The sequence below is a fragment of the Serinus canaria genome, chromosome 3 (genome assembly GCF_022539315.1).
Source record: "Serinus canaria isolate serCan28SL12 chromosome 3, serCan2020, whole genome shotgun sequence".
In the NCBI taxonomy this organism is placed as follows: Eukaryota; Metazoa; Chordata; class Aves; order Passeriformes; family Fringillidae; genus Serinus; species Serinus canaria.
The window spans coordinates 77,205,950-77,324,463 of NC_066316.1; the positions used below are offsets into that span (position 1 = coordinate 77,205,950).

The 118,514-nt window shown below is 41.9% G+C and overlaps 3 protein-coding genes across 3 annotated transcripts; all 3 read left to right on the forward strand.

Annotated features, from left to right (window-relative positions):
- Positions 1-1,536: 1,536 nt before the first annotated feature.
- On the forward strand, positions 1,537-28,270 carry UBE2J1 (ubiquitin conjugating enzyme E2 J1). Its single transcript, XM_030235892.2, has 8 exons — positions 1,537-1,713; positions 10,833-10,906; positions 12,334-12,465; positions 13,032-13,116; positions 14,511-14,616; positions 16,469-16,598; positions 20,303-20,434; positions 27,195-28,270. Exons 1-8 carry the CDS (start codon positions 1,683-1,685, stop codon positions 27,465-27,467), a joined length of 963 nt encoding a protein of 320 aa, XP_030091752.2. The 5' UTR covers positions 1,537-1,682; the 3' UTR covers positions 27,468-28,270.
- A 1,947-nt stretch (positions 28,271-30,217) lies between these two features.
- On the forward strand, positions 30,218-64,090 carry GABRR2 (gamma-aminobutyric acid type A receptor subunit rho2). Its single transcript, XM_009093723.4, has 9 exons — positions 30,218-30,585; positions 38,762-38,868; positions 46,611-46,678; positions 50,424-50,647; positions 53,963-54,045; positions 54,778-54,918; positions 55,144-55,296; positions 55,910-56,106; positions 60,191-64,090. The coding sequence occupies exons 1-9, from the start codon at positions 30,398-30,400 to the stop codon at positions 60,497-60,499; spliced, it is 1,470 nt and encodes a 489-aa protein (XP_009091971.1). The 5' UTR covers positions 30,218-30,397; the 3' UTR covers positions 60,500-64,090.
- Positions 64,091-101,753: 37,663 nt separating this feature from the next.
- GABRR1 (gamma-aminobutyric acid type A receptor subunit rho1) lies at positions 101,754-113,634 on the forward strand. Its single transcript, XM_018918511.3, has 8 exons — positions 101,754-101,787; positions 103,118-103,185; positions 104,997-105,220; positions 108,587-108,669; positions 109,869-110,009; positions 110,468-110,620; positions 112,334-112,530; positions 113,347-113,634. The coding sequence occupies exons 1-8, from the start codon at positions 101,769-101,771 to the stop codon at positions 113,632-113,634; spliced, it is 1,173 nt and encodes a 390-aa protein (XP_018774056.1). The 5' UTR covers positions 101,754-101,768.
- Positions 113,635-118,514: the final 4,880 nt, after the last annotated feature.

Consider the following 118,514-nt stretch of genomic DNA (forward strand, 5'->3'; position numbering starts at 1 on the left):
AGTTTCACATTAACTGCAGGTGTTTCCTCCTTGAACTATATAAAATGACACTGTAAGCACATCCAAGGGTCAGAGGCCAGAGCCCAGAAGGCAGAGCTGAACTCCACATTGTGCTTAAGTAGTTCATAATAACTACCACTTTATGCTATTCATGTTATGATACAACTTCAAAAATTATCTTCAACCAAAATAGATTCCAGAATTTTTACATGGAAATCCAGATTTCTGAATGGAAAATACCTCTCTCCTACTTTAGGGAAGGGCACAATTTAGTGACAGATTGTCCCAATGCCCTTTTCCATCTGCACAGCAAGGTGGCTCTGGAAGGCAAGGAAAGATACTTATGACCAAAATAGTTTGTGAACCCAACAGCCAGTGCCCACAGCTCACCTTCTCAAGTGGTCAGATCAACCATTCTTAGCTAGAAATGCTGAAATGTCATCAGGAGTTGTTGGCCATTTAATGTATCTAGGGTGCTTTCGTTGTAAGAGGGAACCTCAAGGTCTGATGCCATCTTTTCCCATCTCTACACACTAACGACCCTTTATATTATCCACGGTGCTTTGTCCTGTAAAAAGGACAATCACTTTGCCCCTTTGAAAATTTTGCTAGTTGTTCAGGAGGAGTAAAGTTGCTTTCTTTACTTATTGCTGTTACCACACCACTGAGCAACAGAACAGGAAAGGAAACACTAACACGATGTTTTGTAATACTGAGAGAGAGCATGATGGGGTAAAAAATATGTACCTACTCAAATGTTTTATTTACAACTATTTGCCATTGCTGTTCAAAGTGAGAAAAAGAGAAGTAAGACCAACAACAACAAAAAAAATTAATTTGTAAAAGGATTATGAAGGATATAAAAGTAAAATGAAATTAAGAGCAATTCATTTCACAGATCAAGGACAATATGAGCTAGATATGAGCTTCAAACTTATGCTGAAGACAAGTACGTAAGAGGTTGATTCTTATTTACAGCTTGTACTGAAACAAAAGGAAACAGACACTGCTGAGATTCTGACCCCTTTAATTTAGATATTCTCTCAGCTGTATGTTCTTAAAAGCTCTATCCCAAGTATATTAACCAGGTGGAAGAGAAGCAGTTAAAATGTAAGTATCTCTGTCACTGTGGTATGGAAAAAGTGACAATCAAGTCAAGCTCTTGCTGGCAATACTTGCCAAAACAATCATTGACATATGACAACATTTCAGTCTTTCACGACCCTGAAAACCAACAAACAAGATGATAATGTCTTACAGAGAAGTCTGTTGGGCGGGGAGTGTGTTGGGTCAGTGGGTTTCTAGAAGCCCCTTTTCCAAGCCCCCAGTTTTCAAACCCGCCAAGGCCCAGAGGCAGCTCGCCCCATCACCCCTGCGCTCGGGGCGGAGAACGGCCGCTCTCACTCGCGCAGCCACCGCGGCCCGCCTGCCGCAGCACCACGACCCCGCCCGGCTGCCGTTCCGGGGCCGGGCTCGGGGCGGTGCCGGCGCGGCAGGTGCCTCCCCTCGCGGTCACAGAGGGGCTGTCGCCGCCGCTGCCACGTCAGGGGAGTGTCCCGAGGCGAGGCGGGCCGGGCCGGGCCGGGCCGGGGCCAGGGCCAGGGCCAGGGCCGGCCTTCCTCCTCCGCCCCCTGCCGCCGCCGCCGGAGCCGCCGCGGAGGGAGCGAGCGGTGCCCGCTGCCATGGAGGCCCGGTACAACCTCAAGAGCCCGGGTAGGCGGCGGCCGCGCCTTTACGAGCTGCCCGGGCCGCTGCGGGCGGGCGAGCTCGCCTCGGGGCTGCTGCTGGTCGCGGAGGGCTCGGGGGCCGGGGCCGGGGCCGCGGCGGGGAGGAGGGCCGGGGGCCGCGGCGGTGGCGGTGGGTTCCCTGTGCTGGGGCGGTGGCGGCGGCGGCGTTCAGGCGGAGGCCGGCCGGGTTCGGTTCGCCTTCGCAGCGCGATGGCGTTGATACCTTCCTCCGGCCTGTAATTCGGTTCTAAACACCCTGATCGCCAGGTCTGTGTGCCCACGCGTTTTGGTGGTTCGTGGAAACGTACCTTTGAACGTTTAGTCAGGAGGCCGTGCCCTCTTCCCGCGGGCATCGCCTGCTCTCTGGATAGGTGCGTGTGAGGGGACGGCTTGCCAAGGGTAACTTGGCCTGTGTGGCGTCAGTTTGTTTTGCAGAAGTATTGCTGTTTAGGCTCTATTTACTTGCTTGTCTGTGTTTGCTCCCATGTTTGGTTTGGCATGTTTGAATGTTAAAATTCATGCCTATAATTCCTGAGCTTTCTTTTAAATCCTTGATGTGAGAGAGATGCCTCAAGAGATGTGGAGAAAACAGCGCTAGAAGGGAAGGTCTGGATTGCTGGGAAGCAAGCAGTGGACAGGCCGTGCCTCCCCGCATGGCTGTGTTGGAGCAGCGGCCTCTGGCCGGCTGTGCCAGAGCTTCACCTCCTGGGAGCTGCTTGCACAGCCGGAGGCCTGGCTGGCACTGCCGAAGCAAAACCTCTTCCGCAGCTTGTAAGGGCTGCGGGGTTTGTGTGTGGGTTGCTGTCCCCTGCTTTCCCCTCACCGGCTGTTGAGAAATAGGCATTATCAGCTTCATGTTATTGTGATGAATAGTGGCTTTTTTTTAATCATACCGTCCTGTTACCAGCATGCGAGGTGGGGAGAAACTGATGACTTGTACCTTACAAATGTCAGTGACATGCTTGTTTACAAACATACGTCATGCGGATGATGTATCTATTGTAAATTATGTCCCTTAGCCTCACACCCAAGTTGCATAACTGAAAGATAAGAAGGATCACTAAGCAAACTATGAACTTGTTGTCATTTAAATATCAGGAAGGAATACTTTTTTTTAGGGAGATCTGCGGGATATGTGGCATATGTGAATTTACAAGGCCACGCAAACATGCTTGCTTTTCGTGGTTCGCCACGTCATGGGAAACAGTGGTGGTGTGCTGTATGACAAGCACCTGGGATCTGGGTGGGGAGGACAAATATTTGTGGCTTAATTTAGAAATCCTCTTCCCCTTTATTGCTACTTGTCCTCCCTATAGTCAAGAGAAAATTACCTTTACTGGAATTATTTTCAGCACCTGTTGGTGCTGAAAACCAGGTGGAACCAGCTACTCCATAGAAAAATGAACTTCATGTGGCAAAGATAAATAATTCATACAGTGGCTTAATGTTATTTCTCCAAATTAAACATGTTTGGTTACATATTAATTTATTAAACTACTTCTTTCCAAATAGATAATGAAAGTTTGTAAATTATATAAATAACTTTTAAGATTTCTATAATGATTTAAAACATTGAGTTCAGTAGTCAATATATGTGAAGTCGTTCACTGAACAGATGGGCAAAAAGGTGTTGAATAAATACAAGCAAATATTTTAAATAAATATTGTTTCTTTAACAGTTGTCCATTAAAATGAATTGATTGTAATTATGTATAACCACTGCTTCTAGTCTGGCACTCTACTAGCTAACCAGGTAGATGAGCATATGCAATTACTTAATATTTCTGTGTATGTTTTACAAATTCCTATCTTGTTCCAGTTACCTGTGCACTTTAGTGGTGCTATCTTGCTCTTGCCATTCAACTGAAGGCTTATGATGGAACTGTAGAGTATTCTAATATTAAAATAGTTTCAATTAATGTAAAGGCACTAAAATACATAAAAAGATGTCCACCATATTTTCTATTTCAAGGGGTTGTGTCATCTGTGGACTGAAGGGATTACTTTGGTGACTGAGCCCTCTAGGGCTTTAGAACAAGTAGCTGACCTTGTGCCTCTTGTTGTTGCTTTGTGTTTAATAGAGGAAGAACCAAGCTGCTAACCTTTAGGTCAGCTTTAGGGATTTGGAGCAGGCTATCTTGAGACAGAGTGGAAAAAGTAATCGTGTTGTACCTGTACAAGAGGCTTCTACTGTTGAAATCTGCTTTTAGACTCGAGCAAACTGCAAACGGTGACTTTGTCTGCTCAGTAGATTTTTAAAAGGCAAATCCTACTAACTCTTTTAGTATAAGTTGCTTTAATGTAATGTTTTAGACAAAAATATATGTTAAATAGGAAAATATTGTTAAAGAAACATGTGCCTTTATTGATCTTTATTTTAAGCCAAATTCTGCTGTAGCCTTGTGAAGGAGCTGAAGTCCATCTGTGGTTAATACGTGGATCCCTCTTCTGTGAATGTGCTAGACCAGGTTGATAGTGGGGATCAGTTAGGCTCTCCATTGCTGTGCTTTGTGTACTCTCAAGCAGATCACAAAAGAGCAATATTACTACACATCTTTGTCCTGCTCCTAATTGCTCCTAGGCAATGTGTTCATCTTCTTCCTTATCCCTGTTTCTACAGCCAGTTAGTTCATCACAACATATCAGAAAGATGGTAACTCTCCACAACACAAAGCAAGTTGTTCTCCTGCACACCACGTCTCTGTTAATGAGAGGCAGCACAGCTCTGGCCCGTCTCTGCAGGCTGTGGCCAGTGCATGTCTGGGATGGCCAAGGGCCAAGCAGCTCCTGTCACTTACCCTCTTGTGAGAGCAGGGTGCCATGGGGGCATTCACCTGATGCTGTCTTCTCACACTGCCTATGAACTTGAGTGTCTTTTTTATTTCTTCCCAAAAGAAATTTTGTTAATTTTGGAAGGGATGAAATTTCACACTCCACACTTCAGGTTTCTTTGTATTGCTTCGAAAAGGCAAAGCTTTGTAAGCTGTTGCTTCATATTTTTATGTGTATTTTTGGCAGTTATAAAAGGACAAGCTATTTTCTGTCTTAGGATTTCAAAATGGATTAGTCAATGTATATCAGCCTGCTACCACATGGCTGATAAACCTCTTCCATCAATATTTTTTTATGCTCAGCTGACTAAAGTACAGGCTTCATCCTCTTCATGCCTCAGGAACATCCCTATTTTCTGAAATTTATAAGACAGCTACTTGGAATAATCTCTTTACTTTTTTTTCCCCAAGAGCTGTGACCCTTAGCCTGCTGTAAGATCAGACACCAAATCTTGTAGTCACTGCTCTTGTTGTGACAATGTCTCGCTTTTGTGGAGGCTGTGACCAGGCGTCTGAGTGGGTATTAGTACAGACACTTGAAGAATTATGAACACCTACTTGCAGTGCCTCACACAGAGCCCACAAACAACCATGCTTTTTAGTTTTTTGGGGGGCAGAGTTTGTTTTACCTCATCGAGAATTTGATTAGTGAGGGCACTGGAGGCCTAGGGGAGAGAGAGCATGTGGAGGGAGGCATGGCGGGCTGTCCTGCATTTATTGCCCAGGGGCACTGCTTTGGGAACCTGAAGCCATAGGGAACATAACAATGCTGAGATTGTGATCCTCTTAGCTGTTATCTTCAATATGATTGCTGTTTTTCCTGCAAACTGTACTTCTTTCTCCACGGCATATTTTGTACAAGTAAGTGATTCGTGCCAGCAAGCATGCATCAGTTCTTTGTTAACTAAACAGAGCTAATAGGAAATTAGCAGTAGCTGTTGTGCTGCTTAGTAGCTTCTGTCTATGAAATAAGGATAGATTGCTTAAAAATAAAATGTCGAACAGATGTTAAAAAATTTATTCATTGTTTGATCTTAGTGTGTTCAACAAGCACCTTAGATTTTGTAAGTTTTACCTCCCTTTGTGTTGACTGAGCAGTTGTTTTCAATTGCAACTACAAGAAGAGTGCTGTACTTCCTGCTGCCCTGAGGGAAATGGGGACTAAAGGCTGGCTGTTTCTGAGGGTGAGAGGAAAGCAAGACAAGACTTATTAAAAAAAGTTTTTGTGTTTTTTAATAGTTACATGAGTACAGGAGGCTTGTTGATCATGTGAAAGAATGTGCATGAGGCTGTGAAGATGTAAAGCAGCTATTCAGGAGGCTTATGGGTCTTGAGAAGGGGTGTATCTGAGACCCTGAGGATGGAAAATGGCTGGCTTGTTTCTTGGCAAATGGTGTTTACATTTGTTTTGTAGCAGAAATCAGAGGAACTGCCAGAGGAATGTCCTGGTCTTGGCTGGGATGGGGTTAATTTTTTTCCTAGTAGCTGTTTCAGTGCTGTGTTTTGGATTTATTCCTATTATTTTTAGTTCACAAATGATCAAACATCATTCACAGATTCTAAGCTGTCCAGGAGAATCGCATCCACAAGGTGACACAGGTCCTAGTGACACTGTGCAGGGTTCTGTTAGAGTTGTTGTATGTTTAGATTTAATAAACCATTCTCTAGAGAGTACAGCAAAAAAATACCATTGAAAAAATACCATTTTCCATATCAAAGAGTTACTGTGACTCTTTGTTTTAAATACGTTTTCTTATATGTGTCAGTGGCCACATCACTTACATGGGTTTTTTTTTTTTAACTTAAAATGTCAAAGCTCGTCAAGTGCTGTCATTTTATGAGAAATCTTAGGTACTTTACACATAAACTTAATCCTGGTGGGTTTTTTTGATGATTTGCAGTGGAGTTACTGACAGAGTGATTCACTGTTATTTTTCCCCTTACAAGAAATTTAAACATTACCTTTAGTAAATGAGATTTTCTTTTATATGCTAATGCAGTTTGGGTTCCCAGGTGCTCTGGGCTGCTGTGGGGACTGGTGATTCAGCAGGTGACGCTCTGCGCTGTGACCTCTGAAGTCACTTGATGGTTACACCAGCTATGGGTCAGGCACTCTTGGCTCAATGGTCAGGTATAGAGTGGAGGGGGGGAAGAGAACAAAGCCAGCTGGATTTAAGAAGACCCTCCCAAAATGTCATCCATGACACATCCATGTAATTGAAAGGACTTGATGCTTGTCTCAAACTGTTTATGTGATTTCATTTTTTAAAATTTTTTCTATTATTGTTAATATTTTTCCTAATTGTAGGTAGTAGCGTCATTAATAGAAAAACACATAACAAAGATGACTTGTGTTTTACTAAGCACTAAAATGGATTGAGTAGTTATAAAAGTTTCTCTGAGATGAAGGGTTTTATGGGAGTTTTACTTTCATTGGAAAACCTGTATTCAATAAATAAATTTCATCCTTACTTGTGCTGTTTTGGTTAGCAGAGTCATACGGGAAAAGTTACTACTTCTTCTGTATTTCTTTTGAGTAGACCTCTAAATCTTGCTTAAAGTAAAAAAAAATAATAATAGCAGCCATAAATAAAAAGGTAGGAAACATTTGCCAAAGCAGTAAAAGCTGTCAGGTTGTTTTATTCTTCTTTTCCCAGCTTAGATAAGTCATCTTGAAAGATTGAGAGATCTCTAGCTTTATGCCAGCTATTCTAGATTCCATTATTTATCTGTTCATTATGTACTTTCTTTTTCAAACAATGGAACTGAAATTTCAAACTGAAGTTTGAGAATTCATTTCAGAATGAAAAGGTTGTCGTACATTTGAGGACGATACTGTCATGCAAAACCACGTTGTTTTTTTTTTTAAAGAAAAGACATAATGATTTACTAAGAAAACACCATCAATGTTCAAATCCTGTCATCCCTTTAATCAGTTACACTGACCTTTAACAAAGACTGATCACTTGCGTTTTCTGTGTCCAGAAGGTTTCCCCAGCCACTAGGTGCAGACTTGCCTGTTTGGGCACACAGCCAAAGTACTTGAATGTGACCTGCAGATATATTCAAAAGAAGCAGTTGTATGAGCTGAAGTTTCAGGCTACCTTGAAGTAAAGGATGATGAAAGTGGAATCTGAGTGGACATGGGTTTTGGCAGAAATAAATCTATGAATCGTATAGGCATTTATTGTACAAATTTTGCTCATTAATTGTTATTCCACCACCACTCAATCCTAAAGCAAGTTGGTGGCTTTAGACTTGATTCTTAGACTTTTAATGTCCATATTTTACTTTTCAGAAAATTTTTTCCAGTGTAGCACAAGAGGCAGATTGTCAGGCAGAGCCTCTGACATGTAGTATTCTATCTTTCCTCCATAGAGCAGTAGAGAGCTCCCACGCCTCTTGCTTGGTGGGAACTCTCCTGTAATCTCTAGTCCAGAAACCTAATTTCCTCAGGATTAAATTTTGATGAACATTAAATGTTACTGGGTGTATCTGTGAAAGTGTGGTTATTTGTCATGCTGATGGTTATGTCACATTAAAAAAAATAACTTAATTATTTTGTCTCTCAAACCTATCTTAGACAAATTCAATGTCTTGACTTTTCTTTTTTTTTTGGCTGAATTAGAAATACTCTTTGATTTTGTTTGACAGTCTGCGATTCTTTATTTCAAATGGTCCCAACTGTTCTGATTTTTCAGAATTGCCATTGCCAAATGTTTACTCAGTGACTCAGTATGACTTAAGTGGATTGAAATACCATGACTTATTGCAGGCAGACTTTGTGAATTCTGCTTGTTTCTTCCACCACAGTTTTTGGTAGCCAAAGGAAGAACTGTTTCATGAATATTGCAGCAGTGCTTAAAGAAGAAACAAATGTTGTGCTTTCTTCACTGGATCACACATTATCAGGATCAACCTTTACCTCCCTAGGCTTTTCTTTGCAGCCTCTCAGTTGGTATTTTTCAGCAATGTGGGAGGAGAAACACATAATGGTTTGGGTTGGCAGGGATCTTTGAAGGTCATCTAGTTCAGCCTTCCTGCCTCAGGGACACCTTCTGCTAGATCAAAGCTCAAAGCTCTGTCCAACTTGACCTTCAAGGCTTCCAGGGATGCGGCCTCCCCAGATTCTCTAGGCAGCTTGTTCTAGTGTCTCATTTCCCTCACTGTAGAGAATTCCTTCCATATGTCCAATCTAAACCTACTCTCTTTGAGTTCAAACTATTCCTTCTTGTCACTACAGGCTTTGGTAAGAAGTTATTTCTTTCTTATCAGCATCTTCTAGATACTGAAAAGTCACAGTAAAGTCTCCCCTGAGCCCTTTCTTCAGGCTGAACAACCCCAGCTCTCAGCCTTTCTGCATACACATGTGCTGCTTAGAATCATGGAATAATAGAAAGGCTTGGGTTGGAAGGCACCTTAAGGATCATCTACTTCCAACCCCAGTGCCATGAGCAGGGACACCTTTCACTAGAACAGGTTGCTCACAGCTCCATCCAACCAGGCCAGGAACACTTCCAGGGCTGGGGCATCCACAACTTCACTGGATAACTTGTTCTAGCACCCTACCATCTTCAAGGAAATAAATTCTTCCTAATATATAATCTAAATCTATTCTCTTTCAGTTTAAAGCCATTCCCTGTCTTGTTACTACATGCTCTTATAAAAATCCCTCTCCCATCTTTCTTGTAGGCTCTCTTCAGGTATTGGAAGGCTGAAGTTAGGTCACCTGATAGATTTTTAAGATGTTCTGGGTTGCTTAATACTGAAAACTTCTTATAAGCAAATTACCTCTATGATATTTGAGAGCTAAATTAGATTTTGCTGTGTTTCATGCCCCAAGAGTGGAATAGTATTGTGTTCTAATAGCTTTCCCTTCGTCAATGTGGGTGACTCCACATGATGCTTTTATGATGGGGTGTATTTCTTTTCTGTCCTGGTCTCTCAGTTGGGAAATCTCAGTAACATTTGTCTGCTTTGTCCATGACTGCTCTGTCTTTCTTAGATTTTGTTACTTACATTCTCCCTTTTCTCATGGTCATCTTTCTGCTCATGGGGTGTTCCCTCCTGAATTAGCTCATCTTGTTGCGTGCCACTCTTCTTCTAAAGGCAAGTGTCCAGCCTTGTTGGCTGTGAAGCAGTGCTGGGTCCAAAACCTTTCTGGTCCAGACTGGTTTTCTTATATTCCTCTCTACTGAACTGGTAAACCTTAATGAAGATTAAAGAGACAAACTGTTACTCAGCAGAGCCATGACCTGGTGGGATCTGTAGGGTGTTTAATTGACGCCTCCCTTTGGCATCAGCATAACTGAGGTAACTGGCAGCAGCAGATTTCTGTGTAATTGGTTTTCTGTTTGGGTTGTAAGAAGTGAAATTCTCATACTTTGAGCCATTGTTTATAGCTCTCCAAAAGTGTGAAGGAGGAAAAGAACTTTTCACAGTAGATTGGAAGGAAAATTCCTCTGTGGGGAGGTCAGAGTTTTTTATTAATGTATGGTGCACATGAGGGCGCCTGAAGTATAAGTGATGTAACAGAGCTTGCAAAAGAGGGCACAAGAAAGAAATGCAGAAAATACAGATGATGCTGGTATTTCTGAAGTGGAAGGTTGGAGAAGGTTACTAATGAGTATCCTGAAATCATGATAGAGTACCTGGGTACTCTGTCACACTCAGTGGCAGGTTCCAACTGCAGAGGCCCTGGATAAATTTTTCAGGCTGGGTGTATGTGTTTTCAAATCTTATATAAAACTTCATCTACTCTTCCTGGTGATGTATTGATTTCTCTCAAGTATTACTGTGACCTTCCTTTGATCAACAAAAGGAGTACTCATGTAATTGTCATGGGAGGTGTGAGGATAAAGCTTTTCAGCAGTTGTTAAAGACGCACATGATGTCCTGTATTGTAAATACTGTGGTTATTAGCCTTGTAAATCTTGTAGTCTGAAACTCTGTTAATGATACTTACATTTTTCCTCCTGTTTGGTGCAATTACTAATATAAAACTGCTTCAGTCCCAGTGTTCAGTGTTGAGAAACTCTGTAACCATGCACATATTTTTCATAACTTTATGCTTGTATAACCCATTTAAGGTTTGTTCATCATACGTAGTTATATAGTGTCTTGAATTATGAACTCCAGTGAAGAAGCTGGAATCTGCTGGAGAAGATTAGTTAGCTGAAGAGAGTTCTTCAAGAAATGTTTTATGTATTTATCTATACAATGCATATTAAGTTATTGTCTTCATTTTCATGTCTTATGCTTTCCTTTTTTTCAGCTGTCAAACGTTTGATGAAAGAGGCCGCAGAACTGAAGGATCCTACAGATCATTATCATGCACAGCCTTTGGAGGTTCGTTTCTCTATATATTTGCAAGAGCTTGTAATTAGGCAGTTTTATTAAAATATACTCTTAATTAATATATACTTCTCTAAAATGCATATATATTTAAAATGTACATATTTAAATGATAGGAAACCGATTTTTTTCCCCTATGATGGAAATCAGCAACAGAATTCAACTTCAATGGTCTTGTAGTTCAGGGTATTGGTGAAAGTTTAATAACAGTTTTACATGGCACCTGAGTAGATTTATAGCATGGGTGTGTTTATTCCCCCATCACCTTCCAAAGAATGTGGAAATATTTAATATGTAAATCAAGCTTTTTGTACCTAAACCTGAGATCTGGCTCAGTTGCTGAGTTGTTCACTGAAACACTTACTGTGATTTCTGAGGATTGCTGTTTCACGTTTAAGAAAACCTGTGAAAAACGAAAATGTGTGCAATTCTGGATGCATTGTAAAGGGGGGGGGGAATTTGGATTAAGGGATAGCTTCTTGTTTAAACACCCAGTTAAGTTTTTGGGCTGAGAGGACAATGAAGTTGTGGTGGTTAGAAGCTTAAACAGAAATCTCTTCTGACTTCGCTGGGTTAATTTGAAAAAATTAATGGGTTAATTTGAAAAAATTAATTTGAAAAAATTAACAGTGTTCTGTAGTACTCAGTTGGGAGGTTTGATTTTTAGCTGTTTGCAGAAATGGGTAACACATTTAATGTGCTCACATAATAATGCATGTTCCTAGCAGTAGGAGTTGTTCTGCTTGTAAATATTGAGGAAGCTGTTGGCAGCACAAATTCTGATACACAAATCCCAGCTCAAAACCCCAAAGAAATAAAAGAGAAGTTATTTATATGTCCAATGATGGCAAAACTCTAGATCTCAATGTGTACCTTTCAAAGTTGTGCAATAAGACACAGTACCTGTTTCAAAATTGTTAGTGGAGGAGGGAGAATAGGAGTTCTCTGGGGTGTGAGTCAAATCCCTGAGTTGACCTGGGCACAGAAGGAGCTTTTGGAGGGCTTTCATAAATGTTCTTTCTTGGTGTAGGTCTCCAGAAATTTCTTGTTTGATTCTCCAGAAATTATTGTTTACTGAGGCAAAGATCTTGGATCTTACTCTTAATTGACTCACTTTTCCATCTGTTGTGTAGTAAAAGTCTTCTCATAATTTATACAGCTAGCATAAAGAATTTGGATAATGAATTTGAGGGTTTTGGTGAATTACTGCACAAGAAAATTAACAGAAGCCTACAGTGCTTTATCCTTAGTGCTGCATTATCTTAACTCTCTTCTTGATTTTGGCTTCTTAAAACTTCTGCCTCTGTACTGTTTCTTCAGCCTGTCCTTGTTCGAGAAAATGACATAAAGATGTCTATTTCTGTGATGAACACTTTTTTTCCCCCCCTCCCCCCCTTCTTCCATCGATGGGGGTATTTTAGGATAATCTTTTTGAATGGCACTTCACTGTTAGAGGCCCTCCAGATTCAGATTTTGATGGAGGGATTTATCATGGGCGAATAGTGCTACCACCTGAATATCCCATGAAACCACCCAGCATTATTTTGCTGACGGTAAGTAAGCATACTTACTAATTTTTCCTTTTAATTGTTACTAGTTTTATCATAGGTGGAGAGAGAGAGAGAGATTCTTGGCATTTAACATAATGTTATTTTTGTAAGAAAGGTGGCACATGTAGTATAATTGAAGATCCAGTCTTCCAAGATTGTTTTGGTAATCTCTTAATTGCATGAAGCTTTATGCCTAATTAATGGAAGTTCTTTCCTCTGGGAGCAATCACATTGCTGATGTGATTGTCTAGCCTTCTGTTCTCCCCATGGGCTCTCTTGGTTTCTGTTGAATACATTGCTCAGATGTGGGAAGGCAGACCTGGAGTTGGACGCCAAGGCCTTCCTTTGTGTGTAGTTTTGTAGAAGGTTTTCTTCATACATTAATAGACTCAGATGACAGAGTTCTGTTTTCAGCAAGCTGAATGCCGATTTTATGGTGTTGGCTGTAGTATAATTGTCACCTATTGTTTGTGTATGGAATTCTTTTGATCATGATTTTTACTACTTTTACAAAAACTCAGGAGTTAACTTCTGGCATGACTTATTGTATCCTCCTTCTTCTTTTGAAGGCAAATGGCAGGTTTGAAGTGGGGAAGAAAATTTGTTTAAGCATCTCAGGGCATCATCCTGAAACATGGCAGCCTTCATGGAGTAGTAAGTAACAATTCCTCGATAAATGTTACCCCCACCAAAAGTTGTTCTTTAAACTAAAAAAAAAATCTCAATAAGAATTTTTATAGTGGAAGAGGAGACAGATTTTGAGGGTGTAAAATTATGGGAGAATTTGTCAAATGTTAGGCCATAAAAGAGTGAAATTGAATGATTTGGAAATCTTACTGAGTAAATGCCAGGGCTGAGAATCTGAGGGGTGATGGTAAGCTCTTCTTTACTTGGATACATTAAGAATTCTCAGACTACTTAGAATATTCTTTGTGTGTTTTGTTTAAAATTTTTCTTACAAAAATAAATCCTGTTGCTTTACCCTGTTTTTGCATGATCACTAAGCCAGCTTGAATAATAGAAGTGAGTTTTCAATTCTAATGATGTGGTTCTGAGCGCTCAAGAGGAAGATAATGTGATCTGAGTTCAGAATAACTGAATCTTCTCTTAGCTTTATTTTTAAAAATACTGTTATTACAGCTGGCACAGTTCATCCAAGGCAATATGCTTATGTTCAAGTAATTTTAGTTTTGCTGAGTACAGTATGTCAGTTATTTCTATATCAGTTTGACTTTTAAAATATGTTAGTAAGATTTTAGGAGTTTTCTAGCAGACCACTCTTCAACTTTTGTTAAGTCTCTAATGTTTTTTTAAAGAGTAGAAAATACTGTGTTTTAAGTAGTTGTGTATATGTTGTCTCTTTTCTGTGGTACTTATTTTGATGTGACATTTATTTACCAAATATATTGGCAAATTGTTTTGAATTATTAAATCTCATTACTTATGTAAAACAAAGTCAAAGTGCAGATGTCAAAAGAGAAGCTTCAGATGACAATTCTGTTACAAGAAGTTACTAATATTTTAAGTGAGCTCCTTCCCCTATTATGATGACATAGAAAGAACAAATTCTGCAATACTTTGCAAAAAAGAAAAACTCTGAACACATGCACACTAATTTGCAGAATTCATGTCTAATAGAAAACAGACACAAAAAAAGAATTCCCTGTGAACCTTCTTACCTTTTTCCTCTCCACCTGCTCCCCTCAACCACCTTTTTATATGTATGTTCTGCTTTACCTTTTTTCATCATTTTTAAAGTCTGGAACACTCACCTTAATGCAATATTTTTGTGACAATTGATTTTTTCTTCTCTGTTGGCTGTTGACCTTTTCTTTGTTTACAACCTGATGTTAAAACAGAATTGAGAAAGCCATGCAGTGTATTAAAAAAAAAAAAAAAACCAAACCCAAACCAGTGCTGCTTGTAGGAAATTCAGACTTGGCAGAATGAAGTTTTGCAGTCAGAAATGCAATTTTGCCGAGTGTGGAATGAGACTACATAACTGTTGTTTCTGCCACCTTGTTTATATCTCTGTTTTCCTATTTTAGTAAGAACAGCTTTACTAGCCATCATTGGATTTATGCCAACCAAAGGTGAAGGAGCAATAGGATCTCTAGATTACACACCAGAAGAAAGAAGAGCTCTTGCAAAGAAGTAAGTGTTAAGTTTGTTATTGTAGGTACATTTACATTCACTCACTTTTAGGGTAATGCATTGAGTAGAAAATAAGCTATTTCAGTCTGTTATCTTCAGTCTTTATCTTATCTGTTCCAACTAAAACAAGTTTGATGCCTTGTATGTGTAGTCACTTTTTTCTCAGAATATTGTGCAAACTTGGAACTTGCAGTCAAACAAAATATTTTGAGAGCACTCTGTCCCTTCCAGTACTGTGTGGTCATATTTGAGGTTTGTCTGAAATTCAGACTTGGAGATGTAATTAACGTTGTGTTACAGTACTAATTGCAGCATGGAGAGAAAGTGGGAATGGTGGAATTGATTGTAAGGGAGGGAGAAAACAACCAAAATAATGATGTATAATTGTCTTTAATAAGGAAATTAGTTCAAAATTCTGAAGCAACTTCTTCTAAATGATCTTTAGGAAGTTAAGATTAGGTTTGTGACTATGATGAAATTATTGGCTTAGTGGAAAAAAGGAAGGCAGTAGGTGTTTTCTGTAGGGACTTCAGCAAGGCTTTTGGTGTCCTTTCCCTTATCCTCAGTCATGAAGTACAGCCTAAGTAGCTGGGGACAGTGAGGTAGGTTAAGAACTGGCTGAGCTGTCTGGCTCAAAGGATTGTGCTAAGCAGCACAAAATCCAGCTGCAGGCTGGTCACTATTGGTGTATTCCTGGTGTGAGTACCAGGGCCAGTGCTATTCAGTGTCATGAATGACCTGGATAATGGGAAAGGATGCACCTTCAGCAATCTGCTGGTGATACAAAGCTGGGAGGAGTGGCTGATACAGCAGAAAGTTGTACTGCCATCCAGAGGAGCCTCAGCTGGCTGGAGGAATGTCAGAGAAAAGTCCTGCCCCTGGAGAGGAATAACACCAGCCTATTAGCTGACTAGAAGGGAGCTTGGAAGGAAAGATTCTGGTGGTCACCATGCTGATCATGAGGCAGCAGGGTGCCCTTGCAGCAAAGAAGGCTGATGGTGTCCTGGGTTGCACGAGGAAGAGCATTGCCAGCAGGTCAAAGGAAGTGATCCTACTTCAGTACTTGGCACTGGTGAGACATCAGGTGTGCTGGGTGCAGGTGGGGCTGTGACCAGGTCAGAGTAAGAAAGATAAGGATGTCCTGGAGTAAATTCAGTGCAGTGCCACAAAGGTGATTGAGGGCTGGAACATGTTTCATCCATGGAGATGGTAAAAGAGCTGGGAGTGTTCAGCCTGGAGAAGAGAAGGTTCAGGGGATCATGTCCAGGTGTACAATTATCTGAAAGGAAGTTGTAAAAAAGGTAGAGCCAGGGTCTTGTCAGCAGCAGTCAGTAACAGGAGTGAGTCAGCAGTGTAGGTTGGTCTTGATACTGTGCTGTCAAGTCTCTGTGGTTCCTTTCTGGCCTGGAGAGCCACTTGCAGAGTGCCCTATAGAGAGATGATGTGGGAAGGTTATGTTCTCCAAGAAGCTGAAATTCCTGGATTGGAGGTGCAAGCTCCTGGGTCCAGTATAACATTTGTAATAATAGTTAAATCTTTATTATTTACAGGTTTTATTTGCTGCAGATATAAGTATTTTAGTAGTAAAAAATTATTAAAGTATAAATAATAGTGATATTTAAGTGAGTTGTTAATACTTTCCTAAATGATATGAGAGAATTTATGTTAGTAATATAGATAATTCTCAACATATTTTTTCAAGATAGTGTGATTTGAGGCAGAGGGAAGTACTTCTAAGCTACTGGCCTTGCTACTACTTGTCTTTCTGTGGATTGTTCTACAAATAGTTTATTAAAAAAGCACACAGGAACACTGAGAACATGCTATTCTGAGCTATGTCATTTGTGGGCAGGTCACAAGACTTCTGTTGTGAAATGTGTGGCACATCTATGAAGACAGCCCTCTTACCACTGACATCTGGAAGCGTGTCAAGCCAGGCAGACAAGGAGGCTAAAGAACTTGCCAGACAAATTAGCTTCAAGGTAAAGTCACTGTTTAAACTTCTATCTCTCTTGTATAGAATTAGAAAAGGAAATACTGAGGAAAAGCTTGTAAATCACAGAAACATTCATCATTTCAGAAAACCTTCATGAATTGCTATGTGGAAGCCTGTTTCTTTCAGTATAGTCTGAAAGAGAAAATAAGAATGGATCTCTTGAAATTTGCTGGTTAATAAGTTGTGCATCTCAAGCATTGATTGATTAGTTTTTATTTTAGTGGTGACCACTGTGGTAAAAAACTGCCTATGTTGCTTTTACTTCCACATTTTCTGACACTAATAACTTGATTAAATTCTCCAGATTTAGTTTTATCATAAAAGCGTGACAAAAGTTTGGGAAAAGCTAACCTAAATTTTTTACCTTTGTGATTTTTTTTCCTTTTGGCTTATGGAAGGTATAAAACATATTACTACTGAAAAATGGTTGCAAATTCTTTTGAACTACTCTGCTACTATCTGAAGATACTGAAAGTTGAACTCTGGTATGGAAGTTGCTGTGACCGAAAAATGTGTTCTCTAGCTTGTGTTTCAGTGAAAGCAAGGTTTGTTTAGACAAATACATTCCTTAGAGAATTGCATGTCTTGCATGCACAGTGTTGTTTTTCACTGGGTTTTCCACTAAACTCTTAAATCAGCCACTAAGGAAGACTACTGTGCATGAGGGCAGGGAGCTACAATTACATTATGACAATGTGGCATTAGTGCAGAACACATCCTCACCAAGGTCAGGGCTGCCAGTATGTCCCCTTTTATCATCCATGCTGTTCTAATAGTGTCCTAAAGGCTACATTTCACTTTTTTTGTGTGTGCCAGGAAAGTAGAGATTATCTTCTGAGCATTCCTGCCAGTTTTGCAGGATGTGCATATTCCTGTGCCATAACACTTGCCATAAAAACATTTCCAAATATTTTACAAAGATGAGAAAAACAGAAGCAGAGTTTTTAAGCTGAGCTACTTGGAGAAACAATGAATTGCCTTTTCCTGGCTTTATTACAATATATAAGGGTTTAAAGTTGTAGAATTGATTTTTACTTAAGAACTGCTAATCTTCAAAGAAATTCTAGAAATATCAGAGTTTGGTTTTGTTTGGCTTTTTCTTTTTTGAGAAAGGACTCATAATTGACATTTCATACCTTTTTCAGTTTTAAAATTAAAGGCTTAGAGCTATCAGTCTTTAAAAAATACAGGTGCTTTCCATGTATCTATGTGCTTGACACCACCTCCTAAGAACAAGCACTTGTCAGTAAAAAAAATGAACAAAAGACTTATGTTTCTACAGCCTTTCACCATCCATTGTGTTTTTTGGGGTTTTTTTAATAAGGTAAATGATTTCTGTCCTCTGGTTGCACCTTTCTTCCCTTCTCAAACCAAATTTTAGGGGTTGGGTTTTTTAAGCTTCCTGCTTCTCTGCTTTGCTTGACTTTCTTATCTGTTTGTTGTTAGGTGGAGGTGTTCAATTGATGTGTTTGTAATAAACTAATAGTATGAATTACTAGCAGAAAATTAAGAAGTTTTTAATAATTTGGATACATGTCAATTTATGGGATAAGATTTAACATCAGATTGCTGATTGAGTGTATAATTTGAGAGAGTCTCTCTACTAGCAAGCATACTAGCAACCTCTGCATTAGCTTCATCCTTAAATAAGAGGTTTCCTGACTATACGTAGATGATCCCAGGGTTATTGTGTTGCTTACCAGCTTTAAACAAGATGTTAACTTTTAAAAAAGTGGTATTGAATAGAAATAAGAAAATCAGGAGGGGGGAAAAGACCCCAACACATCTTCTCATTATGGTTTTCCTGATTCTGTGAGCATCCGCCTTTGTTCCTGTCTGTTTTAATAGTAAATTATATTTTGTATCAGTTTTATATTAACTTCTAAATAGTTTTCTGCATTTTAGGTGTTATATAGCAGAAATTCCATTTTGCTTAAAGAAAGGAAAAAGAAATTATTAATAGCATATGTGTCACTGTAAAACAGTATGGTTTACCTTCATGTGGCCATCACAAGGCATATTTTGCAGTAAAATTAGTTCTCTGCTCACCCTCATATGTTTAAATATGTTGGTCATCTTTTGAATGTTAGTCTGACTTCAGTCTAGATACTAGACTTAGTACTTCCATAAACTAAAGTAAATCAAATGCACATTTGGTACTGCTTTATAGAGATTAACAGTAAGGATTAAGTAAGCTCATCTTGAAAGAAGCAAGAGTATGAAAATCAGTACTCTGGTTCTGGGGAATGTAAGATTGGATGTAGGAAAGAAAGATTGACCCCGAGGATTGTCAAATGCTGGAACAGACTACCCAGAGACACTCTGAACCCCCCAGCTTTGGAGATGCTCAAAACTTGTCTAGACATGACTCTAGAGAGAGTTGGACTAGGGACATCTAGAGTTCCATTCCAGTCTAAATGTTTCATAATTCTGTGTTGCTTTGATGATCCATATTTGAATCATAACTTTTCCTGTCTAATATTACAGTTCATAATAGTCAAGTGCAACGAGAAAGCTGTCTTCTTAGCAGACTCTAAGTTTTTAAATGTTAGATCCATCTCCAGCTTGTTTTGGTGCTGTATTTTTTTTATTCTCTTGAGGTAATACATATAAAGAAACAGAGAACTTAATTTCCTCACACTAAATAGTATCATGAAAGACTATTACACTGTGATCTTGCCAGTTTGGTATCACTGTAACAGGTTGTTTTCTAATACACTGTTTGTATTTCTTGCTACTACTACCACCACTACCTATGTCTGCATTTGAAGACAGTCACTAGATTTGAAGTTGTCATCTTTGTAATAAATTGGGATCTAGACACATGACTTGATAGGTGACTTGGTTACTGATAAAAATTGATCTGGTCAAGACTTCCTTTTTTTTTTGAAGGATTCCAGTAAATTTTAGAAGGATTCCAGTTCAGCACTAAGATGGTATATCCTTTTAAATTCCTAAGAGATTATTGCTGGCATATATTCTGGGGTTTGTGTTCTTTTACATATCCCTACTGATCTCTTGTCTCAGATTTTCTAAGCATGAAACCTTAATTCTGGGAAATAATGTGCAGTAGACATTTTGTAAATGTATATGAAAGCAGTATTGAAAAACTTTTTTTTCTTTTGCTCTGTGCTGAAATTTAAATAATGGACACTGGTTTGCATATACTACCCGGTGTAGTGTCATGCATATATGCCCACTCTGTGAGGCAACTTTGGTACTGAAACCAGTATAGCCAGTTTACACTGGCACTTACAAGAGGCTCCTTAGTCCTGTGGGGGAACAGGCTGTGCTACTTCACTTGTATCAACAGTAAGCCAGCATTGTCTTAAGGACATGCAAAGCAAAAATTTTAAAAATTGTGTTATTCTGGCATAATGTTCCTGGATTTTCTAAAGAATTTTATTTTTTGCTCTCTACGTCTGTGCTTTTTTTTGAATGTTATATTTGTTATGTGCAAACAAAATTTGTTTTTAAACCATTTTTTGCACATTTGCAGTCTTATTTTTAAAAGAATGAAAATTTTTTAAACTTGTTGCAGTGTCATCAAAATGCAGCTGGCAAACCTGATTATTATATTTTTCGTAAGCCTCATATTCTCTACAGTGAAATACACATTCCAAAATAAGCCAAATAGTTTTGGAGCAATTTTGATCTTGTCTGTGAAATGTACGTGTGTGCTTCTTGTAGGCAGAGGTCAATTCGTCCAGGAGATCTGATGCTGGACCCTCCAACACATCAGGACTCAGCCACTCTGCTGCTTCACGTGAGCCCCAGCAGGATGGTGCAGCTAGAGCATTCCCAGATCCAGCAAGTGCAACGGTATGGTCCATCTTTGAGCTTTATTGGGCATAGTCTGATTATTAAATTGGTCCTCTTAAGCTGATTGGAGTCCTCAGTAAAGTAGTTCACATATTTATGCTGGAACTCCTGCATACTTTATATAAAATCTGTTAGCAAATAGTATGCTGAATCATTTTTGGAAACAGCAGCCTTTGCTTTCACTTTGTTCTCTTAAAACGAGAAATAATGTTCTTTTAGCAGTTCTTCTTCCCAGTGTTTCCTTTAATTACATTAAGTGTTCATTAAAACTTTATGGTGTCTGAAGTACTACAATTTACCATCTGCGTAATGTAGCACAGGTTTTCTCTATAGAAGTCTTAGCCAGAGGCAAAAAATGTTTCAGTGATAACCTGTAGCTTTTAAATATTAATCAATATTATCTTCTTGGGTTTTATAACCTCTTTAAGTAAGTCTAAAATGTTCTTACTATTTGAAATATGACACTTATATTTTAATACTGCTAGGTGTGGGGCTTACATAAAGGTTTCAGAAGTGACTGAGGTCTGGTGGTGGGCCAAGGCAGCTGCTGTTACAACTGTTGCAAATGCAATCTAAATTCACTGATAAATTGCAGGCAAATCCCAGCTAAGCTGCCTTTTTTAGAGAGGATGGGGCTGCAGATTGGTTAAAAAACCTACAACATAGGTTTTTTAATAACAATAACATCTGTTGTGTGTTTGCAACATGTTTTTAAGCTATGTAGAAATATAAACATGCTAATAGCAAACTTTCTTCCCCCCACAGTAAGGGGGAAGAAATTCTTCCAGATTGTTTAGGATTTAACAAACCATTTAATTATATTCTTCTTATTACACATTCTGGCTAATATAGTAGAAAGATCTGACACACCAAGGCATTGCTGGCATTTTCTTGAGGAGAGAGACTTTTTAAAATTAATCACATTTTTAAGAAAACTAGTTTTATCAATTATACTGATTTAATAATTAATGATTAATTTATTTTCAGAAGATCAGTCCTACGGGAAATGATCCCTAAACATATAAACATATAAATGTATGTAAAAATATTCATATATCTGATCAACTGTAAATGATAAGTGGGTTCATGTTTTAGGAATCAAACTAAGATTCAGGATTGTTAGTTTTAGTTTGAACCAACACCTGCGTTTCTGAGCTGTCATATTTTGAATATTAGGAATTATCTGGAGCTATTCAGTAGTGGAAAATAGCCACACAGTGGAAGAAAGAAATGTGTAACAGGAAAGTCTGTTTTAAGGAATTTGAGCTTGCTCTTTTTGTGTTCTTAAGTCATGTGAAAGGTAATAGAAATATTTTCAAAGTAGGGCACTCTTGCCCTTGATCTGTTTAGAGGTGTGAAAGAGTACCCGTGCAAACCTCAGTTCAGTTCTGCTCAGCTGGGTTTCCCGCATGTGTAAAATCTGTTTATTTAGTCCTTGTTATGTAAAGACCTAATTCTGCCTTATTAAGTTGTGTTAGATTTGGGCAATAAAAGCTGTTTTAGAAAATTTGCTGGGTTTACTGTCTTTGAGAGTAAAAAGGGGAGAGATGGGGCCAATGCTGAATTCTTGTATTAACTTGTTGATATAGTAAATTAATGTGTCTCACTCTGAAGTCATGGGACCTTTTGTCTTTCTAGACAATACAGAAGTGAATACTAGAAGTAATCATGCAGAAAAAATTAAGTGCTACCTTCCTTCTGCTCCTAGAACAGTTGTAACCAGTCTTCATTAGAGAAACAATGGTAAATAGGTGCTAAGGGAAGGGTCTCCTCTAGGTGAAGGTGAAGGAATTTGTAGTCTCTTTTACTATGGGTCTGCTTCATGGTCGAGTTTGTTCTTTCCGGCAACAGTTCTCTGTTCCATGATTTTTTTACCTATAAGTTGATTGAAAGGCCAGATTTTTGAAATGTGATAATGGCAAGATATTTGTGATCAGTAACGTCCTTCCTGGGACAGGGCTAACTTAATTCTTGTGTGAAGAGCACTCTGAAATGGGTCTCTGCCATGGCATCACTTTGTGTCCATTCCTTTGTTCCACATGAGGCCTTATTCCCGAAGAGAGAATTTTTTGTTCCATCAGAAAAACAGCTAATTTTTAATTAGCTCTCACTTCTGTAGTCTGTCACCTAGGAAAAGGATTATAGCCTCACTGACTAAAAAAGGACCAAGTCTTACAGTATTTCCATTAACTATATGTTTTTCAGATTTCAAAACTCAGTTTGTAACTGTTCTTTATTTTTTGGCTGTCATTGTGTTACTCAGTACTTCAGTCTTACAGATTCTTGCTCTTTGAAAATACTTACTGTGTAATTGCTGCATGGATGTATTTGTCTGTGTTGTGGGGAAGGTGCACTCAGAGCTCTTGACTTTTGGGCTTTCCCTTCATAAACACATCTTCCAGGTCACTTCACTTCCTTCCCACCTTCTCTTGTCTTTTTGCCAGAGTAGCAGTGGTTGTTCCCATTCACCGTCCTGTTAGTAATGACTGGAGTGTGCAACACTGGTGCAGATCTTGCACATTGGCTGTTTACTTTTATGTGCCTGTATTATTAGAGAACATACATCCAGCCTATAAACTGATTTTTGAAGGAAGAAGAAGGGGGGAGGAGGTTGATTCTCATGCCAGTGAGACCTGCTTCCCAAGAGAACCTGTCAGAACATTATAGAGGTGTGCCAGGTGCAAGGCAACGAGTACAACCACATGGGAACAAGGAAAGGAACAACGCTGCTCTGGAAAATGCTGCCACAGCAACTCATCTGAAAGGATACAGAGCTGCAGAGAACAGTCCTTAGCATTAATAAAACTAAAACAATAGGTTACCTAAGGCATTATGCAGCATTATGCAGTATTTCTGAGGAGTCTGAACTGAGTGCAGAGAACACCTCTGACTAGACTACTTCTGACTGTTTTTTTTTATTTGTAGTAGCTGTTGATGTCTACTCAGGGCAGAGTAATGATACATTATTCTTGTCTGAGTATTCAAAGTGCAAACAAGGTGTACTGCTGCTGAAAGCTGGCTTGATAAAAGTAATTGCTGTAGTATTAAGGTGAAATCCTTCCACATCTGAGCAAAACAATGCTTTTGAAGGAATATATTACAGATACTCAGGTGGGACTCGGGTCCAATGGTCACCTAAATTTTGGTACCAAAACTCTGATCACAGTGGGACTCATTAGTGGAGGCTGGAGAGCAGTGCAGTTTACTCTGCAGCAGAGGCTGGTAGGCTGCATTTTTGTCTTCCGCCCTGATTGCACAGACTAAATCTGTGTGGATTATGGGTGTCTGAACTTCCACCAAATCTGTAGTAATACATTTGGTGCATTGATATGGAATGATGTCCCACCTTGGGGCTTATAAGCTAATGAATAAAGTTGATGCTTTGTGAACTTTATTAAATAACAAGGTAAAAAAAAGTAGTTAGGCTGTTTTCTGATAACCTGGGAATACATTGAGCCTCAGTACACCTGTTATTAAGCAGTATCCTATAGTAGTGGCTTGCACTGATGATAGTGACTGGATGAAGCATTATGAGGGTGATAAAATAAACAGTGTAAATGAAGCCAGCTACTCTTGTGCTGATGAAGGAGGTTTCTGTCAGAAAATGAGGTTGTGTTCTAATGCATGACATTTATAAAAGCCCTTACCTTTAATCATAAGTTCTGAATGATATTGGTAAAAAATGTTACCCTTTATCTCTGTTAAGTGATGTCTTAGTTTGGTAATACTACAGCAACCATTTTAAATGTCTTGACAATTGAGAGTACTTGGACCAACTTTGATTCATTAAAAAACAGACATTTTTCATATTAGCCATTAAGCCATGCTGTGTCAAACTCCAATGTTTCTTCAGTTGGAAGTTGTACAGACAAACAAGTATTTCACCTATTCTGATGTCTGCGTCTATCCCCAGGCCATTAGTATAAGTGAAAGAGGCTTCAGCAACCCACAGGATTTATATGGTTCTGAATTCTTGAGTTTGCTGTATTTTTAAAACATCCCTTCTAAGATGATTAAATATCCTTCCAGTATTCTGATAAAAATTTTTAAAATAATGGCCTGGAGATATAAAAGATGCAATGAATTCTACCATTTTTCAGTAGACTGAACATGATATAAATTTCATTACTTGCATTTTTTTAGATGGTACCTCACTGTTTCAGAAGCTTCAGAAATAATGTGACATGTAGTAATAGAAATAGTATGTAATAATCTGATGTGTGTATTAAATGTCTGTAAAGATCAGATGCTAAAGGTGGCTATAATGTAAATATTATTGAATATTTCTATTTTTAGTCTGTTAAGCCCTCATCCACATTTGCAGTATGGTTTGGCAGAAACCATTATTTGGCAGAAACAATGGAAATTGTGTATTGTGAGGTGTTGTGTTAGTCTAAAAATCTTGTAATGTTTGCTTACGAAGAGTTTAAAGACTTGCCATTAAGTTGAAGACAAGATGATTTTTTTTAAAATAGTGAAGCCCATCTGCCATTTTTGGGATTCTTAACAATTAAATCTTCAAACAAATAAAAAAATCTCTCTCTCTATCTGTCTGTCTGTCTGTCTATCTATCTATCTATCTGTCTGTCTGTCTGTCTATCTATCTATCTATCTATCTATCTATCATCCCTATTATTTAAGGTACTGTAGCACCTGGACCCAAATTTATATTGGATCATGATCACTCCTTTCTTAGCTTTCTTCTGCATGTCTGGTAATAGTTGGCCATTGATTATGTTGGGAATCCCAAGGTGGTGCATTAGCTGAGCTTTGGGTGAAGCCTTTGGTCTGCTGCTGGCCCAATCCATCTATAATTTCCTCAAAAAACTAGCTTAAAGCCTTGAAATTGTCAGTGAGATTTCTCTTGAATCACAGATCTGTTCATGTCAGTGTATGACAGCTTGTTCTATTCAGAACAGGGCCTTGCTGTTTTATTTTTAAATTTAAGTTTTGCAGGATTGAGAAGATGTGTGTGACAGCCAGTGCTAGTTACTTTTGTTAGTAAGATGAAGGATTAGGAATATTTCTAGACTTTTTATATCTTTAAAAACTGTTTGAAGAAGAAAAACATTGCTTACTGAATTGGTAGTTCTTGTGTCCTGAATTCACTTCTCTCCCTCTCACCTTCTGGATGATGGGAATGTAGATGAATCTAGGAACTTCATTCTTCAAAGACTTGGCTTCGCTAAGTCTTTATTTTCCTTGGCATGAGGAGCTTTCAAGTGAGAAGCAGAATTACTTTCTTCTGCAGTGTACTGGAAATCATGACAGGCTGCTTGTGGTGTTCTTGGCTGTCTCTGCTGATAAAATGTATCTTTTAAAAACATTTTTCTTTGAAGCTACCCAAGCTGCTTCACTTATTTAGGCTAGACGCCAGTGTAAACAGGCAAATTGTCAAATGTGGCGAGTAATTGCACCAGTACTTCCTTGCCAGTGATAAACAGTGGGAAATACTAATGATGAGGAGGTAGGAATGGAAGGCCTCTTCCCTTGGTGAGACAAATCAACGACTTGGTGGAAATTTTGAATTCTTTGTCCACAACAGAAGAGTCACAAGACCAAGTGCTGGTCACTGTCTTATGGATTGTCAAACCTGATAGGCAGTTGAGGGCATTCCCCATTAAGTAATGTGGAAAGGTTATCTTTTATGGGTATAGTAGATGGGTGAAGCAGTGCTTAAGGTTATGGATATTGTGTCCATTAAAAGGCTTTGGAAAAAAATCTAAAATGTCCAGAATGCTAGTTTTACCTAATTTTAATGCTGTTATGATAATCTTTTAGAAGAAAAGGGGGAGAAAGCTAACTCTGGAAATAGCTACAAATTGGTTTAAGTAGAGATACTAAAAAACCTTATTTTCTGAGGACTGAAAATGAGACTTAAAAATTTTTCAAACCTGCAGTTTTATCTCAGAGCTTCTTTTTTTTTTAAACACTTTTAAACTGAACCTTATCAAAATGCTTATTTCTGATGACTGTGCTGTATTACTATTTTTAATATTAAACGTTGGAAGTTTGGGCTTTTTAGTATTGCAAGCAGAATTAGTCTGGTGGGTGATCAGATGTCATATTTTCTAGTTCATAAGATTGAAACTTGTTTACTTCAGCCCAAAATTCTCATGAGCAGAACATCCTTTGCTTAAGTGTGTTGTTTAGTACTTGTAATGTCAGATGGAGTTTGTCCAGTAGAGGGCAATAAGTAAGTGCCTGCACACGTGCTGTTCTCCCGAACTCCTGCTGGGATCAGGGGGTTTGTGGTTAGGATTTTTGTTTTGTTTTTTTCAGTGGTGGTGGTGGTGGTGAGAACAGACTTCTGGACCCAGCTGTCCACAGGAAGCACTGCAGCATTGCTTAATTACAGTTCTTGGACTTCTCTCCATCCTTCTTTTGGCTTCCCCATCTTGTTTCCCCTTCAGTATAGGTGATGTTGCAAATCCTCAGAGATATAACTATCCAGAGGATTTCTTGAGCAGCAAAGAGTTAAAACAAATCCTAGACAAAGATATTTGAAATCTCTAACACAAATATGGTTTGACAGACTTCCTTCAGCCTTCTCTTGTCTATAGAACTGCTGATTTTCAGCTTGAATTATACTTCTACTCGGGATAACGTATGGACAAAAACAACCAGCTATAACAATCCTGTAATTATTAGTGACATGTATTAACAGTTATCTGAAGAGCACATTTGAGTCCTTATGATTTTATCTCTTGCTAATCTTACGTGCTGTATTGTCTGACAGCTCTCAACCTTTCTTTTTTAGTCTGAAGCTCAGAGTAGCAGTGCAGCAGCTGGCCAGGAGCATAGTCCAGCTGTGTCCAGCACCAGCACCTCGATGAGTCCCCGGCAGCGCCGCGCGCAGCAGCAGAGCCAGAGACGGGCCCCAGCTTCAGCCAACTTCAACCGGGCACAGCAGCCCCGAGCCAACACCAACCACACGGGCTCCACCGTGCTCATCGTCCTGCTGACCTTTGCGCTGGCAGCTCTCATATTCCGTAGAATATGTTTGGCTAACGAGTATGTGTTTGAGTTATAAGGTTGTTTGTCCTAACAGCAGTGACTTGAATGCTTCACTGAATATTCTGTATCGGCTATGACATGAGAACTGTTTACAAAGGTTACTTTTTGTATTTACGCTTAAATCTTTATGAATGTTAATGTACCTACAGATACATTACTTGTAGGAAAAGCAAAGTTGGACCTGTAAGCTATGAGTTTTAATTGAGTGCCCACTAGATACTTGGAGAAACAGTGCAGTGGAATAGTAACATTAAGGCATGTGGGATGGGACTAAATTTGAAAAATTTATGAACTAGTAAAAGACGATTTTTAAAAATGGTTGATTCAATTTTTTATGGGGCATAAATGCTCATATAAGTACCCCAGCTAAGTTAGTGTAAGATCTGACATTTAAGAAGGGATGATAAAATGAAACACTGCTATGTGTTTGTGTCTGGTGAACTCCTAATTTAGGGGGAATTCAGTTTTGTAACCACTTTTATTTGCCATTACACATTTCCAGAGGAGAAACACATACAAATTGGTTGTGATGCTGCTTTGTGTGTGTGGAAGGGGGAAGGGATTGTGGGAGGAAGGTAGGTGCCAGAAAACAGCTTCCATTATCTTGGGTTTTATTTTTCAGAAGAAAGATTGAGTAGTCTTTTGAAAGATTTGAATGTTCTCTTCTAGTATTTTCAACTGTATATCTTGTTTTTAAAATTTGAAGATTATGCAAAACACGTCTATTCTTGCAATAGTTATAAATATGTAATATAATTATTTACCCAGAGCTGTTGTCTTTTAATTATACCAGAAATATACATAATGCATTGAACTGAATGTTTTGTATGTGGTTTTATTTACTAAAGAAAATTTAAACATTATTATACTTAAATTCTGATATATATGAACATGCTTAACAGAAGTATTTATTACAATCCTGCTAGTAATAAAGTTTCAAGCCAGTCTTTGGATATGTTTCAAGTATCACATAGCAGTTTGTTTCTTGTTTTAAGGTTTTTTTTTTGTTGGTTGGGTTTTTGTAAGGGGGATTCTTTTAGTTCGTTGGGTTTTTTTCTTTGATTTTTTTTTTTTTCAGGGTTTTTTCAATGTGGTTTGTTTGTTTGGGGTTTTGTTTTTTGGGTTTTTTTTTCCCAAAATCAATATTTTGTACCCAGGGATCTACTTATAATAAAGTCCCTTGTAATATTCATGAATACTGTGAAAAGGCATATATAGGCATAAATAGGCAGTAGACCTACAGTTGTTAGGGTTTTGAGAAGTTTTGTCTTTGACTGTTTAAATGCTTGAAGTAGAAGAAAGTGGGATAATTTTCCTCTTGTATTATTGTTCAAATTATTGTTCAGCATGTTTATTTCAAAGACATGTAAGTTTAGCTAGCTTTCATTTTGTCGCTGTCAAACGTAATAGCACTGACTTAAGTGAGATTCTCATCCTGTTTTTTTAGCAAGTATTTATCAAGCTAGTTAGAGCTTTCCTAAATTTTATGAACGATAATATATATTACTGTATTGCAGCATTAAAGTAGCTATAACAACTTCTAAAATAAGGAAAACCCATTTTGTGTCTAAGGGAGATGTGTGAATTTAGCAAACCCCCAAAATCTGAGTCTTTTAGCATTTCTCTGTATTGTTGATAATCTTGCTTGCAGGTATAATGGAAAAAAGGTGAAAGAAGAACTTCTGTCAGAAGTTCAGACAAAAAAAGTATGTATTTGTTCAGCAGTTAGACTTTTCTGCTGCAGACCAATTTAATGTCAATATATTAACTAACATATTTTGCCTAATCTATCTTAATAGAAATTGAATAAAAACAAGCAAAAACCAATACACAAATGTGCCCCTCCCCAAGAAAAAAAAAAACCGCCACACCAAAAGCCTAAAAAACCTGTTTAGATCCTGTGGCCTCTAAGATAGAAGCCCTGTGTTCCCTTGTTGGTGCGGTGCCTGAATCCCCGTTCAAGTGCTGCGAACGTGGACTCACAGAAGAGGGTTCTGGGAGAGCTCTGACCCTCAAGATCGTTCTGCTGGGTTTTGTCACTTGCTCCTTTGGAGTCTCTGCTCTGAATGCGTTCTTCTAGTCCTGCAAAGTCCCTGCTGTGCCAAGCAGACTTCTGCCCCTGTACGAGTACCACACACTGGCTGTTGTTAGCACAGCCCGGTGCCGCACAGAGAGGCCAAATCAGCATTGCTGTGTGACCGGGCTGCGAGGAAATAAGCCTTGAATTGATTTTGGACACAGCCTCCTCATTGTGATTAAAGAAATAGCTGATTTTAATTTTAGTTTCTATCTCCTTTGATAAAAGTTAAAATGGCTGATTATGCAAATACTTTTTGGAAAAAAAAAAAAACAACTAATGGTGGCTTGGTTTATGTACAGGCGATTGGATGCATAGATTGAGAGTTACTGTTTTAATTTTCCTTTTGAGTTAACAGAAAATAAAGTCAGCTTTTTCAGAGAAAGTAGCTCATATTCTGTCTTCAACCACATGAAGAGTCAGACAGAAAATAAAGCCTCAACTGCCCTAAATCCATTAAAATACGTACATTTTTCAATGAGATACATGTCTGAAACGTGGCACAGGCAGTTACTAGTTGAAAAAGATGCCGTACAGAGGATCAAAAAATGTAGAAAGCCTAATGAAAAGGGACAGCCTGGTTTTACAGTCTGGCAGGAGGATAGCACTGAGATTAGGGGATTGAGCAAAAAGCCGGCGTGCAGAATTGCGGGTTTTTATATAATGGCTTTAGCAAGTATCCTTTAGGACCCAGTGGCAATGTGCAGTGAGGCAAACTTGGTGAGTAATGGCCAATCATTAGGCGGTGATGAGGGAAAAGCGCTGAGTGCGAAGCTGCCGGGAGTCTGTCGAATGCATCACGCCGGGAACGCAGCGTTTCTGCCGCTGCTCGCCGACCAAGGCGACGCGCCAGAATTAGAGTTGATTCAATGTTCAAGCCCGGGGGGACTTGTACTGCAGGAGGTCACTGGAGTGCAGAGTGCCCGGCTTCCATTTCCAGCAAGATGCCTTATTTCACAAAACTCCTTTTATTAATCTTCTGCTTAGTTCTTCTCGTGGAAAGCAGAAAGCACAGGAGGAGGAGGTGGACGACCCATCTGGATGTGCAGAGGGCAAGGTAAGGGTTACTAAACCGTGTCTGTATCTTTTCTGCAGTGTTACAAATACATTACTACAGGCATATAAAAACCCACTCTGTCAATGTCTTCATGTATATTGTGTGTTCAAACAGCTTTACAGATAATGTTTTTATAACAGTTTCTGGTAGTATAATCAGTTTTATGGGTAAGTGGACAATTCTATGGCTAACCTTGGTTAACTGTGAGTGAGGCAGGTCTTGCAGAGAAGTTGACTGCTTTGGCATGGATTGTGATAAAATTATTCTTAGCCATACCTGCAAATTTCTGAGGGAATTCAGAGGAGTTGCAGTTAACAGAGATGGTAAAATGTGCATACTGTTTAATGTTTCAGCACAGTTTTTGGGCAGGTCATTCACCTGCTTGCTGCAATGTCTGTGTTACTTATATTCACGTGGAATTGCCCATTATTGCTCCGACAATTTGAGATGAGGATGTTGGTTAGCACACACTTGTGGTAATCGATAACAAATTTAACCCTGGAAATTAGCCAGGGATTGTAAAATTAAAAAAGTTTTTTAATAAATACATGGAAGCGTAGAAAAATGTATTTTAAAGTGAAAGCACAAGAATGAGTTAAAGGTCTTAGTAAAGTTTATTAGATTTACTGCTGCTGAGATTTGTCTAGCAGTTTACATTAGAAAAGATAATCTTCCAAACCTGCCAGACAGTCCAAAGTATGTTATCCTTTTTTGTGGTTATGTCATCCAGTGGCAGTTATATCTTACAAGACTATTCATTGTTTGAAGGGCTCAAAAATAAAATTGGGTTAATCCATCTTATTAAATAGTTTCACTATGGCTGTAAACTTCCAAATTTTCATTTATTTTTGTGGACTTTTTTGTTTATCATTCAACACTTTTATAGGCAGTGCTGTTACTTGAATGTTTTGAAAAGAAACATGATAAATTGGAAGCAAAGAAAACATAATATTCTATCAGATTTACACTACTTATTGAAAAAATACAGTGGCATATGCTTTTTGTGACGTAAATGTTAAAAAGCTGAAACAGCCAGGGCCTGATCCTGAAATCCTATAGTCAACTGAAGTTTTACCACTGAAGTTCACAGAATCTCAATTATTGAATGAGATCTTTCATTGAACTCTGAAAATATTCCAAAGTCTGTATTCTGAGGAATGTGGGGCATTGAACAGTAGCACTTCCTTGCAAACCTTTCTGTGTAGTAAAGATCACGTACATTGAAGTAATAAAATAGTGTAAATTCTTCTTTAAATATCAATTAACCCTGAAGTAAAAGTTTCCCTGCTTTAAAAGTTTTGTGCTTTATTTGAACTTGGAGAAAAGTTCTACAGTGCCGATATTTTCGTGAGTTGTAACACAGTCAAAGTCAAAGCACTGCTAAAATTATTTTTATGAATACACTACAAAGAATAACAATACTATTTAATATCTGTGGTATAATGATTTAAATGAACAATTTTCCATCTAGGTAGGATCTGAGGAACTACAGGCCATATATATATATATATATACAGTCGCATACATGTGATTCCTATGCAATGCAGTTATTAAACATTTTATAAAATCGGGTTTTAGGGATTGTCAAATGAGAATGACATTTTAAATACAGAGAATTATGCAATGTTGCAACAAAAATAAATGTATGGAGAAGTGTTGTTACTATTCTAATTTTCCTATTCAATTATATTTCAGTTTTGATATTTCAATATTCAATTGCATTTATTTAAAATTTCATATTCATTATCAATTACATAGAAAAAAATTAGTTGTCCCTAAAACAACATTGAATAGTGGAGTATCCTAGTAAAAGGAAACTAAAACTAGTTCCCAGGCTGGTTTCCTAATTATGTAAGAGAAATTGAAAGAATGATCTTTTAAATAATTCCATCACATTTTCTGCTTAGTATTTCTCTTGCTGACTTACCATTAGAAACAGAGTAAATTTTACGGTAAAGTTTCCTTATTAAATTTATTCCTATATTGGGGAGCCTACAGCTGGTAAGTTTGATATTTTGTGTCCACTAAGGTGATAAATCAGTCTGATCTAAAGGTCTTTATATGGACTTGAAGAATATCGCTTGGGTTGTGCAGGGGTAGAACTCCTTCAGCACTGCAGTTTCTCACTTGGACATTGCACAGAGGTTCCCAGGGTGCAGAGGTCCTTCCCCTCGGAGCTCTGGGCACTTGGGGTGGCTTCTCCTGCAGGTTCTGGGACAGCTCTCTGCCACCATTCTGTGGAGAAGTTGTTGAGCCTATACCTAAGTGGGAACATGGGGAAAGGCAGGTTAGGGAGCCAAATTAAGAATTGCCAGGTTAAGTTGCCTGTGCATCCTTAATTACTCCTGGTTGTTTGTGTTAATACATTGTAACACATTATTTTTTTCCATGTGCAGTGCCTCGCTCAGCATGTGGAATGGATAATCCTTGCTTGATTAGAAACTGCCTTGCATTTAATTTTCTCTTACTCCTGCATTCCCCCCCTCACTGACAACACTCTCTGCTCCTACAGATTGAGATATAACATAGAGAAACAGCTGCCTGTGTGCATCACTGTCCTGACTGTTGCCTGAGACTGCCTCATGTTATGCTCTGGAGAACCCAGGCTTTGTGTAGGAAATTGGTGTGTGCTCATGGAGTAGCAGCTCCTGCCTTCATACTTTGATAGTATTTTTTCACATTTTCCATGGTGTACAGTCCCTGCCACTTAGATTGAGAAACTGAAGGATATCAGTGATACTTGTTTCTATGAAGTTGAGTGTGTTCTTGCTGATGTGCAAGATGTACAAATGGTGCATGAAACCAAGGGCTCTAGAACTGTAACAGCATTGTTGGATAAAAAATTTGCATTTCCTTTTGTTTGGAGAATTCAAGTGATAAATGAATTGCGAAGTAAAACGTTTTTTGGAGTCACCTGGGTGACTGCTGGGCAGGGCATGTTTGCCCCAGCCTTACCTGCACACAAAAGAATAAATTTACACAGAGGAAGAACAGCCTGGTGCTGAAGGAAACAGTGTAAATATGGAAGGCTGCAGGTGTGTGTTGGTCTGTATTGCTATGTTGATAGCTGGGATTTTCCAGAGAGCTGTGTACACAGTTTGAGCTCGTGCTGCCAGGGCAGGTCAGACTTGCTGAGGGTAGTACTGGCTGTACAGTGTATGTAGCTGTGCTTGCACCTTCCTCAGAGCATCAGCCTTATCCCAAGTGGCAAGCAAGTGCTGCTGGAATGTCCAGCAATGCGTTTTTGAAATGGTTTTGGGTACTCTTCAGTAGCTCAGCAGTGGCTGCCTCTAAGAAATGGTAAACAAATACTGGCAATCCTGCTAGATTATCCAGCTGGACAGAATTTCCAAGAGACAGAAAGAAGCTCTGAAAATTAGTGGTTTTGTTAATATTTATTGTTCTATAAAAATTGCTGGTAATGCTTCTAGTAATGTTTATTGCTCTGCATAAATTGAGAACTCAGGAAATATTTACCACCTCTGTTGTGCCAGTGAATGCCATGTTTCCAGTGACCCATGCCCACCCTACTCTGAGTCTGCCTGTTCCTCTCTCCTACCAGCCGTGTGAAGCCTCATGCTTCAACAGCAGAAAATCTGCCTTTGATATAGAAGTGGCTTGGGCCTGTTCTTAGCTAAAGACTTCCTGCCAAGGTTTTTGGAAGTGGTCAGTCCTTTGGAGAATCTCATTAGAGATGCCATTTTCAGGGCATGCTACATGCCAGCCTTAGGCTTGGACCCAGAAGCAGAAGGCAGTCACCAGGACACAGCAGCACAAGGCTCAGCACACAAACTTTTTCCAAACAGCATTCCACTGGGGCAAGCAGTCTGGTGATCCCTGCTGAAACTGCTGCTGCTGGTAGAGACTTCCCTCTGTTGCCTTGTGGAGCTGCATTTTTTTCCCATTTTTCAACTGGATACTGCAGACATGTCCTCTAGCCTGCAGTACTTCCCAGCCCTCACAGATCCTCTTTGCTCTGTTGGTGGTCTGTCAAAAAATCTGGAGTTTGTTAGTGCTTCAGTGATTGAAATGTGATAGCCCTTTTTTGGAGGTGTATGGCCAGCCTGGGACTTCAGTCCAGGGTACTGCTGAACCTCTGGTGCAGGGTTTGATGTCTACTAAAGCTTTTTCCCAGCACAGCAGCATCAGCCAGGGACAAAGAACAATGTGGGGAAAAAAAAAAAAAAGGGAGAGAAGGTGTATAACAGCAGTGATTGTGCACACCCTTTGAGTTTGTGTCCATCCTTTTTCCAGAGTCAGATTTAGTTTTTCTGAAAATCTGGCAAGGAAAGTCACTTTCCTTCCTGCGCCCAGCATAAACCCACAGATGAGCAAGTGTGAATCATGTTACATCCAGAGGTAGGGGAACAGAGTACCTCTTCCCTGAGACTCTGGAAGCAATAGAGAATGGTGGGGCCACCCAACCCACAACAGACCTATCTTGTGGAGATGCCAGGCCTTCCTGGGCAGCTGGGGCTCCCAAAGCACTTGAATTGGTGGCCCTGACAGGCCATTGGAAAGACACTTCACCAAAATCGAGGAACTTTGTTCCCAGTTTGTCAGAAATTTCTCAACCATATCTGATGCCATATAATCCACGCATATTAAGATTACAGATGCTCTCATAACACAGCAGTGAAAATATATTTAGAATTCTCATCTAGGAGTGAGCTAATCATTATGACAGTCATAAACTGTTCTTGTATCTTCTCTTTTTAGCTTAACTTCTAGGGCTTGGTGTTGCAGCAGTCACATGCTTTGGTAGTTAGAAAAGCAGGAGGCCTTGTATCTTCCTTGATGCTGGGTTTACAGAGTGTGCATCTCCTCCAGCTTGCTGTGGTGCTACACAAAGTAAATTATGCCTTCACCTAATGCATTTTGGGATTTTTTTCCCCCCCAGAGAATATGCTGAAGAGTTGTAAGATTTTCACTGAAACTCTAGAAGTACTTCTCTACATCCCAATATGTAATTGGAACCAAGGCCCCATGACCACGAGGTACCATCTTGTGACCAAAATCCATCCTGAATTCTCCAGGGTAAGGCACAGAAACCTGCCAGATCGGGCTGCCAACAGCTGTGCCATGCTCAGAGTGGAGACCATGTTTCCTTTCAAGCTCACCACATGAGCCATTGCCTCATGCTTTACAGCACAAGGACTGTTTCCAATCTGAAAGTTCTTCATCTTGCTCTGGAAAGGTCTGAATGTCAGCATAGACACCTGCTCTTTTTTGAATCCTGCTGAGCTGTTATCTGTAGTTTCTCATGCCATTAAGAATTAATTCTCTTTGATATATCGGGCAATAGAAAAAAACATCTATTTTATGCAATTGAGACAATTCTGAGTAAAAGTGACTGGAAAGGAAAATATATTTAAAAATATTAGGACAATAATACAGAAACCTTTACAGAAGCTCAATGAGCTATCACCTTCTCTCCTCTTTGAACAGAAACAATTCTTCACAGAAGTCAGATTTATCAAATTTATGCCCCTTGAATGAAATATAAACAGCAATAAAATTATATATGAAAAATGGGGCAAAAAAAAAGACAAAGCAAGATGGGTGGATTTAAATCAATTGTGGTGAATTGCAGAGAATTCATAAAGCTGAAAGAAACCCCGACAAATCTATAATCAGAAATGCTAAAGACCATAAGTACATCAGGGAGGATTTATGAGATACTGGTGATCAGATTGTCAGTAAAGGCACCCTGTGGGCAGCAGTGTTCAGAACACACTTCAGCTCCACAAGAGCACTGGCAGCTGGTGTCACCTTTGCTGCAAGTAATGAGATGTTCCCTATGCCAAACAGCAGTGGGGCTGGCATGGGGTACTGCCAGAGAGGGGCAGAAGATACAGCACAGCTGATGTCAAACGCTATTATAAACAAATTTTTCTTCAAACAAACTTGGTCTTGAATTAGATTAAATAGACAAAAGTAGTAATAAATTTTAAAGGTTGACTTCCTGTCATTAAAAATATTTCAATACAAAAACATTGTAAATGGATTAAATTGATTGAAAAGGGACTGTCATAGCTCTTTCTGTAAAATCTGAATTGGCTGTCATAATACCTGAAGGATTGGGCATGAACTGATGATTAAATGATGGTTATTAAATGCAAGTCCTGGCTCAGGATGTGCCTGAAAACCTCTTTTCTTCCTTAGACAGTATCCATGCCCCCAGCCAGCCCTCTAAACCTCTGTTTTCAGCAGCTCTCCTGTGTGCTCTTTGCTGTTGGATAATTTTTAAATAATTTATCAAAATGTAACATTTCAGTGAGGCTGAGCCATTGATTTGCAAGATAATACTGCCAGGGTTTTCCATACTAATTCCTTGTACAATGCAATCCAATGTTTTATTGGACTTTTAATTAGACTTTTTTACTCCCTTCTTTGAGGAGAGAGACTTGATTGAACATTCCCCGGTACTTTGGCTTTTCCCTGGTAATTAAAGTCAAACAGACCCAGGAAGATCCCTTTTCCAGACTTCCAGCTTTTCGGGCACAGAGGCCGTGCAGTGGTTGGTGAAGGGGAGCGCTTTGGCAGCAGCCCTAACTCTGCAGCAAAACAAAGCTTCCCCCCTGCAGCAAGCAGTTAAAAGCCAAGCTTTTGCCTCCAAGCATTCCCATTAATGGCTGTGCTTGGTTTTACACCCCTGCTTTTAGGTAACCATAATGCAGCCCTGTCGGGAGGGCGCTTGCTCCGGCTGGCTCTTTCTCACAGCCGGCAGGGAGAGAAGCTCTGACAGCCCAAGTGAAACAGCAGCCCAAAATAACCTGGGGAAGATCCAACCCTTCCTATGCAGCACGTGCCCTGGGTACCAGGGGTTATATTCCTTCAAAACACCTATTTGATACAAGTATTTTTAAATTCTGTTGCTTCCTTTTCCCCTCCTTATTGTAAAGAAATGGGTTATTGATGTTAGCAGCAGCTATCAACACCCTCTATGTTTCATCATTTCTTTCTTGAACTGAGTGCCATGATGGGAAACTTTTCTTCTGATTTGTGATTTATGCTCCCTTTGGCTCATACTTATCATGCTTAATATTTTAGTGAAGCTAAGAACACCCATTACTATACCCACATTTATGAGAGGGGTGGTTGTTTTGTATTCTGAATTCTTGTATTCTGAATTCTTGATCAAGACTTTAAGCCTAAGTAGTCTATTTTTCCTCCAAGATTTTTTGTTCTTTATTTTCAGTCATAAGTTTTCCATACAGGAAAAGGAACCTGAACCTTTTGCATAAAGTTCTTTCTATTTATCATAATTATTTTTAGTAAGTTACTGGAAACCAGCTAATTGCAGCAGTACTTACAACGTCGTCAGCTCTAATGTCCAGAGCAAAGGGATTGAGGAACCTTAATGTTCCAAGTCTTCCACTCACACTGCTGCAGAGCAGCCAGGGATGCTGATCTGGATTTTCTTCCAGAAGTGCATGCAATTTGTTTGTCTGCTGGTTAGTTATCCCCTTACGGGATTTTAGTGACTGTCTTGCACTTTTCTCAGGGGTTTGTTGTCATCCTTGTTCCACTGTTATCATACAATATCTCAAATAAAAAGTTAGAATTTTTCCTACCTTAATGTTCAGAAAAGTGAGGGACTGAAGGCTTCATTAGATAAAACTCCTCTCTTCCTGCCCTCCTGTTGCCGGGAGGAATGGGTGGTTTTGTTGTTGCTGAAAGCCAGAAGACCCTCTGTCCACACAAACTGCTGGCACTGAGCTGGAGAAGTTAAAGGGGCAGTTTCCAAGTGGTGTATGACAGTGCGTGACCAGCACTGGAAAGAGCTTTTTCATGACAATGTTGCCTTGGTACCTGGCCAAATCCTGGCCAGGTAACGTGGGGCACCCAGCTGCTTCCACTGGTGCCTGCTCCCAGCTGCAAAGGCATTCACTGCATGCAGCTCCCCTGTGAGATGCTGTGCTCTGTGCAGAGGGAGCACCGTGTCCTTGGAGGGGCCAGAGGGAGCAGGGCTGCCTGTGGAGCACAAAGGTCTGAGTTGATGCTGTGGAAAGGCAGCTCTGTGTCTGTGTTTTGGTGCTGGCTCCAAAACAGTCTCCCCACAGTCCCTGGGGTGTGCCTGCAAAGCTGCTGCTCCTGTGGCTCCAAAACTGGGCTGGAGCTGTGGCACTCGGGCACAGAGACATCGGAGCAATGCTGTTGCTGTCTTTTGCAGTCACATCTTTAAGAAGAATCGTGACTTGACCAAAGCCTGGAGAGGAAAGACTGAGCAGCTTCTCAGAGTGGACGAACACGACTTCACCATGCGGCCCGCCTTTGGAGGTGAGAACGAAATGGTTCTCTTGATTCCGTGCTAATCTAATTAAGATTAATCTAATTATCTAATTAACAATCTAATTAAAAACCAAGCAAACAAACCTCTGTCCAAATGCATCAGTGTGTGAAGGGGAAAGACTTGGTGCCAATTCAGAGAGGCTTCATGCTCATCCTCCTTGCCCTCTGTGCTCTGTACATTTCCTACATTCCTTCCTGATGCTGCAGTTGGCTCTGGTTTTGGCTGGAATTCCCCAGAGCTCAGGATGGACCCTCCCAGTCCTCCCCTCCCAATAAGTGTTTCACTCTGTTGAGAAGAGGAACAAGCTGCAGGTTTTAATATTCACCTATGGTTGTGAAGTTGCAATGAGCTTTTCAGCTGATGTGAATAAATTGCAAAGTAAAGAACCCATTGGATGAATCACAGCCTGCCATTACTAGGAGAAAACGGAATACTTTTTTTCAGAAAAAAAAATCTTGTCTCAAACTCTCATAAGCAAATAAAAGAGTGAGAGGGGAGACCTTTGCCAACTTCACTTCTGCCTTTGGTCACACCCAGTTACTGGAATGTGCTTGCCTGACCTTTCTAGACTCAGTACAGCAGAGATAAGAGGGTACCTGAAAAAAACATGCTGGAATACCAGTATGGCAATCCCTCTTCTGATTGCATCAATAACCAAATCCTTCCAGAGCTAAGGGCAGACTTTTCTGTAGCTTTCACTGAATGACTAATGCTGCATCCTTTGTCAATTTGCCATCTAGGGTGAAGGGCTACCTCTCCCTGCCCAGAGTGACACAGAGTGTTGTGCCCTTTGCACCTGGTCCATAGAACAGAGCTTCTCAGACCTGCCCCTTCCTGCTGTGGCTGAAAAGATGTTTCTTGTCCCTCAGTGCAGGTGTGCCATTCTGAGAGCACAGTGCTGACCCCTGCTCACAATTTATATACATATTCACAAACTCCAGGATTCAAAACCTGTAATAACCAGTTCTTCCTGCCCCTGCAATGTTATTTACTGGCAAGTGGTGGTCCAGCCTAAACACTGGAGGTAACGTTTTTCTAATCAGCATTAACTTGGTCTGCTACTTCTAGGGTTGAAGAGTTTGCCTTAAATTGGCCTCTGGGTGGAGCATAGGCAGATCTCCTTGGGGCTGGAGGGAGCACACCAAGCCCCTGGTGTAGCTGAGGCTCAAGGATGATGTCTGGGAGCTGGCACTGGGTTTCTTTATGAATTGCCTGTAAAAGTGTGAATACACCAAAGTGCACATGCCTCCCTAAATCCCAGGTATGCTCTCCCATGCTATAAGGTCAGAGGATGCTGTCTTAGGGTTTCTGATTTTTTTTTTTTTTTTTAATTTAGCCAACCTCAATTTTTGGAGCTTGGCTGTTGACTTCTGAGTGCCTGGTATGGACAAACTGAAGGTTCTGATCTGTCCTCTCTGCAGCTGATCTGTCCTCTGGACAAAAGACCTGCTGGTCTGATGGGTGGGATGATAGGGCTTCTCTGGGAGGTAATTTGGACTCCCTACCTTGCCTCAGTTGGAGACAGCGGGGGAGCCATGGTGATTTTTAAAATTTTTTTCCCCCTAACTGGATGTATGTCAGGGCATCCTGCCTGTTTTGGGGGGAAGCTGCAGGGTTTTGTTCTGTTGTGCTGATGATTTGGCCCCCAGTGGCACCACTGCACTGTATTTCTGGAAACATCTGAATTTTACTGTTTTCATCAGTGTCACAGGGTCCTTGAAGAACACGTTTGAGCACAGGTCACACCAAACAGACAGATGCAATTACACAGACACTCCTCTGGTGTTAATGGAACTGCATTTTAATCTTTCTTTTCCCTTGTTTTCCCATGCTACCTCCCATCATGGCATCAAGATTGTTCTAGAGCCAAAATTTGGAATAATGTTTATAAAACTGAGAAATACCCTAAGAGCCTTTGCTGAGAAGGTTCCTTTCTTTTATAAAGGAAAAACATGATGGATTTTGAAAAATTTTTGCTTAAGACCTCCATAACTTGTGGAGATTCTTGGCACAAAGGTGTGGTATTAGCAAAGTTGTACTGAAATTGCATGGGATGAGGAGGAAAGCATGGAAACAGCTTTGTTGAGGCTCCAGCCTTGGAAACCCTGACTCAGATGCACAGAGATAGCAGGTGCTACAGGTTCTTGCTCAGCTGCAGAATTGTATGGTGTGTTTTTAGTGACAGATGATAAGCCTAGTGGAAAAAAAGCATAAAGGAAAGGGAACAAAAGTCTGGCAAGAGGTGATCCCCATAGTTTTGTCTGTAATGTTATTCGTCAGGCAGTCACAGTGATTTGCTATGCACCATGAGTCCTTCCAGCTTCTGGCTGTGGCAGTGTCACTCAAACTGATGTGGTCTGACCTGGGGAGGATAAAAAGGCTTTTGTACTGTCAAAGTGAAGCTTGTGTAACTGGTAGCTGCCCTAAGATCCTCTCTGGTCTGAGATTCCATCTCTATAGCATTGCATTGGGCCTGTGATGTTACCTTGCAGGTGGGAAAGGCATCTCAGTTCTGGAAAATTAAAACAATACCATAAGTAAAAGGTGAGTAGCATTAAGACTAAAAGAAAGCCAGTACTGTCGATGGTTCCCAAGTTTGGTGGGCCAGCCTGCAATTCCACCTTCCCACTAAAAAGGGGCAGGGGTATGAGCTGTTTTATGGTGGCCATGGTGACACTTGCTGGTCTGCAGAGGACAGTCAGCAAGCTGCCAGCCCAACACAGCTGTGACCACTGGGCAGAGCAGGCTGGGGTTATACAAGGTGGAATAAAAAAAACCCCAATGTTAGAGAAAGGTGAAGGGCTTTTCAAGAAAAAGTATCTCTGTAAAGAGCAAGTGAGCAAACCAATGTTGTGTAAGTTGTGTTATTAACAGCCCAATAAGCACGGCTGTCTTGCCTGCCCTCAGCCCATTAGAGACAGGCAATTGGGTACAGAGGCAATGACAAAGTTTTTTGCTTTGATGATGGTCAAAGAGCATCCATAAGCTAAAAGAGACTGCAGGGGTTTTGACCCTTAGAGAGTTATCTCCATGTCAGTGACCTTGTTCTAGGTAGCAGATGTTCAGGTATTATTTACTATTATTAATATTTAGAGATTATGTAAATGTTTGTTTTGCTGCCTTCCTTAAACACCCATTTTAAGCATTTCATTTATGACATCTCATATTTTACAGGGAGCCTGTGAGTAAGCAGCTTTAGTTGAGACTTAAAATAGCTGTATCTTCTTTATTGAGGACCAGCCTAATGCTTTACTTTTATTATATTTGCTCATAGCCGAGTAGCCTAACATCAGCTGGTCCTTGCTGCCCTTTCTGGGCAGTGCTTTTGCCAGGATGGAAGAACAGTGGGATGAATAAAGCAGGAGTAGTTCACTGAGTGTTAGTGACACGGGCTGGAATAGAATTTGCTCCTCTGCTGATGAGCAGCCGTCCGTGAGACGCAGAGGGATGAAGCCCTGCAGTCATGAGGAGGGTGATGAGCATGTCCTGGTGCTGCCTGCCCGGGAGCTGCCCCAGCTAAGAGGTCCCACAGTGGTTTGCAGTCTCTCTGGGTGTGCACAAGACACCTGTCAGTAAGGAGATCTCAAACCCCCTCGTTTCTCATGTACATGGTTTTATCTCAGGGCCTTCATCTGCCTCCCTCCTTCAGAGACAGATGAGTGGACACTGTTTCAGAGAGAAACAATGAGCCCTTGAAAGCACTGCCAAAGAGAAAAATTAAAGAGGTGTCACGAAGCTTTAGTCTCAGAGGTGGAGTGGAAAACTGACTCCAGGCATCGTCATGGCAGCACGCTCTTCCCTCTCTTCCCAAGTCTGCTCCACCGTTCAGAAATAAAAATCACATTTGTGCCTTGTTCTGACTGGGGACTAGCTCCCACTTTGAAGCTGTCATGCTGCTCACTGGTTGGTGTCTTTAGGTGTGGAGACACACTGGGATGTAACAGGCTTTAATGTTGGGCTCCTTCTAAAGTCATTCCTGCACAGGACTTGTGGAAACCTCCTGGGTTCCCTGGAGAGGTTAGTCCAAGGCCAGACATCCCATTCAATCTGGGGCTGAGTTTGATACTCAAACTGGAGTGTTTGCAATATGAAACAAGCCACAAAGTCTTCTTTGTGTCAGAACCAACCCAAAATTCCATTAATTTGGCTGGTACTTTTCAGAGACTCTAAAGTGTGTTCTGAAAAACTCTGCTGGATTGCAGGCTTTGAGCAAAGCAGCACTGCTTCCTTTTATCAGCCATCTCCCCAGCTTTCACATGGATCCATTTAGCTTCCTCTCCAGCAGTGAACATCCTAGAGAGGAGCCCGAGCTTTGAGATCTCCCCAGTGCTAACATGTTCAAGTCTTTTGTTGCTTATAACTCTCTAGGATGACCCTTCTATATTTCCTCATTCTGAAGAGAAGGTGAATATTAATAAAATATTGTTTATGACAAAGAAAGCCTGGCTGATGAGGGCTTTTTTTGCATCTAATGCTGTAATCAAAATTGTTCTGTCTACCAGTTCAGTTTGTCATATACCATCTGAGCTGTTCTTGTTCCTTCACATCCACACCCTCATCACACTCTGCTCCCTCTCAATACAGAGGCATTTTTTCTTTTTGCTCATCCCTAGTGGCATTTGATGAGGAATTTGGCAAAACACCCTGCGCCTCTGTGGTTCAACTGTTCAGTTGCCAGAGGGACAGGATTAAAAAGCTAGCAGCTCCTAATTGACTCCATGGGTTAGTGAGATCAAAGATCTCCTGACATTTCTCTCTGGGTGATCAACAGCCATTTAATTCAATGGTATGTGCTGTAGCCAACATGACCTTTAAGGAAACCCAGGGTTTGTTTCTGTGGTTTAAAGAGTTTATTTCTAGACAGGGCTTCTGCTTTGCTTCAGAAGCAGCAGGCACTTTCAGTGTTGCTTGCATCAAGTACCTCTACAAAACTGCATCTTACTCGATGTTTTGTAGAGTGATGGGCAGAGTGAAGATACAATCCTCTTTATCACTGATGCTCATGGCCAAGAGCAGGACTTGGTGATCATTTGATTCCTGTCGCTGCCTCATGAGCAGCAACACTTGCACTGGCCCTTCACTCACCCTTCCCTGCTCAGTCCAACTTCTTGTCTAAACCTCCTCCAAAGTGTCTTTGTGTCTCAGCAGATCCTCATTCCCATTCGTGTGCTCTCTCATTGCCTCAGCCCCCGGTGCTGAGTGAGGAGAAGGGAGAAGGAAAAAGCAGTGATTACTCCTGCTGATTGTAGTAGGAGTTTGCCCAAAAAAAGGCTGAGTAAATATTTCTGCTGATAAATTGGTTTTACAGACTTATCTTTACATTTCTGTTTTAAGCACTAAACGTTTGAGCCCAGTCTTAAAATAATTTCTCCCTCTTTCTATTACAATCACTGTTTTATCATCCCCCAAATTTGTGAATAACTGGAGAAAAGACACCTTATACAGCCTTGGACTTCTTCTCTCAAGAACTTTCCAGACCATCCAGCTTAACGTGAAACACCCTTTATTTGGGATTTAATTAAGCTTTGTGTCAGCTCCAGACCAAACCTTAGGCTTTGTCCTTGAAATGAGAAAACTGCTGATTATTGAGTGTTTGTGCAGGAACATGAACAAAGAAAAGAACATGGTATTTTATTTTCAAGGGCAGATAGGGAAGGAATAGGAGAGCAGGACAGATATCAGCTTGACAGTGTTCTTATGTTTATGGGTTTGGGTTTTATCTGTTTGTTGTTGTTTGGGGTTTTTTTAATCTGTGATTAGTGTTCAGAGAAGCATAGAAATCACAGTAAATAGACTTTGTGTGGGTGTTGATTTCCTGAATCAAGGCTAAATTAAGGATTCCTACACAGAGAGTCTCCCTTACAGTCTGGAAGTTGTGGGGGGCTGCCCAGCATGTGTTGGGCACACAGCCCTCGGCTTGAGCTGTTTCTCTGTTGATTGCACTGCACATCAAAGTGTGTCTTGTCACCACAGATACAGTGCTTTTTGCTATCTTCTTAGGTACCCAAAAAACCAAAGCCTATTTTACTGAGCAAGAGAAATGTCACAGAAAAATTCTTTCCCTCCATTGCAAATGATTGCTGGCAATTTTTTAAAGTGTGCAGCGCCCAGCTGTGTGTCTGAATGTGACACGTGGGTGTTTGTAAGCATCTGGGGGTCGCCTCAAAGTGCTGGGTTGGCCATGTTTGAGCTTTACTGCTGGGGGCAGCAGCCACTTAAACTGGAATTGGTGGTTCCGGGGAGCCTGGTCCCACTCCACAGGGCTTGGTCAAGGTGCCTGCTCCCAGCACTGCTGCTGACAGACACCGTGGGCATAACAAGCCGGAGCTGTGCCTGTGGGAAGGGGACAGTGCCACCTTCAGTGAGCTCTGCTGTAATCAGGTGAGGCTGGCTTACCACAGCCCTGGCAAACCTGCTCTGGGGCTGGTCACAGCTTGTCTCATGGCCATGGGGAATCAGCCTTTCCCTACTGAGGCTGAGCTGGTGCCTCTTTCTCCTCCAGCAGAGGCAAACATAAGGCTGTGTTCAAAAGCCCTGAAGATGTGTGGGAGTGTGTGCATGCTGCTGCAGGTACAGGAGCATGATGGATAGCAGCTTGAAAAATGTGCTGCTCTCTCAGCAACATTTCTGCTCTCTGGTTAGACTTGTAGTGTATTCAGAGCTTTGATGTGGTCTCTAGAAAGATGCTACTCCAGCTAAATGTATGCATGCAGCAGGCCCTGCTGTTTGTGGCACTGCAAATATGGGTCTGAGTCCACAAAGGGGTTGTGGTGCACCTTACACATTATCTGACTGCTAGTCAGGTTAAAAATCAAGGAGCTAAAAGTCTTTCCAAATCTTCATGGGGGCCACTGTGGTCCTTGGAAAATTAAATTCTGCTGGACAAGTCTCTGCAGAGCTCCTGCTTCCCTTGGCATGGTCTGTCTCACTGACAGTGCCCAGGCTGGAGGCACACCCTGCACAGGGTCATCAGGGTGAGCCCTGTGAGTCCCACTGCCACACCCCGGGAGCACCAGGCAGCACTGGATCCACCCGGACTGCTCCTCAGCAGCTCCTGCTGAGCCACCCTGCTGGGTCCTGCTTGGTGTGCTTGTCTCAGCAGGCACTGATCACCAGAATTTGGGAAAAGCTGCCTGAGGGCACACTATGGGGATCTTGAGTGGGTCCTGGTCATTAATGAGCAGCAGTCTACAGTGAAGTTTTGACACAAGGTTTCTATTAATAGAGGAGTGTCCATTTATTATTGGATGTTTTCTGCTTATTTGCTCTATGTCAGCTCTCTGATTGCTAATTTTAAAACTACACTGGAAAACTAGCAATGTCATCAGTGAGTAATATGAATCAAGATGGTGATGGGCTCTAGAGAGAATAATGTGGCTTGCCTTGTTGATAAAAAATGAGAAACTTCCAAGGAAGAGCTCATTGCTTGCCATGTCTTCATCTCAGTCCCCTGTCCTAAATGTGCTCATAAAGGCCTACAATTTAAGATGGGATGGGTCAGTTTTTAAAAACATAGGCAAATGTCTTATCCAAACTCTGGACTAACTGGCAAAGTGTCAACATTAGAGCATATGCCAAGGGGAAGATAATTCAATGTTCCAAAAGGGCCCATACATGGTTATTTACTAACTCATTCAGAAATGTTTGCATCTCACCTTAGAAGTGCTAATTAAATGCAGATGGTATGAAAGAACATTTATTTACATATCTAAATCTCATTCTCTTTCAGGCCCTGCAATTCCTGTTGGGGTGGATGTGCAAGTTGAAAGCTTGGACAGTATTTCTGAGGTTGACATGGTACGTAATCCTTTTCTAAACCTCAGGTAATTCTGGCCATAAAAAGACCTTCTGACTTGAAACCTGTGGGATTGTAATCATTGGTCAGATGAAAGTAATAGCAGCATCTCCAAAATTCAAAGAGGCTGATAATCAGAATCAAAGACTTGATAAAACCAGATGATCAAAGTCTTACCTCTCTACCTCCAGAGGAAAAAGATTAAAAGCATGATGAAAAAAGGGACCTTGAATGGGAGAGTAATCAGTGCTGTGAAAGATCTATCACAACTGAAAATATAAGCAGCTGCATATGAAGGTTTGAAGCTTTATGGTAAAATTCACATAAGCTGTGTTTGCTGCAGGAATTTACTTCCTTAGGGAACCATTCAATTCACATGAGTGTCATGCATGCTTTACTGTGTGGTTTTGGGTTGTTTCATGGGGATTTTTTAATTTTTAATTGTAGGAAATGGAATAAAAACACTTGAAAGAGAAGTGGAAAAGGGAACATAGAGGAAAAGAGGAAGCTTGTGAGCTCCTTCCTCTTTCTGCCTTTTCCTCCTTGCTCTTGTGCACCTTTTGTGGTCTAGACAAAACATAAAGATAAAGGAAGAGCTTTAGGTTGAGTGTTTTTAATATGGTGCAATTACAACCTCATGCCATTTTGGAGGGGTTGGTTTAGTTGACCTTTAAAGGTCCTTTCCAACCCAAAATATTCTGTGATTAAAACCAGGCAGCTTTCCTGCCTGGATATTGAGAGAGAGGGTTTGGGGGTATGCATGCAGTGAGGTGTGTGGGAGGGGAGCACAGGGAATGGCTGCCAGGAGGAGAACTGGGGCTCTAATATATCAAAATAATGTCAGAGCAGCAAGGAGGCCTAATTAGTGCAAGTAAATAACTCACAGTGCTTTCTGTGAGGATTCAATGAAAATCTTGCCTGTCAGAAATCTTGGAGGTCAGTTCTCTCCCTTGGCTGTTGATAGCTCCTTTTTTCCCAGCTCATGACAAGTACTTTCTACAGCAGTTGCTGACTTGTATTTGGGGTGGAAGAATGTTCTCCCAGTTCAGTCTGAGTTATGTTGGTGTGTTCTTCCAACAGACTGTCCCAGCAAGGGTGTTTGCAGGGAGGAGAGTGGGCAGCAAGCTCTCTGCATGGCCAGGGGACCAGGGCTGGCTGTGCCTGCAGCAGGGAGCCCTCCTTGTCTCCTCATTGCAGGGCAGACCTGCAGGCAGGGCTTGTTTCATACTGCCCGAAGTGGCCCTGAAAATCAGGTACCTGGTGCCCCAAAGAAGGACCAGACTGAAGCATCACCAGCCAAAACTGAGGTACTTGTGTAGACTCATTGGCTGTGCCTCTGGCAGGTGCTATCATTCTCCCAATTTTCTGTAAAACCCTGTTTTCCAAGGGACTTTCCTTCTTTTGGGTGCAGAAATAAACCCCTGTTCTTGCTTGTAAATAGTGTGTGTGCTGGTCAGAAAGGAACAAGCGGTCAGCACACTGCCTCTTTTGAATCATGCCATGAAAAAGCCTCCTTAAGTTGGATTATATACTCAAAAGCTATTGTCAGCTGCCACTTTGTCTCTGTGTTGGCAGCACTTGGTGCACTGTGTTGGCCATTGGAAGGAGAGGAGAGTTGCCCATTGCAGAGGCCACTGTGTTGGCTGTTTGGAGAGAGAAAGGGGCTGAAGGATGAGAAGCTCCTGTCTGGTAGGACAGGGAGAGGGGTGGCCTGGAAAGCAGTGAGTTCCCTCCTGTGCTGTGCCTTCAGACAGTCTCTTCCCCTCTCCACAGTGGCTGTAAGCAACGCTGAGGGTGCCTGGCTGATGGTCCCTGTTCCCCCATGCTCTGATGATGGAGCTGCCCAGAGGCATTTTGCAGCCACAGCCTTAGGCTGCCTGGCTGTCCTGGTTCTGGCTGGCATAGAGCTAATTTTCTTCTTAGCAGCTGGAACAGGTCTGATTTGGGATTCAGTATGAGAATGATGCTGATAACACAGTGTTTTGGTTGTGGCTCAGCAGAGCTTACCCCGAGTCAAGGACTTTTCAGTGTCTCCTGCTCTGCCAGTGAGGAGTGGCACAATAAGCCAGGAGGCAACATAGCCAGACAGCTGACCTGAGGTGGCCAAAGGGATATTCCAGATATTCCACACTACAGAACATCATGCCCAGTGTATAAACTGGGGAGACCTGGCTGGGAGGGGCTGATCACTGCTGGAGGACATGCTGGGCATCTGTCAGCAACTGTATTCTGCATCACTTGTTTTTCTGGAGTTTTGCCCCTCTAACTCTTTTCATTACTCTTCTTATTACTATTTATTTCAATTATTAAACTTTTTTTATCTCAACCCAACTTCTGAAGTTCTACTCCCCATCCCATTGGCTGGAGGTGGTGGGAGAGAGGAGTGAGCAAGTGTCTGTGCTGTACTGAGCTGCTGGCTGGGGTTAAACCATGAGAATGGCCCTCCTCTCCTGCAGCCCCACATCACTCTATCTCAGGTCATGGCCAGGCAACTGGTAACCCTGAATTGCCAGGCTCTCCTTTACTCCTTTTTCGAGTTCTACCATAACTTGCACTGACTCCTAAGAAAGCAGCAACTATGCCTCTTCCTTGGTTCCCTTTTTCCCAGCTCTAGACAAACTGATGAGCTTCATGTCCGGCCCCTAAGCTGGGTTACAAGTTCTGCCATTGGCAGTAGTTAGGAAGTGTTTCTTTGGGACTGTAGATGTAAGGGGAAGGTGGCCAGTGTTCAGTAGGGAGCAGGAGCTGGCAGCATCCCTGGGATGAGCAGTGAAGGAGCCTTGGACCAGTCTGATAAGGTGGGGACTTGCAGGGGGGTGAGCAGAAGTGTCCCCTGGCCAGTGTCTGCCATGGTCAGAGAGGTCTGGCCAGCTCTGTGCCATGCCAGGCTTCAAGGGGAGGACTGGCACCAGAGCCTTCTCTGACAAATTAATGAAAAACCTACTGGCAATGCATGGCTGTTGCAAGACAGCACTTTGAAGCAGAGAGTCAGGGTAACTGATTGTCACTGTCACCAAACTGATTGGCTGGGGTTTGAGAAAGTGGTTGCCACATGGTTAGGGAGAAACCCTGGCCTGTGTTGCTGCCTGCTCAGACTTAGCAGCTGCAGCTCCATAATCACTTGCTTAATTGGGAATATAAAGAAAATAAGTGTGTTAGATCTCTCAGCATGAGAGTACACTCAGCTCTAAAAGTGGCAACTGCCAAGTTAGGATCAAAAACCAGATGTTTTCCTTTATGTCACTGAAGCTCCTGCCCCACCAACAAGCCTAAAAGGGAACTGTATTTAGACATTTATATGGTAGGAAACACAGTTCCCTCACCTGATTGCTCTTTGCAGCAATTTAGTCCTTTTGGGGATAAATTGCTTAGTCTTTAGCATGACCATTAAGCTAACTTTCAGTTTTTCCTCTTGATCATCCTATTGCTACCATAATCCTCTAAGATAATTTTGCCAGAATTGAAGAATCATTTCTGCAGGGTGTTGCTTCTCTTGGGGCATATTTATGTCCTGTTTGGGACTGAACATTACTGGGTACTGTAATAAATTCATTAGTTGGCTATGCATTGAATTATTTTGTTAGGAAAATCTCCTGACAGAGAGCATTGACCTAGGAAAGAATCAGGAGTTGAGAGTGGAGAGATCTCATCTGTCTGGTGGCAGTTTTCTTTCTGGTGTGCCCTAGTTGCAGAGTGCAGCACTGACAGAACTCTCTTCCTTTATTGGTTCTCTTCCCTTTTTTGAAGGATTTCACTATGACCTTGTACTTAAGGCACTACTGGAAGGATGAGCGTCTCTCGTTTCCCAGCACCAACAACAAGAGCATGACCTTTGATGGCAGGCTGGTGAAGAAGATCTGGGTTCCTGATGTCTTCTTTGTGCATTCCAAGAGGTCCTTCATTCATGATACCACCACGGACAACATCATGCTGAGAGTGTTCCCTGATGGGCACGTCCTCTACAGCATGAGGTAACGGAGCAGCCCTGCTTCCCCCGGGCATCCCCTGGGGCTTTGCTGCCAGTTTTGCTCTAGGTTTGACTTTGGTGATCACCAGGATTGCTACTGCCAATCCTGCTGCTCCCGCTGCTGATGCAGAGCCCTGTTTCCAGAATGTCCAGTACAAAATGCTTTGCAGGAAACTCTGAGAACCCATGCTGTGGGCAATAACAGGATAATCTCCTCCTGGGGGAAACATGCCCCCAACTCTTTGCAGTCAGTGGAGGGCTTAGGCAAGCAGGAATGTTCATCCCAGGGTCAGTGTGTGATTAAACTGGAAGCTGCTGATATACCAGATGGTGACCTCTATAATTATCCTATTTTCCTTCCTGTTTGTCTAGAATTTTTTTTCAGTTGTGGGGCTTTCCTGTTGATGTAAATGTTTAGGTTTGTTGAAGCTGAAATGGCAATATTAAAGATATCCTGGTTTTCTAGTAGATTTGTTGGCTGGAGGAATCCTGAGGGATGCCTGTCGTGACCTGGAGGGTTATCCATCTGTGGGTGTACATGGATCGTGACTGTGGGTTTGCAGGATTCTGTAATACACAAGGACATGGAGGCTTAATCCTCTAAACTTCTCTACCTTTTTACAGATTATCAAAAATGCCACAAAAATCACCACTGGCAATTACACTGTGATTAATAAAGTGACTGAATATCCGTATCAATCTATTGCAAATAACTATCAACAATCAATAATTTAACATCTGTCAGTCATGTGGCAACAGCCAATAACTAACCAGGGAACTTCCTGTTACAGGATACTTTACATTACATGAATTTACATTTCATCCACAACATACCCTCAGGTACCCTTAGGACAGGTTGCTTGTGCGGGTGCACAGCACTGCTATCCAGTGATACCACCATCAAGTGATCCAAATCATCCAAGGGATGGAAGGAAGGACAAACTGAAACAGCCTCCAAAGTGGGCTCAGAGGGGACCAGTGAGGCAGCAGTGTCTCATTTCAGAGATGCTCTGAGTCACAGGGTGTGGAGTCAGCCAGGAGTCCTTGGTGGGTGTCCAAGAGCTGGTAGAAAGTTCATGCACCAAATTCAACCTTCTAAGGAGAAGCATGGAAAGGTCTCAGAGGAAGGCTTAATTTTGGATAAAAATTATGGCATACTTATATCCAGAGAGATAAGAGGGTGTAGGATGCCACCAATTTGAATAGGCAATAGATGCAGGTAATTTTTATTTTTCACCTGTAATGACCAATAGATAATGATGTTTTCTGTTCTCTCCCTTTTTTTATTTTCAAGATAATTTTCTATCTTTTTTTACAATAAAATTCCTGTTAAAGCACTTTTTTTTTGGCAGTTATTGATGGTGTTTCAGGATGTCTCCAGTTTCTAGGTACCCTATCTGCATGTCAAAGAGCCCAGCTGTGCTTCTTAAGGATTTGTCTTGTTCCCAGGCTGGCAAGCCTTTCTCTGTCCATATTTTTCATCTGACATTTTTTTGCTCAGTAGTTTCCCCTTCTAACCAGCCCACCTTTATGGATGCTCACATCAGCATCCCAGCAGATTTAATTTCCTTCAGAAGAATGAAAAAAGAGAAGCACAGAAGAACACACTGCCAGAGGAGAAAAGCTCAAGAGCCCAAAAAAATGGATATTTCCCCAGGACAGAAAACATGCACTGAATGTACAGTGACCTTTGAATATTTTGTAGCCAAGGATTTCTGTTCTAGGATCTTTCTGGAATTTATTCATTTCAGCTATGGTAAAATGATTTTGAAAAACTTGGAAAGGTTTTCTATTAAGTTGACTTCTGTGGTCTGTTGGGGAGGTGATGTGACTTCTTAATGTTACCCACAAGAGAGAAGTCTGTGAGTTAATCACAGCTGATTGCACAGTTGTTAAATTGATAATTTGCTATGTAAAATCCAAGGAGAAAGAAAATCTCCATGGCATTTGGGCCTGCTGGTGTTTAGAACACTCAGAACAGTATCCAGCTGAAAAAGCATGGGTGTCCAGCCGTGCTGGGAATGCCCTCAGATAGCTTGAGATGTCTGCATGGGATTGGCAGTGGACTGGGGAACATTTCATTCCTGTTTTGGGCCTTGGGCCTTGGGCCTTCAAAGCCACCTGGACAGTGCACTCCAGTTGAGGAATATCTTACTGATGAGCCAAGTTTCTGTTCTGCCCCTAACTAACAAAGTGTCATTGACCACAGGTTGTGCCACAGTTCAGGTGATGCCAGAGAAAGAAAATAACACACTTTAATGAGACTGAGTTATACAATGCTTAAATGCTACACACAGTTAGGGGGATGCCATTGTTGCAAGATACCTTCTGGAGCATATCCCCAAAAACATTCTTTCAATTTTGCTCACATGATGAAATTTTGCTGTAGTTATAGTCAAAATGAACAGCATGTGCCTTTCAGGGATGATGAGTGCGTAGGTCAGGGTAGGATTTGGATCACAATCCCTGGAACAGAGGAAAAGTCCTTTATCAACATCTGCAATGCATCTAGAAAATGGTCACAACCAACGTAAGTTGGCCTCTGAAACGATGAGTCACAGCTGATTTGCCCCTCCTAAATCGGGAGCTCCACTGCAAATCCGTCTGCAAGAGAAAGTTCACTGACCCACGGGAAAACTTCTTATGTAACGTGGTGCACAACTGGACTAGTTTAAAAACCGGAGCTGAGGTTGCTGCAGCTTTTTAGCTAAGACAAAAACTTAACAGAAGCAAATCTCACTTGCTGAAAACCAGCTGCACCCATTTTACAACCCCTGCCCCAGAAAAACACCCCTCAGATTAAAAGGGTTTATTGAGAGCTGTAAGAAACTGCTTTTGCCTTAATAATATATGTACTGGGAGAATTCTGTGGCTTGCAGTAAGGATGGTCATATTCCTCAGGCTTGGGTCATTCTGGGGGTGACCGTGGAGGGAACTGAGCAGTAAGGAAAATGTGGAAGCCTTAATTAAACTACACATAAATGAATATTCAAATGTAAATGGTGAAGTCACTTTACATTGTAGTCTTTTAGGCAAAGAGTTGGATATAAAACACAGTGGAAATATCTACACTGACATTAGTACAACAGTAACATCCAAGATAGTGCTTTAGTTCCTTGATATTGAAATTGCATTTTTTGTGTTTCTGTGTATAATCCATCTGGCTTGAACATGGAGAATTAGTAGGCATTTTCCTGTGAATTTTTTGCAAACATCATGCAATATTTCTGGCTTAAAAGCTGCAGAATAATTATCGATGGTAACATTCTCTCTTGATTACTCCTCATAGAAACCAGCTTTTCTCATTTTCGATTTCTAGGGTCACAGTGACAGCAATGTGCAACATGGACTTTAGTCACTTCCCCCTGGACTCTCAGACATGTTCTCTGGAGCTGGAAAGCTGTGAGTTGTATCTGTGTTTCTAACTTGATGTTCTCCACGGCTGGCTGCACAAACACTTCCCCGGACACGTTTCAGAATACTGTCTATTTTAGAGCCTGAAAATATTGCTCATCAGAGTTACTAGGAGTCCTGTTGACTCAGCAGTATTGTGATCTAGTCCTTGTGCTGCAAGACCAGAATTTGCAAGGAAGACATCCTATGACATATCCTGATCCTGCAAACACTGTGATCTGGGCTCAGCTGCTTTGGTGGAGAAAGCAATGTGAAAAGTAGGATTTTTTTGTAGACTTTCTCCAGTGCATGACAAGACTAATATCTGGTTGTTTTGAGGTCCTCCCAGCTATTTAACTGAATGTTCCTCTGCAAAAAACAGAATTAGAATCAGAGGATAATTTTCACCGACCTTGAGGTCAGCTGCTCCAATACCTCTAAATTTAGGTGTTTTACCCATGATTATTTCCTGAGCTATTATCTCTTTTTGGTCTGTGATGTTCAGAAGAGTACCATTCTAACTGTCATTTCAATGTGAAGTAAAAAGAGGATTTGTTTTCTTGAATCTTGAATCCAGATTTTTGTTATTGTCACAGTATATTATATGGCAAGGTCTTTTGAACTCCTTAGTTGCTGGCAAACTTACTTGTGGCATTAGTTCATGCCAAATATTGGATGTATTAACTGTTGTTGAACCTCTGAACTAAAGTCACATCACATTGTATTTCTTCTTTCCCTAAGATGCTTACACTGATGAAGATCTGATGCTGTATTGGAAAAATGGGAATGAATCTCTAAAAACTGATGAAAAAATTTCTTTGTCTCAGTTTTTGATACAAAAATTCCATACCACATCAAGACTGGCTTTCTACAGTAGCACAGGTATTGACCTTTTCTGGTGTCATACTATTGCCAAACCTAATACTGTATTAACTGCTTTTGAGGGTGCTCTTGGGATTATGTCACTGAAGTGTAGTCTCCACAGTCTGCTTGAAAACTCAGTTTCTTGTTTTACTAGTTTTAGAATTAAAAGAACCGAAGAAAGATCTTGTCTCTCTGTACCTGCTGTCCAGGCTCACTGATTCTGGCTTTCCTGCTCTCTCACAGGGTGGTACAATCGCCTCTATATAAACTTCACATTGCGCCGACACATCTTCTTCTTCCTGCTCCAAACCTACTTCCCTGCCACTCTCATGGTCATGCTGTCCTGGGTGTCCTTCTGGATCGACCGACGAGCAGTTCCTGCCAGAGTCTCTTTGGGTGAGAGCAACTGCCACAAGCCCTGGCTGTGTGAAAAGCTTTGAATGTGAAGGTTTTGGCAGGAAAGGGAACTGTTCATTTTGATGGTTGAAGATATTGTGCAAGCAAATGATGGTTATATCTGATGATTAATACAATGTATAACTTGCACTTTGTCTTAAGTCCTTCATCATTTAGCAGTTCTCCTCACTTACATGTAGTTCAGGACAGAAAGCGGTGTGGTCTTAAAAATGAAGCTGTAACACAGAAAGGTACAGCTAGGAAACAGGAGTCCTTGTCACCATTGGTCTGACAAGGATTTTAGGATTAGGTGTGTAAAAATATGATTTAGCAGCATTGTGTTTAAACCCTGGAGTTTAAGGAGGGAGTTAAATGCTGTTTGTGACATGCAAAATGTTGAGCTCCATCGCTCCTCAAAACTAAACCCATCATGAGCACAAAAATGTAGGCAGGGGAACAATTCTGCATCAGCAGAAGAGATATTTACACACATTTGTTTCATATTGAACATCTTTCAGAGCAGCATGTAGGCCATAATTTCTGTTTTTCCCAAGACAAAACCCCTCATGGACGGTATAAGTCAAAAACGTTTCTTTCTCTTGGTTCTCTCCAGGAATAACCACTGTGCTGACCATGTCCACAATCATCACTGGGGTGAATGCCTCCATGCCTCGTGTTTCCTACATCAAAGCAGTGGACATTTACCTGTGGGTCAGTTTTGTGTTTGTCTTCCTCTCGGTGCTGGAATACGCGGCTGTGAATTACCTGACAACGGTGCAAGAGCGGAAGGAGAGGAAACTGCGGGACAAGGTGAGAAACACTTCTGTCATCCACTTATTCCTTTTTTTTCCCATTACAGCTGATCTGGTCTTTATATTGACTGTCTGTTAATGGGAAAACATTGACAACCATGTCTGTAATTGGGTCTGTTTAGACCGCTCCACCTCAGGCTGAATTGCTAACACAGAAAAACAGGATTTGATCTTATGGATCTTCATAGAAACATCAGAGAAGAGAGTGTGATCTGAACTGGGAAAGAGTGCAATCTGGAAATGTGAGGGAATGGCAAGAGGGGGAAGTATAAAATCTGATACTTTGCTGCAGCTGCCACAATTCTTGTTTAGTAAGCTAAAGGTCTTATTTGGTGCAAATTAGTTTCCTCCCTCTATAGGTAACATTACTGTGGAAACTGGATTGAATGGATGTAATAGTGGAGGTGTTTCCCATCACTAAGCACAAACAGCAGTCAGCCAAGTTTATGCTTGTACTTCTTAATGTGCTATAAAAGGTCTTATCCTGCATCCCTGGAGTGTTTCAAGACCTCCTGACAATCTTGGCCCTGCTACGAGCAGGACATAGGACTAGAGATGCCCTGAAGTCCTTTCCAGCCTGAGGTATCTTACAGACCTCTAGGCCCTTCTTTGTGGTTAAAAAAACCAGCATTGCCTTTTGAACACTAAGGCTTGGAACCAAATTTTTTTCAGTCACTGTTTTTTTCAGTCAGAGTTTTTCAGTTTTTTCATTTTTTTTGTGCTCAGTTTTTTTCCATATACCCAGGACATCACCATGTTTTACAGTTTCTTTCTTCTCAGTAGAAACTCACCACATTAGTCCACCGGTAATACTGGTAACCTACTGTCTATACTCCCAGAGAAGTTTGTATAAGCTTGTTGGAAATGCCAGTGCAGACATCATCTTTCATACAATTTAAGCATGCTATTTCCCTCTATGAACAACCCTTTTGGTTTTGCATGTCCTTCTCTTTCCCTTCCTTTTCTCCTGTGACTTTCTTGAAGAACAGCACAAGCCCCATAACAGCCCAGCACCTTTCTCAGTTGGCATGCCATAAAAAAATGTGGATACATTTAAAAAAACAATTGGATAAATTTACCAGACTTCTGGGGTGAGATTTTACCTCTCTTCAAGGCCTTTTCAGCAGCATTAAGATTCTGGAAAGCTGCTGGAACAGGTCCTGAGTATCTCAATTTATCTGTGTCCCTCCTAGCTCCCACCTGGGGCCCAGCAGTTCTCTGCAACCCAAGGCAGAGATGCTCTGTGCAAGCACAGTGACTCCAGTGTGTCTGACTTGCTGCATGTGAGCAGTGGTCTGTGGCATTTTAGCAAGCCCCACTCAGGCATCCCATGTCCAAAGAATATGTCTTGACCTGCCAAAGGAAGTTACTTCATGGAAAGTAACAAGAAATATCCTTGCCTAGAACAAAGCTTTATTTTTTTTTTTTAATGAAAGCTCTTCTCCTTTATTTTTAACTGTACTAGAGGGATGAAATTAATTTAAGAGGGTTTGTTGATTTTCTGCTAAGTTTCCTGGAATGTTTTGCCAAATCCAGTGATGGTGTAGCTTGTTATTTATATCATAAATCTGCCCTTTATTGAGTCTTGTACATTGAATTCTATATTCAGCAAATGCCTTTTTACTGCACAAGGGAAAATATTGTACTCAGTCTTCAATGTGTGACAGTATTATTCTTCAGTAGGGGAAAAGAGAACAGAGATAATAAATAGCATTCTTTGATGAAGAAGCTCTTGAAAAAGCAGAAGAGACATTTCTCACAGTAGATGTAGATATTGTCAGCCAGAGCTGCTCCCCTGTGAAAGACCCCAAAAGTTCTAGTATGAACATGTAAGGCTGCCCAGAAGAGAGCTCTATGTTATGTCTACATTAAGAAATTAAATGTGCCAGGGACAAAGACGTGCAGTATCTAAAACTAAACCTTCTCTCCCTGAAAATCATAGGAGCTGCTGTGAAAAGCCTGTGGCAAAAGATCTGTAGCCCCATGCTTATTCCCAGCATATCTGCGAACTTTTCAGTGCTTGCTGGGCTGAGAGAGGTCAGAGACCTTTCTGACACTTTAATAGTACTGTCAGCTGCATTCCCATGTCCAAGGAGGCTCTTTGGCAGCCTTTGAATTATTATTGCAGACATAGGCTAAAAGTCCTGCAGGGTGAAATTACGTAGTGCACCTCTGCATGTACGTGCCTGTGTGAGGATGAGTGTAATTTTAGGTTCTGTGGAGGGGGGTTTCTAGCACATCAGGCCCTCTTGTCCATAGAGGTGGCTGCCATCACACCTGCATGAAGCCATGGGAACTCGTATTTGACCTGGGGCTGACAGTAAATCTGCAGAATTGCTTTCTCTGCTGAGTCCTGCAGGAATTGGCTTGTTATTGTAACTGCTGTCCCTCACAAGCAGCCACCATCTCCTGGACCTGTCAGTTCGTGATAAAGAGCCTGATGTGTAATTCTCCCCTGTGGTTTTTGAGTTGTTTGGTATTATTCTGGTTTGGGCTAGCATAGAGTTAGTTTCTTTTCAGTAGCTGGTACAGTGCTGTGTTTTGAATTTAGTGTGAGAATAATGTTGTAACACCCCGATGTTGTTGCTAAATTGTGTTTATCAAGGATGTTTTTGTGTCTCATGCTCCACCAGTGAGGAAGTAAATAAAAAGGTTGGGAGGGATCATGACCAAGACAGAAGACCCAAAGAACCAAAGAGATATTCCACACCATAGAAATACACATTTCAGTTATTGAACTATTCTTATCTCAATCTACAAGTTTTATATTTGATTCTTCTCCAGAATCCTCCGGAATTCAGGGGGGAATGTGGGTTGAGTGAGTGACTGCATGATGCTTATTTGTCACCTGGGGTAAAATCACAGCACTCATTTTTGGGGAGCTGCACTCTGTTTTTGTTCTGTTTTGGTTTGATTTTGTTAGTTTTGGGGTGTGGGTTTTTCAAAGTGTGCCTGCTTAGAATTAAATATGTCTTAAAACCCTGCTGATGTTCAGTTGTACTCATGGAGTGATCAAAAAAAGTAAAGTGAGAAGGCACCTAAATTGTCATGTTTTTCTGAAAATAACCTGCTGATACCAAACCTTTTGGTTATGCTGAGAACGCAGAAAACAATCCTTAAGCTGATTTTAAGGTTTTCAATAAACAATGTGATCTGTTGTTTAAATATTTTAAAGGAAAAGCTTTGACTGCAGGGTTTTCCAATGCATCTTGAATATTACATATTGATTTTATATACATTTTTACATATATATGTATTCAGACATACACATTTGTTTTAGCTGAACATATCCTTGAAAACAAGTTATTGGAAAATCACACATCAAAGTTGGTGGAGTATTGTTGGGTAAGGAAATTGGTCTGTGAGAAATCAAAGACAGGAACTCCTAGCAGAAAGGACATTTTGGAGTCCATTTTCATTGCTTGCAAATACATAATCCATATTGCTGGGACAGGAAAACTGAAGGTTTTGAATGGTTGAAGACTGCATTTCCTATTCAAAATTCTCTCTGTATGCATTGGAATTTTTTAGACTTGTGGGATGCATGCTGGTGCTGCTGAAGTCAATACAGGTTTTGCTATTAGCTCCAACAGAGCTGGGATTTGACATTATGCTTTTAGCTGGCCCCCTGCTTGGTTTAAAATCAGATTTATGAAAAAAGCATGTGTATCTGTAAAACCAGAACTTGGCCCTTTTCTGCCTGTAACATGTACTGGATAAGCCATTTCTACAGATTAAACAGCATCTTGTCCATGAATATTTATAAACACAAAGGATGAATAATAAGGGATCTCAAGACAGTAAGGCTGAACAAAAGCTACCTAAGAAAGCCTTGTGCTTAGACTATATGTCTGCTAAAGCATTTTTCTAATGTTTTCTGAAGCTGTTTGTCCAAGCAGTGGACAAACTTCCTTTTGAAAACAAACAAAAAAAAGACCTTTTTGTTCAAAGAGAAACTTAAAATATCTCAATCAAAATTTTGAACTCAACTGTTTACAAGCTGTCTGTTAAGAGAAAGGCATAATTTCATTTGCTCACATGTTTTTCCAATATTCAGCTATATTTCTTGTTTATGTCTCCAGTTTTCGTGTTCGTGTGGAATACCTCACTCGAAAACTATGATGCTGGATGGAAACTACAGTGAGTCTGATGCCAACAGCCTGGCAGGGTACACAAGAAACCAGATGGTACCAGAAGAGGAAAAACCAGAAAAGATGGTTGTGCATCTAGCCATGAGCAATGAATCTAATTCATCAAGGAAGAGAGGCCTGAAGGGCCACGTGGGCTTGCGCATCATCCAGAACACTCATGCAATTGATAAATATTCAAGGTTGATATTCCCAGGCACTTATATATTTTTTAATTTGATATATTGGTCTGTCTTTAGCTAAGCATGCTGGCACTTCTGAATCAGAAGATGTCTACAAAACACTGTTTTGTTGGTACTTTTTTTTGCCTAATCTGAACACAAAGCTAGAAACCTGATTATTGTATTTCTTCTTTGAAGTGTGAATGGGAGGTCACATCCCCCAGGAGGCAATTCCATGTGCAGGCCTCATGGAGGAGCTTGCTGTGCTGGTTGGTTTCCAGCCCACCCCCCTGCCCCTGTGTGCTTTATGACACATGCCATTTCTCATACTTGAAAATACGTGTCCACCATACAGCCAAAAGGTGCTGGATGCTCGTTTGGGGCTGGCCACACTGGTGGTGCCTGCTGTGCAATGGACAACCAAAGACATTGCTCATGTGAGCTGTAAGGGATTAAATAAATGCAGCTTGTGTGGGGAGGTCTGGACAGTGCTTCTGTAAGGAAACTGAGCACTTTCCTTTACTTTTGAGAAAAAGATTTTGTTTTTTCTTTGGCATATAAACATAATTTTTTCCATTGTTTTGTGAAGAACACCTGCTTTAAGGGTACAGATTCCGCTTTCTGTCTGGACAGGACCTTCATCAGTACCGTTAGGATCAGCTGGGCTGGTTACAGAGCACAGGTGGTATGTTTGAGTCAGTGGGTTTTTTTCTAGATTACAAAGTGCAGCCCATAGACAAACATCCCAGTGTGACTCTCCCAGTCAAGACAATGCCCTTCTGTTCAGGCATTTGGGATCAAAAGGGATACATGTCTGCCAGAACCTCTCTGCAGAAACAGAGGCATGTCAGAGATTAAATGGCCAAGGATAATACTGTGGGTCTAAGGTCTATGTAAGTCCTTTGAAGCTACTGCACAGCATTGTAACATGCTTATGTGCTTGGCAGTTCTTTTCCTATCCTGTGATATCTCCTTTTCCTTTGCTAACAACACTGACAGCAAAATCCACATGCAGAAACATGATAGCAACACGACAGTGATGCTCACATTTGTGTGCTCCTTATTTTAAGAAACACCATGACTTTTTGGCTGTCGTGGAGATTATGTACATCAAAACACTTGTTTACCAAGCTGAAGCTGAGCAGTGGGGGCAGAGCTTGACGTGTGAAGAGCCAGGACTGAGGTTAGAATAAAGAAAAAGCAAACAAAAATACTGATATAACCATAATTATTTGTCAGCACATGAAATTTTCTGCTTACACAGCAGGAATTCTTGCATCCTAAATCTCAGGGGATGTAGAAAGTAGCAGAGAAATGTCAACTCTTGGCTGTCAACCATACCCAGGTTTTCCCTTGTGCCTCAAATATTGCTGCCTAAGTCGTGCTGGTGATGGCATTGATTTAGTGGAAACAAAATTGATGAGAGACGCTAAAATTAACAACTATGTTCCCCTTGAATCAGCCATGCTAATAACTAACATGAATGGAGTTCTGTCTGGTCATAAGGCAAGAAACCACAGCCCTGAAATAGCTGGCAAGAGGAGGGGAAGGATTGCCTAGCCTATCACTTGTCTCCTGAGCCACCAGGAGAGTGCATTTACCACTCAATGCTCATGGAGCTGAAACCTGGGTACTTCTCACATTGACAGGTGGAGATCACTACAAGAAAGACACAAAAAATATTAAAGAAATAGACCACTCATCTTTTGAGAGGTTAAAGCCTGGGCATAATTCAGCATTAGGTTAAAGCATCAGTGCATTCTTCAGCATTAGCAGTTTTGAGTGTAAAACAGGAGCCAATGTCCCATCTGGCAGCAGGACAGTTGCCGCAAAGAGACCTTTGCTGGGGAAAGGCAGCACAACTACACCTTGAAGCCACCAGAGAGTTCAGGGAGTGAGAATCTTGGTTCCTGTGCCCTCCTGTTTTGCCAGTCCTTTGGCATTACCCACGGCACGTGCCGTTTAACCTCACAGTGCCTCGGCTCCTCCATGGAGAAAGTGAGGAGCACTAGGATTTGCCTACCTCATTAGGGGCTCAACCGGCTTGGATAGCACGTGTGTGGGGCATCCTATGATTTCTGAGCAGGTCACCCAGTGGGAATCCAATTTTGTATTAGTTACCAGGGAACTCTTCAAACGCACCCTCTGAACTAGTCCAGCTGGAAGAAAGCAGGTATCTCTCCTGCTTTATGATGCTGTTACAACTCTCCTGCATTACAATGATATTAAACCAGGGATAAGTGTAGACAAACAGCCCAAAAGTGAGTGCTGTCAATGAATAATGACTCTTGGCATACAAAACCCAGGAAACCCCAGTGCTTTACTTTGCCATTTCTTTTTATTACACCTCCTGTTCCCTTAGAAGTTATGTGATGGCAAAGGTGTCCTTTAGGTCCTATTATCTTTGTACTAGCATTCCCAGTAGTTTTAATGTCTAATAGGCATCTTTTGGAGAGGATACCTTACTGTTATATTATTTGCATGTGTACATAACTGATGAAAATTGATGTCTGCTTTTGTCAGCCTATAAAACCATCAAGAGGGTATTTTTCCACTAAAGCGAAAAAAAAAATCCTCCTCTATCTTAGGCATTACTTAAGCTCATTGTTAATTGAAACAGCAAATTAAAAGTATAGATGCAAATAAAGCCTAGTCTTCTCCTTCAGTCAGCATTATGAATTGTATTTTTTTGTTTATTCAGAGGAGAGTGGCTAGGGATGAAGTTAGAACAGATATTTGAAGTGTGGTATTGACAATGCATTTCACCTTTGATTTCCCCTGGATTACAAGGGACTCCATGAGCATTGTCTAACTTCCAGTTGCCAGATCCCAAAACCAGTGTTTTGAGAGAGAGTGCCTGAAGCTGGGCTCTGAATACTGTGTGATGGATACAACCCAATTCTCTGAGCATATGGACAATGAACCCACTGAAGGAGAGGATTTTCAGAAGTGCACAGGAGATTTGGGCAAATTGATGAAAATGCCTTCCCTGGACAACCTGGTCCAACTGCAAAGAGAGAAAATGTCAGCTCTGCTTATTCTAGGCCTGGCTCCATTGTAATTTTACTTCTAACCAAATCATGTCTTTGAGAAAAAGTAACTGCATAGATATGTGCACATATGTATAATGTGTGTGCAAGCATAATGTATAACAAAGGAAGACACTGGGATGTGTACCTATGTTAAATAGTGTCCATATGTGAAGTTGTAACATATTGTATGTAAATTACCATTTATTATGCCCAGAAAACTTACTACGTTGAATGGAAAGAAGGCTCTTATTGTCAGCCAGGGGCCAAGAAATGAGGTATTGGCAAAAATATGGGTTCTCTTATATTATTTTTCTGCAAAAGGAGGTATTGAGAAGGATATAAGCAATGCTGATGCTAAACTTGTGCAGTGGGTACAATCCACTGTGCTGATTGCTGTAATCAAACCTGGTAATAAAATAACAGATGGGAAGGGTGGAAAAGAGTCAATTTCATGGTGTGAACTTTAAAATGTGATTTTAATTCTGTTTGGAAATCTATTACCTATAAGCTGATACCCAGAGACAAAGGATTTGAATAAACACCTCATTTGTAACTGATTTCAAGTAAAAAAACATTTCAAAAGGTGGAAGAACTGTAGTGGAAGCATGTGAGTACTTTGAAGTATGCAAAGCTCTTTGAGAAATGGAGTTTTTAATCACAGCTTTAAGCTATGAAGACCTTTAGTGAAAACTGCAAATCACAACTGAAGAAAGTTTGATAATTGCTTTACAGTTAATGACACATTTTCAAAAGAGCAAGTGGCAGGTATGTGTCTCAATCTCCATCTGACTACAAATGAGCACTTGTCATTTAATTCCTGCTTTGTGCCTTTGAAAACATTGTCTCCACACTTCCCAATGGAAGATAAAACTGCTCCGAGGTCCCAGTTGCCAGATCTCAGCTATTATCCCTGATGCAGACTTATGAAACTAAAATAAATGTGCATGGGTGAGGCTGATGCCTGAGCCACTGAATGATGGTTATTGTCTGTCAAATTTCCACAGCAGAGAGATTACAGTAAGGTACAGTCTAACTAAGTGAGATACTGCCCTGCTGAAATGTAAAAGAGCAGGAAAATTTATTTAAAAAACAGCAAGAACTTAGCACTATTAAAATTAAAATGTAATCCAGTCTCACATTAAGCTGATTAATTACTTTGCACAAATGACATTTGAAATAATGTATCAGGGTCATTACTTTCCTGGTCAGAGGAATTATCGTTTCAGATGAGAGAGAAGGGAAATTGCACACAAGCACAGAAAAGGTGCTGCTGTTGGAATCCAGCTCTTGTGGAAGGACAGGAGCAACCACCAGGGCAAGCAGAGCCTGCTGTGGAGGCAAAGGTGTGGGGAGCCAGCTTTCCCAAGGTACTCAGTGCCTGGGAATCACATGTGGCACTTCTTGATTTGGGCAGGAAAAGGTTATCCTCTGCCAGAAGGGGAGGGATCCCCAGCAGCCACAAGGCAGCCATGAGAGGAGGTGCAGTGCAGGTGGTGTAGCCATTTTGGCCAGAGGTTTGGGCTCAGCTCTGGCCATGAGTGTCACCAGCTGTTCCTTGGTCAGGATTTGACACAGGAGCCCCAGGCAAAGTCCCCTCCATACCAGACAGAGAGACATGCCCAGCTCCCAGGTGTGCCCCCTGCAGCACTAAGAGATGGGGACTGCATGGCATGGAATTCATGCCCCAGCCCTCCCTTTGCAAGGCAGCCAAGGTTCAGGACAGTCCTGCACTGCCCACTCCCCCAGAGCAAGCAGCAAACCCCTCAGCAGATAATTTGACACCTGATGTTTATATTTCCTCCCTCTGAGAAAATGCTGAACACCCCTTTTGGCCAGTTGTCCAAATTGGACTTCTTCCACAAGTCTTTTAGGGGTCCCTGAGTTGTATGTGTGCACTTGCAACCATAGAAATTAGCTTAGGAGAAATGCCTGGCAACTCAACCCATGCAAAATGCATATAAATGATGTGGAAAAAAAGAAGGAAAGATTTTACTGCTCTACTTGTCATGCAGATTTATAGAAGAAAATTGTGTGTTTAGCTTAGAGGGAATTCAGAGCAGGAAATGAAAGGACAAGTTAATTGTAACGACAGTTTGAATTATTTGAACAAATATATTTTGAGAAACGGGACAGAACATTAGAGCTGTAAAACTCTCTAGCCCCCTGGCTCTTTCCATTTTATCTGGATTTTTAATAGGGTCCAAATTAATTTCAACCATGAAATTTTAAACCTTTTTTATTAAGGTGTATAATGACCACATTTTTATTGATACAGATGGGAGGAGACCTTCAGTGCTCTGCACAGATTGTAATTGCAGCAGCCTCCAAGTAAAAATACTGCTCATTTTCCATCTAGAGTTTCAGGAGAGCTGCTTTTTCACAAAACAGGAAAGGCAGAGTTATTCACCTGTTGGGCAGGGACACAAGATGCTCTCCAAGGAGCTGCACAGGAGAAAGATCCTATCATTTGCACCAGAGAGGGGCCTTGAAATTTAACACATGTTGCTGGGTGCTCAGGAGTGGTGCTGGGGGAGACTTTGTAAGACTCTCTGAAGAGCAAAGAAAAGGAAACTCCTGCTTGGCCAAACCTGGAGGCACTAACCACCTAGGCAGTGATCACCCTAACCACAGCCCCCACCCATGATGGCACCATGGATGCAAGCTGCCACCCTGGGGAAGGGGACAAAGGATATTTCCTCAGGGCTTGGTCCAAGTTCTGTGCCTTTGTGAGATAATTTCTTTATGGGGTCAGTGTCCCCTTGCCCCAAAGGTCTCTGAGGCGCTCCCATGGTGGCACACTGAAAGAAGTTTCTCTTATTCTGAGGCTGAGGTGGGAGCTCTCTCTCTGTGTTCCATCCATGAGGGAGGCTGGTGCTCAGTCTGAAACACTGGTGTCTGTTTGCAGGATCTTCCTGTCAGATTCCTGCTGCATCAGACCTTCCTTTCATCAATGGTGACCTAGGAGATGAAGATGAGGAGGAGCTCTTGCTTCAAAGGTTTCCTTTGTTTTGGGGAAGGGCTGGTGTATGAACAGAAATCAAAGGAAAGGATTGAAATGGGAGGCCCTGCTGATTACCTGGGGTCAAATGATCTGTCCCAGACTCTTGAGCACTGTGTGGGCACAGAGAAGATGCAATTCAATTTTGAACTGGGCTGCTAAATGGAAATGGCACTAGCTGAGCTGCCATGAGCCTTCACTGCCACTCACACAGAGTAAGGCTGGGGCAGGAGCTCTGTGTGTGTGGTTCTGTACCTCATTAACCTGTACAGGAATGCCTGGAGCTGTCTGGTGGTGATGGTACCCAGCAGTGATGCTGCCCAGGAACAATGCAGTCCATCAGCTTCCCCTTCCCCATGCTCAGTCTCCCATGGAAGGGCTCTCCCCTTCTCTTACCCACCCTCCTGCAGATGCAGCTGTGCAGTGCTTAGCGGAACATGGCTTCCTTTTAAAAATAAGAAAAAAGTAGGGAAAGAGGCAAGAAGAGGAAAAAAGTCCTCCCTCACAAATGAAAAGAAGTATTTTTGTGACTGTGTCAAAGGCAGTATTTTGCCCAGCCATTAGCTGCTCCTCGGTTCTCCAGCTTTTCTTTAATCACAGCTGTTACATTTATGCTTTCTCCTCCTCAGTTCTGTGGCAGCTGATGTAAATATTATAGAATGTCAGTCTTCTTCCCACGTCTCAGCTGGTGACAAAAGCCACGAAAACAAGTGACTGACAGCTCCAGCGCAAAACCTCTGTGCTGGTGCTCTGCCAAGGGAAGGGACCATTGAGGCTGCGTCACAAATACAAACTCTGTAAGGTTTCCTTACTATGTGAATCCAATTAGTTGAAGCAATTTAATCGTGAAGAGGTAAAACAGCCTTGTAAAAAGAACAAAAATTAAAATTTGTTTGATTTCACAAAGGAGGAAGCAGCCTCAGAATAAAGTCCTAGTCTTACTTTCACTTCAGGCTGTGTGGATGCACAACACACAATGGTGAGAGGAGTCATGGCCTGCATGATGGTGGCTGTAGGTCCAGGATGCAGCCCACAGGAGGACCCCCAGTGCATCCAGGATGGGAGTGGCCACCCAGGATGAACCTTAGACCCAGAGTTTCATTCCTCAATCACACTATCCCATGCTGCTAAGCTGCCACCTAAATGATAAAAGGCTCACAGTTGCTTCCAGGCACATCCATTTCCAGAACAGAGGTGGCCCCAAAGCTTCGTGGCCAGTCCAAGGCATGTGTCTGGGCCCTGGCTCAGCCTGTATGCAGCAGAATGCCTCAATGTTAATATCTCATGAGCCTCCAGGCTCAGCTGCCTGTCCAGACTCAGCACCGTGGTGTTAAACTGCCCTGGTGTCACTTCCCAGCTGCCTCCCTAAACCTGGGATGTTCAATACCTCAGGCACCTCACCCATCTCCCGCCCCAGCCTCCCCACCTTCTGCTGTCTGTAGAGCAGCTCATGGAGACAAAGGCTTCACATGCACTTGCTGCCAAACAGACACCCCCACAACTGTCTCCTGGTGTCTACCCTGATCCTTGTTTCTGCTCCCCATAAGGCTGTGACAGGAGATCAGGAGTCACCCAGAAACAAGCTGAGGAGAGAAAGAGGCTGAAAAGTGTTTGTCAATGATCAGGAAGAACAAGGAGGGTGAGGTTGCTGAGCTGGGTTCCCCGAGTGCTTGGGTGGGACACACACACTTGGCACTAGGGCTCAGCCAAGTCTCCGGCACAGCACAGAGAGGCTCAACACAGCTTCAGTGACACCTTTTTGGTCAAGGAATTACAGTCCTGGGGCATGTCCCCACCACGAGGCCAAGGCTGCCTTGCCAAGTGCTCCCACAGCAGTCAGGCCAAACAGGGCTGGGAGGGACCAGGTAGCCAAAGCTCCTGTGCCTGAAGGCATCACTGGCCACATTTAAACCATTTCTGGCAGGTGCTTGTGCAGACTGCTCTTAAAAACCTGCAATGCCACAGCCTTCCCAAGGAGCTTCTACCAGTGGTTAACCAGCCTTAAAATTAGGAAGTGTTCACTGGTAGCCCAGTTGAATCCCCCTTGCTGGGTCTGTTAAGCCCTGTGGGTATGAAGTAAAGTTTATGTACAGTTTATGTACCTAAATTTGTGCAGATATATCTTGTATTTCCTCTGCTCTTCACTTCCCTGGACTAAGTGACTTCCACTTTGTCTGAGATCCTCCTCAGAGTTTCTCAGTTTGTTTACAGGAAAATCTTGTAACAGCCTTATACCAATCACAGAATGGTTTGGGTTGGAAGGGACCTTAAAGACCTTGTTGTTCCAACTCCCCTGCCATGGGCAGGGACTCCTAGACCAGGTCACTCAAAGTCCCATCCAACCTGGCCTTGAACATCTACAGGGTTGGGGCATCCTCAACTTCTCTGGGCAACCTGCTCCAGTGCTTCACCACCCTCACAGTAAAGAATTTCTTCTAATGTCTAATCTAAACCTACCATCTCTCCATTTAAAACTGTTTCCCCTTGTCCTATTGCTATTGAGTTATACAAGACATGCTTGCATCCACCATTTCCTTCTCCAGAAGAAGTTGCATGATTTAAGATTGGAATTTGGTTTTTTTCTTGGTTGGTGTTCTTTTGGTTTGCTTGGGGTTTTTTCTGTGTATATGTTTTTCATCTATTTCATGAAATGTTTATACTGCAGAGAGGTGGTAGCTCTTTCCTGAACAATAGTCCTAGCTTTTCCACCTGTTAAGACTACCTGGTAGCCCATAAGGCACTCATTTTGCACATCTAAAAAACTCCCACCAGGCAGAATAAACCTGACCATCAATGAACTCATGCATTCCATAAATGCATAGAACGGCTTTTCCATGCCTGCAGCATCGCTGCAAACTTTGGTTCCTGACATGGGGGCAGATAATGCTCCCAAGTATAACCCAAAGCAGGACTTTTTACAGGCAGGTCTCTTTCATCAGCTGGACTGCTGGTGAGCTGAGGTTTCACCCTGCAGCCAGGCAGCAGGGAGGCAGGAGGATGGCTGAGGCCCTGTCCTGCCCTGCCCGGCTGCCCTCGCTCCCCTGCACCAGCCCATGCGTGGGCAGACAGGAGGAAAGCTGGGCCACGTGAATGCCTGGGATATGGATAAATGCATTTTCATATTACATCTAATGTAATAAGTCAGTTAAATGCCTCTGGTCCAGAAAGGGCAGCATGTTAATAAAGGGTCATTACCAGCAGCTGACAGTTGGTTAGCACGGATTAATTCTTAATGAAGAAAAAAACTCTTTATGTAATGTAATGCTTCTGGCTGGGGATCAAGGGTTGCAATCATCCACCCACAGCAGACCTTTAAATCCGGCTTTGTTCCTCTGTGGGAAAAATAGACAAAAAAACCCAAACCCTGCTATTTTTTAAAGGTTATGATTCAGCCAGCGTCACTCAGTTTCTAATTCCAGGAGCTCTGTGCTTGTTTCCTAAAGAGCACAATATGTCACACCGTGACCTGGTGATGCAGATGTGGCTGTGGAGGTGGTGTGAGGCAGGAGAAGGGCACTGTGTGGACCTTATGCCCCAGGGATGCAGAAGATGCGTGGGGGCACACCAAGGCTCTCACAGCTGGAGGGATGGTGCTGACCCCCTGACCTCAGCCACGGGGGTCTGGGGCTGTCCAATGGGTGTTTGTGCCAAAGGAGTCTCCCTGGGAAGGTGCAAGGAGCAGGGGTGCACCTGAACGAGGCTGTGAAAAGCAGGAGGTCAAAGGCAGCTTAAGCAGCAGGGGTTTTGGCAGGGGACAGTGCAGCTGTCCTGATCTGGGCAGCCATGCCGTGGTGGATGCGCACAGAGACTTTCACCCTCGCAGCCGTCAGGAGGTTCCTGGGACCTTTATTTCCACTTGCAAGGAAGGAAGGCGTTCCACTGACCCATGGATTTTCCTCTCTCTCCCTTGAGACATTCCCTGAGACGATGCCTTTGACGCTGGCTCCTGTGTCACCTTCTACTCCACAGATGTTACCTTCTCTCCAGGCTGAGCTGGTGTCACCCTTGCAGAGGGAACTTGCAGAGATGCTTGCACCCACCCCAGCAGAGGGTCTGAGATATTCTGCCAAAGTCGTGGGACCAAAAGCTAAACTCACTGAAAAGCTAAATCCCCTGGAATACCAATAAATAATGTCAATAATTACCAGTTAAAAAGCAAAATCACTGTTGTTTACCCTGTGACCTAAGGACATGGATACACTAAAACTACTTCACATGCAGGAAGGTAATTTTTACTTGTGAGGTCTGTTTTTTTACTACATCTAGTTTTACTCATTATCTGATAAGAATCTTTCTACTGATGATCCAAGGCATTTTAAAATAATGTCTTAAAGCAAGAATTATTCCATTTTACTTCAGCATCTTATCTTTTACGGAACACCGACTTACACAAAATAAATGTGCATAAAGCAGGAGAAGCTCCACAGCTTGTGACACATGAACAGGAGAAGGCAAAGGAGACCCATATCTCCTGAGCAGCAGGGATGCTCAGCAGGTAAAATGGAATCTCTCAGATTCTGGGGCTTTCTTTCATCTCTTTTCCGTTTCACCTTGCTTTTCTGCAGTGATGCCAAGCAGCAGAAAGCAGATTAAATCTGTAAGAAGTGAGAGAACAAAGTAAGTTCTGTGCAGGCAAAGGACTTCAAACAGGGAGAAAGGCTGGTGGCAGAGATACTGTCATAGGCAGAGACTTCAAAAGAGGCGCAGCAGGTGATTGAATTTGCAGCTGAGCAGCGTGGCTGGAGCGAGGTACACGAGTGAGGCTGAACGCTGCAGATTTCTATTTAAACGGCTCCTTAGAGATGTTGCCATTTATGTACACTGGTGTTAAGGAGACCTGGAAGAGCCCTGTTCTCCTGTCTGGGAGCATGATGTTGCCCCTGAGGCCATCTCCCCAGCTCCTGAGGATGGGTGGACAGGGGCACCACCAACTGTACTTCCAACACAACAGCCCAGCCAGCAGCACCCCCAAAACTGCTCTGCAGCCTAAACTACACACTGTGGCAGATGAGGGGGTGGAAAGAAACACCATGGGGCTGCTGCCCAGGGAATACATGTCCAGAAGTCCCCAGCAACCAAAGCCCTGTCAGCTGACAGTACCTGGGTGTGCAAAGGAGGCTTCCCAGCAGGCTGCCATGCAAGCAATGCGGGTTCGGTACTAAAGTGAGCAGATAAAGTGGTCAACAGCCCCTCTCTGAGCCTTTTTCATACACTGTTTTTTACCAGTAAAGTCCCTGAGCAAATTTATGCTTCTCAGCACAAAGCAAAATCCAACTATGTTTTACTCATGGACGACCCTGCATACACTGTAGTGGAAATTACAGGACACATTTATAGCCAAGAGAAAATTTGTGACACCAATACAAAGTGAGCAATGAGATGAAAACATCAAATTATTGGCATCAGAGATGAAACAGCCTTATTAGATCATCTTAATAATCTCTCAAAAATGCTGAATGTTTTCTAATACTTTGTTTGGGCTATGAAAGAGGTTACTGTTAATGGGATGCCAGTCTGAAGATAGTTAATGGTTTTTTTAGCTCTGGCAGACTGGACAATGTCTTTAATGTCAAATGGAGAGATAAGCTCTCATAAGGAGCTACAGAAATCATGTGCAAAAAGCATGTACAGATTAATAACAACCTCCAGCACTAGAAAAAGACAAAAAAAACCCCAGACAACCTTTTTTAGAAGTCTCAACATAATCTTGAGTTTTGCAATTTTAAAAGGAAGAAATCTTAAAGAAAAGTTCACCAGTGAAACACACTGCTTTAGGTATGTCTGCTCTATATTTTTTGTGGTTTATTTAGTTTCTTCACCCAGCCTTTGCTCAGGAGCTTGGGAAATGAAGGAAGTCAACAGAAGGAAAAGGTTTGAAAAGCTTTTAAGGAAAAACTTGAAAAGAAATATTTTATTGTAGAGGGGAAGATTGTTTCTCTTTCATTTTTTTAATGTTGGAGAAACGGCATTCTCAGAGCTCAACTCTGGGTGGTAGCATAGGACACCCTGCACTGAGCACTGATGACAAGCATGGAAGGGGCCTGATATGCTCCCATACATGTTAAGCTTTAAATGTTCAGCACAAACATCATCCATTGCTCTCCTACACACCACAGACTGAATTTCTGGAGAAGAGTCCTGATCTTCCTGGACTGTTTCTGGGCTGACGTCAGCATGCTGTGCTACAAAGCCATAAACTTGCTACTACCCATGCTAATAGTCTGCTTTTTGGGTCCTTGCCCAGAGCATCTCAAACCACTATCTCCCCTTCTATTAGCTCTGGATTTCTCTCTGAAATAATGACATTATTTTCCTTTAAACATAAACCATTCAAATGCTATTAGTATCAAACCTCTGACAACAAATTCACAGTTGCCAGAGAGGGAGTAGGAAGGATTTAGCCTAAGAAATCAGAGCCCATTTTCTGGTGCCTCAGAGTTCAATGGAGGAAAGAAAAAACTGCCATTTAAACCAAAGCCATTAATGCTAGGCAGTTTTCCATAGCTAGAGAGTGATGCCTTTTGAAGAGAGAGTGAGTAAGCGGGGATAGATATATTTTATTCTGGGGGGTTTTTGCATCTTTGAGTGAGTTTTACCACCCATGGGAACTGCTCAGCTACTCTCCTGAAGCCTCAAGTTTACTCACACATTGGAGTGAGTGTGGACTGTGGCAATCTGGATCTTATTTCACACTTCCCCTACTGTGAGCAGTGAGCATCCTTTTCTGTAGGAACCCAGAAAATTCCTCTGGCTGCCCTGGAGGACTCAAGCCCCTGCCCGGGGGGCTCAGAGACCTTGGCACAGAGACCAAGACCCCTGTGCCTTTGATTTAGCCCTTGGAAAAAACAATTACCAACCTTTAGATGAAGAATTACAAGTCAAAAGTGTTTAAGTAGAATAATAGTTAGTTTGTCATGGGGTGAAAAATGGATTTTTTGTGGTTTTCAGAATGGGGGCTTGGGGTCCCAAGATGGAGGAATTTAGGCGTGCCCTGTCCTTCTTTCTTCTTCCTAGCCTCAACCTTCTGGGTGATGTTGGCACTTTTAGATTGGTTTAGAGTAGAAGCTCACTGTCTAACATAGGTGATAAGTGTTGGAAAGTAATTGTAAATAATGTACAGGTAGTTTTTAGTACAAAAAGATAACACCGCCCCGGGGGCAGCCAGAGTGCCTCTGTCTGTCCTGCTGAGTGGACACCGGCAGGCCAGGAGGAAGAATTTTATAGATAAGATACAATACAATGAGAACTGAAGAGTTCTGACTCCTTCTTCGACCGCCGGGCTGGGAAAAGAGACTTTCTCACGTATCACTCTGACCAGCAGAGATTCCGAGACTTTTCCAATCCTCTGCCTAGCCCCAGAGGCTATCAGGAAGATGTAATTCCTTCCAAATACAAATACACGTCCGTTTATAGTCTCTTTCATGCTGCGACAAACTTCTCTGACACACCGAACTGCATGACAAAGACCTTCCACTGACCCACGCCTGGCCCCGGGGCTTCACAGTGGGGTCACTCCTGCCTGGTCCCCATCTGCTGGGGTGGCACCGGGCAGCTCGGACAAGCGGCTGTGGCACTGCTTGTGGCCAGCAGGTGGAAGCCTGCCCGCACCGATGCTGCCTGCCTGCACTGCCACTGCCTGGTTTTGTGCTGCTGCCTCCAGCACTCAGCACCACAGCCTCAGCCACTGCCTACCTGACTGTCACCCCGTCCCCACTGCTTCCCGTGTCCCTGCCAGTCCCACTGCCCACGTTATGCTCCAAGAGGCAGAGACCTATTCTTGGTCGGTGGCGCTTCTTAATGCAGCTGCCTATTGCAGTGTTTGTGGTTCTGGCAAAGAAAAAATACCAAGTTGGTATTCCAGATGGAAAAACACATGAAAAAAAATAGAGTGAATGACAGCAAAACAGCAAAAAACCAGCAAAATTTCCTCCTTTCTTTTCCCTAACATCCATGTCTCTGTACTCCAAAGGAAAGAAAAATTGCAGGTGATTCGGTTCCCCCCTGACTGCTGTTCCAGGACTTGATCTACCTGTGCAGCGCTGGGTGTAAGGCACACCCCCATCCTGTCTCGTCCCCGAGGTCAGTCCCCAGGTGGGACACAAGCAAATAGCACTGGTGGCAGAAGTGGGGCAGTTCTGATGTGGACACAAGTCCTGGAGACAGGCAGCTGCTCAGGGTTGTGCTGTCCTGCTGCTCCTGCAGCTTGTTCACTTCTGCTTACTCTGGCTTGGATGTGCCATGGAATGAGAGTAAGAGGTTGAACTAGGGAATGTGCTGGCTGTGAGAAGCTAAAGTGGATAAATGTGTGGAAGAAGAAATATGTGCAGAAATCAGTGATGTGAGAAACCAAAATGGTCATAGCAAAGACTGTATTAATTATGTTTGTGTTTTTGACAAGGCTTTCATCTTCTATGATCTATCTAATACTTTTTAAAGTCTGCCATCTTCTATTGTGCTTGCAACAAAGTGTACATGCAGTTTTGTCTATTTCATCTGAAAATAAAACCATGTAAAGACTGCCTCTTCCATCTATTCCACCTCAGTGAGCTGCTGAGACCTTTCTGATAGATCTTTTGTGCCTCAGTCCTCCTGGTGATGTGCCTTGTGCTTGCTCATATACTTCAGTGACTCTTTTCAATGGCCTCCACACATGAAGTCTTTAGCGGTACATGCATGGCTTCATATAATTGGCATTGACCTGATTTGGAAGGGGGAAAGAAGAAACCATGGTGAAATGATGTGGAAAAGGTTAAAAAATAAAAGAGCTGACTTTTTCTATAGCACAGCTCATCTAATGTGTTACAAGCTCAACTCTGCACACCTTCATTTTCAATATCTGGCACTCTGTTTTTCCTATGCAACTTCTGCTTCACAGCAGGTCAAGGCATCTCTGGCCCTGCTGAGTTAGCCTGCTCATCAATGACTTGGATGGAGGGGCAGAGGCCTCCTCAGCAAGTTCACTGATGACACAAAGCTGGAGGAGTGGCCGAAACCCCAAAGGGCTCTGCAGAAGGAGCTCAGCAGTTTAGAGGGATGAGCAGAGAGGAACCTTCAGAAATTCATCCAGGGTAGATACAGGGTCCTGCACATAGGGAAGGATAGCCCTGAGCATGGGTGCAGGCTGGGGGCTGATCTGGCTGATCTGCTCTCTGTGAGGTGTGCTGTGAGGTGCTTTCTGTTCTCAGCAGTGCTCGGCAGAAGGCAAGTGGCAATAGTGACAAGCTGCAGCAAGATACAAGGAGAAAGCTGTTTAGGGAGGCTGTGGAAACTTCAGCCTTGGAGGTATGAAAAATTCAACTGTACAGGGTCCTGAGAAGTCTGGTCTAATTGGATCTTTCAGATTTTGTACAGGAAAATAGGCCTGTTCAGTAGTATATGGTCATCAGAAAAGGAACACTACAATCAGGACTTCCTCTTAAGGCTCAGTTCATACTGAACAATAAACACTAAATTCAAATATTCTTGCAAACCAAAAGGAAAAATGAAACCCATGGCATGAGATAAATACATCATCTCCAGACAGTGGTTGTATTAATAAGTCTGGATCCCAGACAATTTCTTGCTATAGCAAGAAACCAGAAACCAAGGCTGATGGTTTCACATCCAATGAACCAAAATTGCTTTATGACTGATGTGAAAAGAACCTATCAAAACCTTCAATTACATCTCAAGAGATCAATGATATTTTGTGCTGCAAAAGGAACATCAAAATTATTCCAATAAAAGATTTTAAATTATATGAAGACCAAAATTAATAAAAGTTCTATTCCAAACATAAATCTATTATGCCTCTAAGACTTGACAGGTAACAGTTGCTACAGACCATGCAGCCTGAGAAATGACAGGATTAAAAGTCATGAACTCCCTCATTCTGCAGAGGGATAAGCAGGATGCTCTGACACTAAAGAATCTTTACATACTAAGCTTGGTCATTTGCCAATGGCAGTGATTTCTATGCTACACAATCTTCTGTTGATTACTGTACACTTGCAGTCAATGTCTGCAGAACAAGACCTCTTAATAGCATTTTATTTCAGCTAAATTTTGCAATCAGACTAATGGACTACTAATTATAGTCTTTTCTCTTCCCATATTACACCATATAGTATCTGCAGACTATAGGAGGCAGAAGCTAATCTGGTGGAGAAACACAAAGCATTTCACTGTATTCAGACCACTATTCCTATAAAGACACTGACAACAGCAGTAAGACAAACTGAGCAAATCAGATTTTGCTACATTGAGGTCTTGGGAGACAATAAAAAAGTAAATTGTTTCAATTATAATAAAATTTTTAAAATGTGCAAATACTAGCTGTATCCTGTACTAAAATTCTTGACAGGGAATTCACTGGTTGGGAAAATGGCTTAAAATAACTCCAGTTCATCTCTGTAAATATGGAGAAAGAGCAACTGGGCACTAGTGGGGTTATGCTTCTAGACAACAGGCTAAAGGGAGACTCTGTGAGAAATATCTGCTGAGGCATTTCTGTTTCATCACAGTTGTGAAGACCTGGAAGGACTGCAGAAGTTTGAGATCCAGAGGCAGTGAACACCAGCCATGCTGGTGAAGCTGTGTCAGGCAGGTTTATTTGTGATAACCGCCTAGGAGTTTTAGAGATTGCCACTGAATCCAGAATTTCATGTGGCAGATTTGTTTGTTGTTCTCTTCCTGGTGTGTTTCAGTGGAGCTATAATACCTGTTCAGTTTGGTTTTTACTGCTGCTTTGAGGCATCATTGTTCAGTGATGAAGATCAGTAGCAGAAGAAAAGGACCCAATCAGTAATTTTCCAAATGACAATGTATAATTCACAGAGCTTCCGTATATCCAAATGCCAGCTAATATTTTTTCCACACAGAAATTCAAGGAATATTGTTGTTAGGGTTGCCCCAATCTGCAGTCATGATCCACTGTTAGTGCAAAATTGAAATATAGCTGAATTGACAGAGCTGGAGATTCTGCAGCATATTCACTGAGGAAAACAAAAGCTACTGGGTCTCTTTTTGCCAAAACTAAAAGGTTGAAGTGACTCCAGTGAGGGGAAGTATGTCGGAAGCCATTGGGATGGGTTGCCCACGGGCATTCCACATACACGGCTCCATCAGAATGAAACAAGACTGGAGAGGTGAGACCTGCTGGCATTGATCACATCATTGACTCTGCAACCACAAAGGAACTGTGTCAGTCCTGTGTGCAATGGCCAGACACCAGTTGGCACTGGCAGGGAGGTCCACCAGATGGACTCCCATGAAAGGGCATGACTCCAAGAAGGAGCTAAAAGACAACCAATGTGTGCCTCATATCACGTCTGTGAGGCAGAATATTTGACTTTTTGTCTTTATTTTAAAAAAACCAAACTGTTATAGCCTATTATTTGTTTAGGAAGGTATTTTTTGCCAATAATTTTGTAAAACTTAACTGTTACAAGATCGTGCCCTCTGAAGTAACTTCACTGCTAGATTCAGCAAAGGTTGTCACATGCAAACATATTTAAGTTTCAAAAGCACTGTTCAAATTTATCACTTATCTGGTGCCAATAGTTGATGGTTTTCAGCCTGGCTCACTGAATATTTGATGATCTAATAATATCTTTGTTATGGCCCTAGTATTGGACTTCTCCAGATTCATCCCTGTCTGAGAATATGTCCAAATCCTTCAGAAAATCATATTATCTTCAGTCAATAAATATATGCATAGTGAAACAAATTTCATTACTATTGTAAAAAAAAAAATCTATTTCAAATTTTTGTTTTGTGGTCTTCCAGGCACTGGATCTTGTAACAAAATTAATAAAGCTATTTGAATAAATCTTAAGCTTGATGGATAGAGGAGAACTCACTTTCCAGTTGCCCAGTTTGCATCAACACATAAAGAAGAAATATAACCTTCATGCTTCATACTCTTAAAATATTCTTTTTTTAAGCACTAAAGCTAGCAAATTTTGTCGATGCTATTTATTTTATATTCTTTTTTTAAACTCTCCAGTGTTCTCCAGATTTTTCTCCTCCTTATCCTAAAATTATGAGCCACATTCTTGACTGTTAGATACAGTCTAGTATCTATGAAGAGGACAGTTTTATAGTAAGCTATGATTAAATTACACTAGTAGTTTCTGAGCCTTTCCCTGTGATATTGCATTTACTCCTTGTCAGTGATCCTTCAGTTTTTCTGGTCTGCTTCATGTCTTTACATGCTTATTCAGGAAGCAAGTTTGTGTTTTATTCCTGCTTTATGTCAAGAACAGCATAAGATAAAGAACCAGCCTCTTTGGGGAGATAATTGCATTAGCTGATGAAGACTTGCCATTTGCAGTCATATTCAATATGGAGGAGTTTATCCAGTTTTAAAATATATTAATATTTTCCTTATTTTATCTTGGTACTGTATTGTAGCAGTTCCTTAATAAGAATGCCACGTGGTGCAACATTAAACGCCTTACAGAAGCACATCACACAGCTCCATTTCCTCTGGCAAACACATTTTAAATTAATCAAAAAAAGGATTAACTTGGAAAGATCTATTTTCCTTTAAAGCCATGCTAATTGACATTAATCAAATTACTCACTAACTCTTCATTTATTGAGTGCCATATCAGCCTTTCCAATATTTTGTCAGGCTGAGGGCTGTAATTAGTCCAGTTGTTCCTTTAATCCCCTCTGAATATTGGCAGAACAAGTCTCTTATTAAGCCCTGCTGCCTTTGATGAATTGCTATTGACAGTTCTGTATATGTCACTCATACCCGTGTCAGCTTTTGCCTTGAGATGGCCCTGATGGAACTTCAGTGTTTGTGTGTAAGAATTTCAGACTCATCACCTTTCTTTTTTCTTCCATTTTGTTGCTGTTTTTTGAAAAACATTTGGAACAATTTCTTCCTTGATAGGCAGAGGCCCTTAGCATGTTGATGATGAAAGTCCCCATGGGGTGCTGCAGGTGAACTGTGAGAACAGCAGAGGAAACTGGGAAACCCTTTTTCAGCTAGGGTTGTATTGTAAGAAATGTACTTATTGCAAAAAAAACAGAATGGCATGGGCTGGATAGAGGGACTAATGACCAGACTCCAGTAGCTGAAGTAAAATTAGCCTACAATGTCCCAGGTAGAACTTTGATCCAGTCTTTGATCCATGCTTTCAAATCTTTTAGTCCTGGATCTTCCAACAGAACTCCCTTTAAGGGAGCAGTCCCTCCTAGTAAATGAGTGCAGTGTACTGTGGGGATTAGGACATACTGGGGAACATCAGGGGAATCCTGGACATCCATAGAATGCCAAGTCTGCCTCCCCTAGTATATCTGCTAGTAGCAGGCAAAAATCCTTTGCGCCAGGCTGCACTAGGCATGTCTGTAGTTTCAATATTTTAATTCAACCCTGTTAAACTGCTAACAGCAAAGTATACTTCTAAAAGTGTCTTTTTATCTCTCATTTATATTTTACTCTTATTTTTGGCATCTTTTCTTCTGTTTTAGTAGCAGAACCTCCATGCAAAAGATCAGGTTCCCCACGGCCAAGAACACACAAAGCCGCCTAATCCAGCTAAGGCAGCTCCGGGGAATTGCAGGAGGGGCAGAAACAAAAGGACACAGCTCAGCACGCAACGTGCATAATCTCTCAGAGTGCAGGGCCATGGAGAGGCACTTGCAAACTCAAATATGCCTCCATGGGCACAGAGACACATCATGTGGGGAGCAAAGACACATTTGGTGAAGAAAGGCATCCCTGAGGAAAGAGCTCTAATGAAAGGAGAGTGGTACTACAGATGTGCCTCGTTGGGGTGTTGTGGCATTGCTCTTCATTTCAGCAGCTCGGTGCATTAGTCCTCAGGCAGTGCAATTCACTCAGGCACATTGTTTGCTGTAGCCATTCAGGTTTCTGCTCAGTGCAGGCTTGGCCTATTTCCCTTTTCTTTCATGCAGTGCACAATCCATTTAGGGATTTATAGCGGCTTAGAGGCCCATGTACACTGCCTTGTCTCTATCTGATTTTTATTCTGAGATAAGAAGGCTTGGGGTCATGGGTTCATTGGCACTTTCTCCTTCTTGCCATTCAGGTTTCCCAGAAATCTAATTATTCATTAGAGTTTATGATTTCTTGAAGTCCACCGATGTCCTCATTGCTACATGGAGAAGTTTGAGGGTTTGCCACAAAAAGCATGTGAACCTGCTCTGATGTGATGCTATAAGTAAGGGGTGCAAGAGACAGCAGAGAGGAGCAGAGGCATGAAAACAAATGTGATAACAAAGTGCAAAGGCTATTTGTGGTGAAAACCTTGGCCATAAAGTGGCCAAAAAGTGATATAAAGTGATTCCAATCCTGGCACACACTTATGCCAGATAGTGTAATGATCTTTAACACTGAAAACAAAAATCTTCCTGTTTGGACATTTTCTCTGCCCTACTCTGGCCAGTAGCTCCCAACCTCTGCTCTCCACAATCACAGCACCTCTTGCTACAGCCCGTAAAAGGATGTATTTGTCTCTTGTGCCTGCAAAAGAAACACAGTCATCTTTCCCTTTTGATGTGAGCTTCTTTAGTTTTAACCATTCCAGTGTAAATACTTATCTTCTCACTTCTCTCATCCTCTCAGCTTCCTGGGGAGTTTGATTTTGAGTCATACAAAGAGAGCTAAGAGAGCTAGGAATGCTGGGAATAACCACCAGCTCTGCTGACACCACCATAGTGAAACTCAGTGGAAATTCCACTTAGCCCTAGGCTGATCAAATTCTATTCCTCATCTGTACCAACACCCTCCCTGGATATGGTCCTGAAACCCAACAAACGAGAGGGATCCAGCTGACATATTCCACCTTACACAAAGTGAGCATGGATCTCCTGTGACTGTCCCAAAGAATGGAAGCATTCTTCTTTAAAAGGACACAAGTAACGGATGCAGAAACCCCACTGACTTCATATTAAGCCAGATTTTAAAAGTGTCTGACAACACCCATGATAAAAGACAATAAAGAAGTAAAAAACTGTTCTCTGACCATTGTGTCCTGGAGCACAGAGTATCATTTCTGAAAGAAACAGAGCTGTAAAGGGGAAATAACTTTCCAGAAGCCAAGCAGCACCCAATCTGTTACACAGGAACTCTTGTGCTCCTCCAGCTCCCACAAACATAATCACAACAGAGATACAGTGACACAGTTGTCCATGCTTGCATCAATAGCTCTTAAATGCAGACACCTGCTGGGAAGAGGTTAGAACATCCAAATGCTCTTTTTTGTGTGTCTGCTATAGCTTGACTATAGCTCCGAGAGTATTTACATGGAGTGTGCTGTGTGTTGCTGCACTTTTTGAAGCTTTGGGTGGTTAGTTAAATAAAAGAAGGCTGAGCCCTGATTTGACTGGAGTTATTGTTGTGTCAGATGCTTTCACTGCATTGTACCCTGCCCTGAAGGCACTGAAAATATTCCGAAGTTCCTGTGGTGTCTGGTAGCTTGTGTGACTCTTCCCCAGACTGGATTTCTACTCCTGACAAGGCCAGTATCTCAGTATATTGTTGTCTCAAAGGCAAAAAAAAATATGCCTCAATTTATTCTTCTGACTTCTTCTGTTCTCATTTTGGAGATGGATAGGTTATAACTAGAACTGGATAAATAGTTTATTCTTCTGGAATCAAATGGAAAAAGCGTATATTTAACAAATTATAATACTTTGGTTGCACCAAATTGAATGAAACATTTATTTTTGTGACATTTCTTATCATGCTTTGTTAATGAAAATCCAGGAAATCCAGGATTAAAGTCCTGAACAGTCTGGGAAACCTGCATTTCTATCCCTCAGTAACTAAGCAAAAGCCCAAGAACCTGTCTAACTCCTTTGAGGAGCATAGAGATGAAAGCGACAAAATCCTTGAGCCAGGAAAGCATCACCAGCTGGCAGGAGCTGAGCAGGACTGAGCTGGCAGGAGCTGGGGGTGGCATTCCTGAGGGGACATCAAGCTGCACTAAGTGAGGGCAGCTGCTGGGTACTGCCCTCCAACACAACTTCAAACCTTATTCATTGCTACTTACTCAAGAACTCTGATTTCTTTCACCATTCCTGTTCAAAATAATTTGTTTCATCTGTCTGAGATGCTTTTGTATTTTTGCTGTGGATTATCAATTGTGGGATTATTCATTCATCTCCTGCTCTAACCCAAATAAGCCTGGTGTCTGGCTTCAAGCACAAAGGCATTCCAGGAAAGATGGCTTCTGCAATAAAAAGGAAATAGCTGGCCTTTCCTAATACAAAACTCAACATTGCTCAGTTGACTTCGTGGCTACAGCCATCCCAACTTCTTGGTCTATTCTTGGATCAGCTGCTGGCTGGCTTTGAGGGATTTGACACAATCCTTTCACATTCAAATGGTTGTCCCTTATCCATAGAACTGGTGTTAAAGTTAGGAAAGTCAACAGTATTGTGGCTTTTCCATTTTAAAATGTGCTCTGAGATATGGTAAGCTCCAGATGCAGATGGAAAGTTAGTACTCCTGTAATTACTAGTTGGGTATCTGGGAAGCAGAGTGTATGTTAAATTTTATATTTGTGAACACTCACTTGATGGGTCAACAAGAAAAAAAAATGCCAAGGGATTACCAAATCAAATAAAACTAAACAATAAATCAAAATGCAAATATTTTGATGTGTATCTCTGGGATATTCCTGCCAAATCTAACAGCTGATAAGATAAATAGTAAAGTCATTTGAGGAGACTGCAGTCAGCTCACAAAATGTAGAAACAGATGAGCTTGTTAAAAATACTGTAAAATATTGGAAAATACAGTTAAATACTGTTAAAAATATTTTTTTCATATGTGGTATGCAGAGGGTTTTACCTACTGAATAAAAATAGTGCTATATCTTTAATTTCAAGACATTCTCATGGAGAAAGAAGGCAAAATTATTTGTCCATCTGCTCAAGATCAGTATTAAGCAAGCCTGGAGAACAAGCTTTTTAGAAGTTCTTTTGTTCTAATTTTCTGTTTTATTTGTCATATACAAGGCACCTGGCCATCTCTCTTCTTGTTTGAAGAAGATCAATAGATGTTTGAATTTTTACATTTTTTCTAATTCTGATATGGAAACTTTTCATCTTTTTTTTTTCTGGGAAAACCAGAAAGAAATAGTGCTGGAGGTGACCTTGGGAAGTAAAGCAGTCTAACCTTTGGTCCTAAGCCAAGATCCACTATAGCTGTCTTAATTATTTCTAATGATGGCAATTGCAACAAACTCTTTCCATGTAATCTGCTGCAATGCTTCCCTGTCCCTATTGTTAGAAAATATTCTAGTATCTAATCTAGTATCTAGCTCCATTTTTACCTCATTTTCCCCTCACTAATCTCTCAGTTACCTTTTTATTCTGTATCTCACAGCCATTTGGAACAGAGTATTTTTCTGTTTGAAGTGACTTTACACACCTGGAGGCACACACTGCCATTTGTAGTCACTAAATCTCCTGATTTTCTGTTTTTTTTTTTTTTGTTTTTTTCAATTGTATTTCATTTGATCCTATCTCCTTTCCAGAGTGTTTGTAATTCTTTCTTTCTGTTTTGCAAGATTCCATTTCCCTTCCCGAAAGGAAATGTTCTTTCCCTTCGGGAAGGGAAACGGAATCTTGTGATTTCAATGGTGATCAATTGGGCAAGCTTTGGTGCACATCCCTGCACTTGATGGCATCCCATGCCTTTTGATGGCTTTGACTTTGGTGAATTTTTTTTTTTTTTTAAGTATCCATGCCATGTCCCATATATGTTCCCCTCAAAGTTGTGCCTTCCTCCTTGATTTTTTTCCCCCGCTTTTGCAACATCTGTGGGGTCAGTTTTGGCATGTTTTGGTCTTTTGCACTTCACCTCATTTTCTCCCAGACCACTTTCTTGTAGTCACTAAATCTCCTGATTTTCTTTTTTTTTTCTTCAATTGCATTTCCTCTGATGGGATCTCCATTCCAGAGTGTTTGTAAGTCCTTCTTTTTGCTTTCTAGGATTTGAATGGATCGATTTTGGCAAGCTTTGATCAATGTCCCTGCACTTGATGGCAGGGACATTTTGATGGCTTTCACTTTGGCAAAGATTTTATTTTTTTTTTTTAATATCCAAGCCATGTCCCACATATCTTCCCATCAAAGTTGTGTCTTCCGTCTTGATTTTTCCCCTACTTTTGCAACATCTGTGAGGTCAGTTTTGGCATGTTTTGGTCCTTTGCACTGCACCTCCTTTCCTCCCAGCCCCTTCCCAGCCCTCCCTTTGGGTGACCCCCAGGTGGTTTGCAGCGTCCTTGCAGGTCATTTGCTAAACGTGTTATACCTTGTGGGACAGGAGCACTCATGGATGGCTGCTCTCAAGGTGCAGCAAGATAAAATGAGCTAAAGATTGCAAATGTTTTGCGTCAGTCCTACAGACATTTCAGCAAGACCATGCTTCTCTGTCTGCTTGTGGGAGTGCTGTGTGAGATGGTGTTGAAGGCTTATCTAAATCTGCTGCTTCTCCCCCAGCTCTGAAGCCCGTTGGCCTCTCAGGGAAAGAGGTTTCTTCCACATGTTCATTCTTCAGGAGCCCACATCTATTCTTCATCTAGACATTTTCTTAAGGGATTTAGAAGTTGTCTAATGATTTGTTCCAGGATTTTTCTATGAATTGCTCATATTTGAACTTTTCTATGAACAACAATTCAAAAAAGGGAAATTGAACACATCTTTTGACCTTCTTGCTATATTCCTTTGGCAAATTCCGTCTGCTAGTAAGAGAGTAATTGTTTCCCTCCTCTCATGTGTACCAAGGCACCTCCAGCTGTTTTAGAGCAGCTAAGTGAATTCAAAGCCACTCATTGCTTGTCAATCCCCATTGCTCCTCTAGTGCATAAGAAAGGGACTAGTATTTTTAAAATACATATAAAATAAAAATACATTTACATACGTTATTGAGTCTGAGAAGAGTATTTCTAACATCCCCACCGGTGAAAATAACTGTTATTAAGGTGCTTTTTAATCTCCTTGAGAAGGATAGTGAATACGTGTAAATGGAATGCAGGTGATTTTCAAAGTTATATGAGTACAGCTTTGAACAGTAGCATTGATCAATCATCACAACAAACTGCTGGTGACTGATTGCCCATCTCTTAAAGCCTGCATGAATTTGGGTAGAAAATGTGTTATCCCCACAAATCATGAAGTTGAATCTTTGTTGTTTGAATGAACTGTTAGTGCCTTTCAGTGTGTCATTCCCATGGATCCCAAGGCAGTGTAAATGCTCACCAAAGTCAGTAAAGCCACAGCAGCTTAGGCCAGGTAGAGATCTGCTCCCCAGGGTTTGTAGAAAGGGATGAGTGACCTGACAAACTGCTCTGAAATAGAAATCCATGGGTAACAGGCAAAGGAAGAAGAGCCATGTCAGCAAAGTAGTGGGACAAGGCTGGTAGAGCCAGCAGGCAAATTCTCCATGAGAAGGCAGAAGTAAGAACAGGACTTGTGAAGACTTGGGGGGAGGCACAGAGGAGAAGGAGGGTGAACATGGAGCTGGGGGCTGTGCAGGGAGGGTGTGAGCTCCAAACTGATGGGCAGTGGGGCTGGCTTGACCAGTTCTATTTCTGCCCACGCCATTTTATTTTCTTTACCCCAAATGAGGACCTTGCCAGCCACATGAGACCTGACACACCAGGCCCTCAAGTTCTCCTGAAGCTTGATTTCAGCAGGATGGCTCCAACATCCCCGTGCAGAGGGCAGAGCCATCTCCCCCATTCTGTCCTTCCCTGTTCCTCTGAGCACTGGGTACTTTCCAGACATGGTGCTCAGGAGAGCACAAGTTGTGAAAGCATCGACCACTCTGGCCACAGCACCACTGGATACTAAAGTAATGTAGAAGAACTCACAGAATCAAATCCTGCTTGTAGAGCTAAATAATTATTTTTCTCTGCAAATTGATATATGTTTATTAATACTTTTAAATTTATTGCAATGATTGTAACAAACATTACTGCTACACAGATAAGTTTTGTGATTAAAGAATTACCAATGACATCTACCTGAACAAATGCACTACTTCACTTAACAAGGCAGAAATATATATGTATATGTGCCACAGGTATTTGAAGAGGGTTCAATTTAAACCAATTAATAAAATAGCCTGTTTGGACTAAAAATAATTGTTGTCTGAGAATACGTGAATTCAACAGTGCTAGAAAATCCCTGCCATCTGACGTAGAAGGATTTATAGGTTTAGTGGAAATTGCTTTCCCCACTGTCCAGATTAAATACTGCAGGATGATTTTTTGTATGAGTAAACATCCTTCCAATAACAATCAGGCCGATAATGTCTTAAAAAGAGAAACAGGATCTACATTTAGATTTTCTTTTTCTTGTATGGACTATTTCTGGATACAAGACCTTCAGGTAACATGTTGACTGTCCATAAAATGCATTTTAGCATCTTCCTCCTGCTGTGGGGATGGATTTTATCCACTGAATGCAGAACTCACCGACAAGGAAAAGAAATACATGAGGTATACAAAAAAGGCAGGTGAGTCTCATGTTTTCATATTCAAGCAGCTACAGTTTGGATAAATGTAATGTTTTGGGTGATGATAAAATGACTAACAGATAATTTGAGCTTGCATTTGCAGACTGTGATCTCTCAGGCAAAAATATTTTCTGTCATTTCTTTTACCAACGAGTAAGTTTTAATGCATTTTCTGCAGTCAAAATCACTGCTTCTTTAAAAAATAGGTTTCTGAAGTGTCTCAAAGTTTGAAAGGGTACAAAAAAAGAGGCTTTTGTATTTCTGGTAGTTACAATGTGATAGAATATTTACATGAAAGTGAAAATGAAATTTAGGTCCATGAGAATTGTTGCATCCACTGAAGATTAGGTGGACTTGAGATCTCAGATTAAAACATTCAGAATTTGTTTTTTTGTTCCCATGTTATTTGTTTTATAGACCTTTTAAAAGCAAAAAATAAAGTCGCAGAAAGGCAATGGTCAGTTATCAGAAGAAACAGAAAGAGCATTCAGTATATTGTATTAATATGCTAAAATTATTTAAAATATTGTCTGTTCTTTGTCTCTCTCTCTCTTTTATGAAAAGACTATGTGATATTTTGCTCTCTATCTTGTAGACAGCCATTTTAGGAGGATTTGAGTTAAGGAAGGGTTTTGGTACAACTGAGTTCTGATTATTTATATTCTATTTGGGAAACAGTTGGAACTTTGTGTGTGAGGATTTTGATGCTCAGGCACAAAGCAAGTTACACCAGGAGGAAAAAATACTTTTTCTTTTTTAATGTAAGAATATAGCTGACACATTTAATTTTGTTTAAATGCTGTGTACGGTTGCTTGTGACTGAACCTGTGTTGTCTCTGCTTTACTATAGTGCTGCTCTGTAAAGACTCCATATCATCCCTATAATCCATACTGTAAAGTGTATAGGGATAGAAATGCAGGAATGTCACAGTGCAGGGATGGAAATGCAGGAATGTCACAGTCCTGAGGAATTCAAACCACATTTATTAGCCTTCAGAAAAAAAACAGCTGAAATGTAGAAGGCATAGAAAGAAGAAGGCATTATTTTCCTGCAGCCCCTTGAAGCAGGTGAGGGGCACCTTACAGAGTGACTGCAGTGTCCTGGTCATCCATGGGCATCCATGAGCCATTTTATACATAGGAAGTGGCTTTAGCAGTGACACCACCTCCATGGAGGTATAACTGGCAAAATGGATGCAGTGCTCTCTTCACAACCAGCCCCCAGGGGATGCATTACCCGAGCCAGTATGGGTACAATACAGGCACTAAATCCCTTTTTTTGTTGAGGCTTCATGACAGTGACAGCAGAGGTGATGTGTTGGCTGTAGCAAATGAAGGGGGTGAAACTAAGGTACCACCGTGTGAGCTGGTAAGCATTCAGACAAGAGGAATATGCACACACAGCCATTTTCTTGCTTATCATCTTTAGGGAAAGCTCTATACTGCACAAAATGCTTAAGAGTGTCAGTGCAATGAAGTGACAATATAACAAATCAAAGCAGAAAAGTGTTAAAAATGTGTAAAAGTGGAAAAGAAATACCTATTCAGTAAATGTGGGAGCTGCATCTTCACCTATACTTTGCATATAAGGTGTAATTGTTCCAGGGTAAGCCCATCAGAAAGCCCTGAGGTCGTGTGGCTCTGAAGAATTGGCTCCCCTGCCCTCCCAGCATGCCCAAATGGCGTGGGAGGTCATTTCTGGCCTATTTTTTCCTTAGTAGGGCACAATGATGTTGAGGAGAGCTGATGAGGACAAAGAAACAAAGCTGGCCTGTGGCTGTAGGGTTGGTTGTCCATCAGCAGCGTGGTGCCCAGCACAGTGCCCACTTTGCCCTGTGATGGCATAGCCTGTGAGAAACCCATGAAAGGTAAAAAAAGATGATTATGGCCATCCATAGAATGACCATAGGACCTTAGGATTTCCTCCTAAGCACAAACAACCAACCCTTCTGTACCAAACCCCTAACCTTCAATGTCAAATTCAAAATTGGATTGTGAGTATTTTTTAACTCTGTCTTCCATCCTTTTGGTCCTGTTCTGTGCTATTTTGTCTCCTCTCCATCAAGGTATTTGCAGGAGGACCAAGCCTCCATTCTTTTCTGCTTACATACATTTAGGAGATAAGGCCTCTTGCATTTTTCAGTGTTTTTCAATGTTTCCAACCTTTGACCCAGCCATTTGCTTGTTTTCCTCTGTCCCTTCACCACTTTTTCAGGATTGACATAAGGACTAGGTGCAGTATTTGTACAGCCCTCCACCAGGTGCTGTATGCAAAGGTGATCTCCCTGCCCTCCAGGGACTGCAGTCAGGATTGCCCAGTGGGAAGTCATGCCTGCCCAAAGCTACCAGGCATCTGTGTATGGCAGAACACCTCATCTCAGAGGTCCAGCCACGCCTCTTTGCTCTCATGGGGTGGTCTCTTATATGTTAAGATGCTGGTTATATAAAACAGTTTTGAAGTAGGTATGATTCCTTGGCACTTCAATCAAAGTCCATGCCTTTTTCCATCACAGAGTTAGGTCCTGGATTCAAAACAGAGTGACTGAGGATGCTATATTACATCAGAAAAACTTGGAGAGAGCATTGCTTCTGAACATTTTGGATTTGACTCTATTTCCCCCTCCCTTCAACACCCAGCTCTGAACAGCCTGTATGCAGGAGGAGAAGTTAGAGTAATTGACCTCTTTACTCCTCTCTGGACCCTTATCTCTTGCTTCATAAGGCTTATGGTAAGGACCAGGATGGAAATCCATCCCTCCACTGTAGCCTTTTCCTTCTGAAGAAAGACAAAGGCCTCAGTGGAGATTGATGGGAAAATCTATTTGACATGGAAAAGGCTGTCTCCACACCATCACAGGATGCTCAGGATGGCTTGATTTGCACCCATGACCTCCCTAACCCCCAGAATCCCTACAGAACTATAAGATCATCCTCTTGCCCTTGTGCCAGGGCTCAGGGCCAGCCACTGGTGTTGGCACAGGGCAGAGGCACCTGCTGTAAAGACCTGCCACATGGGGTGGGTTGCCAGCACCCTGCTGTCACTGACAGACGTGTCCAGCTTTGTTCCTGATTCTCATGATGCAGCTGATGGAGGAATACATAGGCTTTTAGCTTGTTTCTTTGGATTGTGTGTCAATTTCTCCCAAGGAGACTCACTTGCGCTGAAATTAAAACTCACTCTGCTTTCAAATTAAAACTCACCACTTGATCTGTGGTTTTCAGCTCCAGGGCTTGTCTTTTCATCTGCCCAGATCCAGCTGACCTCACATCTACAGCCTTCACTTTCTAGAGATATGGTGAATGGAGTATATGGGGAGCCGCAGGGTCAGACACCTTCTCTGTCACAATTTTTGTCACTGCAGGTACCCCATTCTAGCATGAGACACAAGGGCTGTGAAGAAGAGTGAGCAGACGGGAGAGGTTCTGCCCATGAGAGTCCATGCATCCACCACAGTCTTATGAAGACTGGGTTTGCATGACATGAATTTTGAAAAAGGTCACAAATAATTCCTTAAATAAAGCTGCTGAGGCTTTAGGACATAGTGTGACAAGAAAATGGCAAATCAGTCTAGGTCAAAGTATGCAGACAGTCACAGTGAAGGCAACATAGTAGATAGCTTTATTGCATGGGACTTACTACAGAGCCCTCAAATATTGTAATTCAATGTAAAAATGTCTGTGTGCCAGTCAAAGACTCAACTACTTATTTTTGCTAATCTCAGGACAAATCACCTCAAAGGAATTTCACTTCAAAGAGCAGAAATATAAAAATAAAAGCTTTCTCACCTTACAGACCCGTTCACAGCTTGCAGTCAGCCATGTGCAAAACCTGCAGGGATTTCAAGACTTCTTGTGCCTGTTGGGTTCAGAGTGCCAAAACTCCTACAGAAAGGAGCTGAGTTCCGGAGCACTGGCAAGAGAGCTGTCTGCTGTTTTCCCAACTGCTCAGGCTCTTGGAAAGCCACCAAGCTTTGGAGGGGGGGATCACTAGAATGATGCAAAGGATCACTAAAAGTCAAAACATCGTTGTGCCAGCAAAAGGGCCAAAGCCTGTGTTGCTAATTAGACATGCAGAATCTACTAGAGAGGATGAGCAATAGGGAAAGAACTGTCCTGGAGCTGAGCCATGTTGTTCTGCCAGAGCTAAGTGCTGGGGGGAAAAAAAAAATCTCTTTTTACACTAAAATCTCCCTGGACAGCATTAAAACCACCTTTCAGACAAACAGCTCTCAACAGAAGATGTTCCACTGTAAAAGATCTAGAGATCATGTCTGTTTAACCTTACCTCATAGACTCACTTCCTGTTGTTAGTCATGTCCCTACCATCACCTGACCAATAATTTTGCCTCACTCTTATCTCCAAATAGTAACTCATTTGCATAAACAAATTTTGCTAATGCAAGCTGTCTTTAGAGCAGACTTGTGGAGTGCATGGTAAGACTGTAAAATGCCTGTTGAAGGCATTGCCACATTTTCAATTATCAGTGGTGAGCCAGATCCAGTGAGCCCGCAGCTCCCAAGGTGTTGCTTTCTGGGATCAGTCTGAGTTGTGTCTGGACACCACTTACTCCAGCAGAGCTGGGTCTCAGGAGAGCAAGAGGCCAGTGTGGACTTCAGACCAGTGCAAGTGGTATCTATCCATATCCCCAGTTAGTAACTTGTATTCCCCTTTCCTCCTTTTTTCTTCATCTCCTCCACTTTCCCTCATTCAAGGTTTTTCCTCTTCTTCAATAAACTGTTTCTCTCTTTTTTTGCCTCTTTGCCCTCTGCTTTACCTACCTATTTTTTTTCTCCACATCCCTTGCCCTTGTCACACAAATCTACCAAGATTTACCCTGTTGCTATTAACTTCATATTACTTTGTGACTTACTTCAAACCCTTTTCTTCCTTCCAGCCATGCTCTTCTTCTTTACCTTGTTATACATCAGCTTATTTTTCATTAGTGCTTTGCTATTTCTCTCATTTGCCTTTTCACCCCTGTCATTCTTTCAAGAAATTTCAATTGTGCATGGCACCTTTTCTTGGACCAGCCAGAAGTGTCCCCCCTCTGCTTCTCATAGCAAGTGATGATGCTTTGAAAACTATTTTCTGCTTTCATCATTATCACCAGCATCCTTTCATCCCTTCTAGAATTTACCTCGGGTCTATGTGCCACACAGCTTCCTAACTTTATTAGTTTCATTGGTGGCAGAACACTCTCTACTGGCACTTCTGTAGCTATGTTCATACACCCAAGTACTCTGCAACCTTACTTGGCCCCTAATGATAGAAGTTCCAGACAACATTGCACTTGCTCAGGATCGGCAGCTTCATGTTTTCTTCTGGGCCACCATTACTGCAGTGTGTTTTATGAGCTGGTGTGAAGAGACATAACAGGCTATGGGCAGCCTAGCAAAAAAAAAAAAAAAAAAAACCAACCCCAAACCAATTTGAAGATGCTGCAAGGTAATTTCTTCCCTCCTGAGTGCATATAAATTGATTTTCTCATTGCAGGGTTGAGTTCACGTCTGAAATGGTGATGGCTTTTCTTCTAAAATATGTTTAGTCACCCTCCAAACTTACTTATGTGAAAGCACTCACAGATTTCAGAGTGAATTTCACAGTGTGATGCCATGCTTATGTACTTTCTTTCAAATTTCTTCTCCTTGCTATGCATTGTGGAAAGTCTTGAGCGACAGATTCCTGCCCACCTGCACAAAGCTACTCCTGAATTCATTTGCTTGCACCACTGTTACTTGGCCAGCTTCTCTTTTCCCACCCTGAGAGCCCTGCTCAGCCTGCCTGGAAGGCTGCTTCACCTCCAAGATCTCTCCTCTTATTCTGCTATTTTTTCTAGCTGTGGACATTGGATATGTGAGATGTGGGCATGCCTTGGTGTTGCTAACAGCACTGAAATGCCTTCTGTCTGGTTTGCTGCTCTATTCCCAATAATGCTGAACCATTGTTTGTCCTCTTGGGCACTGTGCGTCATTAGGCTGATGTTTACCCAGAAACAGCACAATGACACTTCTTTAGCAGTAACAGCTGGTTTGGAGGCCATCACTATTTTGACATCGTTTCTGACAGCAAAAAGGAAAAAATTAAAAATACAAAGTAGAAATCAATGTACACTTTCTGAATTTGCTAGCACTGAATTTTTCTGAAGTCATGAGAATCTGCTGCAATTCTCCACCCAAATCTCTGATTTAAACTACCTTGAATAGTTACATATCCTCAGTAAATATTATTTCCAGTATTTAGTCTTTTAGCCAAAATAATTTATAAAGCTATCGAACAATAGTGATCCTATCATAGGTATCACGGGACTACACTGGGAAACTTTCTTCATTATAAAAACAATCCAAAATTCCTCTGTTTCTTGTTTTGTAACCATTCACATGTGGGGAGCTTCCTTCTGACTTCTGATTTCTTTATAAAAACCTCTCAGCACTCTTTTGGAATTTGAGGTACAATGTGTGATTTGGTTACTCTTGTCTACAAGGCCACTAACTTTTTAGAGAAGGCCATTTCTTTACAACAACTGCCTGAAAGGAGGTTGTAGTGAGGTGGGCACCAGTCTCTTAGGTAACGAGTGACAGGACAAGAGGAAACGGCCTCAAGCTGTACCAGGAGAAGTTCAGATCAGATATTAGGAAAAATATTTTTGTGGGAAGGGTTGTGAAGCATTGAAACAGGCTTCCCAGTGAAGCAGTGGAGTCACCATCTCCACTGCTTCCCTACAAAGCAGGGAAATGTTCAAAAAACGTGGATATGGCATTTTAGGACATGGTTTAATGGTGAACATGGAGGTGGTCCCAGACTGATGGTTGGACTTGAGGATTATAAAGGTCTTTTCCAAACTTAATGTTTCCAGAATTCTAAAGGGTGTAATATCCTTCAAGAAAAGTCAGCCTGCCTCTTGCTCTTCTTCAATACATACTATATTTATCTGGTGTCTGCTTTTGGTGGGTTTTGCTATCTTTGTAGCTAATTAGTTCAGTGGAGCAGTCAGTAGCTTTTAAGAGTTCCAAAGAAGTGGAAAGCTGTCGCCTTCCAGTCCTGTGTCACCAAAGACAATTGATTCAACAGTTTCTTACTTGGCTTTCCTCTAGGTAAAAGCCTGTTGACTTGCTACTATTTAATCCATTTACTTTAAATCTATCTCCAGTCCTATGCCAAGATGAATATTTCTTAACGTTGCCCCAACAGCAGAATTGTTACAATTCTGCTTTTTCTATTTCTATTACAATTCTATTTTTTTTGCCTAGTTATTCCCCATTCATCATTCATACATTTGTTTCTCCATATTCCACATCATTTTTAGTATTATCTTTTATTGCAATTCATCATATAGGAATCAGAGCTTTTCTCCAACATGTTGTGGCTGCTTTGAATTGTGACCCTAGATCCCCAGATGCCTGTTTCTCATTCAAGCATGCCCTGATGCCTGAGTTTAATCATTCTGTCATCTGTCCTACTGTTGAAAACATTGATCAGCTATTTCCAGGATGAAATCTGTAAAATGTCATTTAGTGTCTCTCAGCAGCAAATTAATGGCATCACATTAACGATGGTACTTCAGACATGTTCAAAGTCACAACTTCATCTCAACCCTCTTTCCCTTGTTTAGTAATGAAATAATAAAATCCTCACTCAAACCTACTTTTCCTCCTGCTTACACTAAGGCAGCCAGTTACACCGTCAGACAGGACATTAGACTGGTTTGACGTCAATTATTGCAAAGATTCACATTGACTGATCTTTATAATTTCATTATTCCCTGGGGCAGGGGGTGCAAACTAATGGATCACTTAAGTTTGTCACAATTTATTTTCAGATCTCAAAGCTTCAACTTCCTTCTTTTGTACTCTTCTCAAAACCAGGTATTGTTTTCACCCTCACGCTCTCCCAGGGGCATCACCTGTCTCTGAGGAGTCCTTGGAAGTGGTGGCTTACAGTTCAGAGTCTGTAGCAGCCGGTACTCCCAGTGCTCCTGGGGAAATGCCATCAGCCTCTGTTGACTTAAATATCTCAAACTATCTAAATACTCCTTAAAATGCCCTTCCCTGATCTGCACTGTGCTTGCAAGTCAACTTTTCTTCTGAGACTGCGTCAGACATTAAACGTTTCAGCATGTTCTGTATTGCCCAATTAGTTCTCCCCTTCCCTTCATCTGTTTCTCTTTCTTACTTGGCTGAGTCCTGGCACCACACCTGCCTCTTCCTAGATGGCAGGATGGACCTTCTGCTTCCTCCAACTCTTCCTTTCAACATACGTAACACAAAACTCAACAAACACCCAGGCACTGGATGCAATTGCTGCAACATAGGGGCACTTCCATTTTTGCAATATCAGGTTCAGTGTCAAGACCTCAAGTGGCACAACTTTTCTGTGAGTTACCAATATGTGTATGTATGTTCCCCTTTTTTCTTTAGTCAGTGTTTATGTCCAGGCAAAGAAAAAAGAAGTGCAGCTTTTAAAGGGTGTATGTATGTCTCCTGCATATTTTGGAATCTGAGACCAACCTGTATTCAAGTAATTATGTATTAAAAGGGGGTCCTTATTGAGTTTTCTGTATCATTCAAAAAAAAAAAAAGGTGGTAGAAGAGCTCTGAATCCCACAGTTTCTCAGACTTCGTAGTGTAAACATCAAAAATAGTGTTATCTTCCCCTTTCTTTTTATATATTTAACAATATATATTATAATAGTATTGTATCACCTTTCTTCACAGTCTTTAAACCTACTAACCATAAGGACACATGGTCCAAAATAATTACAGATAGAGGCTTGACAAATGCAAAAAAAAAAAAACCCCAACATTTCATGATAAATTTTCTTGAGTTCTTAGAGACTTTTTTACAGCTCATGGCTTTGCAAGTCAATCTAAATACAAATTAGTGTGTTTCTATCCTACATTATCCCTGGGAAATTAATGTGTTGCACAGTGGATCATGTCTGGTGAAGTTCTTGTCACCAGGTAAAAGCAGCTTCCTCCTATTTCAATTTTGCTCTTTCCTCCCTCAGGTGCTGGGTGGGTTTTCCTCCCATTTATCTGCCTCACTTTTCCTCCCCCTGCAAAGCTCTTCTCTTGGCTCTGGACAATTTCTCAGTCTTCACCTGGACCTGCTGCACCACCTATCCACCAGCATCTCCTGCTTGCAGAGAAGCCTTCCCAATTCATTTGCAAGTCAGAAGGCATTATATGGAGGAACTTTCTGTGAACTCCCCACTCCAAACACTCTTTTCTTCCTTTGGAACACATGCTGGGAAGTTCTTTAGCCCAGCAAGCCTCACATGTCTCAAGGAGCTGGACATTATCTCTGTCGAGCACCACTCTTTGGTGAGGGGACACCACTACTCATGAAGGACTGTCCAGGCTCCCTGTGCCCCAGGAGTCATTTCACAAAATGATGAGGCACTGTTTGAATATGATGCCTCCTCTCTTCTCTGCTCCTTCTGATATCCTCTGGTATTACCCAATGTTTCCCTTCCCTCCTCACCTCTGCCCATTCAGCCTCTTTTCTCCTCAGTCTCACCCAAAGCACAGGTGATATTGCAAATCCCAGCTCCCTTTGTCTCTGCCCTACTTTTTCCCTGCAGGAACCTCCTGCATGTTTGTGCCTACAATCTCCAGTTCCTTTTTCCTTCTCCCCCATTCCCTAAACCAACATTGCCCTGTCTGGGTTTGGCCTTTAACAGAATGCTGATGTTGTATGAGAGCCAGTCACTAACCGGTCATAAAATAGGGAGATCAAAGCCTACTCAAATATGTAGGCATTTAATAGGTGTTTGAGAAGATTTTTACACTTTTCACAGATCTCTATAGTACCAATACACCTTTGTCAATCCCATGTCCAGCCGGCCAAGACTTTGTTCCCTGTAGGGACTTGTGCTGCCTCCACTGCCCTCTCCTGCCTTGCCCAGATGTAATTTGATGAGAAGACCAAGCAGAATATGGGTGCTGGAATTCCCATCATGGCATGAGGTGTGCACAGCACAGCAGGTGCAGGATGGGAGGCACAGCACAAGCTGTCCACCCCTGCTTACACAGGGATGGGGGGCCCAGAGCTGAGTGCCATGGCATGGCTGGCGGGCATGAGGGACTTGCACCACTTTCCAATTAGAAGTCCTGCTGGAAACTGGCTCAACAAGCTCCATATCCCCCATTGCCTTACATCAGGGAAGGACATCTGTGGATTGGTTGATCTGTGATATTATAGGTGGGAAATGTATGCTGCAGAAGTAATTGCAAACTACAATGCTTTGATGGGTAATGACCTCTTTCACTTTTGTTTTGGTTGCTTCAAAAAACTCTTATTTCCAAGATGAAGAACACTGTGGGGCTTCCGGTGCACATTGTAAATGTGGACCTGACATTCCACTGGCATGTAATCCTATGAAGTTGGGCATTTGGAAATGCCTGCTGGGACCTTTAGATGTCAGGGTTGGACTGTTTCTTCTGAAAATCAGGCCCTGTTAACCCTAACCCTGCAACCCTTTTTGTTGTGCTGGAGTGACTATTAGAACAATAGGAAATATCACGCTTTAAAATTCAAAAAGGGTAACTGTCTTGTGTCTGTAGCAGTAGTGATCAAAATCTAGGTTGGCTGATTTTCTTCCCCAGCTATCCTACACTTCAGCCACATCATTGCCTCCCAGCCCCAGCAAGCCTCAGACTTTGAGGCAGGGGCATCTCAAGATCCCTTGAAGCTGTGGGTACATCTGGGGCAATAACAATGACTTTGAAGAGCTTGCATCACCCCAGCTGCCATCAGGGGCCCAAGAGCTACTCTAGCAATGCACAGGGAGCCCTGTGAGTAAATGCCACTCTGCTCCTGTTGTTGCTTTTTCACAACATCTCTGTGAGCTTCATGAGACATGAAATGCCTTTTGGTATTTTAGCTGCTAGGAGACAAATATTAACACTGTGTGTGGGGAAAAAAGAATTGTTCATTATTCAATATATTTTATCTCAGGAATGTCTGTTATTTTTAAAGAGCTTGTCACCCCAGTGAAAGCAGGAGAGATACTCACAGCCAGTTGTGCTGAGCAATCTGTGCACAATGTCTGGGCTGAATCTCCTGGCTGAGGCTGTTGACCACAAACACCCAGAAACAGTAGAAGCCACAGCAGCTTTCCACTGTTTCACAGCCAAGACAGGCAGGGTAATGGGGTCCCATGACGGAGCTGCCATTGATTCCTGAGCCAGCAGAGGACTACCCAGGAGCCAGAGCAGGAAATATATTTATTGAGTAGAAAGAAATGGGGCTTCAAATTGGAGTAACTGGGTAACAGGTAAAAATGTTTTGCTGCCACAGAGCTGTGACAAGGGGAACAGGACTGGCAAAAAGAAGCAAAATACCTAAACCAAAGCTCAAATGAACTCTTCAGTGGATGGAGCACTGAGGGCATTTTATGCTTGTCTGTGACAGGGAAATGAAGTTAATTTTAGAGGAGAGAGGAACACCTGGAGGAAATAAAAGGAAGAATCCAGGGTTGCTGTGTGCAGAGGATGGGGATGGGTTGGCCATGAATCCTTGATGGCCATGCCTTGAAGTCTCCCTTGGCAAGCAGAATAGGGACAGAGCCACCGAGAAGCATTAGATAAGACCTACAAGGGAAATGAAAATTAGAAATTGCAGGAACATGACCTGCTTCATCCCTGTTCAAATACCAGCATTATTCCTGAACAGCCAAGAGTTTACTAGGGCACTTAAAGTCATGTAAATCGGTCAGCTTGTTGCCAGAATCTGCTTATCCCCAAAACACAAGAAATTACTTCCTGACAGCCAGCAGATGAGAAGCAGGCAGCAGTGAGACATATCAGAGTATCTCAGAAGGCAGAAGGCTCTAGAAAGTGAATTTTGTATTTGCAAATATTTTGCTTTGTGATGCCCAGGTCCAAGCAGTGCCACAGAAGCTGCTTCTTTTATTAGCAAGGGTGTTGCATGGCCCAAAGACTCCCCCAAACACTCATCTGCCTGTGCACTTATTCCTAAAATTCCTCTGAGAAACACAGAGTAGATCCTGGAAAAAAAATCCTACTCTTCCAGTTCTTCACTTCAGGGTGAGTCAATGCTACAGCCCCATGTGCCCTTTCCTGACCTGGTTGCCCTGCTTCTCTGTGGCAGCAGCCAGATGAATTTCCCTCCCATACTATTGGTTTTTGGAATGTTCCCAGCCCAGAAAAGAACTGTCTCACAAGGCCTGGGGTTCCTCCACCGCACACCAAAGGGCCAATGGTGCTCAGGTCCTCTCAACTATTACCACAAAAAGAGTTTTGCCACTGTAAGTCTCTACAGAGGGATTTGAAATGTATGCTAATGGGCAAAAAGCCTCATTAGCAGAGTTTATTTGAGTTAGTGTTTATTAGAGAGAGAAGCTAATTTTTTTCTTTTAGTTAAAGATGACTTAGAACTGATAAATATTTAAAATGTTACTTTTGCTCAAGCTAGCACTTACATTGCCAAAAGCAATATTCTTGCCTTTAATGATTAAATAAAATATTGGCCAAAGACCTAAGAAGGCCTTTCTTGACGGCCAGATGGGAGATGCTATGAAGCCAGAAACAATTTACACCGTTTTTTTTCTTTTTTCCCCACCTCCAAAATAATTTGAAAATATTTTCTTCTCGTGAACATACTCTGCTCTGCAGGTGTAATGGCTGTGCCCCCACCACCAGAGGCCCCATGGCAGCTCCTGTCTCCAAAGCCCCTGGAGACCTGACCTGCCTGCTTGGGTATTTTGCCAGACAGTCAAAAAGAGAGGCGTCCCACCTTACAAAAATAATTTTTGCCCTATCTCCACTGCGAGCCCGAGCATCCCTACCCTTCCCACCCTCTGCCATGCCCGGCCTGGCACCGGCCTATGGGGAGAGGGTGCAAAAAGAAGGTAAGCACCATTTCTCACATGTGACAGAAGGTAAAGCTGCAGGGATCCGGTGCCTCCCCCCTGACATCCTCTCCCTCCTGCCCGTGCCCACCTGTCTCAGCTCTCCCTTCCCCATTGTTTCCTGCAGCCGGCCGCAGCGGCAGCGACGGGAAGCCCACGGCGAGGCGCACAAGCAGGGCAGGTAAGCAAAACTCTCGGGAGGCAGCTGCCGGCCCAGGCCTGCCAGCCACACGGCCGTGCCTGGGCTGGGCAGGGGAAGGGGGCACTGCTCAGACCAGCAGCTGTCTGTGGGTACTAGCCATGCCATTAGTGGGATCCAGCAGAGCCCCACGGCCTGGCACCCTCGCGGGGCTGAGGGGGAAGCCACGGCCATTTGGCCCGTCCCCTCAGGCTTTGTGTGGCGCTGCTGCACAGTTTGTGTTGCCGAGATGTGTCAGTGGGTGCCTTCCCTCCAAGAATCCCTTCTGGACTCCTTCCCTTCAAGAGCCCTTCCACGGGCTCTCCATCATGCCACTTGTTCTTCCCACTGCCACTGGCAGGAGAAAGCACCTTTCTGAGCCCTGTCAAACCCGCTCTCAAGTGTTTGCTTTGCCCCTGGCCTTTGCCTTGGACAGGCATAAACCTTCCCTAATGTACACCCACAGGTCTTTCAGAGGCTGAACTAAACCTCAAGCAGAAGCAGGGGTCAGCTTTTAAAGTGCCTGAGGGATAATTCATGACAGGACTCACTGATGGAAGTAGACAGCTCAAACCTCTTAGCAATTATTGAACTTAGATTAAGCATCTTTCTAAGATACCTTGAAGCCCAGGTAAAAGATTGGAGAGAGGAGTCATTGACAACACCATTGGCCTCTGTTAGGAGATTGTTGTATTGGCTTTTTGTACAACTATCAACAAGTCTTTGAGAAGACCAGCATGGCTAAGAAGTCTCATTTATTAGAAACTTTATCTCAGGAACTTTTGCCTCATTGAGTTTCTTTGTCAGCCTGTTTTCCTTTAGTCTGCTTCTTACTTGTCTTGTGTATATTTAGATGAGTGCCTGAGTGTGCCATCTTTTCTAAAATCAAAAGCCAGCAAAACCTTTTACTCCTTTTTTGAGCCCTCCTGCCACTCAAGTGGCTGGTGTGCAGCTGGCTCTGAGGGCAGCAAAGGCTTCCCCTGCACAAGGGAGCAACCAAGGAGCTGCTGCCATCACCATCCCAGCCACAGCACCAGGGCACTGAACAGCAGTTTGCATTTTGGATGTGGAAGGGGATCAGAGCCTTCTCTGTCCAGCATTTGGTGCAGCTCCAACAGCTTCTGGAATTACCCTCCCAGGCTCTTTAATGCTCAGAGACCTCCCAGGCCTGTAATGCTGCTTTTTATCCTTGATGGAAATCTGGGGCAGAAGCTAATCATTTTATCCCAAGTTAGGGAATGGCCTGCCTCTTGGCCTGCTTCCCAGACCATCTCCATTTTGTTCCTGGGCAACAGCCAGTAGCTTATTTGATATATTGTTTCCCTAATTCCTGGCCTCACACTCCATCATAAATCAGTGTCAGGAATGCCTCCCCCTCTCCACTTCTCCACACATATTGTTCCTCCAGCCCACACATTTTAATGACTGTCCCAAACTGCTGTATGCAGAGAGAAATTTTACAGGGACAAAAAGCCACTGAACAAATGTTTTCTCAGTGCTAAAATTATCACAGGTGCCTAAACTGCATGCTGAGTGCAGGAATCAGTTTTTAATGACATTCTGCCAACCACTGCCACAATCACAGGCTCATGCTCTAAGGGGTGGAAGTTCTGAGGAGTAAATGGAGTGAAACAAGCACGTACTTCTCACAGGCACTGCCCAGGGCTCATAGCTGTGCTTCTCTCCTCCTGGCAGCCCAATCTTAAAACGAAGCCCTGACATCACCAAATCTCCCCTGACGAAGTCAGAGCAGCTGCTGCGAATAGATGACCATGACTTCAGCATGAGACCAGGTTTTGGAGGTATGAAACAGGCACATTTGTCACTGTTCCTGTTTTACACTGTCACTTTTTATACTGCAACATTTACAGCAGTGAAGAAGCAGATAGATTGGCTCTTCTGTCTCTAATTTCTGTTCTTTTGAGTTGTGAATTCATGGCAGCCTTGGGGGGATGGAGGTTCAGTGAAATAGCCTTCTGGATGAGCAAAAAGCATAGTCAAAGGCATGGAAATGTGATTAATAGGCAATATATGAATCCTATTGCTCAGTGACACTTTCCTCTGATAAAAATCTGCAAATATACCTTATGTTTATTCCTGGATGATGTGACAAATTCTACGTTTTTGTCTTAGTATGGCCATACATTTGCAAAATCAGTGATGTACCACATTTACTTCATTTAAAACCCAAAATAAAATATTTTGACTGTTAATGCTTGCTCAGTTTTGTGGCTGTGTGCTAGAACAATCGAAGCTTTCAGGGAAATGGATGAAGGAGACCACGCTTTCTTTCAGCCCATCGGATTAGAGAATATTGTAATTTATCTACCCTTCCTGGCTGACAGATGGTCATTCAAATCCAGGATACCATTATATACTCCGATGAAAGAAGATTTTATCGCTAAATGCTCAATATGCCAAATACCAGCATGTTCAATTAATTTGAAAACATTTCAGTTTCACAGCAGTTCACAAATGTGAGCATTATTTTACTTGACAGCTCTCCTGGACTGTAATTGCAGAGGTATATGAGAGACTAGTCAAAGCCTGGAGGAGGGAAAAAGTTCAGAATTGCCATTACCTGGGGGGTGACAGTTGGATCCTTCCCCTCAGGAGCCTCAGGCTCAGTGGCACATGCCTGTGTCCTGCAATGTATCCCCTCCTGTCACCCTTTCTTTTCCACAGCTGAGCACTGAGTCTTGTGAAAGTCAAATACACACAGTAGCTTTCATGGATGTTATTAGCCTGCAAGGGGAGCAAAAGTGAGGGAAAATGTCCCACATTCCCTAAGTTGTGCCACCCCACTGGTCTCTCTCTGAATGAATCCTCTTCCAGTATTGTCTCACCAGTCCTGGACCCAAGCACTAGAGCTAAAAACAATTAAAGTTGCTTTTAAATCTTGAAGGGACATATGTAGGATAACACAATAAAAAGAGAAAATTATTCATGGGTCAGTGTTATTACTGACTTTAGAAGATTTTTGTTGTGAATTCCAATAATTCATACTTTCTATTGGCTTACTGTTCTTTCTGTTTAAGACAGAGAATCTATTTCCATCTGTAAGATAGTAAAGTCAGAGGATTGCTTTGTATCACTAGGTTTGTACTTTGTCAACTCCTATTTTTTCCCTAGGCCCTGCAATTCCTGTTGGGGTGGATGTCCAAGTTGAAAGTCTGGACAGCATTTCTGAGGTGGACATGGTAAGAGACATAGATGGGACCTCTGGAGACCAAAACTCTGCAGGCTACCTGGGTTTGTGTCCATGGGGTTTGAATACCGCCAAGGACAAACACTGCACAGCCTCCAAAGGCAGATTCAGGTTCAATCTGAATCTGCCAACCATTGCTTCTATTGACCTCACACTACCATTTCATGGCCCTTGAAGCAGAAGGAAAAAAATCTGTCATTTTCTTTTCTCTAGGACAGAATGATAAAACATTGCCAAGACTGTCTCAAAGGATTTGGGTTTCTATATTTTCTTAAATAGTGATAACACACTTAAAACCTCTGAGGAGACCAATGAATGTGTTTGTTTTAAGGCACTTACATGCTGCAGACATAGTCACTTTGGACAAGTTCTGGGGTAGTCAGGGGTCAGAGAGCTCCCAAGGAAAAGGGGAAATGTCTTTAAAATGAAAGAGGGTAGGTTTTGATGAGATATAAGGAAGAAATTCTTTACTCAGAGTCTGGTGAGGCCCTGGAACAGACTGCCCAGAGAAGTTGTGGATAGCCCATCCCATTCAAGATCAGGCTAGTGGCTCTGAACAATTTGGTTTAGTGGAAGATAGCCTGCCAAGGGGATTAACCTGTCGGGGGATTGGAACAAGATGGTCTTAAGGACACATTTCCAATCCAAACATTCTATGACCCACAGAGTCTCTCAGTAACTCAGGTTTTGCTTTGGAAGAGAAAAGAATCACTCCCCAATACAGAATATTTTTCAAAATGTTTAGACTTTTCAACAAAATTATCAAACAGCTCCGAAGGTTTCACAGGAAGCCCCAGACTCTCTGTGCTCCTAATTAACAGACAGAGGGATAAAGAGCCTGCAGTGGACCTCCTCCCAAGCCGGAGCCAGGCACAGGGCTGTGTGGCAGCACAGCTGGTGGTTGGCAGAGACACTGGTGACATGTCAGGCTCCTCACACTGCAGCTATTTCAGCTCTTGTGTGGGCTGGGATATCTGCAGTCATCTGACCTCAGGGGTCAGCATTTTCCCCAGAACAGGGGACCCTTCCAGCTGACTCCCTGACTCCAGTGCTCTTGGCACTCTGACAGCTAGCCATAGGTATCCTGAGCTTTCCCATGTTCTGATTGAGGAGAAAGCTTGTGAAGGTGGCCCCTAAAAAGCTTTGGGACTTGAAAGCAGAGTGGAAGAACTAACAACGAGGATTTAAAAGTTAAAGAAAATACCCGGACCCCAAAACAAACAAAACCCAAACAACAAACCCATTCTTCTTTTTTTTTTTTTTTAATCAAACATTATAATTCTGAATTTGTTCCCGTGGTTTTTGAATACTGTCCCTGTTCCTCCTCCAGTGTCAGGTTGCAATACCCATCAACAGGGGAAAACCACTAGATGGCCTTGGCTTAAAAAAAAAAAATTCAGGGTCGATTTTTACTCTTAGCAAAATAATAATGGAGAAGACTTTACATTTTCAGAATCAATACTTTTTAACTCGTGCAGCTTTATAGAAAAATGCTATGGTGCTTAGCAAGGTCATTACTTGCTTTTTAAAGCAAGTAATGATGTGTCTTTAAATGAAGACACATCAGTGACAGAGTTATTCATTCTGTAGTGAGTTTAAGCTTGAGAAGTGAGTTGTGGCTGAACCCGGTAAATCTATCTGACCTGATGAATAAACAAGCTGCAGCTGGTGATGCCCCTTGCAGCCCAGGGAGTAGATGTGCCCTCAGGAAAGGTGCTTTACACTTTGTGGTTTGTCCCAGAGAGGAGCAATCACTACTGTGCTGATAAGGTATAAGTAGTGACAGAATCCTGTTTGCTGCAGGACTTCACCATGACACTTTACCTGAGGCACTACTGGAAAGATGAGAGGCTGTCCTTCCCCAGCACCAACAACCAAAGCATGACCTTTGATGGCAGACTGGTGAAGAAGATCTGGGTCCCCGACATGTTCTTTGTGCACTCCAAGCGTTCCTTCATCCACGACACCACCACAGACAATGTCATGCTGCGGGTCCAGCCAGATGGGAAGGTACTTTATAGCCTCAGGTAAAACTGCATTCGGTCAATGCAAGCTATTAGTGGAAAGAGAAAGTGGTTTAATTGATTCCTGTATTGTGTTTTTGCATGACTTCATAAAAAAAAAAAAAGGCATAAAAAGAATGAATGTGCTGGCTACCCACAGGCATCTGAGTGCCTGTATGAGTACATTTAAGTGCCTGTTGCAGAAAGCCAGTTTCTGTGCCAGCATTGTTGGTTCCATCACTGTCTCTTCATCTTATGAGCATGCCCCTGTCCCTGTTGGGAAGCTGCAGTCAGACGTGGCAGTCCCTTGGAGCAGCTCAGTGGGGTCTACCAGGCTGCAATCCCCACAGGGCACTGTTGAAGAGGCAGGGCAGATTCTAAATAAAAGAGCAATGTCTGGTAATAAAGAGAAGTCCAGGGCAGCTATAGTTATCCACTTCATTACACAGCAAAGTCTCTGGGCTTACAAAATGTGCAATTTTGATTCTTGAAAGCAATAATGAAGAAGTATAAATTATACCAAGTGCCCCTTTATGATAAACAAAAAACCAGAGGGAATATCCTTCAGCACGTGAGGTGACAAACTTCAGCACAAGGTTGTATAGCTCTTGGTGACTCCCAGGTATTGTTAGAGCAACCCAAACACTTGGTTTGGCTCTTCCTGTTTTTGCTCACTTTTCACGTGAAATCCAGGAAAGCTCCTTGCAGGAGGCATTTTTAGTACACATTGCTTTGTCCTCTGGCTTGAGGGGTGGTCCCAGCCCTGGCTTTCTCCCTTATTTTCCATATTGTTCATCAGTTGACATAAGTCTGAATGTTATTAAACTGTGATTTTAAAATTTCTGATAAGTAATGCTTTCATGCTTGGAGATGCTAAGTGAGGAACATCTGTGTCATGATTTAACCCCAGCGGGTAACTAAGCCCCATGTAGCTGCTGGCTCACTCCACCCTGGTGGGAGGGAAAATTGGAACAGTAAAAGACAAAAACACCTCATGGGCTGAGATAAAGGCAGATAATTAGGTAAAGCAAAAGCCCCATGCACAGGCAAAGCAAATCAAGAAATTCATTCAGCACTTCCCAAGGGCAGGCAGGTGTTCAGCCAGCCCCAGAAAAGCAGGGCTCCATCACATGTAATGGTCACTTGGGAACACGAATGCCTTTATTCCAAACTTCCCCCCCTTCCTTCTTCTTCCCCCACTTCATATGCTAAGCATGATGACATAAACTGTGGAATGTCCTTTTGGTCAGCTGGGATCAGCTGTCCCCTCCAAACTCCCTGTGCACCCTCAGCCTCTTCCCTTTTAGGGTGGTGTGAGAAGCAGAAAAGGCCTTGGTGCTGTGGAAGCCCTGCTCAGCATTGATAAAAATATCCTTGTGTTATTAACACTGTTTTCTTGACAAATCCAAGATGTAATCCCACACTAGCTACTGTGAAAAAAAATTAACTCTATCCCAGATAATCAATTTGTCAGTCTCTAAAGGAATAAAAAATCTGTTCTTCTGTTTTACTTGGCTGCAGCTCCATCCAGTTAGAAAACAAGTACTGCCAAAGGACCCATAAAAACCTATTTGAAAGGAAAATTCTGTACAATATTCTGATTCAAGAATGTCAACATCACCTCCACAGCAATGAAATAACAAAATAGCTGATAAATAAACAAAGCATCAGATGATAGATAATATATTCTGAAGGACAAAAAGAAGGAAAACCTGGCTGATAGGTCAGTATCAGCAAGACTCATAGATTTAACTAGTGAGAAAGTTGCAGAATACACTGCTTGTGAAGGCTCTGGAGATCTTTAGGGAATGCTGGTAGTGGCAGAGGTGAAGTTGAGCCTGCCACAAGGTTAGGGAGTAACTTCTCAGCCTGCCAAGGTGTTTTATGATTGTTTAAAAAAAGTCAAGCAAAGAAATTCTTGATTCCCTAGGGGGCATCAGTTTGACAAGAATTCTTTTGTTCTTTGATATTTTTATCTTACAGTTCATTTGAATTCATAGCCTGAACGTTTCCTTCTCATTATCAAAGCTTTTTCTTCACTCAGCAGATTAAACAAGGTTCAGGTATTCTTTAGGCCTTTGCAAAGTTTGGTCAGGTCCTGAGTACAATAAAAAAGGACAAGAATATGACATATTGTTCAGCTATAGCATGCATGCCTACACACTCATTTAGCTGCCAATCACCTGCGATGCAAGCATTTCTGGTTATCTAAAGAAGATGGGAGCAGGACATCAAACTCGGATCCTGCACAGCCTTCTGCCTAAACAATTGCCCAGTACAAAGTGGTGGTGAAAGACTTCAATAGCAAATTGGCTGAGTTTCAGTGTTTTATTCAGCAGCAAGTGCAGGTTGCAATGCTTTGTGAATGCTGAGGAAGGACAAAGGCTCCATGTAAGAACAAAGAGGTCATTATTGCCTGTCTGCCTTGCTGAATGCCTTTGCCTGCAGATTGTATTTTTCCTTGGTGTCTGCCCCTTTAGGGTTCTTTGCCAGACATTGTTTTACCATCTTGGAAACCACCATAGACTTCACTGGCACCTAAACTTCCAGCTGAGCCAAGCACTTTCACTCAAAGGCTAAATCCAGACAGGAAAGAAACATCAGACAGAACCCACTCATGTAGAAGGACTACTAATATAAGGGATTGCATTGTGTTTTTATGACTGTATGATGTCTCTCTCCCACTAACTCTTCTATAACTTATTAGTTCTTTCTCCAATATAATTTATACTTTTATTTTCATTTACTTTTCTGCAAACCAGTCGAGTTGAGATTTATGGTTGCTTCTGGTTCAAACACCAAATTATGCTATTAAAAATGTGATAATCAGACAATAGCAAAGCCAGAGATTTTGGCGGATGGACCAGAGCATTTTGGTGGTCACTTGCATTCCAGCTCCAGCCCTGTGCCCTCTGGTGGCTGATTCCCATGTGTGATCTCTGAGTTTCCACTGAGCAGCTGGAAATTCCTGGTTTGCAAGGAAATTGCCTGCATCCCTCATGGGTTGCAACCCATGGCTTTGATAAATGCAAATTATTTCATTGTACAAAGCATCTGTTTAAAGGACAAATGTCTGCAAAGATGTGTTTGCTGATTGTCAGGGGGGAAGTGTCCTTTTTGCTCTTTCTAATTTTCTTCTCCAACACTTCTGCCATCTAGTTGCAATTTGTAATGGCCTAACTTTTGAGTCACCTTTTTTAACAGTAGCTTGCTGAAAGGAAGAAATGGCTTTAACTAAAGTGGAATGGCTTTACCTGAATAGAAAGAATTTATTTTCAGTTGAGTGGTACTGGCTGTAGTTGTTTAATAAAAGACCCAACTCACAGCTTTACTATTTTACAGTCCCATAAGGAGACAAGTTTTTAATGGAGTGTTTTTTATTATTCCCAGAGTTACAGTAACAGCAATGTGCAACATGGATTTTAGTCGCTTTCCCCTGGACACACAGACATGTTCTCTGGAGATTGAAAGCTGTAAGTAAAGTGGAGGTGTAGGGGAACCAAGGGCACCCCATGGGCACCCAAACTGTTTTATACCAATAATTATTATATCAATAATTAATTATACCAATAATTAAACTACTGCTACATTCATGGAAGCTCTAACCAAAGTCATCAGACTTCAACACTAAGAAAAGCTCCCCGCCTGTATTTTTTCACTAGAATTAGATGCTGTTTGCAACAAGTGTTTTTAAAAAACAGCTGTGAGCACTGTCTTGCCAGTGGCCCTGAATGCCCAGTGGGGCCCAGGCTGCCCCACTGCCACCCCACCCCAAAGCCCCTGGGCCACTTGCCCGCAGGTCAGCAGTCTCCAACAGCACCTGTTTGCCCAGGTGCCCTCAAACACATGGAGAAATGGCCCTACACCCTTCACAGGCACCATCTGCTCATCCATGGAGTAGAAACCATGATGGGGTAGTGACATTAATTGCCTATTTGAGATAAAGCCAGCTTATGCCTTTTGTCCCAAGTAGGATGCACATATGAATTGCCCAGGTTTCACATAGCAACATTTTAAACTTTTGGCTTTTTTGAGTTATTTTCTTCTCCTTCTTAAGCTTGCAATAAGAAATGACAATCCTAATTCTGTTTTAATACATTTATATGCAACTTTTTTCTCCTTGTGTGAAAAGGGAGAAAAAACTAGTCTACTAAACCCATCTGAAAGGATTAACATTACTGTTACTTCTACATGTAGTAAAAAACAAAGTAATGCTTGTATGTATGTCATAGGCAGAAAGCTTTTTCTCCAAGATTTTTTTCTTCTGCATGCCTCAGACCATTGTTTGTCCAGATTGTTCCTCTCAGATTGTTCCTGTCATCACTCCAAGCAGGTTCTTTCTTCTAAGGCTCCCTTTCTTTGCTTTTGATTTTAGGAGGTTTACAGGAAAGAGTTGCTCAAGTTCTGATGCAGTGGGTTACTTGACACACATATTATGTGTGTGAAACTGTGATTAGAGAAACAGAAGGGTTAACGAAACATACCAGGCATCAGGCCTGAGGGCTGTGACCATGAGCTAGTCCACTCCTTGCCACAGCCATATCTACCATCTAGCTGGGTGGCATTGGGGAATTTGACCTTTTCAGCTGGGAGCTCTGTGGGTAAGCCCTGGACTGTGAGGGTGGTAGCAACTGTCTTAGTGCGCTATCCTGAATTTGCTCTGCTTCCCTAGATGCCTACACAGAAGATGACCTTATGCTCTACTGGAAGAATGGGAATGATTCCCTAAAAACAGATGAGAGGATATCACTGTCCCAGTTCCTGATTCAGGAGTTTCACACCACCACAAAGCTTGCCTTTTACAGCAGCACAGGTGGGCAGCCAGAGCACCTGCCAGACCTGGGGGAAGAAGGGTGAAAACTGTCTCTCTTGACCTTGGCCATGGAGAATTGTACGCTGCGGCTTCTTTCTGTATCCCATCAGACCTGCCACTCTCCTATACCAAGTTGATTGTCCCTGCCACACACTTCCACCTTAATGGTCATGTAGTCTGGAAAGATAATCCCACTTCAAGGTCATGCCAAGTCTTCACTTGAATTAAACTCTCTGATTGATAGGTTATATTTTCTGGAATTTATCAGCCTGAGAGATAGTTTGACTTTGATAGTTGGTGCACTAAGGAGTTTTTTCTGTAAAATGCAATGATTTGCAGCCATTAACTGTGTTTTCAGAAAAGAAAAGTAGTCACTTTTCCCCTGGTGCATCATCACCCTATCTGAAAGTAGTCTGGTGTTGGCATAACTTGTCTTTTTCACTCTCTCTGTTTCACAGGGTGGTACAATCGCCTCTATATAAACTTCACATTGCGCCGACACATCTTCTTCTTCCTGCTCCAAACCTACTTCCCTGCCACTCTCATGGTCATGCTTTCCTGGGTGTCCTTCTGGATCGACCGACGAGCAGTTCCTGCCAGAGTCCCATTAGGTAAAAGCAATCTTGTAGTCAGCAGACCTAAGAGCAAGGCTGCAACCACAGCCTTGACCATCAAGGTGAAATCCCTGGTGCCATGGCCCGTGTTGCCTCAAGGCACAGAAATCAGCTATGTTACACACGTGTGCCCCAGGGACAGGGCACTTGTCCCCCCATGGCGCAAACTCTTTCTTTGTGCCAAGAGAATTGCTTTCCCTGTTTACACAAGATGCACCTGGAATGAATCAGAGAGCAAACATTCCCACTCTGCTTTTATTGCTCCAAACAGAGGCAGGGCATGTGTACAGCCAAGGTTTCAGTATCCTTCAGGGACTTCAGAGGGCAAGAAGGTGAAAATCAGAATCAGCAGCCCTGACAAAATTTCAGTCTATTAAGTTTTGCTAGAGGAGGGAGGGTGGAGGTAACACAGCTGAACTGTGACGTGCAGTTTAACTTTTTAAATGAGTTTGCATTGCAGTGTGAGGGATTCAGCTTCCCCTTTTGCAGCATCTTTTTGAGGGATGAAGCCATATGTCACAGGAGTCACCACAGGAGCAGATCTGTGATATGGACATAAATCTTCTAAAGTGGATGCTTTGCCCTCAGCAAAGTGCTGTTTGGTTTTTTTTTTGCAGATTCTGAGCTCAGGCTTTCTTCCTCTTCATGCCTCAGGATTTTATTTATTCATAAAATCATATTCCTCAGTGGAGAGAATAAAGAGAGACAAAATAGAGATAGCAATAGAGCAGTTTTTCAAGTCTGAATTTAGAAACAGCATTCATTGCCTCAAGACATCATTAAAAGAAGCATAAGGGCATGGGCCATGGTTTTTCAGAAGATGTAGGAACTGGCTTAGCAGTATTTTTGGCTCCTAAATACTCCTGTGAATGCAGTCCTTTGTGCCTATATACATAATTTCAACTTCCAAAGTAATCACTAATGTGAAATAATTAGCCCCTGAAATGAGAGGCCATGGAGAGGCTCTCCCAGAGCCAGAGTAATGCTGAACTACAGGGGCTCCTGCCCTTGCTCTTGTGCTTATTGTGCTTGCCCAGGGTGTAACGTGGGACAGCACTGCCCTATGGGGCACCATATTCCCTGATTTTGCTCCAGTGAAGGCACAGACCAAGTGTGAGAGTCAGCTGGGGACTCTGACTTCTCATGAAGCAGGACTTCTCAGGAGAAGTCCAGCATACAGAAAACACAGGGGAAACAAGTAAAAGCAGCACCTTCACTTGTGTCCATGCTGTGGAAAGAATAAACTAGAAGCTGAATATAAAACTGAGATACTCAGAATCATAGAATCATAGAATATCTTGAGTTGGAAGGGATCCATAAGGATCACTGAGTTCAAATCCATGTACTTGTACCCCTCTAGGGACTGTCCTGAACCTAGAATGGGGTGCAGCCAGCACAGGGTAAAAGTGCTGCTGCCTGGCCATGGGATGGAAGGATGGAGTGTGGTGAGGAGCAAGACTAGCAACACCCTGAGACCAGAATTAGAGCTGTGCTCACCAAATAGACAAGAAAACTGGACAAGATGTGTTTGTCCAGTTACAAATCAGGGCTGCCTGGACCCTCCTCAAGCAGTGAAACACATTACCCAAAAGTGAAAAAAAGTATTGCAAGGTAAATTCAGATGTCAGGAAATTGTAACAACTGCTTTATTTGTGATGAAGAGTCTGACTTGAAAGCACCTTATGGTCTCTTCTACTGGTGAATTCCCAGGAATAACCACTGTGCTGACCATGTCCACGATCATCACTGGGGTGAATGCCTCCATGCCTCGTGTTTCCTACATCAAAGCAGTGGACATTTACCTGTGGGTCAGTTTTGTGTTTGTCTTCCTCTCGGTGCTGGAATACGCGGCTGTGAATTACCTGACAACGGTGCAAGAGCGGAAGGAGAGGAAACTGCGGGACAAGGTGAGGTTTTCTATCTCCAATGTCATTCTATAGCCCATGGGAAAAGGTGTGGCAAAGTCTGGAAATGTTGAAAGCTTTGCAACTGCAGGTCTCAGCTGCCTGGGGAAAAGGCAGTGCGTACAAAAAGACACCAGCAGTGATAAAGATTTGCCACACACAGCCCACACCGAAGCTTACTCCTCTTTGGAGTATGCACAGGCTAACTTAGGTAAAATCCTCCACTGCCTGTATAGATGGGATGGGTCTTAGGATTTTTACCTTTAAATATTTTTTAAATACTGCAGATTAAAACCTGTGGGTAGAATCAGTTGGATTCTGTGGTTTGGCTTTCAGATGACCTGACAGATATCCCCCGCTTTTGTCTGTGCATAGTTTAAACTTATATACAGTGGTCCCAATTTTCCTACTCTGCCCTTTTTACATTAAATCTAAACTAAAATTTCAGCCTAAGGGGGTTTCTCTCCAAATAGGGCAGGCTTCATTCCTTCTTGTGTTTTCCCTCTGATTTTCTCAGCTACAAGGCACAGTTCCAACCTTTATTTGCACCCTGGTACCTGTGCCTAAACCAAAGGAGCTTTTCCACAGGCAGCCCTGCTCTCTCCCTGACTGTACCTGTGCAGACATGGAAGTGGAGATGGAAAAAGCTCCTGCCTAGCTCCACTGTTTTGTTCTCCCTTTTGCATCCCAGCAGCCTGAATCCCCCAGGCCTTTCCCCACCTCTATGGGATGGAAGGAAGAAAGGGATGGAAGGAGGAAAGGGATGTCTGTGAGTGTGTGGACACACTGAACCCTTGCTGCCCTTGTCTGTGCCCACAGCCTGCCTGTGCATGCAGCCTACCTCAGCCCCGGCCCATGATGGTGGACGGCAGCTACACCGATGGGGACGTGAACGAGCTGGGGCACTTCATGTCCGAGGATGGGGACAAACAGGACCGGATGATGGTGCAGCTGGCACTGGGCTCGGAGAGGGGCTCGGCCAGGAGGAAAAACCAGAGATATGTCAGCATGCGCATTGACACCCATGCCATCGACAAGTACTCCAGGATAATATTCCCTGGGGCATACATTCTGTTTAATTTGATATACTGGTCCATTTTTTCATAAAGATTCATAACTTCTGTAGTCACAGAGCCCTGTGACATGAAATGAAAGTACAGTCTTATAGGCTAAGAGAAAGAAAATAGAGAATAGTTTTATTTGGAAGGATGATTGATTTTTTCCAGGATTTCATTTTTTTTATTAGAGGCAATTCACATGTGGCATAAATAATTGTGGAAGTTTCACATGTCAGCAAAATATAGGATACACAATCTAAAATTTTATACTTATTTAAAGATGTGCTATGTTCCTTCTTGTGCCTCACAGGCCACTGTAAACTATTTTAACAAGTGATTATAATTGCCAGTTGCTTATATATGGTGCATCCTCCATTTTGTGCCCCTGAAATCCTAATTCTCTGAGTACCTGAGTGCATGCATCTCTCAGCTCAGCAGACTGACCGCATTCAAGACCAATAAATACGAGAATATGCAAATACTTGCATGTTTGTAGGATGAGGTCAGAAATGGTAATTACAAACACAAAATATCCACTACTGGGAAATGCTTTGGCAAGGTTATTGATGCTACAACTTTCACAGCTTAATACATGACTCAATAGCAGTACTGCACTGGCAGGTCCACATAGCAGTACTTTCAGACTTGTGCTTTGTCTTAATAGTATTTAAAACATGGAAATATTTCCAAACTGTCTTGACTAAGATTTTTAAAATACAAGTTGCAATGTGCATTTAACAAGGAATGAACAAAAGCCAGACTTCCTGTAATACTAACCAAATCCTCTGGGAAACAGAGGAGCTCTCCTTGGATCTGCCTATTTGGGTCACTAGTAGCTTTGCTCTCGAGTTTCCTGGGAATGGGTTTCTCTGTGAAATGATCCAGTGAAGATGATCTATTGTCTATGAAAAAACCCCAAACTACTTCAGGAGAAGCCTCTTTCCTCTGATATAGTATGGGCATTGCCAGCCTGTATAAGCCTGAAAACCTATTGCAGCCTGCAATGCCAGCAATAGTTGTAACTCACTTTCAGGAAAATCCAGGTTCATCTGTTTGTAGTAAAAGCATAACAGAAAGGTGCTCAACAGCTGACAAAGCAGTAGTAGGGACTTTACAAGAGATACCATGCCAAAATCTTTGGAATTAAGCAAGAAAACAGCTTCTACCATAAGACAGCAGCTCCACTGCAGACCCAGGTACAACTGACAGAATCTGCTTTTGTGCTGCATGGTCCCCCAGCATCCTGCAGCCCACGATGCCCTCAGAGAAGGCTCAGCACCTTCCAAGGCAGAGCAAGGGGACAGCTGGAGCTGGGGGCAGTTGGCACTAAGTCCCAACTCTCCAACACAGTGCCTGCAGAGCAGCCAGTGTGAATACACTCCATATGGAAAAGGCAGAATCTGTAACACAGAAGCAATAAAATAGTTCAGAAAAACAAGAATCAGTTGAATGGAGTCTGGGGCCTTTACATCACCAGCAGCACCAAAGGTGTCTCAGAATTGGGATCATTCAGTTTTTCTGCTGCTACATGATATACACCTGTGTTCACAGAGCTACCTGAGGGTTTGCATTCACAGGACTTCAAACACCAGATGCTTTTGCCCACAATTGCAGAGTTCATTACTGCCTCCACAGCAGATACTCTTGTGTTTTACAAGTGGAGCAGCTCTGAGCATCAGATCAAAGCAGTTGTGACTCCAAAAGGAGAGGGAACCTTCTTACATGACACCTGCCCTGGCCTGCCTGGTCTGTCACTCTACCATCAGGTGTGGGACACAGTCATTGCAGTTGTTTGAACACTGCTGGTTGTTGTTTTTATTTCCTATGTAAATAAATGTTACATAAACATACTCAGCATTTCTTACAACTGCTAAAATTGTGACCTGAAAAACTCCCTAAACTTATCTCACACAGCCTACACTCCATAGGTAAAGCAGTAAAATCACAAAAGCTAAAAATCATTGAAAAACACACCCACCCATAAGATAGTTCTACTACTTATTTCTACAGAGATTTTTTTACATGCACATGTACTATTATACCTTGTTTTATCAAGTCCCCTTCATAGAATATTAGTCTCCTGTAAGTTTTTACAAGAGATTTTAAAAATGCCTTTTTTTTTTTAACCTGTAAACATTTCAGTCAAATGAAATTAGAAAGGTCACTCTGGTAAAAGCAGATAAAAGGTTGACTACCACATTTGTCCACCCTACATTATTCTTTATTCCTTATTCTTTTCCCACAAATAGATTTCTTGGGCAAACTTGCACAGGAATGTATTTAGATTCTCAGTATTGCAAGAACCCATTTATTTCTACAGTTTAAGAATAGCATGAACAAGAGTGCCAGATTTTATAGTAAGCTCTTCAGCTCCATAAGAAGCTTAATGTTCTGTAGTTTTCTGTAGTATGGTACATTCCTTTATAGACTCATTAATCTCATACTACATACATTATTTGGCATCTGATCAGTATATTAAAGGAGATTTTGAAGATACAAATGGGAGCTGGACTTTTGAATTCCCTGGCTTTCAGTGGGAATCTAGTTTCCACCTTCCTATGTGATTTTTCAAAATTTCCCTTCCAGCACAATCCCCTAAACTGATTCCCCAACCTCAGAGTTTTGATTTACACTATTAATTTACTTGTGTTTTATTTGGGAAACCCTAGTGCCTTTTCAGTCTTATATAAATGTGTATATACATGTATTCTATAACTACAGGATATGTCATATACAGTCAGTGTTTGCTATCAGCAACTGTACTCATTAAACATATTTACAGATGCACTTTTTTTGGCTTTTAACCTTTCACTGTATAGGTTTTGTATCCAATCATTAACACTCTGCTCCTTTCCACTTCTACAATAAATCAAAGAGGTTTGTTTGCTTTTATTTCTAGAAACACTGAAAATCACAATAAAAGCTCACATTTGTACAGCATCATGTGTTTTCTACCTTCAAAAGCATGATCTCCATGAGTTTATACATGGAGAACTCAGGACCTGATCCAGATGAATACCAAATGCATCCTTAAATCTAGTGTTGCTGGTAGGGCTGGAGAGTCCCAGAGTTTCACAAGCAGAGCTCTGATAAGAAGCCTGGGTGCAAACTCCAGATCACCACGATGATGACACTCAGCTTTCCATCTCACACAGTAAGTGTGTGCATTACCATCCTCGCTCTTCTTGCTTTGAGTGATACTCTGCAATTTCTTTGAGATTAACCCAAAGCCCAGCCAGGAATGAGGCTGTGTACAGAAGGCAGGTCTGTGTCTATTGTGGATACACACAGGTTCTGCCTGTGAGCATTTATAGCTTTGGAGGCTGAAGCCTTTGGTAATCTTTAAGGTTGATGATAATTAGTAATAGGGTGAAGGAGCAAGGAGGCAAACTAACCGAGCAGCTGCAGATACCCCATCCCTGGGAGTGTTCAAGGCCAGGCTGGAGTAGGAAAAGAAATGGAGCAGTGAGAAGGCATGAAGAACTAGACGGTCTTTTCATCTCCCAACCCAAACCATTCTGTGATTCTCTGAAACTCCAGAGCTATTATAACAATGGCCAGAGAATAGCTACAAGCACAGCACTTCAAAGTTTCAGCAGCAAAAAGCCCCGCCTGAATGTTACAGCCTATTTTTGTAGTTTTCAAAGTCATCCTGTTTAATTCTAATTAGTTAGTAACTTTATTGCCACTCAATTAATTGGTTAGAAGGTGCTTCTGTGTTTATGTGCTAAGACTCTCTTTACATAGTTTACATATTTTCTTCACAGATTGTCATGGGATAGACTTTATTTCTCACAGGTGCAACTGTTTTTCTCACAAGAATAGATTGTTATGCCAAATGATTTTCATGCCTAGAATTCTTTCTCATGGGAATTTAACAGGCTAGTTGTTAATTCAGCTGACCAAGGCCTGATTTTATAAGGCCTTTCTTTTATAAGGTTTTACCTGTATGCAACATAAACAAGAGCACCATATTCTTATACTACCCTCAACCATGCAGACTTCATTAGGACTGAAGCACAGGGCTTCTCCCTTTATTTTTAAATAAGGACATTAGATGCAGCTGTAGCTTGAGAAAAATCCTGAGTGAGTTAGTCAGATACTTCTGGCTTCCATTAGTGCCTAGATGAATCTAAACCAGCAGCAATCTTATCCAGCTTTGGTTGGGTATGAGCACTTATGCAGGATGCACTTCTACTCCCTAGTAAGAACAAAATGTGGGTGGCAGCAGCAGTCAATGAAACAGTCTGATGGACAAAGGCTCTGTGGAGGGCTGCTACCTGCAGGACAAGAAAATTGCAAACCTCAGGGGTAAAAAGGAAATAATATAGGATGACTTTTTCTTCGTTATTTCAAAATTATTTCTTCTTAAATATCTAAATACGAGTCTGTTTTCAGGAATGCTGTTAGCAAGTAATGACTCAATGAATACTAGAGAGACTTCTAATGTGTCGTGACTCTTCCTCAGAAGAACACAGTCCTGCTCCCTGTGACTGCAATGGGAGCAATACAGAGCACTCTCAGAAGGGGGAAGCTATTACAGAAATAAGATTCACAAGAACATAAAACTGCATCCCTTTTATGGTTTAAGGAAAAACTGCTGGGCTCTTCTGCACCACGAACACAGGGGGTTGCAAGTTCTCTCCTTCAAATATTTTCATAAAAAATAAACGCATCACATTTCATGTTTTATTTTTTGTTTTACTTTATATCTTTTACTCAGGTCCTAAGACAGATGCTAAATAAGGAAATAGAGTCGTTTGGTAGGCTGGCAGAGGCTTTAAGTTCTTCACAACATCTGGACATCATCACCTCATCCTTCCACAGCTGTCATTTGCCATCAGTAGTTCAGAGTAATTTCAGGCATTACAGTCCATTACCCACACATTTTGATTCATGACTGAGAATACTGTTCCTGACAAATTTTCC

Excerpts from the sequence above, each read along its gene's own strand:
- GABRR1 (XM_018918511.3), top strand. Across the intron at positions 110,621-112,333 it reads TCCTGCCAGAGTCCCATTAG|GAATAACCACTGTGCTGACC; the intron begins GTAAAAGCAATC and ends GTGAATTCCCAG. Across the intron at positions 112,531-113,346 it reads AGAGGAAACTGCGGGACAAG|CCTGCCTGTGCATGCAGCCT; the intron begins GTGAGGTTTTCT and ends CTGTGCCCACAG.
- GABRR2 (XM_009093723.4), top strand. The coding sequence starts at position 30,398 with ATGTTCAAGCCCGGGGGGACTTGTACTGCAGGAGGTCACTGGAGTGCA. Across the intron at positions 46,679-50,423 it reads GTATTTCTGAGGTTGACATG|GATTTCACTATGACCTTGTA; the intron begins GTACGTAATCCT and ends CCTTTTTTGAAG. Across the intron at positions 54,919-55,143 it reads GGCTTTCTACAGTAGCACAG|GGTGGTACAATCGCCTCTAT; the intron begins GTATTGACCTTT and ends GCTCTCTCACAG.
- UBE2J1 (XM_030235892.2), top strand. The coding sequence starts at position 1,683 with ATGGAGGCCCGGTACAACCTCAAGAGCCCGG. Across the intron at positions 1,714-10,832 it reads GTACAACCTCAAGAGCCCGG|CTGTCAAACGTTTGATGAAA; the intron begins GTAGGCGGCGGC and ends CCTTTTTTTCAG. Across the intron at positions 20,435-27,194 it reads CAGATCCAGCAAGTGCAACG|TCTGAAGCTCAGAGTAGCAG; the intron begins GTATGGTCCATC and ends TTTCTTTTTTAG.